This window comes from Marmota flaviventris, chromosome 7 (genome assembly GCF_047511675.1).
Source record: "Marmota flaviventris isolate mMarFla1 chromosome 7, mMarFla1.hap1, whole genome shotgun sequence".
Lineage (NCBI taxonomy): Eukaryota > Metazoa > Chordata > Mammalia > Rodentia > Sciuridae > Marmota > Marmota flaviventris.
In genome coordinates, this window is record NC_092504.1 from 112,331,583 (window position 1) to 112,475,761 (window position 144,179).

Consider the following 144,179-nt stretch of genomic DNA (forward strand, 5'->3'; position numbering starts at 1 on the left):
GATGTGAGTGGGCCTAGGGGATGCACCTCCTAGGTGGCTTACTCATGTGAGTCCTGAGCTGGCTCTGGCTGCTAAGAGGAGCCCTCAGTTCCTCTTCATCTGGGCCTCATCATAGGACTGCTTGTGTGTTCTCATGACATGGTGCTGGCTTTACACAGGGTGAGAAGTCTAAGGAGAATGTCATTGTCCTTTGTGACCTAAACTCTGAAATCACACACTTTCGCTTCTTCTGTGTTCTATTCATTGACAGTTTGTCTCTGATTCAGTGTGAGAGGAAACTGCATAATGGTGTGAATACCAGAGGGTGAGGGTCACTGGAGGCCATCTTGGAGGCTGACTCTCAGGGAAAAGAAGGGAGAGGATTACTGGAATGATGTCCTTGCATGGACATAAATAGCCTTTGTTAGGCGCCCAGAGAAGCCATCAATAATAATAGCAGTTACAGGAAGTTGGGAAGATGTGGTGGTAGGAATTTGTGTACATTCTCTTCAACATTTTTCTGCCTCTTTGTGAAATAGGAAATAGATCATAAGTTGAGTGAGGACCTGGAATGAGGTATTAGAAGTTTGTAAGAATTTAAAAATTTCCTATAGCTTTCAAGTGATACAGTGGCCATTCTCACTAAACCTGCTTGGTCAGATTATCAAGGAGAATAAAACCCTTTTTATTATTGTTCTCCTATAAGTGGCTCATTCTCTCTGTTTCATTATACATTTATTTTAACTCTTAGTTTCAATAACTTTTTATGTTTATAGCATGGGAACTTCTAGGCCATGAGTATCCTTTGGTTTGCAATTAGACTACCTTGTTAATGCTGCTTATGGAGCAGAATAAAATATAGAAAATTAAGGGTACTCACAGGAGGCAAAATATTTAAAAAAAATATGACATAGTCTTATCCTCTCCCAATCAGCCCAAGATCACTAGGGACAAACTATAGACCAATTAAGTTAGGTTAAATGAGTCATTGCAATATGGATGACTACACATCACAACTGTGGGGTGCTTCACCAAATGAAGGAAAAGAAAATTAATACAGAACATTGTGAAAGAGTGAAGTTTAGACACAGTGCAAATGAAGTTGTGTTTTGATGGACTCAGAGCAAAGTAAAGTTATGTGTAAAGTGGGTCAGCACTAGTTCGGGACTGCAAAATGGAACTTAGGTTCTGTTTTCTTGGAAACTACATTAAGAAGTAAAATGTTGGGCTGGGGATGTGGCTCAGTGGTAGCGTGCTTGCCTGGAAAGTGAGAGGCCCTGGGTTCAATCCCCAGCAACACACACACACACACACAAGTCAAGTGTTTTGTCCAGGGACACTCTGTCTCTAGGCGACTATATATCAAGGATAGCTTCACTGTGTCATAATGACTTAATTTCTCTAGAGGAGAGTGGGGCATTTAATTCTTACTAAAATAATTTCAAAGAGCAAAATTGTTTCCAATAGTTTATGATTTCACAGAATAAAATTTCTCAGTAAGAAAGTAGTATCTTTCCAAGAATTGGATTGCTAAGGCATTTTATGTAGTGTGTATATGGGAAAAATGATGTGTTGAAATAAATCTGTACATGACTTTATCCACAGCTCTGATTTTGGACTGATGAATGGCAGGGACATTTTTATTTTTTTAGTCCCAGAAAGTCTTCACTTACCATCGTTTAAAATATTGATGCATAAGTCACTCTCCCTTCCTGAGAAATCTGAGTCACGGCACATAAACAGCTTGTGTCTCACACTTTTAATGCCCAAATTGCAAAGCCCCCTGCAGCATGTTTACCAGACCTCAGCATCCAAGTGTCTCAGTTAAGCTTGCCAGTTTCCAGAGGGAAGTCTCACACTCCCATTGTGCTACTCTCATGTTCTTTCTTGTTCTAAGCTTGCCCTGGCTAAGACGACTGCCATCACAGTAGTCTGAAGAAGGCCTCCTGTTGCTGCAGCTGGTGGAGAGTTTGCCACTCCTTATGCCCAAAGCTGCATCTTCCCAGGGGAGCAGGGCATTGTTGGATTCTATAAGAACCTCAGACAGTCTCACTACAATGTCATTTGCACCTTGAAGCAGTGTGCTCATGTTCTCTCTCAGTAAAGCTGCTTCTCCTGTCTTCTGCAAGCAGGCCTCAAAACTTTTATACAAAACCAAAACCAAAAGCAAAACAAACAAACAAAAAAACACACAGAGAGAAATCAAAACAACAAACAAAAATCAACTGATCAAACATAAAGAAGGAAGACAAGAAATGATATTTCATTTCCCAGAGATCCTGCTCTGATTCTGCTTAGACAATGATCAGACCGCAACCCTTAGCCCCAGCACTTGTTCATTAGTCTTTGGTCAAAAAATAAGGGCCTACCTTAAATTTGAATAAAGATCATCAATTTTCTAAAAAAATGGGAACTACCTATTAAGGTAATTTAGAGTCTCCATGTTATTCTTAGAGGGGTGAATGTAAATTATTGCAGCCATTACCAAAATCAGTATGGAGTTTCCTCATAAAACTAAAAATTGAACTGATATATAATCCAGCTATACCACTTCTTGGTATTTATCCAGAAGAATTATGGACAGAATACTTTGGCAATGTGTGCATACGACATGTTTATCAGACCATGATCATGATAGCCAAGTTGTAGAATTAGTAGAGATGTTCACCATTCACCAACAGATGAATGAATAAAAAAATGTGAAATATATATATATATATATGAGATTTATTCAACCATAATGAAGAATGGAATTGTGTTATTTGCAGGAAAATGAATGGAATTGGAGAGCATTATGTTAAGCAAAATAAGCTAGACACAGAAAGACAAATATCATATATTTTTTCTTAGATATGAAGGATAGAAGGGAAAAAAATAAAAAGGGTGTCATGAAAGTAAAAATAAAATCAATAAAGTATAGGAAGGGGAGCACAGAGGGAGGAGAAGAGGCAAGGAGTAGTGTTGGCGAGTAATACTGACCAAATTATTCTATGAATAGGTATGAATATTCCACAGAGAAGCCCATTGTTCTGTATAATTAGTATGCACCAATAAATAAATTTTAAAAAGAGTCTGTCTTTAGAAACCCACAAAACCCCCCAAAACCCAAAAAATAACAACAACAAACAAAAACCTCTCATCCTGTCATACTTAAAGGTTTTACTTGATTTTACTCATTAAAATTTTTAAATCTCTTAGCAAGGCACTTACAGTCCTAGCTACTTAGGAGGCTGAGGAAGGAGGATTACTTGAGCACATGAGTTAGTTGATACCAGTCTGGGCAACATTTTGAGACCCTGTTTCTAAAATATGAACCAACAAAAACCTTAGAACTCTGGAGTATCATCTTAGTGAGGGTATTCTGTTGCAGAAGTAACCCTTAAATGCCTCCAACAAACGTATGTGGCCTCTCTCACTTTGCTTGTTGTTATGACCATGTGATTTTCTTTTTTTATTGATTTTTAAAAAATAAATGACAGCAGAATGCATTACAATTCTTATTACACATATAGAGCACAATTTTTCATATCTCTGGTTGTATATAAAGTATGTTGACCCCCAATTCGTGTCTTCCATACATGAACTTTGGATAATGATGTCCATCACATTCCACCATCCTTGCTAACCTAACCCCCTGTCCCCTCCCTTTCCCTCCACCCATCTGCCCTATCTAGAGTTCCTCTATTCCTCCCATGCTACCCCTCCCTACCCCACTCTGAGTCAGTCATCTTATATCAGAGAAGACATTCGGCATTTGTTTTTTTGGGGATTGGCTAACTTCGCTTAGCATTATCTTCTCCAACACCATCCATTTACCTGCAAATGTTATGATTTTATTCTCTTTTTTAAAAAAATTTTATTATTAAACTGATAAGAACAGATACTACACTTGATCTTAGCCAAAAGGCCGAGAAGTGATAGCTGTGAACAGTGGTTTCAATATTGAGTGCTTAGTGCTTCCTGTGCTCCCTGGTAGCTGCATGAGAATGGTTTGCAGAAGAACAGTGTGCTGGCTGCTGCAATTACCCAGCTGGCTCAGTGATGTTTGGAATACAGTACCTGTGAACAGCCTGAGTTTTCTAACCCAGACTTTCTGGGTCTGATTTTTCAGGGTCATCTAGAGCCCTATTAGCCTCATAAAAGCTCTCAGGAAGAAAGATTGCCTTTTCTTGAAGATCAAAGTCCAAAGTCCAAGGGCTCAGAAAGAAAGGGATTTGGGACAATGCCAGAGATTCTGAGTAGCCTATTTTATGACCTCTGACAGGGCAGCCATTTATGACTGTGCAGGTTGTATACTCTGCACAGATTCAGAGTGTACCATTCATATCAGAGTACACATGAATGTTGCCTCCTGAATACAACATTCCTGCTCTTTCCTAGTTTCCTTTCAAGAAAAGACTATAAACTCCATGACTCTCCTATAATCCCAGGGTTCAAGAAGAAACAATGATTAAGGCTATATCAGGCCCTTTATCTCTCTGGTCTCACCTCTTTTGCAGCCCTCATCCAGTCCTAGGTATTCTTTCCTCATTCTGCTCAAGAGGTAGCATGGAGGGGTAGATACAAGGGAAGAATAAAGTCTCTGTCATGCAGCCACCTTGGTTTGCAAGTGCTCCCCAGACTTGTACACCATACCCCAAATGATACCAATATCTGCTCAAATAAAATGATACACAGAAGCAAAAAAAAATTATTATTAGTTGTTCAAACCATTACAAAGCTCTTGACATATCATATTTCATACATATGATTCAAGTGGGTTATGAACTCCCATTTTTACCCCATATACAGATTGCAGAATCACATCGGTTATACATCCACTTTTTTACATACTTCCACACTAGTGTCTGTTGTGTTCTGTTGCCTATCCTATCCTCTACTATCCCCCCTCCCCTCCCCTCCCCTCCCATCTTCTCTCTCTACCCCATCTACTGTAATTCATTTCTCCCCCTTGTTTTTTTCCCTTTCCCCTCACTTTCTCTTATATGTAATTTTGTATAACAATGAGGGTCTCCTTCCATTTCCATGCAATTTCTCTTCTCTCTCCCTTTCCCTCCCACCTCTCTTCTTCTTCTCATGCTCTTCCTCCCTGCTCTGTTCTTAGTTGTTCTTCCTTGGAAAGCTGGGAATGGAACCACCATTTTACCCAGCTATTCCCCTTCTTGGACTATTCCCTAAAGACCTTAAAAGAACATACTATAGGGATACTGCTACATCGATGTTCATAGCAGCACATTCACAATTTTATTCTCTTTTATTGCTGAGTAATATTCCATTGTGTATATATGCCACACTTTTTTATCCATTTATCTACTGAAGGGCATCTATGTTAGCTCCACAGTTTAGCTATTGTGAATTGTGCTGCTATGAACATTGATGTGGCTGCATTACTATAGTATGCTGATTTTAAGTCCTTTGGGTATAGACCTAGGAGTGGGATGGCTAGGTCAAATGGTGGTTCCATTCCAGTTTTCCAAGGTATCTCCATACTGCTTTCCATATTGGCTGCACCAATTTGCAGTCCCACCAGCTATATGAGTGTATCTTTCTCCCCACATCCTCACCAACACTTATTGTTGTTTGTCTTCATAGTAGCTGCCCATTCTGACTGGAGTGAGATGATATCTTAGAGTAGTTTTGATTTGCATTTCTCTAATTGATAGAGGTGATGAACATTTTTCTATAGAACCCTAAAGAAAGAAATCAAAGAAGACCTCAGGAGATGGAAAGATCTACCTTGCTCTTGGATAGGCAGAAATAATATTATCAGAATGACCATACTACCAATAGCACTATACAGTTTTAATGCACTTCCAATCAAAATCCCAATGGCATTCCTCATAGAAATAGAAAAACAATCATGAAATTCATCTGGAAAGATAACAGATCTTGAATAGCTAAAGCAATTTCTTAGCAAGAAGAGTGAAGCAGGTGGCATCACTATACCAGATCTTAAACTATACTACAGAGAAATAGTAACAAAAACTGCATGGTATTGTCACCAAAACAGACTGATAGACCAATGGTACAGAGTAGAGGACACAGAGACTAACCCACATAATTATAATTACCTTATATTAGACAAAGGTGCCAAAAACATGCATTAGAGAAAAGATAGCCTCTTCAACAAATGGTGCTGGGAAAACTGGAAATCCATATGCAACAAAATGAAATTAAACCCCTGTCTATCACCATGCACAAAACTCAACTCAAAGTGGACCAAGAACCTAGGAATTAAACCAGAGACTCTAAGTCTAATAGAAGAAAAAGTAGGCCCTAATCTTCATCATGTGGGATTAGGCTCCAACTTCCTTAATAAGACTCCTATAGCACAAGAATTAATATGTAGAAATAAATAAATGGGATGGATTCAAACTAAAAAGTTTCTTCTCAACAAAAGAAACAATCTGTGAGGTAAATAGAGAGCCTACAGAATGGGAGCAAATCTTTACCTCTCATACATCAGATAGAGCACTCCTCTCTAGGGTACATAAAGAACTCAAAAAGCTAAGCACCAAAAATCCCAAAAAAACCCAAAAAACAAATAATCAATAAATGGGCCAAGGACCTGCATAGACACTTCTCAGAAGAGGATATACAATCAATTGACCATGTGATTTTCTTCAACCCTCTTCCACAGTCAATGGATTTACAAGTGAGAGTCCTATCAAACCTGTAGTGGAAGGACAGAGAAGGGACACCAAGGATGCTGATGAGAGTGTCATTGATGAGATCCAGCAGAGGCACTAAAGGTGGAGAAATAGGTGAGGAAAGAAAGGCATCGATGGAAAAGCCTTCTACAAGAAAGCCCTCTCAGTGGTGCTGATAACACTGCTCATAATGAATAATCACTGGAGCATCTACTATGTGCAGGCCTTGCAGAAAGACCATTATTGGCCTTATCTTGTTCAATTCTTAGAACCACTTAGTCAGTTACAAGCCCTTATAGATTTTATAGATGAGGATGCCAAGGTTCAAGGAGTAACATGCTCAGATCACATGGCTTATCAGTGATAGTGCTAGTTCTTAAAACAAAATCTCTGATTTCAGTGCTTGTTATTAATTCTTTATTTACTTTCTGTAATATTGTGAGATATATGCCTTATTAAATAGAATTGAAATACACATACAAATATCTGAAGCAGGTAAAAAAAAATATCATGTGTCTTTACCTGCATGTTCAGTAGTTCTCTAGGTCTGTATCACCCACTGCCAATCAAGTACATCTTGCATTTTTTTGTTTCTCATTTTTGAGTTTTCCAATTTTTACCCTGTTTCTACTATCTTTATACTTTTCAGAAAAAAATTCATTTTCAAACTTAACATTCTGAATTCTCCCTTTAGGATTTCATCTGGAATTATTCAATTTCACATATCAACAGTAGGAGATAGCTTTAGAGTTGCCAAATAATTGCAAGGAAAAGATCAGATCTGCTTGAAAAACTTTTCAGCTATAAGCTCTGAATATGATATGGGAAGCTTATTAGTGAAAATATATTGGAAATTCGACCCCCATGTAGGTCAGAAACTGAACACAGGCAACAAATCCAATATGAAGATACAATGTGGCTCCTTTAGTTTTATTTTATATAGTTGATTTGTTTTTTTCTGTACCCCTGCTGATAAGAAGAAAAACTGTTAACTTTGGTTGAAAGCTTAGTCCACTGTGCTAATTTAAACAAAGGCTTTATTCAGTATTCAGTCTCTTTTGGCGAAAATTAAAAAAAAAAAAAACACAAAACACAACTAGTGCTCAGTTTATCAAATGACCTCAGAATTCCCCAGTCATCTCCCTCAGATAGTGGCTCTGTGTATGGGGGAAGGATATGTCTTAAGATTATGAACACAGATGAGTCAGAGTCTTAAGATGCTAGATGCTATGTCTTTTGAATTCTCTACCTTTCAGGACAATGTCCCATCTAATTTCTGTCTCTGCAGCTGGCATTCTTGGCTACTTCCTGACTCTTGCCTTTTGCCCTCATCATTGCATGGAAACTGTCAAAATCACCCATGGCAGCTGTGTTACTAAAGCCAATGATTAATTCTCTGTCATTATTTATGTGACTTTTCTGCAGCATCTGTCGCAGTTGATTTCTCCCTTCTCTTTGATGTTTTTCACTCACATGGCTGCCAGGACACCACAGTCTTCTGATTTTTCTCCAAAACTCTGAAGGTTCTCCCATCTATCTCCTTGGATGGTTCTTTCTTTTATTCTTGACCTCTAAATTTTAAAGTTTGCAGACTGCTTTTCTGAAATCCAGTCTTATCTTTCTAAGAGCTTACTAGTATCTCCACTTGGATGCTGGAGAGAAAACTGAGATGTACCCCCAAACTTGCTTGTGCATAATTTTCCCTTTCTACTGGCAATTCCATAACCCCAGTTGTTCACATCAAGGCGAGTCAACAGTCTTTTCTCTTGCCTTAAGAGGGAGAACATAGATTAGGATTTTTTTTTCTTAAGATTCTGCCTTTGCAGTTTATAACCTTTTCCTTTAATTCATGATGTCTACCTTTCTAAAGTATACATTATAATGTGTAAATTTTATTTAAAAAAACTAGAAACCTAGGGGCTGTACTTGTGGTTCAGTGGTGGAGCACTAGACTAGCATGTGTGAGGCCCTGGGTTCGATTCTCGACACCGAATATAAATAAATGAATAAAGTAAAGGTCCATCAACATCTATCTATCTATCTATCTATCTATCTATCTATCTATATCTAGATATAGATATAGATAGGCAAAAACAACAACAACAAAACTAGAGACCTAGCCAGGCACAATGGTGCATGCCTATCAGCCCAGCAGCTCAGGAGACTGAGGCAGGAAGATCACAAGTTCAAGGCCAGCCTCAGCAATTTAGTGAGACTCTGTCTCAAAATAAAAAATTAAAAGGTCTGGGGATGTGGTTCAGTGGTTAGCACCCCTGGGTTTAATTCCATTACCAAAAACAAATGAACAACAACAAACAAAAACAGCACAAAGTGCCCCCCACCCCAAAAAACAAAAACAAACAAACAAACAAAAAACACCAAAAAACTAGAGACCTGAGTAACTTTGGGATAAAATTATATGCAGAATTTGAAGTTCATAGTCTAAGACCTAATTCATCAAAGTCAAATTCATAAATTGTCTCATGGATTTGAGTAATAATTTCACGTAATCACATTGCCTTAGCTTTCTTTTGGCTCTTCATGTGATCTCAATTCAACATGTTTAAAACACCATCTCCTTGTAGGTGACACCATTTGCTACGTTTGGAATTTCTCTGCTTCTTGCTCTAACTTTGTGACTTTCTTGAACATCATCATTTTCATATATGACCCAACCTCACTCACCTCCACTGGATTGGTTTAGGCATGTCAACATGGTTCAGCCAATTATTTCAAAATTACAATTGATTGATCCATTAGGTGGACACAATGCAGGTCAATTACAATCCTTCCTTAAATTGTCTGAACTTGGAAGCATAGAGAGTAACATACAGTTCCCCTCTGGAGATAGAACCAATGAGAAGCAAAACTCAAGAGCTATTTGTGACCACATTTCCAACTATGTGAAGGAAAGAAGTCTGCAGTGATACCAAATGAAACCAACATCCTGAGTGTTACAGATGAAATGCAGAGGACTAGACCATGGTGATATTTTTGTACCTGGATCTCATTTTTTTCCCAAGGTCCAGTTAGTTGGCCTTTTAGCAGATGTTAATGAAGAATCTTATGCTTTATATTGTGGAGAGCCATTGTTAACTAGCTTAAGTGGGGGGTGGTGGTGGTGAACAAATTTATTTTCTTATATGGTTGGAAAGGATATCAAAATAGCTAACATAACCAAAGCAATAGCTTCAGTAACCAGGTCTCCATTTATACCTATAACTGACACTTACTTTTCTTTTTTGATCCATCCCTCATTTCTGCTTCTCTTAGCTATTAGTTCCAATCAGAATGCATGCTCTTAGGCATGATCCTAAATGGTGACCCCTCAAAACAAAGCCTCTAGGGGATAAGTCTGTGCTAAATTACATGTAAAAGTCTAAAAATGGCTGATTGGTGTAGCTCAGGTCACACGTCAACCTCTGAACCAACCCCCTGGCCAAAAGCATAGGGTATGGCAGTCATATGCTATTTCTGTGGCTATGGGTCAGTGAGACATACATGAACTAAAAACAGAAGTGCAGGACTGTTACCACAAAGGATATAATACTCTGAGGATACAACACTCTAGCTACCACAACCCACTACACCACTTTTTGTTGGTTTAATTCTTTCTTGGTTTCCTTGCCTAAATTTTCTGCCTAATCCAGTTAAATTATTTTTTCTCACTTGCAATCAAAGTCCTGAAGAATACACCCTTTCTTATCTGTCTTTTTTTTTCATAGAGTCCTATTTCCCTGGATGTCTCTGTTTGCTGAATCACCCTAGTTAGAAATGTGAGAATCTTCCTTAATTTCTCTGCATCCCTCTCTCTCCATATCCCCAAATGTAGAAATTATTATCAAGTTTTGCCTATTCCTTCTTCTCTGTATCTAATCAGAAATTCTATGTCAGTCCAAACCTTACAATATCTCTGCAACCAACCTCATTATTCCATCTCTGCTGTCACAGTGGTTGACAATGCCTTCACCATTTTAGCTTCATGACTCCTTAATTATTTTTTCTACTTTCAGTCTTGCTTCTTTGCTATCTTCCACCCTGTGGTAAAAATAAAATGATCTTGTTATCTCCCTGAATAATATTTTTATCTTGGCATCCATTGCCTTTAGAATAAAGTTAAAGTTTTTGGTGATGGGCACAAGACCCTCTGTAAATGTTTACTAAGATACTTAACTTGTCTCATAATATTCAGGTCTCAGCATCTGTTTTCATTTGTGTACCTTTTACCTTGCTGCTGTGCCATCTTTGTACTGTCCCTTTCAGTCATTGTTATCCTGACCCTATCCTCTAATCTCATAATTAGGTGTCTTTTATTTGCTCTTATACTCCTTGATATCCTGACTCCTTCTGCCTTTGATAGTAATCAGGTTCTCAACTGCATATTGTATATAAACCACTGTTGGAGCTTTTAAGAATGTCATGTTTTCTTGGCCTGCCCCACAAACAGTGTATCAGAAGCAATTTTAAAAAAAATTACCTCCTAGAGATTCAGAAGCAGATGGTTTGTAGAAGCAGTCATTTAGCCAACACTGTGTTTGAATATCTGCTCCTGCCTGATACCAGAGTTCTCTGATGATGGTTCTTTTTACTGCCTGGATTTCTTCCTGGAGCTACTCCTGAGAAGTCTTCTGATTGGCTGGTATGACTTTGAAGTCTCTTCAGATGTATATCCCAGTCATCTCTGCTCTGGACCCTTGTGCTAGAATGCAGAATCACCTATTTCAATTGTTCTACTCTCCTATAGTTATGCAGCCCCCTCCTTATTCTGCATCTTTTAATTTATTCTGTCCTTCTTGTTTTATCAGCTATCAATCTCTTATTCAGACTTAAATAAATTTTCCTGAATACTTTGGGTATGTCTCCAACCATAAATTGTCCTTCTCACTTGGCAACCTTGAACTGCCATTGCTAGATGTACACTAGCACTTAAAAATTATTGTAATTGCTCTAGATGGTTCTCTACTGCAGTGAAGGGCAGATTGTGTGTATCTCTTTCAACTTCATATTTTAAAAAATCTCATTGGTTGTTTGAAATTGGATATGTGTAAATATTTGCACCAAAGAAATAAGGAGACTCAGAGAATGTAATTTTTTTTTTTCCTGGAAGACTGTTAAACATTTATCATGTACCACTGGCTCCAGTAGACAACGGAACTGTGGTAGCTTTAGTGCCAGCCTGTGCTAACAGGTAAAACCCCTGCAGTTAACAGCGCACATCCTGGACTAACACCACCTGAAAACACAGGTGAACTGAGCCTGACAGATGACTAACTAGTGGCTCTAGACCTTAAAAAAATCCAAAACTTAGGGTCCTAACTCTGCTCTAAAACTATTCTACTCTGGCAATGATCCATCTCAATTAATTCACTGAGAACTTGCACAAGTCATTTAAGCAACCTGTGTATCGACTTTCTCATCTGTAAAAAGGACATGTTGATAGTCTCTATCTCACGGGGCTGTGTTGAGGATTAAATGCATTGTGACTGGTAAAGTGCTTAGAATAATGCCAGACACAATAATGCTTTCCTGAAATATTATGTGTTTAAATAATTGCTGAGACCCAAACCATTACAGTCAGCCTTTCCTCCATCCCTTCTCTTACACATCATCCCTAATCTACCAGGAAATCTTTTTCCTTTGACATTCAAAATATGTATCTGAATCTGACCTCACTTTACCACTTCTATCATGACCTTCCTGGATCAAGACTCTGTCATGTCAATCTGAATTAACGTGATGGCTAAAAGATGCTTTCCTTACTTTTACTCTTGTCTATCCACAATCTTTTCCTAAAATAATAAATAAAAGTGATCCTTTCTGATCATTTTTAGACTACGTCTACTCCTTAGCCAAAAACTCTCCAGTGGTTCCCCATTTCCCTAAGGGCAAAAGTCAAAATTCTTACAATGACCTTGTTTTAGTTAGCTTTCCTTTTCTGCTATGACCAAAAGATATGACAAGAACAATTTTAGAAGAGAAAAAGTTTATCTTGAGACTCACAGTTTCAGAGGTCTCAGTCCATGGACAGCCAACTCTATCCTCAGAGCCTGAGGTGAGGCAGAACATCATGGTGCAAGAGTGTGGCAGAGGAAAGCAGGTCTGGACATGGCTACCAGGAAGCAGAGAAACACAGCTCCACTCAATAAGGATAAAATATACGCCCCTAAAACATACCTCCAGGTACTTACCTTCTCTGGCTATACCCTACCTCCCTATGGTTAGCATCCAATTAATCCCTATCAGGAGATTAATGCACTGATTAGGATAAGGTTCTCATAACCCAATCATTTCACCTCTATACTTTCATGCATTATCTCCCATATGAGTTTTTAGGGGACACCTAATATCTAAACTGTAACAGACTTAACAAAACCTGGACTCAACTCTGAGCTCTCCTCTGACATCATCTATGATATTCCTTCACTCAAGCTAGTGTGGTTCTCCTACCCTTTCTGGAATGAATGGGTGAGGGTGTATCATAGGATCGTTACAACAAGAATATACAAGAAAACAAGAACAGGCATGGGGAAAGCCACGAGGACAGGGGTGGAGGTTATGGTGTAAGTAATAAAGATCAAAAAGTAAGAGTCAAGAGACAGCGGGAACAGTTTAGGAATTTTGTTCAAATTATAACAGGTAAGAACAAGATCTGTACCCAGCCTTTTGGAAATAGTCCTAGTATGAAGAAGACAATAAAACAGCTCCAACAAGAGCCCTACAGAGAATCTGGCAACCTTTAGCAACCTTCAGTCCTAGGGATGTGCCAAATGTGGTCTGGCTTTGTTGCAGAGGTATTCAGTGGTAGGAAGCTTGTGAATGTTTACATAGAAAAAAGGTTATTTCCAAATTTGGTGGTATGTGAAAGCGCCTCTATTAATAATATAGATCTGCTTCTCTTCTAGAAAAACAATGAGATGGCTTAAGATAATTGAAAATTTCTTAGGAACAGCTGGGATGTGGTTAGGACAAAGAGCAAAACTGTGGCAGCTAAGAAAAGTGGGAGCATTAACCTTGATCTGGCTCATGGATAGCCTTCGTTTTCACTCAGAGACAGAGAAGGCAGGGACCAAGAGCAGACATATAGAATGTCATCTTTAAATTATAGCCTTACGCTAGGGGTGGAGCTCAGTAGTAGAGCACTTGCCTAGCATGTGTGAAGTCCTAGGTTTGACCCCCAGCTTTGGGAAAAAAAAGAGTATAGGGATAGAAATGCAAAACAAAGAAGCAGATAATAAAAAATGAAACAAAACCCCAAACAAGTATGTTGATCACTCAGTTTAAAACATTGGACTAAAAAATCCCATAAAAATTCCACGACAATCTATGGGGTGGAATCCCGACTATTCATTCTGTAGCCTGTCTCATCTCCTGCCTCTTCCTTTTTTTCTGGTACTGATCTCAGTTTATTGACCCTGTTCCAGTCTGTACATGTACCTGTACAGCTTTGTTTCTCATCTGCTCATTGTTTCCTTCCTGTTCCTAAGATTCAATACTCCATTTAGGATTACTTGGCAGTGGCTCTTCTACTCACTACATCTGCTTTGCTTAGGTCCATGTGCTTTAGGTTCTGGTTGACAAAGTTGACTCTAAGATTATAATCTTCCCTTTTCCCATCCACTGGCCCCTGTGTAACACGTATCTGCCTCATCCTGGTTTCTTCTAGATCACATCCTTGGGTTAGTTCAGGTTACCCTCAGAGATCTACAGAGTATTCTGTGCAAGCATCTCATGATGTGATAGAAAATGCTGTCATAACATATCCAGTCACCAAATAAAATATCCTGTTGTGCTGAAAAGGCCAAACCTTAGTCTTACTATGAAAATTTGTTCTACTTGAGATTTAAAACCAACTCCACTTAGAACTAAATTCCATGAATTTAGAACCAATTATTGACCCTCAATGAATCAGTTCTAAAACATCCCAATAAAGGTGATAAAAAGTTTGGTGATGGATAATTTCTACTATGTGTGTCTGTTGCTTCCCTGCAGAATGTCTCACATAGCCAGTGTAGCCCCTGTACAGCTGTTGAAAGAGCAGAAGCTAAGAATATAGCAACTGCAACTGTCTCCAGGGAAAATCCCTTGGGTGACAGGAGCTGCCTCATCCAGTGTTGATTGGTAAACTACTTTGTTTTTCCCTCATTAGTCCACCTGGATAAGATTTCAAGTCCCAATTTTTGTGCATGGTAAAACTGGAGGAAAAGATACTTCCTTCCACAAAATCACCATACATGGTTCTGGGAGAAGGGCTCCTAGTCTGTGGCTTTGTGCTTTTGAGTGGTACCAAATAAAATTATTCTCCCTCCAACCTTTCAATAACATCTACCTTGTGACTTTGCATTTTTAGTCAATTCAAGCATTAAAATGTTTCTCCCCCTCTGATTAAAGCATTATTTCCAGATGGGAGCTCTGATACATTTTCTCAGACAAGCTGCCAAACCTATGCTTCATCAAGTATGCCTTCCTCCAGTAATGACTTGCATCTTTTTTGAGTAACATATCTGCAGACTTGTGAAGTACAGGTAGGAGGTAATATGTTAGTTCCTCTCATCAAACTGCATTGATGTGAGGCTCTAGAGAGGCATTGGATTCTGTTTCCATGGCAACTGCTTCACTGCTCAAGGGGAAAACAGGACAGCAATTGAAGTCTGTGTTAATGGCAGCTCTAAAAATAATCAGTAATGTGTTGAAATCAAGTGAAAGACCTAGGAAGCAATAGGTAAAAATTATAACCATGCAAGGTGGGATTGAACAATAAGGTATTGTACAAATATTATTACAAGTATACTATGCTTCAGGAGTTACAGGAATGGTTGGTGACAAATATATTTTCAAAGAGAATCAAGTATTCTTCTATTTTTTCATTCATTCAGATGACTGTTGAATATGGATTGCATGCCATATTGTAATGAAGAAGGACCTGAGAATGTAGAGCTGAGTCAGTACTGTCTCAGTCTTCCAGAATCTCATGGTTTATTGGTGCACTATGCGAGAAAATCCACCGTGATTACTATAGATATTTTGTTTGCCTCTCCAAGAGACATTCTAGCCATTCTCCATTGTTTAGCAAGTAGGAAACTAAGGATTTGTGTGGGATTGATCACACAGTAAGCTCCAGGGATGCTTAAAAATCATTTATAGCAGGTAAGTCGTACAGCAGTGAGAATGTAGACCAAGGTACAAACCTGGATGACACTCTTATCTGTAGAACTGACTTTGGCACAAAGCTCATAAACCTTTGGGGCTTGTGAAATATTTATCATCTCCTTTGCCTGAACATGAAAGAAGGAGACTACAGTGTCTGCTGCTTCAGGAAGTCACTGTGTGATCAAGATGTAAATCAGTCTAGGGATGAAGCCAGAACTTGGACAAGGGAAAAGCCAAGAAAATCACAGAGAAACATAGCAAGACTTAACTGCATGGAAACTTACTGTGCTTCTGGATGGTCTTGTGACATTAAACCAGTAAAATTGCTTTTGGTGGAGACTTGAGTTGAGATTCGGATGTTTTCTGTTGCCTGAAACAAGCAAAACAAAAAGCTTTCAACTAATAACCTTAGAATAGCTTCCTGTGTTGTGAAACTGAGAATTCAGCTTAGCTGTCTAGCATAGCTCCTGATTGTCCAACTCTATATAATTGTCAGGCTGCTGGTAAAATGGGCCTCTTTTAATCCAAGCTCTTTGCATAAGTAGATTTATTATGAATCTAAGAAAGGTTAAGTTCAAATGCTCCTTGGTCACTCTGCAACTTTTGGTTTGGTGTGGGAGTAGCAGCTATAGTTGCAAAGTAGCTTCTGGGCTGTGCCAGCTTAAAGGTAAGTCTTAAAGGTGCAGTGGTGTCCCTAGGTTGTGAGTTGAGTGAGAGTGTATCTTTAGCACTATTTCTACATTTGACTGACCTCCAGTAACAGGTCCTGGTATACCCAACTGAGTATTTGTGCCTCGTCTTTAACCCCAAAAAGAAGGATATGAAATCCTCCTTGCTCTCCTCTTTGGGAACTAATAACAAGGTCTCATAACTAATCTAACATCACAAATCCCAAACCTAAAAGAGTGAAGAAAATAGGTGAAACCTTGATGAGCTGGAGGAGCCATTTATGTGTGTTGTGTGTGTGTGTATATGTGTGTGTATATGTGTGTGTGTGTGTGTGTGTGTATGTTGGGTATAAGCATACTGAGCTATATTATAGAGCTACAATTTTCTGGGGGCTTAATCTCTGACAAAAAAGTCACCTGGTTGAGAAACTGGAGGAATTTAGAAGAAGCAAAATTCTATAATTAGTTGTGAAAGTGAAAGGAAAATTTCTAAACCTCAAAAAATAGTAAAAAAACAGATTTCAATAAGCTATATTAAAGACTAGATTATTTTTCTATCCTCTTTAGAGGTATTAAAAATCATTGCCATATTAAGAACTTATCAAAGAATATCTGCCAAAAAATATAGGATAGATATTAGCTGTATCAGGGAGTTATTTGATAATATTAATAACAATAATTTTAAAAGTTTTTGAATTGATGTTGTTCGTAGCATTTGTCAACTTCTAAAAATGTGTAATTGATTTTTATGTCTTTTCTAGTATTCATTTTAAGATACAATTTTGTATTCTTTTAAATTTAAATATAATCTCCTAACTTGTGTAACTGTCAGACCCACAAAATCTGAATATGCCCCTTGTTTGTATGATTAGGTTATCTTTAGTCTTCTTCAGATGAGTAGGTTTGAACTAAAACTTCTCTTTCTAGCATTTTCCTGCAGTCTTTAGGAAGTAGGAACATGGTCAAGTACTTGTATATGTTTTCTTTCAAAACCATCTGCCTTGTTAGGTACATGGTCTGACTCCTAAAATGCAATAGGCAATGTTTTTACCCACAGCTTTATTACTGTATGCATTAGTTTCCTGGAGCTGCTATAACAACTTACCACAAGGTAAGCAGCTAACAACATTCTGTCACGTTTCAGATGTCAAAAATCAAGGTGTCAGCAAGACTACGCTCCTGATGAAGGCTCTAGGGAAGAATCCTTACTTGCCTCTTCATAGATTTTGGTGGCTCTAGCAATCCTTTGCATTCCTTGGCTTTTAGTTGCACTACTTTGATTTTACATTGCCTTCTTTCTTGTGTCTCTGTACGTTCTCTTTTTATAAGGATATCAGTCATTGGATTTTGGACCATTCCAATTCAGTATGACCTTAATTTGCAAAGGCCCTCTTTGCTAATATGGTCACATTCTGAGATTCCAGGTGGACAAGAGTTTTTAGGAGACATTATTTACACCAATACAGTACATAACAGGGATGTTAAATACCCAGATGGAGATGGAGGATTCTCACTGTTCCTATTCCATCTTGGACTCAGCCAGTTCCACATAGTAGGGCCTACAGTCCACCGGGTTTCAGTTTTGAGTACAAATCTTTGCATCAGATGAAAATTTCTGAATTTCAAGGGATTGAAACTCAATTTGAGCTTATCAGGCAAAGTGTATATTTATAGGCTTACCTTAATAGTGGAAAAGGCAGGGAAGATGGAACATAGAACTAAGGCCTTTAATCTGTGTCATTTATTCTCTTCCTTTTCCTTTACTTATTTTTGAAAACTGGCTTCATTTTCCTAAACTGGCTGAGATAATGGCCATTATCAGTTTCTGGCTTCATGATTAGAAACTCATGGCTTCATGACTAGAGAGTGAACATTTTGAACTTAAGGCCATAATGAGAAGCCTAATATTACAAGCTTGAATGAGGTTCCCAACCCTGGACCAATGGTTGAATAAGAGTGAGGTCTATGGTTTTTGTCATAGCCGAGTCATGTCACCTTTCTCACATCCAGGGGTGCAGTGACGTCTGTTTCCAAAATAAAGGAGGAAAAGTGTTAGGTCAACAAAAGTTAGACGGCTGCTATCAATAAATTACAGTTCCTTTCTCCATTCTCTCCTTAGTCCTTCCTCTTTCAGAGCATAGGGACTGGATTAGAAATTGCATGGATCTCAAAACAAGTAATTGTTAAAGCTAACAAAAAGTGAAAGAACGGTGGTTTTGCAGTGCTCAAAAGCCTTTTGTAAACAAAAACAACAAAAAACAAAACAAAACTGAAAAAGCTGAATAAGACAAACATTGTCACTTGAAAGTTGAGTGACCTAAATTTTAATCCTTGTTATATCTCTAAAATTATGTGATCTTGAACAAGTGACTCACCTAATACTACTTTTTCTCACTGTCAACATGTTAGGCAATATATAAAAGTCAGCAGGAAAGCTTTAAAAACAGTTTAGGAAAATCTCTCTTTGAAATGGTAGAATGATCTATATCATCTGATAATGATTCTGACATAATAAAATCAAATGAGAGAAAATTTCGAAGTGAAAAGGTCATTTAATTTGAATTCAAGGTTTCTGATTCTGGCTGTGCCTGGTCTGACTTTCCTTAGGTAATTTACCTGTATAACTCTCAAGCTGCTCCCTCTATAAAAATCACTGAATTTTATTAGTTCATTTTCCAGAACTCATCCAGTTCTAAGATCTTTTTTTTTTTAAACTACAAGTATACCTCAATTGTTCAAATTTTATTTTGTTTCCATTTTACAAAATGTTTGCTTGTGGCATTTTTTGAACATGAAATATTCTTGGCCATTTTCTTTTCAAATATTATTGTTGTTCCACTTTTTCCTTTCCTTTCTTTCTGTGTCACATATAGATCTTTTCACCATGTATGATGTCTCTAATGCTCCTTTCTCTTAACATACTCTTAACTGTTCATGTGTCAATTTGGTCGTTTTTCTTTTGGGCAACTTTTCAGATTACAATTCTTGTTCTAGCCGTATCTATTTTGGTTTTTAGAAAGTTAAAAATATGAGGTGTTTAATGGTAGTGTTCTTTGTAGTTAATTTTACATTGACTTTGATGATTGTCTTGCATCATTGATATCTTTTAATGTTGGAAAATTTTTTGTCATTGTCTTTTCAAATGTTTCTGCCATATTGTTTTTCTTGTTTCTTTTGGACATCTAATCACACATACCATTGATCTTTCAACTATATCCAGTGCTTTTCTGCAACAACCAGTTCTATTTTTTTTTCTCACACTCAGTGCTATTTATTTTTCTCTTTGATATTTAACTTTTATATTTTCTAGGTCTTGTTTCTGATATCACAAACCTTGTATTCTGCTTTGTCAACTCTGCCGAATTTTTAATTTCAGATTTTAAACAATTTTTCAGATTTAGAATGTCCATTTGATGATGTTTCACAAGTTCAATATTCTGTTGAAATTCTTTCACTCCTCATTTTTTGTCCATACTTTCATAATTTTTATATATTAAACACATTATTTTAAAGTCTGAGTTACCTGAGCATCTCTATCTCTCTGTTTAAGCTATTATTTCTATTTTATAGAATGTGAAAACTAAGAAATTTCATGAAAAATTAAATCCTTTGTAGAATACATAGTATAGTTTAAAATCTTGAAAAAGAACTCCTGTCTCAACCATCATATCTCACATATAGTCAATCAGCATTATTTCTCATTTTTGTTGAAGAAAATTACCTGTATTAAATGTACTGAAAAGAAACATCATTAAGCACCATTAAATGAAGAATAACTCTAAATCTCTTCAATCTATTTGCATTCATTAACTAGCACTCTAGGGTAAAAATAATTATGGCTTTTGTTATGGCTTTATATTCCTTTAAAATACTGACTAAAGTAAATTTCCAATTTTGGGACAGATAAGAACTAATGCCATTTAGTTTTAACAGGATTTTAATCATAAAGCTAAAGACATAAATGACATTATCACTTAAAAGTTACTCCACTTTACTTCCTGTTCACCATTGAATCAGACTCTCTTACATTAATTCCAACAGAAAATCTAAGAAATTCTTGGATCCATCTCCAAAACATATTAGGTAATACCCCGAAAAGTCAGAATAATGGCAGAAGAACATCTTATTTTAACTTTTGAGATAATAACACAAAAATATTCTTTTTGCTAAGTAGATCATTACTACTTTTAACTGTGGCATACTATAATATTTGAAAATTAAAATAAGCAAGAGAAGACCACAATACGCTCGAAATAAGACTGTATTGAACTTTCACAGGCACAGTTTCAAGCAAGACTAATTAACCCTCATTATTCACTAGGACTACTTCATGTAGGGCAGCTTACAAATAAGGAAGACTTTACAAACAGCTCTCACTTCAATAGGTCTTAAGATAAACATTCTATTTTTTTCAATAGTTATATGGGTACCACAAAGATACATCTTATCACTACTACTTGAAATTTCTTGCTGTTCTTCATGATTTCTTCAACTTTTTTTTTTTAATAGTGGATACACGATTTTCTAAATAGTCTGAATATTCTCAGTATAGCTCATCTCTCTCTTTTTTTTTTTTACTATTACTTTAACTACAAAATAATTTATTACAACACAGCTTCAGCACGAGAGACGTATGTACAAGCACAGCACTCCTGACTACCCTACTGAAGGACCCTTATTTCCCCTTTGCCTTGTGGACCTCTTCTGTCAAATCTTTCAGATATTGGATCTCCTTGGCCAGAGAATCTGCCTTCTCTTTCAGAGCCTCATTCTTCTTTTCTAGCTCTTTACACTTACCAGTAAGAGTTTCCTGTTCTGCCCTCTTCTTCTGGCGGTACCTGGTGGCTACTGTCTTGTTTTACTCCATTTTTTTTTTCAACTTTTTATCCATCTTCTTACCTTTTACTTTTGCTATAACCATTTTATCTCCAGGAAGGTCATAAGCTTTGGGGCAGTTAGACCCACAAGGGCTACCTGGAGATGGCAGGCTGACATTAGCAGAGCCTCTGGAGGTGGAAGGGCTATGCTGAGGAGAGCCCAGGTAGGATTCTGGGTTCATACAGATGCCACTAATATTATCTGAAGGGGCATCTTCCTCCTTGATACATTGAGGGATCATAGTACCATAAGCAGCAGAGTCGGGCTTCCTCTCTCCTTCAGAAATTTCCACTTTGCTGCCTAGCTCTAAGCTAAAGGAATGATCTTGAGTAGAAGAAAGAACCCCAGGGGGAAGGGAAAGAGGTTGAAAGAATGTGAAAGGGGCAACCTGGTCTGTTTTTGTTAAACTTTCTGGGAGATGGCCAATTAGGTTCACTATCTGGGGTGGGGGCTTCCATATTAGTCTCCTGGAGTAGAGGGGCAAAAAGATCACTGAGCTTCCTGAGCAATGAGGTGTTGGCGGGAGACTTGATGTCCCCCATTGACCAGTCAGGTTTGGGGGCTCAAGAAAGCCTAGGTCTCCTAGATGACTACCTGGAGGTGACCAAGCACTTCAAACCTCATGGATTCTCCGGTGACAAGGTGAGCTCCTCCGAATGGCTGGCTGTGGATGGGTTGCTCAATGCCTTAGTACAGCTCATCTCTACATAAAAATTGGAGTTCTCCACAAATTAATAATATGCTTGGCAATCATCCTTTCCTTTCTAGTGTACAATCAAGTAAAGTTGTGCAAGTCAGAAGGGGGGGGTAGTTTTCATATTTCACATAACTTTAAAAAAGTTTATTTCATAGAACTGTAGGGGTGCCAGCAAGATTACTTTTGAATGATACTTTCAGTTGATCACTGGCATCCCACCACCTCTGCCACATCCTGGGAGATGTCAGCAATTTTCACAGGTAGCACAAAAATGAGAGCCTTTCAATAGAGGTGAACTATGGTGCTGATAAATGGCAGGACCCTGGGAGTCCAGTAGCTCAGTGCTGGAAGTTGGCCTGGAAGTCAAGGTGCACAGGAACAGGAAGTGATGCAACAGGAAGTGACAAAAATCTCTGTGGAGGCTGATGCACAAGATTCATGTGCAGGCTGAAGGGCAGTATGCTGACCTCCTGGAAGACATGGCAGATGATGCATTGGTGTTTATTTTATTTATTTATTTTTAAATTTAAAATATCCTTTCCTTTCTGTTTATTTTGGTTATTTGCTTTTGTTATTTTAAGCTTGTTTTATAATCAGTTTTCAGATAAAGACTCTGATATTCCCACAAAAAAAATGTTAATTTTTGTTTTTTGGTAATAAAGGGTTTCAGTGGATGACCTGATCCAGTCAAGACTTGATTTTAAGCTTTGTTATGTCTGACCTATTTCATTTTTGCTAATTATAGGATGTGATCATTTCTAGGACATGTCTTTTCCCAAGTCTCTGGGTTTAGCAAGTCTTCTCCACCTTGATTTCTATTCTTGAATTTCCCCAGTGTCCTTCAGCTGCGGAAATCATGGCATTAGCGTTTTCTGTCTGCTGTTTTCTATATATTTCTTAGAGGCTTGCTTTGTCATAGCTCAGATGTTGACTAACAATTTGAGGGTAAGCTGAGTGCAGAGATTTGGGTGCTTTCCCATATTCCTTTCACTTCAACAGTTTGTTCCTTAAATCTCAGCTCTGTTAGAATCCTTAACTCCAGCTCCTTTCCTTAGATGTATGGGACTGCTGCTTTCTTCTTGGGTTTTCCTCACTTTCACTACAATTTGGAAAATGCCCTGAGGAAAATTCCAAGGTCAAGGTTAATACATCTTGTATGCTTTCCTTTCTCAAGGATTCTAGCTGCTCAGTGTTACTTGGCACAAGTCTCTAATGCCTTCAGAGGATTGTTTATATGTTTTTCCAACTTTTAAAGTTATTTTTGGTAGAAGAGTTAATTCAGTATATGTTACACTCATGGATCCAGAACCCAGCATTTTATTCACTGAATTTTAATTTCAAAAGTTACTTTTATCATTTCTAAATGTTATTTTTACTGAAGGAAGACAAAGTGAACATGCGAAGAGAATTAAAAAAAGACATGGTACATGTTGCAAGCATCCTTTGTCTTCCTTTAAATATTGTATATGTGCATCTATAGTCGAATTCTGTTTCTCTTTTTCTTTGTACAGTTTTTTATAGTAATTTTTATGTTCATCTCATATAAACTGATGCCAATTTGTGGAAGTTTTAAATTTGAGAATCTTTCATTTTTAGGAACTTGCAAATGATTTATTAGATGCATTTTTCCTTATTCATTATGAGTCTAGGCTTAAAATAACAGAGCTTTTGAGAATTTCAAGACTGGCACACTGAAGCAAAATTTATACATTTTAATTTTGAATTGTTTTCTCCATGGTAAACTTGAAAAGTAATAAAAATGTTTAATAACCTTAGATTCACCAAGTTTCTCCCTTATAAGCTGTACCTGCAGAAATTCCAAGCCCATCTTATTAAACATTTTTGTTTATTTTATAAAACATGGATTTTAGAAGGAAAGCTGTTCGCTCAAGTTCAACCAAATTTAAAGATTTTTTTTCTCCCCCCGCTTTTTTTTTTTTTTTTTTTTTGTAACGGGAATTGAACCCAGGAGTGTTTAACCACTGAGCCAAGTCCCCAGACACCCCCTTCTTTTTTTGCATTTTATTTAAAAACAGGTCCTCTCTAAGTTGCCTAGAGTGGCTTTGAACTCATAATCCTCCTGCCTCAGTATCCTGAGCTGCTGGGATTACATGCATGCCCCCCATGTCTGACTAGGATTTTTTTTTCCTTTTTGAGGAAAAGGAGAATGTCTTTTTTCCCCTAAGATCCAGTGAGCAATATGTGAAAATAAGCTTTGGTTCATTTAAAACTTATGACAGATTGATGAATGAATTATTTATCAACTAAAGTGAATTATCTACACAAATGTTTAAACCATTCCAGTACTGTCCCTTGGTAGATGACAAATTGGTTATGATTAAAATTATTGTATTTGAGGCTGTATATAGGTATGATATACTGAATTATAATTAAATAAAAGGAATTGAGACCTGAAATGGGATGTTTCTGTGAGGTATGGGCTCATTCTAAGGGTGGTAGATGGGGGAGAAGTTGGGGAATAGAATAGAGTAGAAAGTGTTAGCAGAAAGAGACCACAAATCCTTTGACTGCTAGGCCATTGTTTATCTCTTTTACTGCTATATCCAAAGTAACTTGACAGTCTATCACACAGTAGTTGCTCCAAAAATATTTTTAAAATACTTTTTTAGCTGTAGATGGACACAATACCTTTATTTTATTTATTTTTATGTGGTTCTGAGGATTAAACCCAGTGCCTCATACATGTGAGAGGAGCACTCTACCATTGAGCTACAACTCCAGTCCCACTCCAAAAATATTTGAACTGAAAATATTAAAGATGGACTTCAAGACATAACAACAAATACCTCTGTCTGTGATAGACTGCCACATGTTTCTCCATAATAGGAAGAGATATTTCTAGGAGAACTGGCTAACTAAAAAGATCTAATAATTGGTTGACCTCTCCCCTTATCAATGGACTTGAACAACTGTCGATCTCTTATTTTTGGGTCATAATAAATGAATATTTATGAATCCTAATTTTCCCTTCACAGTGTTCTTTCTGATAATAACAAAGTTAACTTCTTTTCTGTATGATGAGGGCTTTCAAGTATTCATGAATTTCATGTATTCATAATAAGGGCTTTTATATATTAATTTATACAACATTCATATAAACCCTATGAGATAGGTGCTACTTAAGAATAGTAAAGAATAGTAAAATTAGTATTAATCAATCTAATTTACTACTGTTGTACTAAATATTTTTTGTTTTGGTAATATTGTCAGAGGCCTAGGTAAGTGTGTACAATCAGCCTGAAGAGGTCAAACCACCCCAGAGGAAATTGTCTAATTTCTGATCTACACTTAATATCTTTTTAAACAAATTACCTGGCTTTCCCTTACATTGCCAAGGATCCACTTTACTATAGTTTCATGTACATTACCATATACCAATTCTAAATTTCAAAAGCAAATAACCAAAGATTTGCATTCAAATTAGCATGCAAGATACACTTCTGATTATCTTTTAAGTCTTTTAAGTATAAAAGAAGATGGTGAAGCAAATTCTGGATAATTTGCAGCATAAGTAATTTAGTAAGTTGACAACTATTTCATGAACCTGAAATTGTGTGCCGATCAATTAGTTTTATCTGTCAATGCCTTCTTGTGGTTTCCTTATAGAGTACTTAGGTATCAGCAGCATCTTTGCAAGAAAATGAGGACAAGTGAATGAGCAATTTCTTATAGACTATCAAACACTGCAGAAAGTATTTGATATGTAATGAGTAATTTAATTATTAGAATCACTCTGTGAACTAGATATAATCCTAATTTTTCAGATGAGAAAACTGAGCAGAACGTAGCATATTGTGACAAGCACCAAGCTAAGAATTTTTTTGTTTACAGATTCTCAATTGAATTGAATTGAATGCAAATTTATGGTCATAAAAACTACATTGTCTGGCTATTTCTATGTGGTAAGCAATTAGTGCCAAAATAAAACAAGGAGTTGCCTCTGAGCTGGTGATTACCTTAGTCACGAATGGCTTCATTCCCTAAAGAACTGAAATCCAATGTGCATTCTTTACTAAAGCATTGGTCATTTCCTGTGGAAAACTAATTGGGGTGTGTTCTATTTAGAAAAATGATATATTCATTCTTACAAAAATATTTAATTTTCTTCTGTTGTACTCTTTTGTATATTTTCTTCTTTTTCATTTTAGAACCTACTCTAGGCTTCTAACCAAAAGCTTTTAGGCTTATAATTTTTGGCTATGCTACAGGCTTCATGACCATGGGAACCTGATGACTGCCCTTTGGAAAACAGTGTGATTTTACTATAAAAGGCATCTTTATGGATGCATAACTGGTGATGGCCTGTAGAGGTTTGATTTCTTCTGGCAGTTTTCCTGAGGTAGTTCTTCCACTCAGCCACAGTGCGCCAGGTTTTTATTCCACAAGCTGTGAATTGTAGTCTATCTTAAATTTCTTCTTTCCCAAGCATCTATACACCATGAACTTGCTCTGAGAAAGGGGCTTGAGTCTGTAGGGCTGGGTATGTGAGGGTGGGTGGCTGGACAGAGTATGTGATATTGACACATTGCATTTTTGTCAATCCAATGGCTGAAATGTCAGCAAAGAAACGGAACTCTCACAAAGAGGGTTAGGTTTAGAACAACAATAGATAAATTGCACATTCGACTTTAAATCTTCTTCTTCTTCTTCTTTTTTTTTTTTTTACTTTTTCTATCCTTCCTCTTTTGGCATCTTCCTGTTTTCCTTTTGGCTGGCCCCATTCTTCTTGGGTTTTCTCATTTAGGTAGTTGTTTTCACACTTTTGATCACCTGGAGGGCTTGAGACAATACAGGTTATGGAGTGTTTCCTCCAGAGTTTCTAATTTAGTAGATCCGAGGTGGTGATGGAAGATTTGCACATTTTACAAATATCTAGGTGCTTGGACCCAAAGCATCAGCACTACTGATGCCTTGAGAACCACTGGTCTAGGGATTAGGCTTTATCTCTTAAAATTTTCATTCATTCATTCAGTATTTATTGGGATACTACTGAGCTAAGCAGTGCCTTAGACATTGAATACCTTTCATGGAACCCACCTTTAGTGATTGGCATTTAATAAAATTTTAATAAATGTTAAATGTCTTTTCCATCTATATTTCCCCAAATCTGACTAGCTTATGGATTCCAAGCACTGTTTAGCAGGAATGATTCAAATTGTGCTGACTCTTTCTCTTGCATGAAATGAGACCTCTAGCATCTCAATGAAACATTCAATTTTATCTCAGGGATGCCAGAGCTTGTCACTCATGTGTTTATAACCCTAGTTCTAGTTCCCATGCATAAGCCTCCCTCACGGCATGTTTTCTGTCAGTGCACCTACTTCAGGACAACTTACTACTGAACCTGCTGTTGCTGCTGCTGCCTTCTGTGGGACCATGACTTTCATGTTAGAGTGCTACCCAGCATGCTCCCAAAGTAGCAAACATAGCAGTGCCTGGTTAGCGATGGAGGGAATAAGATGCTGCCAGACACTGCATTCCATTTCCTCACCTGAAAATAAAAGTATGCTGCTGTTTCCTCGGTATCTCACAGAATAATATATGAAAGTATCTTTCTCACTGTCTTTCTATATTTCGTGGTACTTGAACCTGTTAGTTCTGGGTAGGTGGGAATGGGTGGTTGGAATGGGTATGTGATATTAACCCATTCTCTCTTTTCTAACCAGTTTCCCTGTTGATTCATAAAATATGTGTGCGGTTAACAGACTCCCAAAAGTTATCTGATATGCCATGTAGTTTGAATCATACAGGGTGACACAAAGGAGTCTCAAAACTACTATACACAAATGAATAAAAGATACAAACTTCTCTCTACCTTCTTCTCTTCACTTTTATGGTATTTATTTATAACCCCAAGGTATTTCTAATGTGCCAGATTTAAGCTGGTACAACCAGGGGTCTGTTTTAGTAAGTTTTTTCACTTCTGTGACTAAAAGGACTCAACCAGAACAACAGAGGAGGTAAGTTTGTTTAGGGACTCATGATTTCAGAGGTCTCAGTTCATAAGTGGCTAGCTCTCTTCCTTGGGGCTCAAGATGAGGAAGGACATCATGGTGGAAGAGTGTGGCAAAGGGAAGCAGCTGACATGATGATCAGACAGCAGAGAGAGAAATTTCCACTTGTAAGATACAAATGTATACCCCAAAGCCATGACCCCAATGTCCCATCTCCTCCAGCCACAACCCACCTGCCTTCAGTTACCACTCAGTTAATCCCACCAGGGGATTAATTCACTGATTGGGTTAAGTCTTTCACAGCTCAATCACTTCTCCTCTGAACCTTCTTGCATTGTCTCACATATGAACTTCTGGGGGACACCTCACATCTAAACCATAACAGGGGCCTCCTTTCCTTGAAATGTAACACTACAGCTTATTTTGTTTTGTATAAACTGTACCTTAAGTGAGGAGAAAAGAGAGAATTTGCTGCTTGGTGCTAGCAAAGATCCCAAGGACTGAGACAGATTTGTCTACTATAATACAAAGGCACAAAACACTGCTGTATGTGTTATTCTCTCTAGACCAAAAATGACCAGGGACCAGCATGTCCTCTGTGTGCAGCTTGGTGGCAAGAATGGCAGGCAGGGGATTGAGGACTCAGTGCCCTCTTCTGCCCACTTGCTTAGTTGTCTTGATTGTTTGGGGGCGCTGAGTGGAAGCTCAGGCCAACCACCAATCTACCTATTTTACTTTTAACTCTGTGATGGCTGTATGAATTATTCTTAGAACTATGAGAAAATGCTAATGATTCTCATGTGAATAAATTGTGTAATTATTAAGAGATGATTAATAACCTTAAAATACTTGTCATTTCAAATATAAGTTAAATTGTTTGTTACACTTTTTGTCTATTTATTGTTTTACCCTCTGTTCAGTTTCTGGTCATGTGGCAGAATCATCCTAGCACACATTTTTTTTTTTTTTAAATTTTTTATTGTTGGCTGTTCAAACATTACATAGTTCTTGATATATCATATTTCACAATTTGATTCAAGTGGGTTATGAGCTCCCATTTTTACCCCATATACAGATTGCAGAATCACATCAGTTACACATCCATTGATTTACATATTGCCATACTAGTGTCTGTTGTATTCTGCTGCCTTTCCTATCCTCTACTATCCCCCCTCCCCTCCCCTCCCCTCCCCTCTTCTCTCTCTGCCCCCTCTACTGACATTCGTTTGTCCCCCTTGTATTATTTTTCCCCTTCCCCTCACTTCCTCTTGTATGTACTTTTGTATAACTCTGAGGGTCTCCTTCCATTTCCATGCATTTTCCCTTCTCTCTCCCTTTCCCTCCCACCTCTCATCCCTGTTTAATGTTAATCTTCTTCTCATGCTCTTCGACCCTACTCTGTTCTTAGTTACTCTCCTTATATCAAAGAAGACATTTGGCATTTGTTTTTTAGGGATTGGCTAGCTTCACTTAGCATAATCTGCTCTAATGCCATCCATTTCCCTGTAAATTCTATGATTTTGTCATTTTTTAATGCAGAGTAATACTCCATTGTGTATAAATGCCACATTTTTTTTATCCATTCATCCATTGAAGGGCATCTAGGTTGGTTCCACAGTCTAGCTATTGTGAATTGTGCTGCTATGAACATCGATGTAGCAGTGTCCCTGTAGCATGCTCTTTTTAGGTCTTTAGGGAATAGACCGAGAAGGGGAATAGCTGGGTCAAATGGTGGCTCCATTCCCAGCTTTCCAAGAAATCTCCATACTGCTTTCCAAATTGGCTGCACCAATTTGCAGTCCCACCAGCAATGTACAAGTGTACCCTTTTCCCCACATCCTCGCCAGCACTTGTTGTTTGACTTCATAATGGCTGCCAATCTAACTGGAGTGAGATGGTATCTTAGGGTGGTTTTGATTTGCATTTCTCTGACTGCTAGAGATGGTGAGCATTTTTTCATGTACTTGTTGATTGATTGTATGTCCTCCTCTGAGAAGTGTCTGTTCAGGTCCTTGGCCCATTTGTTGATTGGGTTGTTTGTTCTCTTATTGTCTAATTTTTTGAGTTCTTTGTATACTCTGGATATTAGGGCTCTATCTGAAGTGTGAGGAGTAAAGATTTGTTCCCAGGATGTAGGCTCTCTATTTACCTCTCTTATTGTATCTTTTGCTGAGAAAAAACTTTTTAGTTTGAGTAAGTCCCATTTGTTGATTCTAGTTATTAACTTTTGTGCTATGGGTGTCCTATTGAGGAATTTGGAGCCCGACCCCACAGTATGTAGATCGTAGCCAACTTTTTCTTCTATCAGACGGCGTGTCTCTGATTTGATATCAAGCTCCTTGATCCATTTTGAATTCACTTTTGGCTAGCACACATTTTTAAGGAAATTGAACAGACATTCCTAGGGAGATGAGGCTAACTGGTTTATTGCAGGAGATTTCCATACTGGTAAAAGACAAGGAGCCTCAGTATTCTTTTAACCGGGTTTAAGAGTAGAGAGGAAAGAACACCCACACAAGCAAATGCAGGCTCTCATCCCCTGGAGTCATTCCTACTTGTTGCTTTCTTGGTCACATATCAGAGATTAAGCTATGGCCCTCAGTGTTGCTTCATGGATTTATAGCTCTGAAATAGGTGAACTTCTAAAGTGCTTCTCCTACTGCAAATGTATGTATAGATCAACAGGAAAGATGTCCTTAGGGTGAGCAATCATGAGTCATATGAATATGCACATATTTTAATAAAACAATGCTATATGAATTCTTTTACATACAGTTTAAATACATAAACCAGGGAGTATTATTTGAAGCATTGAAAACTCCTTGGTATCATTTAAACACCTTTATGACAAAAGATTATTAGGAGAAGGGCTTTTCAGTGGCAGGACAGGGCAGTTTGGTGCTATCCAGGCCATATGTTAGAATGGATAGCAGAAGTATTAGCAAATTTCATATGGCACACAGGACAGAGGTTATATTAGGCTAAAGCTGGGATTATTGTTCTAGAAAGGGCTGTGGGTTTAGAGATCAGTAGGGTGGTGAACTAGGGTCAGGGACACAGTGGAAGTTTCTGATCAGCATAGAACCAGGTTTCCATCTGCAGGTTTGTAATATGCATAACAAGCATGGTCCACAACAACAGGGGAAAACTTAGTACTCAGCTTTCCAACAATTGGAGAACTTATATATTTTTCTCACTTTCTGAATGGCTTTCAGCAGGTGGGCAAAGTTGAGCCACACAGCAAGTGATAAAGTGGGTGGGGAATATGAAGGCTTACTGTCTACTAGTCTAAGACTTTTCCCAGGCTGAAGGCAAAACAGCCTTTACCACACTTGGGTCTTAAAATTGGAAGTCTTGAAAGATTTACAGATTTCATTGCCAGTGAAACCTAAGACTTATTATTTTACTGTAAAAAGAGGCTAATTCACTTTGGGAACAAGCTATTTTAGCTCTTAGAATAGTGAACCATCACCCTGAACATTGTAAGTTTTTAAAACTATGAATTCCTGGGGTCCACTCAGATCAATTTAATTTGAATCTCTGGGAAAGTATGTGGCCTAGGCAACCATATATTTTAAAAGTTTTCAGTGATTTTATCGTTCTTTATCTCTAAAATTTAATTTTAAAACAATCAAACTAATATGGAGTATCCATTGCAAATAAAAGATGTAGAAGACTTTACTCTCTTCTCCTCTTATAAACATGAATACAATTCACAGAGTATAAACAATATAATATGAATACTGGTTTATTCACCAAATCTTTAAATTTTATTGAATGACAAGATATATATGAAAATATGCAAATGTGAAGAAATAGCCTATTACCACAACCCCCAGTCCTCACTCATATTGCTTCTTTGTGACTATTCATTCCTTCCTCTTAAGATGTATTAGAAACTCCCCAGGTAAGTATAATGAGCTGTACCCTTGTCTTATTATATTTATTTATTTATTTTTGTATGGGGGATTGAACCCAGGGGCACTTAGCCACTGAGCCACATCCCTAGTCCTTTTCATTTTTGATTTTGAGACAGATGTGTTAAGTTGCTTAGGGTCTTGCTAAGTTAATTGTCTACTTTTTGACCTTTTTTTTTGTAGATGATTTTTATGGAAAGTTAAACTAATAATTTCACCTCTGAACATTCCTCTATTAGTACAGGAGCTTTTGGGAGACACCTCATATCTAAAACATAATATGGGTATACATATATGTATATGCCTATAACAATGACTGAAGAACCTAGAAGAAATCTAAGTGTAACTAGAAAAGTCAGGGAACCTGCCTGAGATTGCATCCAAGGGTACTAAAAGAGCTACTAGGGACTGGGGGCTTAGCTCAGTAGCACAGCATTTGGTAATCACTTGTGAGGCTTTGGGTTCAATTCCCAGTAACACACACTCCAGATCAGGTTTGGGCAGTGGGAGGAGTGATAAAATTGGATAAATTCCATTCTTGTTCTCAATTCTACCAAAATACCTTGGTGTAGGGAGAGTCTTTGAGAAGTTCGATAAGGTGTGTGGATTGTGGGGGAGATAAACACTTTGCTGACTATTCCAAATGACCACTCCCTTGCCATTATCTTATTTTAATCATTACGAGAAATCCATGGGCTGAGTGCTATTATTCTTCTTCCCTTAAAGATATGGAGACAAAAGCTCAGACACATATAATTACATATCCCAGGGCACCACCTATAGCAAGTGAAGGAGGAAGGAGAACGTGAAGCTGGGCTTTCTCCTCTGCAGCCCATTTTCCAATCATCATATGCTTTAGCCTCCTCTGTAAGAGGAGGCAATGTATTTCTTTTTTTCTAATAGAGACATTTCTGAGGGGATTCAATCAAATTTACCAACTCAGACAAATCTACCTGCTTTCTAGTCATTTCTCTACTTAAAAAGTTGCTTTAAAAATAGTTGGAGGAGACTTCTGCTTATCATCATCTGGACTTTACCAAAGACTTTTTATTTTTTATCTTTTGTGGCAGTAGGAGTGGAACCAGGACCCCCACCTACCAGGTAAGTGCTTCACCACTGTGCTATAACCCCAGCCCCCCCCCCCCCCCTTTTTAGTTATAGGTGGAAACAATGTCTTTATTTTATATTTATGTGGTGCTGAGGATCGAACCTAGTGCCTCACACATGCTAGGCGAGCGCTCTCTCTCTGAGCCACAATTCCAGCCCAACCCCCAGCCCTTTTAATTTTAAAAGATTCAGGTCATTTCTTCTTCTAAATATGTGAAAATTATAAGCTAGTTATGAGAAGCAGCTGTACCATGGTTTCTTTTCAAGAAATTCATATTTACTCTCTAGAAAATAATTCTGTGCTTATGGAAGTGTGTGCTTTAAAAGTTTGGGCTCATACAGAAAATGGCTCTGATACCTGCCTTCTCTTGAAGTTAGTAAAAACCTCCAGGTACTTCTAGGCTACTGTCAATATTGGAATTGTTCTTTCCCTTTTCAGTAGGATAAATTTTAAAAAGGAAAAAGGTCTGAGTTTAAAAAAGCTGAAATAACAGTCCTGTTATAATTTGTGGGTTTTTTTTTAACCACTTTGACATTTTCTCTTTCCTTCTCTACCTATTCCAATTCCTAGCACTTCTTCTTCTTCTTCTTCTTTATTTTTTCATTGTAAAATATAGAACTTTTAAGACCTTACACCATGCTGTAATCTCTTTCTCACTTTACTTCTCAGTGTCACAACCTTTATTTTAGTTTTCCTTTGTGCCTTTTTGACTTCTGATTCCCTTTGCCATACAAGCAAATAGAATAAGCCAAAGTGAGAGCCCAAGGTCATCAGCTCCCCCGCCTTTGTACCAAGACATGCAAACAACCTAGGCCAATCCCTAACCTGTTTTTTTAAAAAAGCCTCCAATCAGAGAGGCCCCATGACTGCTTTTTGTGAACTGCTGCACCGTGTAACTGCTCACTATAAATGTCTCTCCCTATCTCTGCACTCTTATCTCACTGTTCTATTTCTCTCTCATTCATAGTAACCCTTTCTTAGCTTTTCTGATCTTCTAGACCTTCTCTTCCCTGAACTGGGAGACAAGTGCTATTCTGCAAATGGCCAGGATGGTGAGGTAAGTGCTAGGTCCTGGAACCCTGGTGCTCCACTCTCCAGATACGTGGGATGGACAGAGGGGCAACGGCATTCTTCATTTTACAAGGTATTTATTCAGTATGGGCTGCTCCACCAAACTAAACAAACACTCCAGATACTTTTTAACCTCACAAGACTGACATTTCTGAGTCTGTTTGCAAACAGGACACTAGAGGGCTCCCAGAGGTTAAAAATAAGCGGAAAGTAGTTTGAATGAAAACTGATTCTGTACGGCATTTTTTTTTTTAGAATATAAAATTAAAGTTTATTTTTCAAATCTTCTTTACCAAATCCCTGGATGTCTGAAAACGTCAGTAGCTAGTTTACAAGTATCCATTTTGCTTTGCCATCGGTGATTTTTGAGGGAGTTTTAAAGCTGAGCTGAAATGTTTGAACTGTGGAACACTCTTGACCATGAAATATGTTCTACTTACATGCCTCAGCCTTTAGAAGTTCTTTGCATTAGAGTCAGGGATTACATTCTTCCTGGAGCCAAGCTTGAGTCCAGCTGTGTAAGTAAGATTGCTTACGAGTTTCTTCTTTTCTAATAATGTGAAGAGATTGTACTAGAGATTCTTTTGTTTTCTTTCAGCTGACTTTGGTGGAAAGAAAATAAATGAAAAGTAGTTGGATTTGTGTCTGGTGTGTTTGTGTGTGACTGAATAAATGTAAGTGCTCCCGTGCTGTATAGACATTTATGGCTTTATATTATAGTAACATTTAAAATAAGATAATGGAACACATTGTGAAGAAAAATCTGTATAACATTAGATTAAGATAATATGTTCCTGAGTTTGAATGTTAATACTTTGTGCTCCTGCCTAATTAGTTAATGCATGATTTTTGAAAATAATGTAGGATAGCTATAAATTTTTAAAAGCCATCTGTCTTAAGTTATTTCTGCTGTGCAAAAAGGAAAAGCCCAGGTTGGTCAAATTTTACTGCTTTGCTTCAGAATCAAATTTAAAAACTCTAGCTACAAGTCATAAAATATACTTGGATTTTTCGTGGCTTGTTTTCACAGCTTTAAACTGAATATAAACCTACACATCTATTTTGCTTTCATTTTTTAAACTTCACATATTTAGTGGTAAAATTTATGGAAGGAAAGGGTTACTTTTTTCTTTCCTCTTGTAGAGGAACTGAAACGGTTTGAGATGTGACTCAGTTAACTCTGTTTCCATTCATTCCCAGAATCAACTCTCATTTCTCCTTGGGGAGGTTGATAGAAGTTTAAAAGGTTTGTTGTGGCGAGTGTCAAAAACATTCTCAGCTCTATCACCAAGACTTCCCTTCCACTTCAACCCACTGGAGACCACTTAGATAACCAACCGGACACGACAGCTGAATTCAGGAAACCATGCATCGTATCAGCAGGAGCCAACTGCAGACCTTAAACTCTGTTCAACATGTGGATACAGCAGAGAAATGACCTGTCCAGACAAGCCAGGGCAACTCATAAACTGGTTCATCTGCTCCTTGTGCGTCCCGAGGGCGCGTAAACTCTGGAGCAGCCGGCGTCCCAGGACCCGGAGGAACCTTCTGCTGGGCACTGCCTGTGCCATCTACCTGGGCTTTCTGGTTAGCCAGGTGGGGCGGGCCTCAATCCAGCACGGACAAGCAGCCGACAAGAGGCCACCTCGCAGCCGCGACTCTGCAGAGGCATCCTTTCCTGAGATCCCCCTGGATGGCACCCTGGCTCCTCCTGAGTCCCAGGGCAATGGGACCACCTTGCAGCCTAACGTGGTGTACATTACCCTACGCTCCAAGCGCAGCAAGCCTGCCAATATCCGTGGCACTGTGAAACCCAAGCGCAGGAAGAAATATGCAGTTGCATCTGGTATCCCTGGTCAGGAAGCATTGGTTGGACCATCCTTTCAGACACAGGACGCTGCAAGGGCAGCTGATGCTGAAGTGCTTGGGTATGCTCAGGGAGGAAACCTGGCCAAGATTGGAGAACCATCCTGGAGGCTGGTGCGGGGCCCTGGAGTCCGAGCTGGGGTCTTAGACTTCCAGTTGCCCAAGGCCAGAGAGAGCAACATCAGGATCTACAGCGAGAGCGCCCCCTCGTGGCTGAGCAGAGAAGACATCCACAGAATGCGCCTGTTGGCAGATGGTGCGGTGGCGGGAGTCCAGCCTGTGTCCTCAAGGAGTGGTGCCCGCCTGCTGGTGCTGGAAGGGAGCACAGCTGGCTCACTGCCTCGATGTGGCCCTAGCCCCTGTGGCTTGCTCAAGCAGCCATTGGACTTGAGTGAGGTGTTTGCCTTCCACCTGGATAGGATCTTGGGGCTCAACAGGACCCTGCCATCTGTGAGCAGGAAATCAGAGTTCATCCGAGGTAACAGATTCACATGTTTCGTTATTTGCAGCTGTTGGGGATTCGGGTTCCTTTTCCCTTTTCCCTTACTTTTTTTTTTTTTTTTTTTTTTTAATGATTTCTCTCCACCCACGTTTCACATTTGGACAGCAGCAGCAGCAACAGCGTGTCTTTCCATACGCTTGGCATTCATTATTTTCCCAGCCTGGGAGGATATGAGAGTTCCAGAGAAATGCTGTGCTGGACATGCAAGAGTAAGCCCACACTGTGTAATCTTTGCTCTCCATTTCCCTGCTGCACTTCCCAGTGGCTTATTAAATCTAATTAAAGCCAATGGCAATTTGCATGGTGAGGAGAGGAAGCCAGGGTGGAGCGGTGAAGGCACAAAACTTGCTGACAGTCAGGCATGTTATTATAAGATACTGTGAAAGTAGAATTTTTTTTCCTTTGGAAGTTTTTAAAAGTAAGAAGGAAATGAGTTATCTTTCTTCAGTAGACAGAATCTTTTCAAGAGGTCCAGAGCCAGACCATGTTAGACTCAATGGCTTGATTATTTTTTCTCCAATGGATTTAAACACTTTTATTTAACAAATAAAGAAAAAGAAGCAAAGACATTTGATGTTGTTCAGCATGGATACTAACTAGCCATTGGTTTCTTCAAGCTTCATGATGTGGTTTATTGAGTCTGATTTACCAGATTATCTCTACCTGGGAGACAAATGTTTTGATACATTATAGGATAGGTAGCCGATTAACTACAGTTGTAGATGAAAGTATTGATCTGTGGTCATGCCACACCACATAAAGGATATTCTCTGAATGTTGAGGTTATTCCACGATTTGAATCCAAAATACAGCAAATCAGTGGCTTGTGTTTGAATGCAGAATCATCTCAGAAGTTCTACCTGTGAATCCAGGTTGACCTAAGAGGCTGAGAAGGGCCCCAAAGAGATTGTAAACTTGAAGGATGCTCCCTTTTTTCCTGTTAGCATCACCTTTAGCTTTTCAGGAAGGTTCCCAGGGAGCTTGGAATGGAACAAATTAAAGTTATTGGGGGTAGCTGAAAACCAAACCACTATTCCTTTGGCTTTGGGATTATAATTTAGTTTTAGAATGGATATTTCTTGACGTACTAATGATTTGCTTACTGGCCTTCCTTACACTGCTTCATGGCTAAATGTTCAGGATTTACAGGTACATTTTGATATCTCAAGTTCATAAAGTGGTTTCCATAATTATGTCAATGTTGTTCATATCAAATATTTAATTTAATGTTGGTAAAAGCTAAATTTTGTTGAGTGCACCATTTACTATGCTCTATGCAAATTGATTCATGTAATTCATACAATCATGGATCCCTATAATTCTCATAATGATTCTATGAGGTAAGTGTTATTGTTATTCCGCTTCATTGATAAGAAAATTGAGACTTATTCAGGCAAAATAGTTGGCCTCAATTTACACACCTAGTACATGGCTTCACTGCAATTCAAACAAGGCCAACAAACTTCAGAACATAACCTCTTAACCAGTAGACTTAGGTGACTGTATAATTTGTTTATCAGAGAAAACATTTGGCATTTGGTTTTTAGGGATTGGCTAACTTCACCTAGTATTATATTCTTCAGCTCCATTCATTTACCTGCAAATGCCATGATTTTATTATCTTTTAATGCTGAATAGTATTATATTGTGTATATATACCACATATTTTTATCCATTCATCTACTGAAGGGCATCTAGGTTGGCTCCACAGTTTAGGTGTTGTGAATTGTGCTTCTATAAACATTGATGTGGCTGTGTCCCTGTAGTATGCTGTTATGTAGTAAGTCCTTTGGGTATAGACTGAGGAGAGGGATAGCTGGGTCAAATGGTGGTTCATTCCCAGATTTACAAGGAATCTCCATACTGCTTTCCATATTGGCTGCACCAATTTGCAGTCCCACCAGCTATATGAGTGTACCTTTTTCCCCACACATCTTCTCCAACACTTATTGTTGTTTGTCTTCATAATACCTGCCATTCTGACTGGAGTGAGATGACATCTTAGAGTATTTTGGTTTGTATTTCTCTAATTGCTAGAGATGTTGAACATTTCTTTCATATACTTGTTGATTTTTTATTGATTTTATTTTTTAAATACACGACAGCAGAATGCATTACAATTCTTATTAAACATATAGAGTACAATTTTTCATATCTTTGTATATAAAGTATTTTCACACCAATTCATGCTTTTATACATGTACTTTGGGTTTTTTTGCATTACAATTCCTTTTATACATCTATACCACCATTTTTCATATTGCTGTTTGTATATAAAGTATGTAGACACCCAATTTGAGTCTTCATACATGAACTTTGGATAATGATGTCCATCACATTCCACCATCCTTGCTAATCCCCTGCCCCCTCCCTTTGCCTCCCACCCCTCTTCCCTATCTAGAATTCATCTAATCCTCCCATCCTCCCCCTCCATACCCCATTATGAGTCAGTCACCTCATATCAGAGAAAACATTCAGCATTTGTTTTTTTGGGATTGGCTAACTTCACTTAGAATTATCTTCTCCAGTGCCATCCATTTACCTGCAAATGCCATGATTTTATTCTCTTTTATTGCTGAGTAAAATTCCATTGTGTATATTGGCAACTTTTCTTTTATCCATTCATCCACTGAAGGGCATCTAGGTTGACTCCACAGTTTAGCTATTGTGAATTGTGCTGCTATAAATATAATGTGGCTGTGTCCCTGTAGTATCCTGTTTTTAAGTCCTTTGGGTATAGTCTGAGGAGAGGGATAGCTGGGTCAAATGGTGGTTCATTCCCAGATTTACAAGGAATCTCCATACTGCTTTCCATATTGGCTGCACCAATTTGCAGTCCCACCAGCTATATGAGTGTACCTTTTTCCCCACACATCTTCTCCAACACTTATTGTTGTTTGTCTTCATAATACCTGCCATTCTGACTGGAGTGAGATGACATCTTAGAGTACTTTTGATTTGCATTTCTCTGTTGCTAGAGATAATGAGCATTTTTTCATATATTTGTTGATTGATTGTATATTATCTTCTGAGAAATGTCTGTTCAGGTCCTTGGCCCATTTATTGATTGGATTATTTGTTTTTTCAATGTTTAACTTTTTGAGTTCTTTATATACCCTAGAGATTTCTATCTGATGTGTGAGGGGTAAATATTTGCTCCCAGGATGCAGGCTCTCTGTTCACCTCACAGATTGTTTCTTTTGCTGAGAAGAAACTTTTTAGTTTGATTCCATCCCATTTATTGATTCTTGGTTTTAATTCTTGTGCTATAGGAGCCTTATTAAGGAAGTTGGGGCCTAATCCCACATGATGAAGATTAGGGCCTACTTTTTCTTCTGTTAGACTCAGAGTCTCTGGTTTAATTCCTATGTCCTTGATCTATTTTAAGTTAAGTTTTGTGCATGGTGAGAGATAGAGGTTTAATTTCATTTTGTTGCATGTGGATTTCCAGTTTTCCCAACACCATTTGTTGAAGATGCTATCTTTTCTCCAGTGCATGGTTTTGGCACCTTTGTCAAATATAAGATAATTTTAATTTTGTGGGTTAGTCTCTGTGTCCTTTATTCTGTACCATTGGTCTACCAGTCTGTTTCAGTGCCAATACCATGTTGTTTATTTAACTGTTGTTCTGTAGTGTAGTTTAAAATCTGGTATAGTGATGCCACCTGCTTCACTCTTCCTGCAAAGGATTGTTTTAGCTATTCTGAGTGTCTTATTTTTCCAGATGAATTTCACTCTTGCTTTTACTATTTCAATGAGTAATGCCATTGGGATTTTGATTGGAATTGCATTAAATCTGCGTAGTGCTTTTGGTAGTATGGTCATTTTGATAATATTAATTCTGCCTATTCAAGAGCAGAATCTTTCCATTTCTAAGGTCTTCTTTGATTTCTCTCTTTAGAGTTCTGTAGTTTTCATTGTACAGATCTTTTACCTCTTTCATTAAGTTGATTCCCAAGTATCTTATTTTGTTTTGAGGTTATTGTGAATGGGGTAGTTTTCCTTTTTGCCTTCTCAGAAGATTTGTCACTGATATACAGAAATTTTGATTGATTGTATATCTTCTTCTGAGAAGTGTCTGTTCAGTTCCTTAGCCCATTTATTGATTGGGTTATTTTTTTTTTTGATGTTTATCTTTTTGAGTTCTTTATATACCCTAGAGATTAGAGCTCTGTCTGATTTGTGAGTGGTGAAAATTTGCTCCCAAAATGTAAGCTCTCTATTCACCTCATGGATTGTTTCTTTTGCTGAACAGAAGCTTTTTAGTTTGAATCCATTCCATTTATTGATTCTTGATTTTTATCTTGTGCTAAAGGAGTCTTATTAAGGAAGTCGGTACCTAATTTGACACGATGGAGATTTGGGCCTACTTTTTCTTCTAATAGGTGCAGTGTCTCTGGTTTAATTCCTAGGTCTTTGATCCACTTTGAGTTGAGTTTTGTGCATGGTGAGAAATAGGGGTTTAATTTCATTTTGTTGCATATGGATTTCCAGTTTTCTCAGCACCATTGTTGAAGAGGCTGTCTTTTCTCCAATGCATGTTTTGGTGCCTTTGCTTAATATAAGATAATTGTAATTACATGGGTTAGTCTCTGTGTCCTCTGTTCTGTACCATCGGTCTACCAGTGTATTTTGGTGACAATACCATGTTGTTTTTGTTACTATTGCTCTTTAGTATAGTTTAAGGTCTGATATTGTGATGCTACCTGCTTCACTCTTCTTGCTAAGGATTGATTTAGCTATTCTGTGTCTCTTACTTTTCCAGATGAATTTCATGATTGATTTTTCTATTTCTATGAGGAATGTCATTGGGATTTTGATTGGAATTGCATTAAATCTGTATGGTGCTTATGGTACTATGGTCATTTTGATAATATTAAATCTGCTTATCCAAGAACAAGGGGGATCTTTCTATCTTCCAATGCCTTCTTTAATTTCTTTGTTTAGTGTTCTGTATTTTTCGTTGTAGAGGTTTTTTGTTAGGTTGATTCCCAAGTATTTTATTGTTTTTGAGGCTATTGTAAATGGTGTAGTTTTCCTTGTTTCCCTTTCAGAGGATTTGTCACTGATGATATTCAGAAATGCCTTTGCTTTATGGATATAGATTTCATATTCTAGTTCTTTACTGAATTCATTTCTTAATCTAGAAGTTTTCTGGTGAAATTTTTCGGATCTTCTAGGTATAGAATTATATTATTGGCAAATAGTGCTAACTTGAATTGGTCTGTCTAATTGCTCTAGCCAGTGTTTCAAGAACTATGTTTAATAGAAGAGGTGAAAGAGGACATTCCTTCTTGTTCTAGTTTTTAGAGGGCATGATTTCAATTTTTCTCCCTTTAGAATGATGGTGGCCTGGGGTTTAGCATTGATAGCTTTAACCATGTTGAGATATGTTCCTATTATTCCTAGTTTTTCTAGTGTTTTGAACATGAAGAGGTGCTGTATTTTGTTGAATGCTTTTTCTGCATCTATTGAGATGATCATATGATTCTCATCTTTAAGTCTGTTGATGTGATGAATTACATTTTTTGATTTCCATATATTAAATGAACCTTGCATCCCTGGGAAGAACCAGATTATGGTGCACTATCGTTTTGATATGTTTTTGTATCCGATTTGCCAGAATTTTGTTGAGAATTTTTGCATCTATGTTCATTAGAGGTATTGGTCTGAAGTTTTCATGTGTCTTTGCATGGTTTTAGAATCAGGGTGATACTGGCCTCATAGAATGAGTTTGGAAGTGCTTCTCTTTTTCTATTTCACAAAATAATTTGAGGAGTATTGGTATTAGTTCTTCACTAAAGGTCTTGTAGAACTCAGCTATGTATCCATCTGGGCCAGGGCTTTTCTTGGTTGGTATGCTTCTGATGGCATCTTCTATTTCATTGCTTGAAATTTATCTGTTTAAATTGTGATTATCATATTGGTTCAATTTGGGTAAATCATATGACTCTAGGAATTTTTTGATGTCTTCGATATTTTCTATTTTATTGGAATATAAGTTTTCAAAATAATTTCTAATTATCTTCTGTATTTTTGTAGTGTCTGCTGTGATATTTCCTTTTTTATCAATTATGTTAGTAATTTGAGTTTTCTCTTTTCTTCTCTTCGTTAGCATGGCTAAGGTCTGCCAATTTTATTTATCTTTTTCAAAGAACCAAGTTTTTTTTAATCAATTTTTTCTTTTGATTCAATTTCATTGATTCAGCTCTGATTTTAATTATTTCCTGTCTTCTATTAATTTTGGTGTTGGTTTATTCTTCTTTTTCTTGGGTTGAGATGTAATGTTAGGTAATTTATTTGTTGACTTTTTCTTCTTTTAAGGAATGAGCTCCATGCAATGAACTTTCCTCTTAGTACTGCCTTCATGTCCCTGAGATTTTGATATGTTGTATCAGTGTTCTCATTTACCTCTAAGAATTTTGTAATCTTTTGCAACCCATTGTTCATTCAGTAGAACATTATTGAGTCTCCAGGTGTTGGAGTACCTTCTATTTTTAATTTTTATTTTATCATTGATTTCTAATTTCATTCCATTATGACGTGATAGAATGCAGGGTAGTATCTCTACATTTTTATATTTTCTAAGAGTTGCTTTGTGGTATAATATATAATCTATTTTAGAGAATGATCCATGTGCTGCTGAGAAGAAGGTGTATTCATTCATTGAAGGATGAAATATTCTATATATGTCAGTTACATCTAAGTTATTGATTGTATGTTGAGTTCTAGGTTGTATATTGAGTCTCTTTGTTCAGCTTTTGTTTGGATGATCTATCCATTAGTGAAAGAGATGTGTTAAAGTCACCCAGAATTATTTTGTTGTGTTCTATTTGATTCTTGAACTTGAGAAGAGTTTGTTTGATGAATGTAGATGCTCCATTGTTTGGGGAATATATATTTATAATTGTTATGTCTTGTTGGTGTATGGTTCCCTTGAGCAGTATGTAGTGTCCTTCTTTATCCCTTTTGATTAACTTTAGCTTGAAGTCTACTTTATTTGATATGAGGATGGAAAACCCTGCTTGCTTCAGCAATCCAAGTAAATGCTGTGATTTTTCCCAACCTTTCACCTTCAATCTGTGGATGTCTTTTCCTATGAGATGAGTCTCTTGGAGGCAGCATTTTGTTGGGTCTTTTTTTTTTTTTAATCCAATATGCTAGTCTATGTCTTTTGATTGGTGAGTTTAGGCCATTAACATTTAGGGTTATTATTGAGACATGATTTGTATTCCCAGCCATTTTTGTTTATTTTTGGTATTTAACATGACTTGGTTTCTCCTCTGATTAGGTTTTTCTTTAGTGCAGTCCCTCCCTCTGCTGATTTTCATCATTGTTTTTCATTTCCTCTTCATGGAATATTTTGCAGAGGATGTTTGGTAGTGTAGGCTTTCTAGTTGTAACTTCTTTTAACTTTGTTTATCATGAAGGTTTTTATTTCTTCATCAAATCTAAAGCTTAATTTTGATAGATTTAAGATTCTTGGTTTGCATTTATTTTCTTTCAGAGCTTGGTATATGTTGTTCCATGATATCCTGGCTTTGAGGGTCTGAGTTGAAAAATCTGCTGAGATACAAATTGGTCTCCCCCTATATGTGATTTGATTCTTCTGTATTGCATCCTTTAAGATTCTAACCTCATTCTGTATGCTAGGTATTTTCATTATAATATGCCTAGGCATAGATCTGTTGTAATTTTGTACATGGTGTCTTGTAAGCCTCATTTGATTTTCCAATTCATTTTTAATGTTTGGGAAATTTTCTGATATTATCTCATGAAGAGATTGTGCATTCCTTTGGTTTGAAACTTGTGCCTTCCTCTATCTCAATAACTCTTATATTTTGTCTTTTAATGCTGTACCATAATTCTTGGATGTTCTGTTCATAGTTTTTTACTATCTTCACTGTGTGGTCAACTTTATTATCCAGATTGTATACTTTGTCTTCATTATCTGACATTCTTTCTTCCAAGTGATCTAGTCTGTTGGTAATGCTTTCTGTTGAGTTTTATTTTTAATTTGGTTTATTGTTTCTCTTATTTCAAGGAATTCTGATTTTATTTTTGGAGTGTGTATCTCTTTCTTGAAGTAATCTATTGCTACCTGTATTTGCTCTCTTATTTCTTTGTTGGAGTGATCAATTTTTGCCTGTATTTGTTCATTTAGGTCATTCTTGGATTCAGAGATCATTTTAATTATGAACATTCTGAACTCCTTTCCTGACATTTCATCAACTTCACTGTCCATAGGTTCTGTTATTATAGTGTCCTGGTTTATTTTGGGCATTTTCCTCCTTTGTTTTTTCATGTTGCTTATGTGTCTTCCTTTCTTGCAGTGTGTATCTGAGATATAGTTTCTACCCCGTAATCTTGTAGTTATCCATGCAGATTATCTGTACCACACCTTGATGCTGGGCTTCCAGACCCTGCAGGTGTCCCATGATGGATGTGACTGTAACTGAAGGTGGTGGTGGCAATAGGGGAGGTAACATGAGATAGCAGTGGAGGTGTCCCAAGATGGATGCAACATCTTTCAGAGATGGGGTTAAAAGGGTAGGCTTTACACTAGTTTTGGGATGCCTGCTCCAAGATGCAGTTGCTTCTAGGCCCAGTCTGTTGTCAAAAGGTAGAGGCTATTATATGGGAAAGTCTATGGCAATATCTGCAGTGGCCTAAGATGGAAGTGGGTTAGGCCTAGGCTCCCAGGTTGGTGAGCGGTGATGAACCTGGACCTACCCTGGGTCTGGGTCACACACAGGTAGGCAGAGGCAGATCTGGGCTGGGCCTGATTCCAGCAGGTGTCTACTGGTCAGAGAAGGTGGTCGTGTGCCAGAGCCTGAGCTCCAGCAGGTGTATGACTGTGATGGGATGGACCTGGGCTTGCCATTCATTTTTATATTATAAAATTTTCAAAGAAGAAAAGGTGAACTTTTGGATATATCTCAAGGCTAGATAAACTGATATATCCTTTGAGCTTCCTGAGGATCCATTTCTTGGATGGAAATTGGGAGAATAAAGTAGTAGCTAGGAGCCTGACTCTGGACCTGGATTGCCTGGGCTTGCATTTTCCAGCTGTATTACCTGGAAATGTCAGTTTCTCTCTTTGCCTCAGTTTCCTCAGCTTGACAAAACTGCCTACCTTGTGAGGTTGTTATTTAGCTCAGACATGGACAACACTTGGTTCTTGGCACAGAGTTAACCTTCAGTAACTCTTGGTTAGGGTTGTTACTATACTAAGCACAAAAAGGACCAAGTTAATTAAATTTCTCACATAGCCTTCAAACCTCAAAGACTATTTCTTTATGTTAAAAAAAGACTGAAGCCTTTGTTTCTTGACTGCTTAATTAAGATTTTTGTTACCAATATTCCTTTTAGATTTCAGATATTTAATTCTGTGCTCTTAATTTCCAGCATCTTAGAGAATAAAAATTCAATTTGAAGAAGGGGTTTATAAATGGAGTATTCCTCTTTCCATTCATAAAGTAATGGAAATGATGGAAATAAATCAATAAAGTCACAGTGATGTGACTCAATTTGAGTTAAATCTCCAAGATTACACATCAAACAATATCAGACCTTCCTTTGTTTTCTTTTTGGCGTCTTCTCCCATTTAGTTATTTAGAGTCATGAACTCAGGCCAGTTTCCTCAAGAACGTATGATGATTTACATACAGTTTTAAACACTCTGTACAATATAATTCTATTCATTTAGACTGTTACTGTTAGGCAAAGTACACAAATAGACCATTTCTGGTCACTATGTAGACAATCATAGGTTCTCAGTACCTCTCTCTACCCACTTTTTCCTGGACTCTTCTTGATTTGTGTCTTTTTTTCTCCAAATTTGCATGAAAGTATGATTTTTTTCCAGAGCCTTCCTACTTTTCTCTTAGTTTAAGCTTAGCTTCACGTAAGCCTCTCTGTCCACCCAAACAGGAGATCGATCTTATCTATCACCTATTTGTGGCTCATTCTGTATCATCATATTGCATAATACACATTTTTATCATAATTGCTTGTTTAATCATCTTTTCCTTACCACTAGTCTCCAGGTACAGAGATATTACCTGTATTCTTTATTGTTGTAATTCTGGATCCTCATGGAGAATCTGGTACATAGTAGGTGATATATATATATATATATATATATATATATATATATATATATATATGTTTTTTTTTGGGGGGGGGTTACCAGGGATTGAACTACTCAGGGACACTCAACCAGAGCCACACACCTGCCCTGGCTTTGAACTTGCAATCTTTCTGTCTCAGCCTCCCTAACTTCTGGGATTATAGGTGTGTGCCACCATGACCGGTTCAATAAATATTTCAAAGAAATGTAGAAATGGATTCCAGCTCCCAATACTCAGAACAAGTACTATCATTTTTAGTCTGAAATCCAGGCTGGGATTTCTCCTAGAGGACTCATTAAAATCATTCAACATTGTGGAGGTAATGACAAATGTCCTTGGCTGCGTCCTTATAATGCTATGGTCTGTTGGCATTGTACTGTAGTATAATGTGATAATGGGCTTTCTGTAGGAGGAACAGTAGGATTTAATTTAGTATATATTTATTTGATGATCTGGCTTGATGTAAAAGTATATCTTTTCATATCAGGGAGAACAGGGAGCCAGCAAATTCTATAAGTAACATGGACTAAATGTTGTTTCTGTTCTTTGGCTTTTAATGTTTATGAAAATCAATTCATGACCATTACAAAAAAGGTAGCTGGTCTAAATTGCAAAATGAACATTAACTGTTTGAGATACCTCAGTTTATTTTTCCAAAATCCTATGTAGTAGACATGTAAAATCATGTCATTTAGAGATAAGAGAATGGCAAGCAGACTGCTCACATTCACACAATGAGTTCAAATTCTTGAGTCCATCAAACACTCATTTTCTAAGTTCCAAGTCTTTCCTCTTTTTTTTTTTTTTTTTTAAATCAATTTGCTTCTCACAACACATCTTTTAAGGGGCCATGGAGTGTGTCTTCTTTCTCCATGATCACAGCCTGTTTGTATATCTGGTTATTAATATAGTGATCCAGATAACTAATAATGATGCACAGACACAGGATATGGGCATCTCTCTTCTCAAGGAGACAATAACCTTGGTCATAACTGAGAACTACTGAATGCTATCATGTACAGACACCATTATGTTCTAAGATGTTTGTTTCTATTATCTTGTTAAATCTTCATAAAATTCTGGAAGGTGTACCTAGGTATCCTAGAGCCTGGAGGCTCTATGACAGGCATTTTGTGGAAATAAAAATTGAGGCCTGGAAGAATTAGGCACCTTGCTCAAGATCTTACAAATTGCCTGGATATTAAAGGGATGTATGTGATATAAATGGAGATATGGGAGAGAATCAAATGCTACGATCTGAGTGTTTGGTTTGACCTCTGCTTCTCAGGTTAAACTTTTCTCCATTGATTCAGTCTAAATGTACAAATAGACCAAGAATCCCTATTTCAGATGCTTCCTTACTTATCTTGGGTTATGACTTGATAAGTTTTGGAAGTTGAAAATGCACTTTATGTACCTAATATTTTAGTCAGCTTTTTTTTTTTTTTTCTGTCACCAAAAGACCTGACAAAAACAACTTTAGAGGAGGAAAAGTTTTTTTGTGGGGGCTCATGGTTTTGGAAGTCTTAGTCCATAGATGGTCAACTCCATTCCTTGGGGCCTGAGGTAAGGCAGAATGTCATGGAGGAAGGGTGTGACAGAGGAAAGCAGCTAGGATCATGGCACCAGGAAGCAGAGAGAGTTCCTCTCACCATAGACAAAATATATATTCCAAAAGCACACCCTAAGGGGCCCACCTCCTCCAGTCATCTCCTACCTGTGTGCAGTTACCACCCAGTTAATCCCTATTAACAGATTATTTCACTGATTGGCTTAAGACTTTCATAACCTAATAATTTCACTGATAAACTTTCTTTCATTTTCTCATACATGAGCTTTTGGGGGACACCTTATATCTAAACCATAACACCTAACTTACTGAATAGTGTAGCTTAGCCTATCTGATCTTAAAAATGATCAGGCAGCCCACATGAGCCTAGATGGGCAAAATCATCTAACACAAAGCCTGTTTTATAATACAGGCTTAGGTACACACAGAGATGGGCATTTTGTGTGCATTATGGGATATGGAAATCAACACACAGTATGCAGAAATGCTAGCAATGCAGAACACTGTGGAGTATCTGCTGTCTGTCTTGGTGATTGTGTGGCAGAATGGGGTGCATTGCCACTGACCAGAATCACAGCGGAATATACATGATGTATCATCATCCCAGGGAAAGATCAACATTCAAAATTCAAAGCACACTCTTACTGAAATTTGTAAGTTGGATCATGGTAAGTTGGAACTGTCAGTATACAGTCCATCTTCAGGGTTTTTATTTTCTTAATTGATAAAACTGATATAGGTGATCCAGTTATCACAGTGTCTCTAGATAAGGTTAGTCTGGGGCAAGTTCTTGGTTTTATGATGATGAATTCTAGATGATTCTTCTGGATATACAAATAGACATTTGAAATTGGTGGTCTAACCAGTTTCATACTGTGTACCAGATCATTTTCTAACAGGTGTTACTCCAAAGATATCCTGGAAAAGAAATGTATACTTGGGGAAGGACAAGGTTGTAATTAGGTAGGGAGTGACAGCAGTGTACCACAGTATGTAAGCCAGCAATCACTGGTGCAGATTCTCAAGCTCTGTGTATCTGTAAGGCACATGCAAAACTGAAATAAAGCATCAAGTGTCCTTTGTTTAAAAACAGTTCCATATTTTTTGCAATTGGATTCAATTGTGAATCTATAAAGAATATAGTGTTATGCATCAGATAGTGACTATACTATATTTGATGTCTTTTGTCTATTATGCTCTAATAAATCTGTATAGCAGATGTTACTATTATTTTAAATACTGGAATGCTAAGGCTCAACAAAACCATGAAAATATCCCCATAACCTAGCTAACCAGCAGAGGAATGGCAATTTGTATCCTACTCTTTCATATACTAACATCTCAACCTGTTGCTTCTATTAGCCCACACCATTTCTTAAATATAATGTGGTGTAATTATGGGATACTGACAAAAATGGCCACATTTTAGCATGGTGGATTTTGATTTTACCAGTATGCCAAGATTTATTTTTAATTTCTTTTTTCAACTCAACAATATAACTTTGCTAATTTTCTTACTCAAGGGACTCTGAACACTGCTACAAGTAATTTTTTTTAATGCAAGCCAATGCTCCAATACTTAACAGATTTCTTTGTTTACCATAAACAACCATATGTATGCAAATGTGACTGAATATATCAGTTTGTTTTCTGCCTTTCTGTACTTGTACGAGTCTCAAATCATTGCAAAAGCCACCAGACATTGTGTGGTGCTGATACATTTGGATAATCTTTTTGAACAAAATAGATGAAAGTATTTGTTTAGGAGAAGACAAAGCAGACTATGTCCATGTAAAAGTCAAGAGCATGAGAAAAGAAAATCCAGTACCCTTCTGTGATCCTTGATTTAGTATCTTTGCCAAAGCTTCCTTTATCGTTTTCATAGTCACAGTAATGTGAATGAATCTCGGGGGACACCATTTGGGTAGCATTTAAGCATTGTACTATTTTTCATGCCCAGCATGGAAGATGCATTATGTATGCTTTATTTTTAGGAGACTGCTTTATTGCCACAGAACTGTCATACTGAATTAAGGTAGCCTAGTTCCAGGAATTCTGTATGGCAGGCTGCTTTGATGACAAACTACAGGCACCCCACAAACTTCCATTTAAATTCATTGTAGATCCCAAGTCGCTCACTGTTTTCCAAGTTGCATTGCCTCTTCTTATTATAGAGTAGGAAAAAGACACTGTGTATTTTTCACCATTTTTTCAAGTCCATTTGAGCAGCATTGTGAATTCTGGATGGAGCAGTTGCCAAGGCCGAGGGATGGGATGGCAGCTTGGCAGTTTATAGTTTCTGTCTTTCAGGTAAGGAAAGAGTCCAAAAGGGAGCAGGGAGTTTTGAGAATAACTCAAATGCCCCTACTACTTAGAAACATGCTGGCTTCCAAATCTTAGAAATCTTTGATGCATCTGCAAACTTTCTTAAAATATTTGTTTGGGGGTATATAAACATGCTTAATTTTGAAAATTGGGATTGAAAGCATATTGTATTCTTTATCAGAGAGGCCCCAAGGCTATTTCTTTAGCAATAAAATTGAGCTGGTCTGCTTAATACTTGCATTCATCAGTGAACAAAAGTCTACTGAGCATCCATTCTCAGCAGCCTCTGCCGCAGTGAAATCTTGTTTGCTCACTACATACCTTCATGGACAAACTGCGGGAGCCAAGCAACCTTCTCTGCTGTGCTTCTGGAATTTGTCCCTTGATCTCACACATGGCTGGGAGAGAAGGGGCAATGAATGGTTGTCACAGTACCCACAGTGTAGAGAATGTTTGTGCCTTAACTCCACACAATCTGTTTTTTTTTCTATACATCACATTTATCTTTATTACTTTAACATATATTTATTGAGCACCTGCTATGTCCCAGACACTCTTCTAGTCACCAGGATTGCATAAATGAACAGAATAGTCAAGAATCCCCACCCTCATGGAACTGACAGTAATGGGTGCTTAGTGAGTTCAATGGCCCGAGGGGAATCTTACTGTCACTGATTTCAGAATTTACTCAGTACATCTTGAGCTCAAGGACATGACCTCTATCAAAGAGGACTGACTCTGCTGCAGATCTGGCTTAGTCTAAAGACCAGGAGACTGCTTTATTGCCACAGAACTGTCATACTGTACAGTAGGACTTCCTTTCTAAGTTAATGAGCAAATATTACAATTTCAATCCAATTCAGTTGCAATCAGTTCAGGAATAATGGCATTTACTTTTATGTGTTAGTAGAAACCACTATAGTTTCTAATTTGTATAGTTATGTAGTTAAAGGTGTGAACTGGCAATGTAGGCTCCCTGAGTTTGAATCCTGATTCTCTCACTTCTGCTTTGTGACCAGAAGCAAGTTACTTAACTTTGTACTTTTGTTTTCTTCATTGGTATAATAGGGATTGTGATAATAACCTTACTTAGATGTGTTGTGAGAATTGAGTTAGTATGTATAAAATATTTGTAACAGGGCCTAACACATATTCATAAGAGTTACCTTTTATTTTCATTCAGTTTGAAGCTGATTTAGCTCTTTGTGATATGTTTCTTTAGATTTTATTAGTTTATTTATCTAAATTGATGTTTACTTGCAGTAAATAAATGGGCACCAAAATGTTTTATTTAAACAAAGTTCTTGGAATAATGAATAGCAACCTCTCAGTTGTTGAGTGCTAAGCACTTTAGATTCATTATCTCATTTAATTTCACAACAGTCCCATGCATCAGATATTCTTGTATAGATTTCTGGTAGGAAACCTGAGGCTTGAAAATTTACATATGTCCTCCAAAGGCTCACAGGTAGTGCACAGTGGGGCTGCGCTACAGACCTGAGTTGGGAGGAGTCAGTAGTCTTACTCTTTCTCACTGTGCCTTACTGCCTCCCATTGTCCCTCACATCCAAGAATTGTGCCTGTGGCCTTTCCCTGTTAATCAGACACCCAGATTACAACCTGCTTTCCCTCATTTCTGTAGTCTAATTCCTGAATATGTCTCTGATGTCTTTAACTCTTCTCTGTCTCATGATAGTGACCTTGGGTCAGGAGGTGAGAGGCAGGAGGGATGCTCCCACCACTTTGATTTTCCTTGTTCTAAGTCTTATAGAATTATGGATACATAGGAATGAATAGTTGAGCACAAGATGGACTGACTGAGGACACGGAAACATCTCTACATTCCTGGATAAGTTTTTCAATTTTTTCCTCTAATCCTTCTCAATTTATTTACAGTAAGACCATTGAAATCACAGATTTCCAGGATGTCACAACAACAAAATTTTTATTCTGGGTCAACTGGTCATTGCCAAGAACATTGTGGGGTTCTGAAAATTTTATTCATTCATTTATCAAATATTTTGAATGTTCACTCTGGTTTAGATGTTGCTCAGGACTTAGAGATGCAAAGATGACTAAGCAGTGGTGTCTGTTTTTACAAGGCTCCCAGCTTGGAAGAAAAGAGACAGCTAAGCAAACCCACCATCCTAGAAGGGTATGATAAACTCCTCAATGGAGATATTTTTAGGAAGACCTGCATGCCCAGAGAGCAAGCAAGATAATTTAACCTAGATTGTATAAATAGACTTTTGGAAGGGGTAATTGGCTCTTAAAGATCAGTTTGGGTGGAGCATGAGAGGTGACAGTGTAGGCAGAGGAGAGAGAATAGATTGGAAAACTTGTGAAGGAAGCATGTGTTCAAAACTGCAAATATTTCTGAAAAACTGGAAATTGAGGTTTGTGGGGATGAAGTGAGATAAATCTATGGTAAGTAGAGAGTGAGTTATGTTTTATTTTTATGTAAGGAGCACGAACTTCATCTTGCAGGTGATGAGGAATCACTGGAGGGTTTGAAGAGGGGAGTGATGTAATTGGGCTTTGCATTGTAGAAGGTTGCTCTGGTCAGGAATTCATGGCTCCTTGAACTACAGTAATACATACTAAATCCTGAAGGAATAAATCATTCTAATATACCCATGACTTTGTCTGCAAAGATTGCTTGTTTCTGTATTCTGGCATAGTCATCACATCGTCACCACCCGAAGTCAAATTTGATTCCTGTTTTTTTTTTTTAAATGGAACATTGAGACCGGAAGAGTCTGGAAGTTTCCATTTATATAGCAGAAGTCTTTTGTAGTGGATGTCCAGGTCAGGCCTAGAAAGTAGAAGTTCTGCCCATTAGTCAAAAGTTCAGAACAAAGAAGGATACTCTTGTTCAGGCGTGGTGGTGCAAGCCTGTAATCCCAGCGGGCTGGGGAGGCTGACACAGGAGAATTGCAAGTTCAAAGCCAAAGGAGAATCGCAAGTTCAATGCCAGCCTCAGCAAAGGCAAGGTACTAAGCAACTAAATGAGACCCTGTCTCTAAATAAAATACAAAATAGGGGTGGCTCAGTAGTCGAGTGCCCCTGAATTCAATCCCTGGTACTAAAATAAATAAATAAGTAAATAAATAGAAGGGCACTCTGTTTTTAAGGTAGAGCTGATGGTTTAAGCATTTCACTGTTTCACTGGGTTGTCAAAAGAGCCTGCCCAGGTGGATTTAAAAGATACTTTTGTTTCATCTTGGGGAAATTAGTGCCTTTGTGGAGACCAGTAATAATACCAGAAATAGAATCAATGACTTGTGACTCCTTTCTTAACTCTACTCACCCCAAACCAACTCTCAGTTCTCTTTCAGCAAATGTTCTTCCCCTTATGAACCCTGGCGTCTGACCACATCTTGAGACACGGCATTTCTGGATCTCTTGGTTTAATCGCAAGAGCTCCATCTTTAGTTCTTCACACGTTTCCTTCAAAACACTTGTTCACCTGGTGGACATCTGTGTGTACCTGTCTATTCCTACTCAACTCAAAGGCTTTGAACTTGACTGAGAGTAGGACCTTATAAGGCCACATTTTTAACACAGCTGTCTGAATTTTTTCTATCCCAAACCTGAGAATCAAGCAGGCCCAGATAGGTAGCAAGGAATGCTTGTAGATCCTTATAAGTCTATAATACCTAATGAATAAATGAATAATACCTAATAAATAAATAAATTAACAACAATACATAAAATACTGAGAATATATAAAATTTGATCTAATTTTCAAACTCACTCCTCACAAACCTTGCATTAGTCTTCTGCTCTCCCTCATACTTACTAATTTGCTTATGTTCACCAACCTCATGCCAAGAGATCTTACTCTGCTTTTTCATACTTCAGTCTAATACTTCTTTAATTTCCAAAATCCTATCATGGTAAATGTTTTAGTTAGATTTTTTTTTTTTTGCCACAGTGACTGAAAGACCTAATAAGAATAATAAAGAGGAGAAAAAGCTTACTTTGGCTCAGGTTTTAGAGTTCAGTCCATAGATGTTTGACTCCATAGCTCTGGGCCTGCCATGAGGCCATGAACAGAAGGTTATGGTGAAGGAGAGCACCTAAAGATGGGGCTACAGGAAGCAGAAAGAGAGAGGTCCCCTCACCAGGGACAAAATATATACCCCCAAGGCATGCCCTAGTGACCTATTTCCTGTAGACACACCCTTCTTGTCTGCAGTTATCATCTTGTTAATCCATGTCAGTGGATTAATCTACTAATGAGGTTACAGCTATTGTAATCTAATCATTTTTTACCTCTGAAATTTCTTGCATTGTTTCAAAAATGAGCTTTTGGGGGACATAACATATTCAAACCATAATATAATAAACATAGTAGAAAAGGAGAGCTGATATTACTTAAGGGATCCCTTAACATTTAGATGCCTGCCACAGTATCGTGAGGGTTGATTCAATGTTAATAATTGTCTTTTCCAAAAGGAGACCTGTAGCATGAAAAATTTCCCTCAAAGCATTGTTGATAGTTGTGATGGAGCCCAACAGAATTTGTTTCCTATAGCAAAGATGCTCCTCATTTTGTCTAGTCTTTGTTTTCTTTAATGAGTTTTAGAAAGTTGTTTTTAAAGAAGGTGAACCATCTGAGCTGGAACGTCACTTCCTTTATATCTTGGTCAGGGGAAGTCTTGGAAATTGGTCCATACAATAAAAAGGACTTTTGATTTCAGAGCTTGGTAAATTTTTACTTATTTTTGCAAAGTAACAAATACTGACAGACATTTAGCCCTCTGCCCAACATGCTTAGCATTCACTTATAGTGCAACGAAATCAGTCAGCCAATGTTCAAAGTGAAGGGCATTTAATAAATCTAGACAAAGAAGATTGTGCAAAGCCTTTATTCTTGGTTAATTTTCATGTTCATCTTTTCAGAAGGATGTCTTCTTTGTGCTTTTGAATAAAAACATGACTTGAGAGAACATCAAAATTCAAGGGAAATATTCAGATATCGGATAAAAGTTTTACTGGCAAGTCTCATTTTTTAAGACAGCTGTGTAACCTTTAATTCACATGAACACTCACATATATTTTAAAACCTGCTTTCTCACCAAACTGACAGTTAGAATTTTATCTCTTCACTGTTAAAATTTCTCCAGAGAGTACAGTACTGCATCATTTTGACAAACCTGAATGTGAAGAGATGAATGGTCCTCATCCCCCAAACACTTCAGGGCAAGTTGCTTTAACCAGATACCTGTTTTCAGAGGTGATTTTTCTGTCATCAGTTTAAATCTATCAAAGTTCATTTAATTCTTTTAAAAGCCATATTTCATATAAAGTGGAGTTCTCTTCATAGTAGTGAGTACTTCTCTGTGATCCTGAGCCATTCTGACTACTACTATTCCCTGCAAGGGCTGCACATACTCACATGTAGCAAGAATACCTGGGAAGGAATGTCTGCACATTGCTGTTCTCCCCATGTTCTTCATATGCTTTGGAAATCCCTTTCCTGAGGTGCACAGATTCCTGCCAGGCCAGGAAAGAATGTCTTTATGTGGTAGTCAGCATTCAAAATATTTTGCTGAGGGGACATGGATGGTTATAGAGAAAAACCACAGGATATTAATTGAAAAGCAATTATTCTTTCAGTTGAACATCAGCTTTGGCAGTTTGAGAACAATTTTTAATTGCTAGTGCAAAAACTGTACCACTCAAAGAATCTAATGAGGTCTGGATGTGTAGCTTAGAAATAGAATGCTTGCCTATGTGCATAAGGCCCTGGGTTTGATCTCCAGCACCCACATTTCCCCCCCAAAGAAATTTGCTGTTCTAAAGTAGAGAAATGGTAAAGGAACCACAGTAAACTCACATTTAGTAGGGAATGTAGGCTAAAGATGGCCTAGTCCTTATTTTTATTTTATGAATTAAGAGTGGTTTCTGTAATTTTAAATGATTGAAACATATCAAGAAAGTAATATTACTATTACACTTGAAAACCATATGAACTTTCAGTTTCAGTGTTCATAATAAAATTTTATAAGATAATTCCAAGTGGTATTTTTTCTTTGCATATATTTTGTTTCTTTTCCTTGGTAGAAATGTACACTCCATGAAAGCAAAAATGTATTGACATTTATCTTATTTATGTGTTTAAATCCGGGTTCTAGAACACTAATGGAGAAAATGCTCAAGAAGCAATAAAGATCAGTTGAAGACTGATGCATTATGTGACTGTATAATGTATGTATGTGGTAATAACCACCACAGAATATATCTGGGGATGCATTTATGTTAGGCACCAGGCTAAAAGCTTTATGTATTCTTTTTTTTTAAATGTTTTTCTTCTTATTTGATACATAAAACATAAAAAATATACATATTAATAATAACCATGTAGTGTTTTGATATATTTGTACATGGCATAATGTTCAAATCAGGTAAAATGTATCTATCATATCTGCCATTGCACAGCTGGTTGACTATAGGTAACAATTATATACTTCAACAAGTTAGAAGAAAGAATTCTGAATGTTTCCACCATGAAGAAATGAAAAAAGTTAGAGGAGAGGATTTTAAATGCATGAACTCATTTAATTTCAACAAGTCAGTTATCAGCCCCATTTTACAAAAGAAAGGAGCAAGGGTTAGAGGGATTATATAACTCATCTGATGTGACAAATCTAAGTGACCATAATTCAAAAAGTCTGTTGGTTTCCAGAATTTGAGCTCCAATCATAAGCTATTCCTTTTTCTTAAATTTCTAAAAGCTTTTTACATATTCAGGTGAAAAAGAAAGGGATAGGAAAATACTGGAGGTAAATATACACATAACAGAACCAATTAATGGGTTGTAGATGGTTTTGGTTTTCTTAGCTGTACATTTTTATGTTTTTCCACATTTCCTAAAATGAGGGTATTTATGTTTAGTTACTTTTACAATAAAAACTGGATATTTCTAAAGGGAGAAAGAGCCAAGGCTTAAACTGTTTATGCAGAGCATTTCCTGTTCAGCTGAGGGTCTTGTGTGAATTGCTAAGGAAACTCTGTGGTCCTGTTTGTCCTGTGTATTGATCTGTGTTGTTGAAGTTCAGTATTGGGTTTCAATTCCTTTTGAGTACTTCCAAGCCCCTAGAATAGAAAGTACTTTTTGAGTATAACTTTGGCGGAAAGACACTGATGGAGCTTCTTGGTGTTTATTTATTTATCTATCAGTGCTGGGGATCACAGTAGGGTTAGAGAAGCATTTTTTTTTTTCATTTCTAAACTGTATAAAGAATGAGAAGCCTTATTGAAGTCATCATAAACAAGAAAGACCATCATGGGGCACACTGAATAAATACTTTAGGCTTCAAACCAGTAATGTCATTCCTAAGGCCCTGTTTTAGCCAAATAAAGTCACAGAGATGGAGTTGAGAGGGCAGGGCTCTACCACTGTGTCCCAGCCCCCACCCTCACTCACTGGTTCTCATCTTCAGATACCCCAAGCACAAGTCTTGGAAAGCTGAGTTGTGTTTTCTATTCATATTTAGTTACAGTGATACAGACCTGTCTGCAACCACACGCTGGGCTGATTTCACCTGGAATTTATTCTTTCTCCCTTTTCACTGGCACAGTATTTGAGGTCCACATATTTAACATGATTTTATATAAGAAAACAATTAGGTCCCAGAAGCTCTGAATCACTTAATAAGGTACAAAGACATAGAAAGGAGAAAAAGAATCTTATAAGTGAAATTCCCTAGTGATGGCTCATGTTTCTTTCTCTGTTTTCTCTTAATTGTGTGTCAGTGACTGTTGGCATATTTTGTGCAATTCAAGGGATGTTTCACATGCCCTGGCCTCAATTGCAAAGTGAAGGGAGAGCAAACTTCCTTTTAAATAAAGCTGGAATGTAGGTGATTAGAACGATTAAGTGAATGCAATTAAAATTATGGAGGGTAGTATGGCACCTAATGCAAGAATGGTTAGTGAACAAGACTGTTTCTTATAGATAAGAATGTCAGAATAAGGCCAAAAGGTGGTGAATTAAAAGTTTCCAGCAAACAATGAATGAAGTTATAGGTTGAGAACATCTGAGGCTATTTAAAAGGGCTTTTAAAAATTCCTGGGGCATGTCTGGACATTCCAGCCACAATTTCAGACACCTCCGTTGTTCAGACCTGTTGAGTATGCTTTTTCAGTTCTCTGTAACTCAGTTTTTTTTTCTTCCAAGAGCATCACACTGATTTTTGAGTTATAAGCAGAGCTGTTCAACTCCATCTCTTTGTGACTTTATTTAGCAGAAATGGGGCCTTGGGAATGATGTTATTGGCTTTAAGACTGAAGTGTTTGTTCAGTGTGCCCCATCATAGTCTTTCTTGTTTATGATGACTTCACTGGGGCTTATCATTCTTTATACAGTTTAGCCATGAAAGAGATTGCATCTCTTCTGTGAGGAGTGAGTGAGCCTGACACAATTTGACACATTTGAGAAAAAATCGTGAGTGGTTATATACATGAAGAAATGACATTTTAAAAAATATACTTTATGAGATTATGTGTGGATAAATGATCCATTACCCAGAGCACCGTCGGGCTTACACTATTTCTATCAGAAAAGAAAAGAAATAAATAAATAAACCTCTTGCTTCTTTTTTTTTTTTTTCCTTCTCTGGAGATTATAGTGATTGGTGTGGACCATACAATTTCATTTGGAAATTTTTGACTTCTAAAAATTCTTTTTCTTCCTGACATCATAATGTGGCCTCAGAAAAATCAGACAGTTGTTATTACAAATAGAGAACAGCTCCACTCAGACATTGAATAGACAATTATAAATGTCTGGATTCTTTCCTTTTCTGTGGTGGCTGCTTTTAGATGTGGAATAAAACCACATTAGCCAGAGGACGTTGTTATTGGTGGTTAGTGACCTATTCCTGCCACATCTATAAAATATCTTGTTTAAAAAAATTTTTTTTCATTGTCTAACAATAATTTTCCACTTTGTAAGATTTGTAACAGGAAGCATCATTGCGGTATAAAAAATATTGAAATTTTAGAAGACAAAGGGACCATAAAATATGATGAATCAATCTCTTGCATTGGACAGGTGAGAGAGTGAGGCAGTGTGAGTGAATATCCTGCCCTGAGGGCAACCACAGGGTCAATAACAGGATTCTGAAAGTTTATTTGTCCATCTGATTCCACAGATGGCCGTCCATGTCCTATCACTCTCTGGGACTCATCTTTATCTCCAGCAAGTAATGATACCCATTCTTCAGTCAAGCTCACCTGGGGAACTTATCAGCAGTTGCTGAAACAGAAATGCTGGCTGAATGGCCGGATACCCAAACCTGAATGGGGCTGCACTGAAATCCATCACCATGAGTGGTCTAAGATGGCGCTCTTTGATTTTTTGCTACAGGTAAGTTTATCAAGCCAGCAATTGGTTATCTAAGACTGACACTTAGTTATATAAGCCTGACCCTAAGAAATTTTCAGTGCCTGGAGATTTTATGAAGCCAGAACTTAAGTTCTATAATGCTGTATTTGGCGAGTGTAGTATGCCCATTATGAAATCTTACATTCTTTTGGGACCTAATCATAAATGTGCCTTGGTCTTTTCATGAGTTTGTGAAGAGGCAATTTACTGATCATCCTGCAATAGTCGTGCTCATCATAGCTACAATTTATAAGACTATAGGGAGTAGTCTTATCCATTTGGAAGGTGAGTAAACTGATGTTTGGTGCCATTCATTACCTCATCCAAGTTCTCTCAAGTACAGAAAGCTAGAGCTGGGATTCCCTGGGACCTGTTGGTGGTATCAGTTTATCTGCTTTCCATCATCCCACACTGTGTTTCAGCAGCCATCTAGCTTACAACCACCAATTCCCTTATTTTCTTTTCAGTATTATTTTTTGGAAATATTTTATTAGTATTTGACATTGGAAAATGATAAATGTTGACCATCTATGTAACTGGGTGACTCTTCACATATAATATGTTACTTGTAACTATTCTCTGTTTCAATGAAGATTTCATGACTCTCTCTCTACTCCCTCATTTTGATTACTGTCTTTCCATTCTCCCAGTTTTTAAAAACTGGTTTTTCTGTTGTTGTTCTGTTAATGAGTATCTCTGGAAATTTAGGACTGTAGGACATTTGCAAAACATTCTCCTTCTGATAGTTCCGTGTGTGTGTGTGTGTGTGTGTGTGTGTGTGTAAAAGGAAGGGATACAGAGGCCAAAACTTAGGAGAAAGCTAGCATAGTGCAGAGTCTAGGAAATAGGAACTGTGATGAAGGAGAGAAGGACCTCTGGAGTCAGTGTTGCAGAGTGACCCATGAGAAGTGAGCTGGGAAGCAGGTGAGGAGGCAGCCAGTGGTCACCAAATACTTCCCCCTTTAAGATCAATTGGAGACCAGGTTTTAAATATTTCACATGAATTATCTCATTTTTCTATTTTATTAACATATTAGCTCTGTGATCCAGTATCTTCTCTCCATTTACATGTAGAGAAACTGAGGCATAAGTTATTATCAAGAACTATGAAGAGTGGGGTTTTACTTGGTTTGCAGGTTAACAGCCTACCATAGCCTACCACAGTTTAATAGATGGTATCCTGTGTTGGAAATGCATGATTTATTACTCATGACACAGTGAGTGGTATGTGCCTTATGCTTTCCTTGCTCTTCTAGTTCCATGGGGGTGATGCAGAATGGTTGTGGTGAATGTTTCATATAACGTGTTTGTGTCAGTGATGAGGAATCTGAAGCAGAAATGCCACAGAGAGAAATACCTTTCAGTAGTTACCTAACTTGTTCTGTGTTATATAACCAGGAATTTCCTAAATAAGATCTCAGCAAGTCTAGCTAACTCTAGATTATGTATTCTTCACCTTCATTGCATAATAATTACTAAATTATCCTTGGGTTAATGAAACAAATTGGTATGATAAAATATAATAACAATAAAATGTGGTACAAATGAAGAGACTGAGGGTTAAGAAGGTAAACAAACTTACTTTGAGGTCAGATATTTGGGAAAGAAGTTAGCATAAATGTTACAGTTCCTGAAAATGATGACTGGAGGTATAAAGGAGAAGAAGTCTATGAATCAAGTAGCAAAGTCTATGGAAAGTAATGGCCTTGAAGTTTGAAACTGATGAACTAACCTATAATGAATAGATAGCAAACTCTGGTTGAAATACTTTAATGACATATGTTTTTATTCTGGGACCCTCAATTAAATCTACCCTACTGCCTTCATAATTCTCCTTTCTATCAGAGGAAATTATTACTAAACCAATAAAATATATTTATGCAATATTTACTATGCATAATAAGGGCCAGGGGTGTAGAACACCAAAGTCGAATATGATGATTATTCTCTCTACCACACTCCAGGTTTTAAAAAAAGTATTTAGTTGGGAAAATATAATATATGAAACAAATGATAGCTCCATTTAAGAATGATTGGCTGAATATAAGTTTTAATTGTCCTGAGGTCAAAAGGGGAAGAATACTTTGCCATCAAATAGCTAGTGAAGGAAGAGGAATTAGAGTAGGATCATAGGGCTCTCATAGATAGAATAGGGAAAGCAAGAGGGAGAATATAGGATTGGTGATGCCCATTTAGTATTTAAGACATTCTATATATAACATTTGAAGTGGAGAGTTGCTTTAGGGAGCAACAGTGCTTCCTGCCTCAAAAGCTTATGATGGAACATGAAGGAAGAGACCTATTTTCACAAGATGGGTGTTTACCTGGTCATTCTTCTGTTCATTACACGGCCTGTGCAGGAATAAATTCCAGGTAATCTCATGGATGGATATGGGCATGTGAAATCACTATGATGAATTTTTAACAAAGAAAAATATTTCAAATCCCTTGAAATAATACTTTTAATAATCTAATATTCATAGAAAGTTTGCTATGTGCCAGGCACTCTCATAGGCACTTAGATTCTAAACACTAAAATGATAACATATATGATCCTTCTATCCACCCTATGATATTAGTACTATCATTGTTAATATTGTAAAGTTGTAGAACCTGAGGCAAAAAAGAAATAGGTAATCTGATCAGGGTTACACAAGTAATATGCAGTAGTGGTAGAACTTTGGCTTAAGAAACAAACTCCCTTGTGCATGTATGAATATGTAAAAATGAATCCTACTATTATGTGTAATTATAATGCACCAGTAAAAAAAAAATTAAAAGAAAAACTAAAACAAAACAAGAATCAAGCTCCCAAGCAATGCTGCCCTCTGTTCATTACATGGGGGAATAATAACTTCATAATTGAATTTTCCAAGTCAAAAAATTTGGAATCATATAGGTAGTCCTGTAATACCCCCTCATCTATTTGGTGACCAAAATCTTGATATCTCTTACCTCCACCTTCTTTTGTTGTGGGGCAGGTCACTCAGAAAACACACCAAGTCCCAGTCTTTATTTAGCCTGCCAGCTGGTGACTGCCCCCTACAGGACCCATAACTGTCTCTGCAAGGAATGGCCCAGAGCCTGAGCATTTTAGGATATTTACAGGCAAAAACCACACCTGGGTTGACGTAGCTGCAAGCAAACAGGTACAGAAACTGAATTGGGCAGTTAGCGAGACAATACAGTGGGTACATTGGTATTTCCCATGGGACTTTCCAGGTTGGCATAGCAGCAAGCAAGCAGAAGAGAAGTGGGTTAAAATGACCCTAGTTCAGTACAAGTTAGAGAATGATTACTAACATCTAGACAATCAATCTCTGACAAGGTACATTGCCCAAGAAAAATGGAAACCAAAGAGAACAATTTTACATTGTATAAGAATTGCTATTTTGTGTTGCCAAGTATGTTATGCTAGGTAACTATTAAGGGATACAGAGGTGGGGCTTTCCCAAGGGAGAAACATTTCTTACATGATATGGAGTCTCAGGGTAAAATGGAGTCTGTTTGGTCATTGCTCTTATAGCCTGGCCCATAAAACTTTTAGGAATAGATATGCTCCTGTCTTATTTTATGTGTTGCCCTTTCTTACCTGGATGACTCCCTACAATTCACTCAAACTGGGAGCATTTTCTAATTCCATGAGTAAGGTATGAAAGTGCCTGTTTCCTTCTTTTTTTTGCCAACTCAGGGAAGTGGAAGGAAAATTAATGTTTTTGTTAATCTTATGGACCAGGGGTTTGAGGCTTGTTTATAAACTTTTAGTTTTTCATGTTGAGTGAGATTGAGAATATCATTTTTCAAATACGTATTTTGTTTTCAGTGAACTGTTTGTTCAAACCATTGCCATTTTTATTTCATTTTGTAACTTTTTCTTATTGTTTAACAAAAAGGTTTTATATCTTATGAAAATCAGCCTTGATCAGTCCTATAGGTCTGCAGTAGTCTGCTTTTTGTCACTATAACAAATACTTGAAAAAAATCAACTTATGAAGAGATAAAGTTGATTTTGGCTGACTGTTTTACAGATTCCAGTCTACGATTGATGGGCCCTGTTGCGTTGGGCCTTTAGTGAGCCAGCACATTATGAGAGAAATGAGTGGTAGAACTTGTCTCATGGCTAAGAAGTTAAAGAGAAAGAGGAAGAGCCTGGGATACCATAATCCCTTTGGGTTCACATACCCAGTGACTTGAAGACCTCCCACTAGGCCCCACTTTTTAAAGGTTCTACCATCTCCAAGTAGCACTACCCTGGGGACCAAGACTTTAAAAATATGGGCCTTTAGCTGGTATTCCAGATCCAAACTCTAGTGATTCCCCAGAATAATTTTTCTTAATTTGTTGTTTATCTTTTGACTCATAGATTTTACTCCAAGGTGTTGCACTATTATATAAGATCACATCTTATTTGTATTTGTTTTGCCTCTGTATTTAGCATTATAAAATGTTCATAGAAATATACTAATTGAAAAACTTTATTGGACAAATGAGTGCATCAACAAATAGGTCATTTTTCATGGTTTCATGGTACATAGTTATTATTTTTTTACAAAATACTCTGTCTCATCACTGACACTGAAAAATTTTATTTGAATGTCAAAATATATGCTTTTTTCAATGATATTCAGGAATGTATTGGATGGATTTTGTGAACAATCCCCAAAGCAAAGTAAAATCACTTCCTCTGTGATACTCGCAAGGGCTGGGGAATACAGAACCCAGTTGTTACTTTTCTGTATACAGCATTCTTTTTGTTTCACCCAATTAATGAATCTACATTCACAAAGGCTATGCATGCCATTTACTGGCTCTGTAAAATGTGAGAGACAAGTAGTCTTTTATTCTTGAAGCTTGGGGGGTATAAACTGCATAGACTAAAATTCTCCACTGTTAGGAAGACAAACAGAAGGATTCTAGAGAATGTTTGAATTTCTAAGATTTGGTCAAATTTCTCAAGATTATATAAATTGACAGGAACAAATTTGAGATGAAGACGATTGTATTTTGATCTAAGGGACGTTGTAGTATGATAGTTAATGTAGACTCTGGAGCTGGTCTATAAGTTTGAATCCTGAGTCTGTGCTAGTAATTCCTTACTTGAGAAGTTGCTGTTACTTCCTTCTGCCTTGGTTTCCTCATCTGTAAAAATAGGATGGTTATAATGCATATATACAAGGTTATTGGGAGGATTAAATACTTTTTTACACATAAAGCATTTAGAATAATGCTTGGTACATAAGGTTGCAAATAAATTTTAACATTTCTCAAACAAATTGGTCATCCAGAAATAAGAGTAGCAGTAAATAAAAATTAAATAAACTATTACTTTTATTTTTTAAATTGCAAGTCATTCCCAAATAATTTTATTTTTTAATTCTCTTATGGTTTTTTATACCTATGGTAGGTCTCAGTTCATTAAGGTTTAATTATATTTGACTAGTCTGTCTTCTCCAGTAAGCTGTGAATTTCTCAAAGGTAAGACCCTGTCTTACATTATATTTTCCAAGAATACATTATTATTCAATGAGAAATTAATGGCTGTTCACAGAGAGGATGAACAAAACCATATCCTGGAAAATACTTGCTTCTACCATCAGCAAAGAGAATTACATAGTTCTTTTCACTTGAATTTAATAAACTCTTTTAGGTTCTTATTTGTTCTAGATACTGAGCAGTTTTACTTTTGGTGATAAAAATATGAATGAGACCATCTCTCTGCCTTCAAGAGTTATATAATCTAGGTATAAGAAACAAATAATGATACACTATATCAAGCACCATTATTAGGTCTAAAATTTTGCAGAAAGAAATAAGGTGTTGTCAATTCTTGTGGAATTAGAGGTAAGAGAATGTGAACTGAGAATGTGACACTTTGACACTTAGCGTGAAAATGAAAGAACACATGGAAATTATGTGAGTCCAAGGGACAGGAAAAGAGTTTAAGAGAGAGGGATCCTAGCAAAGAGCTAAAAGTGTGAAAAAGTTCATTGAATGGGAAAAAATGATGTTTACAGAAACTTCCTGTTTCCTAAAGGTAGTTTTGTCTCAGATGGTTGTGAGTAATAAACTTATGTTCATATATTCAGCAAGAAACCACAATATGAACTGGTATGCCTTGTCCCTTAGAGTGGTCTCTTTTCTGTTACCTCTACCTTTCTTTTAACATGGTTTGTAAAGATTATTTCCTGAATCTAATGAATTTGATTAAGGTGTGTTAATCTTTGACCTCTTCCCTTCTCCTTTGATCCTATGGGTTATTTTTTCCATTTAATACTACGATAAAAATAAAAATTAAGATTTCAACCAGCTCTTTTTTAAATATGAGGAAACTTATTATTTTTTTCCTAAAAGGATATTTGTTTCTTCAGGAACATTCTATATGTTAGTTAAAGAAAAATTCTGATTATGGCCTTTTTTGTACATTATGAAATTCTCCCAAGCAACCCTCCCTTTCTCCCTTCTGCTCCATGATAAGAGTCTCACTTCTAGCTTTCAGAAGCCAGTGAAGAAAAACACAGGCAGGGGCTCTGTCAGCAAGAGGCATACTGCTTCAGAGTCTTGGACATTGGGATTTCAAATAGTTGGGTGAGTCTTATTGTTTCACAGAACTAGAATATTGCCAATCAAAATGACCTCCAGCTATGTACTTATTGATCGATCCAAGCAAGAAACTGCTATCATTGCTCATTTATTTCCCAGTGAACAATGAGAGATGAGGTAGTCAGATAATTTCTTGGCTCCGAGTAGCCAAGAGATTCTGGATTTAGCTTTGGCAATATTTGTCAGCATGATGAAATGGCTGGGATCTGATGAGCAAAGATTGCTGAGGATCAGAGGGTTTAGAGAATGAAATATTTCTGCTTTTTACTTTTTTGTTGAGGTATCTTCCCAATTTCTTTGTGTGGAGAGAATCAGAGAATCTGAGTGGTTTGCTTGGTTACAGGGAGTTTCTTACTAAGGTAAAGGATCTGGGGACGGTATGATTCTAGGCATCACAAATGATAAACTTAAAACTTTGCAGGTGTGGCCATGCTAAGCACTGAAATGTATTTTAATTGTTATAGAATTTTCATTGTACACAACAGACTTTGTCCTTTGTCATAAGTGAAATTGAAAATCATTTCAATATTGATGATGCTAGTTAATAAGATCATGTTATTTCATCTAAAACGGCCTAAGAAGACCTTTAAAATTATGACACTATCATTTCATTCTTCTGAGTATTGCTTACAATAACTGAGAAAATTGGCCAAAAATTTTGATATTTATTCTTATGAGACGAGGAAACAGATTATTGCAGAGAAAAGGGTATAAATGAAAGGGCTACAACATGCCAAGAAATTGTTGTTATTAGAGAAGGATTTGAACTATTTTAATTTTAAATCCAAGATTTGTCTTACTTTTTATTTAATTATATTTTATTACAGTAAGTTTAATATATAATACTTCATTTTTAGATGAGTCATCGCTTTTGAGTAAAAAGCCACAAAGGTTATAATTTCTATGCATGTATAGCTAAACAATTTCCTTTAAATAGCATTTGGTCATTTCAGCTGCTTCAAATTGATGTCTGGAAGCAAATCTGTCACCTCATCCCCTAATGATTTGCCCTCTTGACTTACCTATTTCTATTCATGACATTTCTATTTTTAAATTTGCCAGGTATGAAAATTAGAGTCACCTTTTAATCTTCCTTTGCTTAGTGCCTCATAGTCAAGTAGCAGCAAACTTCGACAGTTCCTCATAATCACCCCTGTCATATTTTCCTTTTCATTCTTATTAATGCTGCTGGAATTAATAAGACTTTCATCAATACAGTCAGAATGTTGTAGGAGACTCATAATGGATCTCCTTGGCTGTAGTCTTCCTCATCTGCCATTTAATGTGCAAATCATTCTCAATTTATCTTTCCTTCTTCCCTTTTAATCACATTGCCTTTGTCAAAACAGAATCTCCAAAGACTTCCATTTGTTTGGAAAATAATGCATTAAAATTATTATAGAAGCTTAGTGATAGAGCATATGGTTAGCATGTGCAAGGCCCTGGGTTCAATCCCCAACACCACCCCCCAAAAAAAGTGGAAAAATTAAACATAACAAGATATTATGATGAGCTCTAATGTACCTATCATCCAATTGCAACAATCATCAGCTCATTACCAGTCTTGTTTCATCTCTACCCTGTCTAATTCCTGTGCCCATGTTAATTTGGAGCAAGTCATTGACATCAGGTTATTTTATTTGAAAATATTTCAATATGTATCACTAGAGGATGAAACATATGAGTACATTATTACACATAAGCACATTATAATACCCCAAAGAAATTGTAGCAACAATTCCAGTCAAATATGTATTTAGTGGTCAGATTCTTAATTATTTTATAAATGCTATATATTTCAGTTTACCTGAATCAGAATCAAATTAAGCCTACCCCTGTGATTGGCTGGTCTGTCTTTTAGCTTATAGAATACACTTCTCTTACTTTCCCCCAATTCCATTAACTTATTGAAGAAACTAGACTTTTGTTTAATGGAGGTCACACTCTGGATTTTGCTGGTTGCACTTCTTTGGTGACTTTGTTTTATTCTCATGTATTATATTCCATTATTTTTTCCATGTACTATATTCCAATATTTTTTCCATGTACTATATTTTTGTCTTTATTCCATGCACATTGGTGTTAAATTTAGAGACTTGATAAGATTTGCCTTTATTTTGTCAAACCTTCATAATAGATAGTGCTGCATTCTTTTATTAGGACACAGTTAATATCCAGTTAATCATTTTCATGATATTAACAGTGACAGACACTCACAGTGATCCATCAGTTCGGCAGGCATTGGAAAATGGTGATAGCCTCATTCTATCCTACTTCTTCACTATTAGTTCATTTATTATTTTTCTTTGAAGACAAATTTTCCCTAATCTCCTGTTTGATTATCCAGTAGAACTGTTTATACAGAAAAAAGACAATTACTTTTAAGAAATGCTATAACCTGACCTTTTAACTTCCTTTCCATCTTGTCACCATTCCTTTGCACTGTGTGTGTGTGTGTGTGTGTGTGTGTGTGTGTATTGTAGAGCATGGTCTATCTGCTGTCACATTCCTGGAGTATTCTCCACAGCAGCACTACTCCTGCAAAGCTTTCTGGGACTCACTTAACTGGATTAAGTACCCTTCTTCTTCTGGACATCTCATATAATTTTAAAATAAGTTTATATTGTATTTAATTTATAGAGAAGTGACAGAATATTGCACATGTAAAATAGATATGAGTTCAAATTCCAGCTTGTTTAATAGTAGAGAGTTCATAATTTTTCTGAACTTTAATTTATTATTATTATTATTATCATTATTTATTTATTTTTGGTGCTGCAGATTGAACCCAGGGCCTTATTAGTACTAAACTACACTTTACCACTAAGCTACAATCTATTCTTTTAGTGGGAGAATAATTCTATCTTCTTTACATATTTATTATGAAAATAATATAAAGTAATGCACACAAAGTACTTATAATGCCTGAAAGATATCAAGAACTCAACCAGCATATCTACAACCGCTCCATGTATAAAGATTTGAATTGCATATATGTATTTATATGTATATATAACTATCATAGCTATGATTTTCTGAGTCTTCAAATATGGAAAGCCCCTTAATAGTAGGGATTATATTGGTATTTCTTTGAATTTTCTACAGTGTAGGGATGCCTATTACAGCATCTGGTGCTGCAAGAATCCACAAGACCACATAAGATCAGTTTCCTTGGACCTGTCATTCAGGTCAGATTGGGACAGAGACTGTCATTTTTATATAGACAAAGGAACTGCAGAGTACTTCCTTAAGTATTTATTAACTGTGGGGTTCTCAGCCTACAGAATTTGCAAACTCATTTGAGATTTTATTCCTAGATTCTGTTCCAAGGTTTCTATTCCTTTTATTCAGTCATAAAAAAATACCAAAGCATAAAGAGTAACAAAACAAATACCATATTTCTCCTATCCAGAATTATTCTGTCAATGTTTTTTTCATTCTTGCATTCAGAGATATAATAATAAGTTGAAGTTCCCTTTGACTCATGTCACCCTCTGCTCTTCTCCTGCATTTTCTCCCCACAAGTCATCCCTCTAATGAAATCAGTAGACATCTTTCCAGTCAATTTAAAGATCATTTTGCATGCATGTATGCATGAATCCATGCATAATAAGTGGATATCTGTGTGTGTTTTAAAAATTTACCTACTGTAAAGGCAATTGACTATGTATTTTTCTTCAACTTGCTGCTCCTAGGAAAATCTTAGTCTAGCCAATATCTAGTTTGGTTATGGCAGAAATAAGGGTGTGGTAGGAGGTAGATAATAGAGAAAATCTATTCCTGAGAACATATGTCTATAAGGCAGCAGCCAAGAAATATTCTCCAGACTATAACCAGAGTCTTAATGTGACAGATACTACAGATTATATATTTCTTACTTTTGGACATTTTAACATCATATAAAAAGCTTTGTTTGGCTTTGTAGGTGTTTAATTTGAGTAGTTTGCTTTATAATTATTTGTTCTATTTTTTTTTCTGTTGGCATAGTTCAGTACTTCTTATTTTACTTTATAAACAAAACCAGGAATTATGGACATACAGGGAATTGTTTAAGGGATTCAATTAAATTAAACACATCTGAGTGGAGGGATTTCTATGTTCTATCTGGACAATTTCCACTTAGTCTGTGGGACTGTGTCATTATTTGAGATTTTGTAACTTGTCTTTTGAATCTGACAAAATGTCATTTTCATGCCTGGGAACCAGTGTTTCTCAGTGTGGTTCCTTCCCAGCTGTTTTCTTTATTGATCTGCACATCTAATTCCACTTTAAGTGTCTACAGAACACATTCTGTTTCCACATGGGAATTCCTTTGGATTTAACCTTTCAAACAGCATCTGATCTAGGAATTCTGAAACATCTCCCTTTGCAGAAGTTGACCTGTTTCCTTCTGAGTGTTAGGCCTTCTCAAAACCTTGGGGAGATTAGGAAACCAACATTAGAATTACATGGGTCTATACTTCAAAAGGCAAATGGTTTTCCTTTTTTATGGGCCTTAATGGAATCTTCTTCTCTGGTGCTCAAATTCCCTTCCAAAATATCACAGTTTGGGAAAGTAAATACAAAGGCATTGACCTATGAATCTCCCTTTTGGGCTTTGACATTATTTTTCTAGTTGAGACATGACATTTGGGGACCATGTTCTCTCATTTCACAGATTTTAGCTATTTATTTGAGTTTTCATGCCGGGAACTTCGAAGAGAAAAGGTGGTTTAGCCCCACTGAGCTATGTTTGACATAGAGACATAGCTTGCTAGCTAACTGGTCTCTGCAATCAAAATGTACTTCTCTGGAGCCCAGCATACTTTCTTTTAAAAGCTGCCTGTGAATCAATGCATGTCTCTCTTGTTAAGGAGCACACAATTCTTCAGGTATTGGCTTCCAACATGGAATCCTTTAGAATGTTGTGCATTCCTTTTTAAAAACATTTTCCTAAATTTTTTAATTGACACATAAGACATGTTCGTACATTTTTGGATATACAGTGTGATATTTCAAAAAATATGTAATGACCAAGTAAGGTATATGGAATATCCATTGACCTTGAACATTTATCATTTGCTTCTACTAGCTATTTTGAAATGTATGATTAATTGTTGTCAACCATAGTTAAACCCTACTGTGGTAGAGAACATTATAAGTTGTTCCTCCTATGAGTCTTTACACCCTGTACCTATTAATCATCTTCTCTCCATTTTTCCTCCCCCCCCAATACTTCCTAGCTTCTGGTAAATATTAATCTACTCTCAACTTCTATGACATTAACTCTTTGACCTCCAGATATGAGTGAGACCAAATGGTGTTTTTCTTTCCATGCCTGACTTATTTCACTTACTATAACATCCTCCAGCTCTATCCATATTGTGAAAAAATGGAAAATGACAGAATTTAATTTTATATGGTTGGATAATGTTCCATTATGAATGTGCACCACATTTTCCTTATCTATTCATCCATCAGACACCTCAGTTTGTTTCACACTTGGCTATTGTGAATAGTGAGGTAATAAACATGGGAGTGCAGATATCTCTTTGACATACTGATATTATTTCCTTTGGACATATACCCACTGGTGGGATTATTAGATCATATTGTTGTAAAAATTAATATATTTTTTCACTTACTGTTTACATTCATTTTCAGAGATTATTGGCATTGCTTGTTCTAAAGCCTCATCTATATAAAAAGTAGACTAGGAAACTGGTCGACCTTGGTCTTTGCTCTTGTCTCTGTCAAAGGAATAAATAAAGTGGGATAATATAACATAATAAATCAAAGTGCAGCACATATTCTTTAACTATATATTATTTTTGTTTATTTCCACTCTTCCACAAATATTTTAGGCGGATCAGTGCATAGTTAGTACATATTAGTCAGTAAGTCTAAATACATATAGCTGTTGGAGAGATCACAGATTTGAGAATGCCTGTGGGATTCTATGTACAACCATTTGAGATTCAAAGATTGTTTAATACATTACTTAAACTAGCTTTGAAACTGGCTTTCTCACTACCTGTGCCATTAAACCATAGACTGAAACCAACCATGGGCTGAAACCAACTTTACTGGTATGTTACAGGGAAACAGGAGTTTAGTGCATTGGCCCTCTAAGTACATCTGCAAGGAAGCAAATTAAATGATGGGAAAAACTGACTTGATAGTGTTTCCACAGGAATACCTGGGAGGACACACAGATATTCCTTAGTTTTTTTTTCATTCTCTCTTTTCTACTTCTATATATATTTGGCTACTTTTTAAAAAATTATGGTTCATTATTGGCTAATGAAGAAGTAGACTCAGAGTGTGAAGAGTTAACTGAGAGTTCACCCAGTGCAAAAGTGGGATAAGGATTCTGTTAGTCTCATTCTCTTCCCAATCACATTTATGTTGTTTATGGACACAATTTACTAAGAGATATATGAACTTTAAGGAATCATTACTGTTGCATGGGCAAATTGAATGGGACTGTTTGTATCAGTGTGTGTGTGTGTGTGTGTGTGTGTGTGTGTGTGTGTTTGCCTTTTTTAGGATTCCATGAAGTCAAAATTATTTTCATAATAATACTGAAAGCCTTTTTTTTCTGTTTCCATTGTACTGATAGTTGCACTAGTGGGTAAATCTGTTGATGTTTTAGCATGAATTAAGACAGACGCTAAACTACTACTAGTCATTACAGTCTTGTTTACCACTCTACTCACAGGGAAAAAACACATTAGCTAAATGCCAGATTCACTTAGGAGTGTCCTTTGTGAACAATAAAAAACATTAATATCACTAATGGTAAACATAAGTATATATCATTTTAATATCCACAGTGATGAGAGGAATGTATGAAGCATATGTATTGCATCTCTCAGTGCAATGTTTGTATTGAAAAAAAGCACTCATGTGATTATTGGAATTTAGAGCTTATATTCCATTGTAACTTGAAATAAAAATTTTGTTTCTCTTAAATTTTCTTTGGAAAGTATACCAATTTCCTCTGGAATATGTTAATTATGATGAAATGTAATTTTTTAAAAATATTTTTTAAAATTCTGTTTATTCTTAACATGCCAAATAACCCCCATAAATAAATTCTCTTTAGGAGTCTTTAATGATTTTAAAAGTGTCCTGAAGTCAAGAGTTATAAACCACTGCCCTCGGTTGACTTTTTATGAATAGGATCCCCTTTGTCTGTACAGTAAGTTCTTTGTTACTTCAAAGGTATTACATTTCTGTGATTTTAAGATTCTGCAATTTTAAGATTTTTGAGATTTGTTTTATTTTATTTTTTACAAGAGACTGTATAGGGGGAAGCATGGCTTATGGCCTAATTAGACACCTTTTAGTAGTTAGCTATTTGAACTATGTGAGTGAGCTCCCAATAAGTGAGCCAAATAAAGCCAGTATTCATTCTTTCATTTTCTTTTTTTTAATATACCTACTAAGTTTGTTAGTTCAAATACCTACTAAGTTTGTTCACTTTGCGAAATATGATGCTGGTCACTGGAGAGGAAACATAGAGAACCATAATTGGAGGCATTAGTCTGTAATCTCCATGAAAGCAAGAACACGGTCTTGTCTACCCAGGGAGGCAGCAGGGTAGGTCACCCGGATGTCTGTAAACATTGGTCCTCATTGGTCACTTGTTTCTTCCTCTTGGCAGGCTGCTTACCCTCTTTGAACTTTTTCTTCATTTGAGATATGGTTAAAAAAAAAAGATACATGCCAGTTTAGATTATTTTGATGATTAGAGGCTTTATATTATGAAGTACATCAGCATTTTTCTGGAATGTCTTAGCAGGTTACCTAAAGGACTTTATTTTATAGCAACCTGTTAATTCAAGGAACATATAAACAAGTACATCTGAGAATGGCAAATTCTATATGATATGTAAAATAATTTTTGAAAAAAGTTTAAAATTTATTTTTAATGACCAAAAACTAATCAGTGTCAGAATTAATTTGTTTATTAAGAGAACTGAGTTCCATGAAAATGCATGCATTTAAATAGTTATTAGATTTGTTATATTAGATTTTGTTAACTATAAACAGAGTTGCATTTTGCTATAATCATTCAGTTTGTCTTAACTTTTGTTAATTTCCTTTTAATAAAATCCCTATTATAGGAGAAAATAAAATTGATGAAAATTCCATGTAAAACCTATGTAAAAAACTGGTATGTTTTTTAACTCACAGTAATGTCAATTTTTTTGACTCACAGTAAGTTAAACAAAATATAAGTTTTCAGGGATAATTTCCTTTCAGATATAAATGAACATGATTTTTAGCTTATTTATAAACTTATTTAATGACAAGTTAAAAATAATGTTTCACTATATTGAAAGGAAACATTTTATTATGATAAGCTTGTTTCATTCCCATTTAATATTTATTTGCATAGTATAAATTCATTATAAAATTAGAATTTCATAAAATGTAAAAATTATTGTTTTAGTCTGCACACTCTTAAAATCTTTACAGGAAGGTGGATGTGCCTTTGGCAAGAGGTTATTTTCATGCAGTTCTGTTTGTTCAAATTATAGAACATGAATTTTCCTTCCTTAAAAATAGATTGCCACTTGCTTAGTGATTCTATCTAGAGTCTGTGGTATAGTGATGCTTGACTGCTGGTACTTATCCAGATGAGGTGTGGTGTATGGGTTTAAGTACTGTGTCCACAAACCAGATCCCCAGATCCAAATATATCATAGCATTAAAAATATTTGTACTTATCCACAAAGAAATACCACTGTGACTTAACTTGTGATTCAGTAATATGAAAAAAAGTAGAGACTCTTCCTTGAATTGGTACATATTGATATTTATTTTTAAATGTGGAATCTAGAGATAGAGCAGCACAATGATTGCTGTTTACAGAAGCAGAGGACGGGGAGCCTGTGGTTTTTGCTAGATGTATATGTGGGAAGTAGATTATTTTTACTTTTCTCTTTGTTCATCAACTGCTCTGCCAGTCACATTTGCATGGTTACTACTGTAACAGGCACCCGTTGTCATGGCAGCACGGAACAAAAATGATATCCATTGTTTCATGAGGTGAGCATTCCCAAGTGATCCAGGTGTAGGCGGATCTGTGGGCTTTTGCTCTGTGTAGCTCACAGAGTGGCTACATCTGTATTGACAAGTACAGGGGACTGTGGGACTTGTGCAAGGTTGCTCTTTCCTATGACCTGGTGTACTTTATACATTCATTAGACTACCAGGATTCAGCTCCAATTCCATCAGTAACCTTGTAACCATACACTGATGTACATCCAGAAAAACTCATGTACAAGGATTTTCCACTATGAGTGATTAGCTGATAAACAAACAAACCTATGTGGTTTTGCATCTCCACATGCCTTAGGTGGTGCTGAAGAGAGGATCGTGTTTTTGATTTTTGTCTTTGTCTTTTTTTTTTTTTTTACTTTAAACAAATTTTTATTACACAAAGGTTGTCACATAATTGGATATTTCTCTACTTTGTACACGATTATTCTCCACAGAAAGGCTGCTTCTGAACTTCTCATCTGGTGATGGCAAGCACTAAAATCCTGATTTTAGCAGAATAGTAGTAGAAATGCCTCAATGATTTAAGTTGAAAGCAGTACATTGGTACATGGCTCTTCCACCCAGTATCAGGAATGTACAAATGTCTTTATTCAAAAATACAAAATAAATTATTTGTAGGCATGGACAATGACAGCAGTAAACCATTATATACTGTCAACTGAAACCAGTAACTGATGGTGATAGTGATTTTCTTAAACATCAACCAGCCTTTTCTTCAGTCATTCTCTTCAACTGACTTCTCTGAAGTTATTGGTGAGGAACCCTGCCTTGAGCTTCCTGTCACAGTTCATTAATAATGGTAAAGCACTATTCTGAGAATTAGAACATGCCACCACCCATACCACCTCCCATTCCACCCATTCCACCCATTGCAGGGTCCTTTTCTTCTTTAGGAATTTCTGTGACTACGACTTCTGCTGTAGTTAACAGAGAAGCAACTCCAGCAGCATCCAATAAGGCAGTTCTTACAACCTTTGTTGGATCAATGATTCCTTTTTCTACCATATTCACAAAATCTCCAAGCATAGCATCATAGCCAACTTCTGAGGAACTCTGCAGAATTTTCTCCACTATTAAAGAGTCTTCAACACCTGCATTCTTAGCAATAGTCATTGCAGGAATTTTGAGTGTTCTTTTAATGATTTCTATACCAATTTTCTGATCTTCATTAGCTGGAGTTAGTGAGTCCAAGGCTGGAATGCACCGAAGCAGAGCACAGCCCCCACCCAGAACAATGCCTTCTTCAACGGCAGCTCTCGTAGCATTGAGGGCATCTGTAACTCTGTCTTTCTTTTCATTCACTTGTCCCACCAACCTTGAGCACAGCTACTCCATCTGAAAGTTTTGCCAGTCGTTCATTCAGTTTTTCCTTTTCATATTCACTATTTGTCATTTCTAATTGCTCTGTAATTTCTTGAATATGCTTTTCAATTTGAGCTTTATCACCTTTTCCTTTCAAAAGCATGGCATCATCTTTGGTGACAATGACCTCTCCAACTTTTCCTAAATCATGAGGCTGAACATCTTCAATATTTAGGGTCAAACCCTCCTCACCAAACACTGCACCACCAGTAGCAGTAGCCATATCTTTAAGTTGGTTCTTTCTGTTGTCACCAAAACCTGGAGCTTTAACTGCCACAACCTGAAGACCAACTTTCAGCCTATTCAAAACAAGTGTACTTAGAACTTCTCCATCAACATCTTCAGCAATTATGACCAACGGTTTACGGTGAGCATTGGCAATTTCAAGAGCAGGTACAATGGACTGGACGCTAGAAATTTTCTTTTCACTCAACAGAACATAAGCATCCTGGAATTCACATTTCTGACCTTTTGATGTATTAATAAAGTACGGAGAGATATAACCTCTATCAAACTTCATGCCTTCAATAATTTCTAATTCATCCTCAAGTGTTTTTCCATCCTTTACTGTAATCACACCCTTTCTTCCAACCTTTTTCATTGCATCAGAAATAATGTTGCCAATTTCTTTGTCTCCATTTGCAGAAATGGTAGCAACCTGAGCAATTTCTTCAGGAGTTGTCACAGGTTTAGACTGCTTCTTGAGTTCAGCAATTACAGCATCAACAGCTAACATCACACCTCTCCTGATTTCCACAGGATTAGCACCCTTGCTAATCTTCTCGAAGCCTTCTTTGGCAATAGAATGTGCCAGTACAGTAGCAGTGGTGGTGCCATCCCCGGCCTCTTCATTTGTATTATTGGCAACATCTTGAACAAGTTTAGCTCTAATATTTTTGTATTTATCCTTTAAATCAATTGACTTTGCAACAGTCACACCATCTTTTGTTACTTTGGGACTTCCCCAACTCTGTTCAATAATTACCGTTCTTCCCTTTGGCCCCATTGTAACAGCTACAGCGTCGGCTAAAAGGTCTACACCTTGAAGCATTAAGGCTCGGGCATCTGCACCAAATTTTACATCTTTGGCATAAGCCGGAGTGAGATGAGGAGCCAGTGCCCTAAACACTGGTCTCATCTGGCGAAGGACTGTGGGTAGTCGAAGCATTTCTGCGGGGCGTCGGCAGGGAGTGCACGCGGCAAAACAGACCGTCTGCGGCGAGTGAGGGGGGCTTTGTCTTTTTGAAATAATTAAGATAACTGTTGAAAAAGTAACTGTTTTCTGCGTACCAAATTCTTAAAACCAAATGAGATGTCCAATGAGGTAACTTGGATTCAAAGGAGTTTTCCAGAAAACTGCTAATTAGAGAGAAGAATTTCCTTTTGTTATTTCTGTTACACCTGCTTGTTGTGTTTTTATCAGATGCCTTTTCATGCAAGGCATTATGTTGGACTCTCCTCAAGATATGAGAATTCATAATCCATGGTTGGTGAAATTAAACCCACACAAAAAAGCTAACTAAGTGATAAGCATAGGCAGTTCCATTGATTACCCTGTTTATTTATTTTTAACTGTTTTTTGCTCCATTTGCTGGAATCTACTTTAAAAAAAAATCTATGCCTTAGATGGGCACGGTGGTGCATGCCTGTAATCCCAGATGCTTGGGAGGCTGAGGCAGGAGGATCATGAGTTCAAAGCCAGCCTCAGCAAAAACGAGACACTAAGGAACTCAGTGAGACCCTGTCTTTAAATAAAATACAAAATAGAGGTGGGGATGTGGCTCAGTGGTTGGGTGCCCCTGAGTTCTATCCCTGATGTGCCCCCCAAAACAAACAAAAAATCTATGCCTTGATATACCACCATCATTTTGTTAGTCTGACCCTTCCCCATGAAAGATGGTGCTTTGGAAAAACTTTGTAGATAGGCAAAGATAATGTGACTTCCAACTTTCACTAGATTTTATTCAGTAAAATACACATTTATTGAATGCTTAGTATATGCTAGGTTTTGGATGAATTGTTAGATTCTACCAATTACATATTTTATCAAGTACTTAAATTTTTAAAAGTACAACTTTCTTTCTGAAGGTGTAATTTTTTTTTCAGGTAAATGTTTAACATATTTTATAATGAATTTTACTTTTTCTATTTCCTCGTTTTTTAACTGATGCATTATAGTTGTACATATTGATGGGATTTGTTAGATACTCATATATGCACAATATAACAATATAACTTGGCCAATATGACTCCCCAACATTTCTCCTCTTCTCCCTGTCTCCCACCCCTTCGTCCCTTTCCCTACTGGTCTCCCTTTGATTTTTAGAAGATCCATCCCCACCTTTGTTTTCCTTTTTCCTCTCTAGCTTTTGCCTATGAGAGAAAACATGCCACCCTTAACCTTCTGAGTTTAACTTATTTTGCTTAACTAGCCCTCTCGTTCCATCTGTTTTCCTGCAACTGCCATAATTTCATTTTTCTTTATGACTGAATATTTTCCATTTTGTGTATATATACCAGATTTTTATTATCTATTCATCCATTGATGGACACCTAGGCTGATTCCATAGTTTGTTGGGAATTGTGCTCTGAAGGTGCAGTTTTTAACAGTAAAAACAAATTGGGAAAAGAAATGTGTAGAATCTTAATATACTGACTTAGCAAACTGGAAATACACTTACTTACGTAAACCTCCAGGTATATACACTCACTCAGACCTTAAGGAGGCACAGGAAAACACAGGCACAAAAAATATGCAGGTTTATCTAATTTTAACCAACATAATGAAAAACGTTTCGATAATGGAAATTTGCTGTTAACAAGAACATCCTCATTTTGTTCTATCTTCATCTTCCAAGTATGTTTTGCTTTAGTTTTCATTTTTTTTTTTAAATTTTCACCCGACTCCCACTCTCTTGCCTTCTCCTTTTCTTCCAGTTCTACAGGAGAAAATGAGAAAACTTGCAGATATAACTATAGTTAAATTTTTCTTGTGGGCACAATGCTCACAATCATCTTTTGCTCTGCCTGCCTGCCTCCACGTTCCCTTACTCCTGGCACCATTAATCTTGTGCTGTACAAAGTGTGATCCAGGGATGCATGCCACTTCACACCAGTCCAGGATAAGATAAATACTCATATTGCAAGTAAGCATTCAGAAACTTCAATACCAATTTGGTAGAGCAATTTTTGTTGACGGAGTCTATTTTTTTTTTTTTTTTTTAGTGTTTTGTATTGTTGAACATTTTATTTCTCTATTTTTTTTTTTTTTTTGTACTAGGGATTGAACTCAGGGACACTCTACCACTGAGGCACATCAACAGCCCTATTTTGAATATTATTTAGAGACAGGGTCTCAGTGAGTTGCTTAGCTCCTTGCTTTTTGCTGAGGCTGGCTTTGCACTTGTGATTCTCCTGTCTTGGTCTCCTGAGCCACTGGGATTATAGACTTGCACCACTGCACCTGGCCTCATTGCTCTAATTTTTACTGATTAATTTGTTAAAATTTGTTAAAACAAATTAATAGTCCCACGGAGAAGCATCAGTCTAACATACTGTGTCTACAGATTTCTTACCTTTATGCTTTTACCTGTTTTCTACCTAATACTTAATACTCAACTGTAAACTTGTCCTTCCTGAGTTTTTCCTTGAACGCCCACACTGAAGTTCTTTGTGTTTCTACTAAACCCCATACAACCATATTTACTGAATGTAGTATAATTTAACATTCAGTACAAATGTACTTGCTTTTTTGGCAGTATTGCCTGGGAGACTCCAACTGACAGATATAGTCGGGATAGATAAATGCATGGACCTCAAAGTCATGTTCATCTGGGTTTGAATCCTGAGTTCTGTCCTTTAAGAGTTGAGAGTCTTGGGGAAGTCAACTAGCCTATTTGCACCTTAGTTTCCTTGTTTATCAAATGGGGCTGTCTGTAGAACCTATTTCTTAAGGTTACAATGAAAATTAAAAGAAACAATACATGTGATGCTTTAAGTATATGGTTTCTGTGCATACTCAGCACTTGATATATGGCCACTATATTTTCCATTATTAATATTAATGGCACAGTTAGTATATTTTATTTTCATTTGAGCAGTTTTTAATTGAAAGTTGTATATAAGATGCATTTATTCATACTCATCTCAATGATTTCTTCCTTATATCTGCTCTTTCCCTTTCCTATTTGGTGAGATTTGGCTTTCCATTCAAGGATCTTCTTGCATCTTTGTCCAGTTTTAGCCTGGTGACAACCACCTTGCTGGGATGAATGAATACATGGATGGCTGTACCATTAACCTTTTCCCACTACACCTATTCAATATTCATGCCATATTTCTTCCTGTAAACCTGGACTACTTGCCAATCTGCTGACCTTTATAGTGTCCTCCAACAACATAAATTTTACCATCCTTTCAGATGGGCAGGGATGAAGCCTTGTACTTCTGCTTCAGCTCTTTAGACAAGGGGGAAGATCTATCTTCCTGCAAGTGTTAGGAGGTGTATTGAAATGTCTCCGTTGGCTCTTGCTTTTTTCATAAGTCACAAAGCCATTGAACTTTATTTTGGTTGTTGCTATTTTGGTGATGGCCACAAAGGGAAGAGCTAATATATTTTATTACCTTTATTCAGGCATTGCCTGAAGTTAGTTGTTTAATCACATTGTCTTGAGGAAAAAGAAGCTATAAAGAAACTAACCCAATTACTTGATTGACTGATTTTTGAAAACACAGCTAGAATAGGTAGTGTGCATATAGTTTGAAAGATATAGTTTCTGCAGATTTCTAATGGGTCTTGTTGAGCCAACTCCTTAGAGCATGGGTGCCCTCATTTAGACACTACAAGAAAATCATGAATCACTTATAAGACACTTTTTTCCTATAGGCAAAACTGGGACTACCAAAGGAAAATTGGATTAAGAAAAATAAATTTCAGAAGGAAATATATCTAAAAATATTCCACTGGGCTCCTCCACCCCAATTGGCTGAAACACCTGGATTTTTATAAGTATAATTTTAGCTAGAGAAACACTGAAAAGATACATTTTACTAAAAGATAAAAGAATGATTTTTCTGGAAAAATCATGTGGAAGAGCAATTTTGCAAAAATATTTATTTGTTTTAAAGAATAAGATGTAAATTCAAGTACTGCCATGCTGGTGACTAAAATTCACAATTGCTTAAGTGACAAAATTTATACTCAAATTTCCTTCTTTGTAGGATAATTAACAGATAACAGAGGCACAAAGATACGAACTACAGTGCTTACTCTTGTAATAATTAAATGAAATGATTGTTTTAATGTGTGCACTAAACAAGTATATTAAAACCATATTATGGATTCATAGCTATGTAGGATGTGCTTTATTAGGCTTTAAAAAATAGGTAAGCCATCTTAAATGGAAGCAGGGATATGTTCACTATATAGCTAAAACAACTGCCAACCAAAATGGTACTGAATTTAAGGAAGTGATTATAGTTTTGTGGTGAATTCATTTCTGGTGTATTGAATAGGAATTCAGAGGAAGACTATTAAAAATTCTAAGAAGAGTTAACATGATTTAAGAGGCAGACAAGCCCCTTGCTAGACCATGGCAATTATATAAGGACAGAATTTAGTACAGTTGGAGGATAAGATAAACAAAGTAAGATTATTTGAGACCTCACAGTCTTATTCTATATCTCTCCACTGTGCACACGCGCGCGCGCACGCACACACACACACACACACACACACACACTCAACATGTGAGCATTAACATTTTGTAGAAGAGAAGTTGAGCTGAACACACAAATTCATTTTTAATGATAATGTCTGTTAGACATAAATGTCACAACAGTTGGTCAGACAAATGGTAAAATCATCACAGACTGTTGAGTGATTCAAAAGTAGATCACAGAAAGAACTTTACAGTGTACTGTAGGAAACAATGTAATGTTGGTGAAGCAAAACAAACAAACAACAACAACAAAAAAACCTGACATCAGTCTTTTCCACTGCTAACTTTTAATATTTTCATGTAGTTCAAAGTTAGAAATTTACAGCATTTATAAAATTATTAAAGGTTAGGACCTAAATGCTAAAGCTATTGTTTAACATCAATATATTTACTATACATGGCTTTTGCTAGTTTGGGCCTGAAATACTCCATAAAGACCCATGTGTTGAAGGGTTGGTCCTCAGCTTGGTACTTTTGGAAAGTGGTGAAACCTTTAGGAGATGGGCCCTAGTGGTGGGAATTTAGGTCATTGGGGTTGTGCCATTGAAGGGGATATTAGGACTCAGTTACTTCTTCTTTCTCTCTTTTGCTTCCTGGTCCTGAGGAGAGTGGTTTTGCTTTACCACATTCTCTTGCTATAATATGCCACCACAGGCTCAAAGCAGTAGGTTCAACAGACAGTGGACTAAAACCTCTAAAACTATGAACCAAAATAAACCTTTTATTTTTATAAATTGATTATTCCTGGTATTTGTCATAGTGATGAAAAATAGACTAACACAGCTTTTTTGTAGAAACAATACAAATTAGCTATGTGTCCTAGTCCTTTCTCCACCACCATTAAATCAACAATAAAGGAGATTAGGGTTCAGAGCTGTTGTAAAAAATTTGGCAGATTTTGTCCTTAAGAGTTAAATTCTAAACCCATACATTTAATGTAATAGATCTTGTTGTTTTGATCAAAATTTTAAAAGATTTTTCTTCATTTACAGATGTCAAATATAATTGAACATAAACATATGGTGATGGAAAAATTTTATAAAGATTCTTTGGTAATTATTATTAATGTTTATTTAAAAAGGCAGAATTGGGTAAGAAGCTGCTTTTAGAAAAGTTATTTTTTTATGTTCTCCCTGACCTTAAATAGTTGTCAATCAGATGCAGTGTCTTTTATAATTTGATTTCTCTTTTATTGAAAAGCCATGGTACTACATGAAATGAATGAATCATTTGAGGATAAGAGGCTAAATAAATTTTCCTAATAGTTTTAAATTTATGCTTTTGTTTTTCATTCCATATGCTCTTCTAACCTATAGTGATTTGCTTGGGAAACCCTGGCTCACCCTGTGTAGGCTCATGTCAAACAAATGCACTTTAATCAATGGTGGTGACTTATTGTTCCCTGGAGTGGTTATTTAATTTTGCAAACTTCAAAAACTGGGCAAATGACCTTTCTCTGTTTTCTAGATGTAAATGAATTTTTTATCAAAGCCATCCTTTGAGAACAGTAACTGTGACCTTTTGGTTAGGTTTATGGCCCTATAGATGAGCTGCTTGGAAACAATCTCTTATTACTTCTAAACAAGCAATGTACCCTCTTAAGCTGTCCAAATGCTCATTTGCTCATTGACCACCGCTGCCATATATGATAAGCTTTAGTTAAGCTTTGTAGAAAATTGGGCTATAATAGCTTCTCTTCCAGTCCCTGCTCTTCAAAGCATGAAATTTGATACAAAATTTATTTACATTCAGAAAACAGAGAGGAAGGTGATTTGCCCCATTTTTGCAGTTTGCTGTCGTAGCAAGAGAAAGGTAAATGACCACTTCATTTTCTTTGAAAAGTATGAAGGTGAGGAGGTGCTGGCCATAGGGAACTTTGGCCTTGTTGTCCTGTCCACTGATGAGCTGTAGTAGATGTTCAATCATTGTTCATTGAGTTTTAATGTAAGATCATTCCAAAGTAGGCTAAATTTTGGCACTCTATTTCTGTGTCACTTTCTAAGTAGCTGGCCTCCCACAGGAACCAGCCCCATGGGAGCTGCAAAAACACAGAAAGAGGAGAGAAGCATGGGAATTAAATATCCAAAGAATAAAAGTGTCAGTGTCTGTGTCTAGACATCTTTCGAATTATGAGCACAGATAGAATCTTTGGTCTCAAACATTCAACAGAATGTGCTAGGGGAAAATTGTGGAATTTTGGAAACAAACAGATCTGTGCCTATAGCCTAACTCTGTTACTTACTAATATTCTACCCTGGGCAGGTTACTTAACCTCTCTGAGGTTCAGTTATTCTTATAAGATGGATGTATTGCCTTTTATTTTGGAATCTTGTTATCTATGGGTGCTTCAACAATATCAGAGTTTCAATTTTTTTTCCAGGTTTGCTTTAGTCAGACTTCCAATACTGTAACAAATACCTGAAGCTTATAAGAGAAAACGTTTATTTGGACTCACAGGTTTAGTGAGTTTTAGTCCATGGCCAGTTGGTCTTTTGCTTTTTGGGTTATGGTAAAGCAGTACATCATGGATATTGCATGGCGAGGAAGGGTCTGGAGTCCCAATATCCCCTTTAAGGGTCCACCCTTATTGGTCTAAGACCTCCACTAGGCCCATCTCCTAAAGGTTCTACCTCCTCCCAATAGTGCCATGCTGGGGACTAAGTCATTGACACATGAGTCTTTGAGGCCACTCAGAGTCAAATTACAGCAGGTGTCTCCTAGATGCTTGCATCAGGGCTGGAAGGTATACAACATTTTCATTAATCTTCCTACCAACTATGCAATGCAGATTGTACCATTTCCTTTATACAACAATTAAATGGAGAGATAGTATATAGAGGAATCTGTACAAGATTGTGGAGCTAAGTGTGAGAGCAGAGAATTGACTTTAAATTTACTTAATTTGTAGGTTTATTTTACCCTGATTCATAAAGATTTATTTTTCTTTTCATTCCCCAAATGGAATTACACAGTTTTCTAATTAATCTGTTTATCCTCTTCTGAAAGGTGGCAGTTCCTAAAACTCAAAGTATTTTAATGGTTTTTATTATTGCTCACTTATTCAGAATCTACCACCACATAGGCAATGGTTTTAGTTTTCATTATTGGGCCTAAGATCTTTCCAATAGGTTTCTTCTAAACTATTTCAGATTAGCTACTAAAATACTGAAGTCCAATGCAATACACTTTTAGGTCAGTGAGATTTTGAATAATCCTACCTGAGGAAGAAAGCAAGATGTTACCTCCTGGATAAGTAAAAGTACAATAGTGTCTTGTCTTTTCTGAACAGAGTCAAAATCCTGCTGGCCATAAGTCTACATGTGATGTCAGTGGGAACTTTGAATACTCAGGGTGGAGATGCCTAACTTGGATGATCTGACTCTGGAGCTATTAGCAGAAGCTGGAAATGCTTACAGCCATGGATGAGTCAGAAGGCTGTGAACCCTGGACTTATTCTGACAGTTGTATTTAATTGAAGGATTCTGGCAAGTCAGCTATTCAGACAGCACCAGCTCTATGGAAATCTTCTGACTTTCCCAAGTTTTATTTTATTTCTTACTCAGCTTCTTGGATTTTGTTTCTGTTTTCCATTTTCAGATTTATAATCGCTTAGATACAAATTGTTGTGGATTCAGACCACGCAAGGAAGATGCCTGTGTACAGAATGGATTGAGGCCAAATTGTGATGACCAAAATTCTGCGACTCTAGCACACATTATCCAGCGAAAGCATGACCCAAGGCATTTAGTCTTTATAGACAATAAGGGTTTCTTCGACAGAAGTGAAGATAACTTAAACTTCAAATTGTTAGAAGGCATCAAAGAGTAAGTTTGGTGTGGGAATAACATCCTCTGGATATGGCATTTATGTTAAGTAAGTGGTAAGGTTATGAGAAAACTCACACCATATGTCTGATAGCTTTAACCCTTGAAAGGAACTGTGAATGTGAATCTGGGAGTGGTGATGTGGAGAAAGGACGGATGTCTAGAGTGCATTGGGGCATCAATTAACAACCTGCACGGTTGTGTTGCTTGGTCCTCATTATGAAAATCCACATGGGTTAAGTTGGGAGACTGCAGGATGCCTGGAATAAGAAATGGCCAAGGAGGAATAAGCAGGTGGCAGAGGCTGTGTTATTAGGGCATGGAACAGGACATGGTGGGAACTAACAGATATGCAGATATTGCCATAGCAGGATGTCTAGATTCATAATAAACTCAAGTGAGTTTTATGAAGGCTGTGTAAAATTAAAGCCAATATGGTGTGTAAGGTACAATATCCAAGGGACAGCTGGATATTTAAGTTTAGGTAGGAAGCTTTTTTGGGGGTGGGGGGAGTTGGTACCAGGGATTAAACCCAGGGGTGCTTAACCACTGAGCAACCTCCCCAGTCCTTTTTATTTTTGATTTTGAGACAGGGTCTTGCTAAGTTGCTCAGGGCCTTGCTAAATTGCTAATGCTGGCTTTGATCGGGTAGGACGGTTTTGGGGACACTTGAAAATCCTTTAAATAGACAAAGATTTTGGAGGAAAGTGTTTGACATCTAAAAGGGAGGGCTGATGAGAACCCGATAAGGGAACAAGTATAGCTATACTCAGGAATGACCAAGAATTTAGGGGAGACCTCAAAAATCTGGTGACATTTGGCAGGACTTAGAAAGAATGCAGGGTAGAGTGGGGACATATGTGGAACTAGAGAAAATGAATTCTGCTTTGCAGAAGTTAAAGTTAAAATACAATAGGAAGGTGGGTATAAGCAACGCATATAATACACACGTGTGAAAATGTCACAATAAAACCCATTATTTTCTAGAATTATTATGCACTATTCATTGTAAGTAACAACATGATGGGCGCTTATGGAATACTTGATCTTACATTTATTTGAAAACAAGGAATTGACACACTTAATAGTGGCAGGAACCAGCTATAAAGTTTGAGCTATTCAACCCTAGAATGGAAACTGACTATATTTCAAGGTGATGAGAGATTTCAAAGAGAACCATCTTCTCTTTGCTTCCTACCTTGGTCTAAAATCAGATTGACTAGGACACTGAGGTAAGTTGGAGACTTACAAATACAATGATACTTTAATACAATAGTAATTCAGTGAAGTTAAGTGACTGCTGGAAAGCATACCAGCAAGTCTAAAATTGAGTTAAGCCTGTCAAAGTGGCACATGACTGAATCCCAGCTATTCTAGATGCGGAGGCCGGAGGATATTAAGTCTGAGGCCAGCCTGGGTCACAGTGAGATATCACCTAAAAAAAAAAAAAAAGAATATAGTTGAAGTTAAAACTCAGTTCTTCCAAATCCAAGCCCAATATTTTTTTCTTGTAATAATATGTGGTGTTCATGCTTGGTTACTATTACTTTTCTCAATAAAGTTTAAATGGAGCTCACTGATAGAGAGCTTGCCTACCATACATGAGACCCTGGGTTCAATCACCAGCACTGCAGAAAACAAAAGCCGAAATAAAACAAAACAAAAACACCTAAAATTTCTTGTTTGTAATACTCTGAAGCATATTTTGATTATTCTTCCTGAACTCTAATACTTAGGTAATGTGGATTTTATATACTTTAAAGATTAAAAGATTTTATATACTTTAAAGTTTAAAAAGTGAGTTTTGTGAGACCAATTTCATGAGGTTTTGCCATGTTACCTATCCTATTGACTATTGATACTTGTTCTTCAAATTATTTTATTTTTTTGCACCAGGATATGAACTCAGGGGCACTTAACCATGGAACCATATTCCCAGCCTTTTAAAAATTTTGTATTTTGAAACAGGGTCTTGCTAATTTGTCTAGGACCTCCCTAAGTTGCTGAGGCTGACTTTGAACTTGCGATCCTCCTGCCTCAGCATCCTGAGCTTCTGGGATCACAGGCATGGGACACCTTGCCCAGCTTCATGTTCTGTTTTTGTATTGAAGGTAGAATATATGACAGATTCTATTTTTTGAGTGTCTAAACTAAGGAAATTTTATGTATAGGAAAATTTACATTCCTAAGACATCACTTACTTAATTGATATTACAGGACCTAAAATTTCTTCTCAGAATTAAAAGTTCTTGCAGAATACACTCCATCCACTTTAAACATTCATGTAGATATAATAGTCTAATTTGTTTTTTTTCACAGAAAATTTAACTTCAAGTGTATTGTGAGGAGCATTGGGTTTAAAGCTAAATCTTTGAAATATAATTCATGCATTGAGAAGTTAAATGAAGACTTCACTAATTCCAGATTTATGCATTGAATATTCCTGTTAATCAGTGTAATGCAAAGACCAGTGATATTTTTGTTTTCCTTTATGAAGAGGATTAGTCACTAAAGAGACTTACGGTTTTAACAGTTTCATCTCATATATTCTGCCACAACTAAATTAGTTGAAGGACTATAGAATTTATAAATGGATTATTAATACTTCATAGAGTAAAAAGGCTACTCAATTAATATTGTAGTCCACTAGATCATATAATAAATGTCTCAGGAAACTCAGAGCATCTTGTAAGCATTGTTTCATTCATTCCACATGTCTCAGAATTATTAAGCATGCTTAGCTCTGGGGCCTTTGGTTTTCAGGTAGGATTAGAATGGCTAGAGCCCATAGATCCCTTGCATCCATACTTCCCATGTGCCATTCCTCCTGTGACTCATCAAAAAGAGGTGGCCAGGCATGATGGTATATGCCTGAAATCCCAGCACCTGAGGCAGGAGTATCGCCAATTCAAAGTCAGCCCCAGCAACTTAGTAAGAAAAGGAAAGGGCTGAGGATGTGGCTCAGTGGTTAAGTGCCCTGAGTTCAATCTCTGATATTAAAAAAAAAAAAAAAAAATGGAAGAGGTCCTTAGAAGGTCTGAAATTTCTGGCAGTGTGTACTCTTTAAGCGAGTAAGTATTCTTGCTATAGTTTTAAAGGTACAACTGAATTTATTTTAAAATTACTATTAACCCTAATATTTTATAATACTTTTGTCAACATTTTAGTGAAAGCTGGGAAAGACCAAATGGGATTTTGTACCCTCTTAAGGTAATGCAACAAAGACCCTACCAAGCTGGCCTTAGGTTTACCCAGAGAGATGTCTTATGCAGTGACTTGGCTCTAAAACTTGTGTCACTAAATTTATTTGAAAAACATTTGTGCAAGTCAGCTTTCCATGACGGTAGTAAATACCAGAGATAATCAATTTATTAAAATGAAAATTTTCTTTTGGTGTATAGTTTTGTAGCTTTCAATCGATAACCAATTGGCTCTGTAGTTTTGGGTCTGTGGTAGCCCAGTATGTCATGGTGGGAGTGCATGGAAGAGTAGTCCCATTTACCTCATGGCTAAGAATCTGAAGAGAGAGGAAAAGGAAGCGGGCAGGACCCCACTATCTCCTTCAAGGTAGCAATCTAAAACCTCCCACTAGGCCCACCTTTTAAAGGTTTTACTATCTCCCAATAGTACTACCCTGAGGACCAAGCTCTTAACATATGGGTCTCTTAGGGGACATTCTAGATCAAAACTGTGTCCAACTTTAACACTCCACTAAATATAATCCTCCCAGTAATCCCAAATGTATGTAGTAAAATGAGAAAATTTCCTCTCTCAGTTGTATAACTTCTACTCTTTGAGAACACTTTACTGAAACTGTCAGCACTTTGCTTCTCACATTTTCATACATAAAATCTCACCTTGTCACTTGTGAGGATGCTGATGAAATGGAGCTCAAGACTGAAGAAAGTATTTTTGCTTGTCTCAAGGAAACCTAATTCTGTGCCACTCTTTGCCTACATACAAATGACCTTAAATAAGACATTAGTATGTCAGGTTCTCAATGGGTTAGGAAATTCAGTTCATTCTAAACACATGCTTCTACTATATTATTACTAAGAGAAGTGTCATCTTGGCAGTGACAAAAATGTTTTGGTTCTAAAGGTATCATTTAATTACGTGATCTATGGGGGATAAATGAATGGCAGGGCAATTGGGAAAGGACTCATATTTCTAAGCAATTACTAAGGATGAAATATCACGTTGTCTTTTCAGGTTTCCAGAATCTGCAGTTTCTGTTCTGAAGAGCCAGCATTTACGGCAGAAACTCCTTCAGTCTCTGTTTCTTGATAAGGTTTACTGGGAAAGTCAAGGTGGTAGACAAGGAATCGAAAAGCTTATTGATGTAATAGAACAGAGAGCCAAAATTCTTATCACTTACATCAATGCACATGGGGTCAAAGTGCTACCTATGAATGAATGACATAAGGGTCTTCTGTCTACAGTGCTGGATATGTTTATGCATTTTTGTTTGTTTTGAAATCAAGTACATCAACCTCAAGTCCTCCTAGGAATGAAACAGTATATCTGAATATAAAAACATAAAATTAATTTAACCTGAGCACTATATGCAGATTTTAAATGGTTTAAAAATGCATACAGCTCAAAAATATTCATTTATATTTTTGTCTAACATGGCATGTGTGTCTCAACATCTGGCTATGGAAGAGTTCTAATTATTATTCCAACTAATTTGTAAAAGCATTTGTCATGTCACTTAACAGAGCAGTGTAAACCAGAGATACTGACTCCTTTAATAAAATATATTTTATGCCGTTTGACTTATCTGACCGACTACGAATGGGAATGGTTCTTGAGGTTATTCTGTCTCCGATAGATGACAATCCTGGCACTGCCCAGAGGCAATTCTACATTGGGAAATTGAGGCACATGATCTGTGAAAGCAGAGGAGGCTCTAAATGTATTCTAAATAGAATGATGGATGAATTCCAAAACCACCAGTATATTTTCTATAGCATCTAAATAATCAGCCATCTTTGAACAGTAAGAATAACATTCTATTGATTTTTTTTAAAAACTTACTTTGTTGTCAGTATGGAAACATCCATATCTGACAGTGTTATATGTTGGTTAGCTTTGCTTTCTCAGTTTTGACCCAATTTATGTTTAGTGTTTTAGAAATTAAACAATTCTAAAGTCTGATGTTACCTATTTGAAAATACACTTAGTATTTTTTCAATGAATACTTTAAAAACCTTTGTCATTTTACCAAGGATATAATTTCTGTATATTTTATTAATAATAATGATTTTGTTCTATTATAATTAATCTGATTATAATTAATCTGATTTAATTGATGTTGCCCAGATAGTGACAATAGGTCTAAATACAGAGTGAGTTTAAATTTATTGTCTATTTTATTTCAATATGAGAAGTACAAGCAAAATAAATTAAAACTTTACTCTGATCAGTTCTTCTCAATGAGAACACATAACCACAACTAAAACAATGAATTTGGACAATATTAACCCGCAAATAATTACCCCAAACTTCCTCTGTGAACTCTGTAATGAGTTTGGAAGGACTTTGACATAATTGTATTCGTCTGTTGGGTCTTCATGTTCCTGGAAGTTACCCAAGATCATCTTGTATCATAGGTACTCATAAAGAGGCTTCAAATCTAGAACAAATCATCATTTCCCTCCCACTCTCCCCATCCTGCTCCTTACGTAAAAATTGATTTACTGACTGGGATGTAGTTCAGTGGTACATCCCTTGCCTTGGGTTCTATCCCACAATGTCAAAAACAAACAAACAAAATCAGAAAACAAAGCCAAAAAAAAGCAAATAAAACTAATACTAAAAGTTGGTTTATGGGGTTTTTCTTTCCCCAAATATTTCAATATACAAATTATGAATGTTTACAATTAATTCTATTGTCTCTTTTCTCAGTTCTGTTATTCTAACATACAGGACGTTTTCTGTATTCTCATCAAGGATAACTCAATATCATTGTGAATTAAAACCATTAAAGATATTAGATTATAGGCTGGATTTTAAAAGAAGAACATATGTATAGATTTTAATTTATAAAAATCTATAGAGTAAATTATCAAAATAAGCACAAAGAGAAGATGGACCAAGGAGAGAGGGATCATTTGATTACCAATTTATAACTTGTTTAGGCTCATCTTCAAGTAGTACACTTAGCATCCTTATTTGCTGTATCTGTCCTCTGAAAGTTGATCTCGGATAATTCTTCTCTGATTTTCCCCATACAGCAGAGGGAGTACCTCTCTCTGTTCCCACAAATTCATAGTACTTGTTGGTCCATTGAGTTCTTACTTTGTCTGTTCTGACCCTGCTGTCTATAAATCTTCTCTCATAAATCATTCTCTTAATAGAAGAATTAGCCTAACACAAGTTTGGAGACATTGATGTGAAATAACTTTTTTTTTTTCAAGTTGTCTTATACCTAGTCTTATCAAAGTGAAATATCTGCAAATAGGGTTTTTAAACATATAATTTACCATCTTAACCTAAATTTGTGATATTGATGGTATGAATTCCAAGCTCCTTAGAAGCTATCTTTAATGTGGTCTCAAGCTACACTGCTGCTTTCCTCCCATATGTGAACCTGACTGTATTTGCCTTTAGTTATTCCAAAATATCTAATACAAAATGAAAGGTCCAAGAACACATTTATTTTAGCAACATTAGAATTTTAACAGTGTATTGTGCTTTATAATCAGTGAATAATTCATGATGTATTATTTTTGAATAATGGATAGCTAAAGGCTAAGCTGTTAATTCTAATAGGTAACTTTCTTCTTTTCTCTAATTGAAACAATGAGAACACTTTGTGCATTTCAGATGCACTCAGATTATGCTGTAATCTGGTCCTCATAAGCAATTATGTGGTTTATTTATAACACTATAACAAATTTAAAATAGAATAATTTACCATGGAAGACATGCAAAAACTTACCTGTATGACATTTCTTTAAACTGATGATAAGAAAGTAAATATGTAGCTTAAAAATCTGTAATAAAACATTAGATAGTAAAGATGTGTGCTATTTTTTGGTAAGTGGGTTCATTTTCTTTTCTGTAGATGGGTTAATTTTCAAAAGCTGAATATAGAAGAATCTTTGTTACCTTTACTCATGAATAAAGAAATGATTGAACAATCAAGACCTGTACTGAATAATATTTGTGTGTGGATATATTTGATATCATCATTAATGATCATTATACTTTCTCTTGGTGTGTGTGTGTGTGTGTGTGTGTGTGTGTATACTGAGGCATAATATGGCAAAGTGACTTTCCCCAATTTATACAGATGTTGACCTAGAATCTACAGTGCTGGAAATGACATAGAAAGTTAGAACACCAAAACTTTCTCAGAGATTTCATTATCTACCAAGACAAAAAAAAATTCTAACTTCAAGCATAAGGGTATTACAAATACACACTCATAAGTAGTGATAAATTTAGGCTATATTTTTGGGAACCTGCTGAGTTTGAAATAAATAAGGAAGCTACCCATTCTTTGAAACTTGTGAAAATCATATTGCCCAGTTGACTGAACATCTCCCACGTGTTATGCTCTGTGCTAGACAGTACAGATGTTCAAATGAACCAGGAAAGTTTTAATACAGTAACCATCAGATAAGACCTGTAATTAGGTTTTAAGTTACACTCTTAGTGGCAAAAGTATAGGAAAGCAATTCTTTTGAGGAATGTCCAGGAATAGAAATTGCTTAAGTCAGGTTTTAGTCACTGTTGGCAGACTGCATAGCTCTGGGTCCAAGGTAAGGAAGAATACCATGGTGGAAGGGCATGGTAGAGGAAAGCAATTCAGAACATGACAACAAAATGCAGAGAGAGAGAGAGGTGGAAGCCTCCACGACCCCAACTTTATAACTTTGCATTCCTTTAGAACCAAGACTACATGGTTGATATTAAGAGCTGTCATCATATTGAGCTATATCCAAGTCTCCTGGGACTATGACTCAACAGCCTCTAAGTACCTGGACAACCAACCACAGTGAAATAACTTCCTGGGTCCCTGTGTAGGGTGTTCAAATTCTTAAAGGAATTTTTACTTTTATACTCTTGAGCCTGAGATGGATAAGGTCTTGCCAATTCCTCAGGTGCCTTCAAGCCATCTTTCCTATTGTTTCTTGGTAAAGTACTTAGCATTTTTATTGACTGTAATTTCTTCAACAACCATAGCTATTTAGCTCCAGTTTCACTTGCATTTTTTTCTGATCAAACTTCAAGTTTTTCAAATCCTTCTACTCTGCTTTTTTGCTCCTGATTATCACAGTAAACTTGACTAGGAGCTGCCAGCAATATACATGTCATGGTCTGAACGCTGTACTGCCCTGAAATTTCCTCTGCCAGGTCAATTAGTTCATCACCTTTAAATTCAGTCACACAGAAAGTCTCAGGACATGGGAAAAAATGTAGACAAATTCTTTACCAGAATGAAACATAAATGGCCTTTAGTCCAATTTCCAACAGATTCTTCTTTCTCATCTGAAACTTCATGAGCCCAGTCTTTACTATCCACAGTCCTACCAGCATTGGCATTCAGGTTTTTGAACCCCCACTTGAATCACACATTAAGCTTTTCTTATAACAATCTAAAGCTTTTACAGCTTACATCTCTAAACTTGTCACAATTCGTATCTCCACAAATCAGGTCCCAAGGTTTTTGAACCACATGGTCATGTTAGTCATAGCAATGGTCCCACTCCTGGTACCAATTTCTGTTTTAGTCTGTTTCTCATTACTGAGACCAAGAGATATGACAAGAACAATTTAGAGGTGGATAAGTTTATTTTGTCTTGTGGGTTTCAGAGGTTCAGTGCATGGTCAGTTGACTCCACAGTTCTGGGCCTAAGGTGAGGAAGTACATCAAGGTGGAAGGGTGTGGAGGAGGAAAGCAACTCAGAACTTAGTAATGAGGAAGCAGATTGAGAGAAAGAAAGAGATAGCTCTGTTCACCAAGGATAAAATATTAACCCCCCTGTGACCTACTTCTTCCAGTCAAACCCTACCTGCCTTGGGTTACCACCCAGTTAATTAATATCAGTGGATTAATCCATCAATTAAGTTGTACCTTTCATAATCTGATCATTTCACCTCAAAATTCTTGCATTATCTCATATTTGAGATTTGTGGGGACACCTCATATCTAAACCACAACAGAAATTATAAGACTAGAGGGTTTTTTTTTTTCTTTTGTACTCAGATTAGGAGTTTCACTGTATCTGTAGTCTATTTTTGACTACTAGTATTCAAAATGATAATTCCAAGTCATTTTGTGGCTGAAAAAATTGACCTAATCACTTTAATATCTTGTGTGCATCTCTGTGTTCCAGTATGGTAGTAATGGGAGACAAAAGTAGATATTTGTAATGAATACCATGATTAGTCAAAAATGCGTTAACTTAAGTTCTGTGTTGTACCAGTGGCACTAAACTTTTTATGAACTCTGATTCACTTTGAGAAGCTGGTTAAAAGTATAGCCTGTCTATATAATTCTCCATATAATTTCAAGGATTCCTCAGATTTGTGGATACCCATTTATGGAAATCTTTCTTCCAGGATCTTTGGTTTCCCAGGTTAAGCATGCTTGCTTTCCAGTGTAGTTAAGAGGATGGGAAATTTCATTATGCAATATAGAAAAATTTTTGCTTATTATATTTTGTTTTTATACCAAGCTGGAAACTTAAGTTTGGGCAAATAATATTTAATTAAAATACTTTATTCACCAGTAGAATTTGAAGGATCATTCACTTTAGTGATACTTAAACATTTGCAGCCCATGCTATTAGTGCCCAAACTACTACCATTTATTCAATATGGAATCCTTTCAAATTTATTTTTGATTAATGCTTTAAGTTATTAAAAAATTATCAGCTGACTTATTTGCCCTGATTTATATATTGGTTTAGAGTGTGGGAGAAGTTAATGTATAGTATTAAAAGAAGTTACTTCATTTACTGCTTGGAGTTTACTGAGTATTACCATAAAGTTCCCACTTTTTATAAAACAATTTCCTAAATAAATACATGAACTTTTGCCAATGGTTTACTACCTTGACATTTATGCAAAGAAGTATATGTAACCCTTTCTTACTGTGGCCTTTTATAAAAAAAAACCTTCACTCTTAAAGGAGTTGAGTGTCTATACTCATTTCACCTTTTGCCCCCTTTCCCATTTACACACAGCTGTCTTATGTCAAAATATGGCATCTTCCCTACTTTTTAAGCTCTTTAGTCTCCTGGGATAGGGCCCTGCTGTAAGAAAAGTCTGATTCAGAGTTGTTGGCAGACTTTTGTTTCAGAATCTAAAAATGCACATGGTCATTGAATGAAGTCACATAAATTCTTTCTTGCAACACCATTGCATGTGGTTACATTAGTATAATTCTTTTTTTCTTTATGGAAGGACACCTTTTTACCCTAATGGTTTAAACATGTATTTAGTTTGTGGATAAAAATATGTACAATTATGGGCACATTAAGAAATCCCTATGTATCTTCTTGCTAAAAAAGTAATCTGTATATCTTAACAGCACTTGTCAAGATTTTCTAAAGCTTTTGTGACAGAGCTAAAAAATAAAGAAAACCTCCCTTGTCAGTGGCTGTAATCACATACTGCAGAATAGCTAGCTGTGCTATATTTCAAAAGGCAAAATGGGCTTCAGAGACTAGGACCAGTCACTAAATGAGACTGAAACAGCTGTGATTTTGTTGAATGTGCCAACAGTTTCTTTAGCTCCAGGACACCAGACATTACTTCGTTTATAAAGTACCCTATGTTATTGGCTCAACTTCTGTTTAGGGGAATAAGAGATTATGTTCTGTATCCTCAGTTTGGGCCCCCAGGACTATTAAAAATTGAGGTCAATGCTTTTTTTTTTTGAAACTTGATACTACTTTATAAAAACTAGATCATGATCCAGATATCCTTTCTAACTCTGTGAGAATATGTTCTGATTAAGCTTGCAAATTTAGTTTTTTAAGAGAACAATGGAATAATTTATAGTTTCTCTTAGATGGATTCAATAGTCCTGTGTTTGAATCAGGTAACAAATCACCCTTAAAGTATAAGACATTCCCAAGAGTTTTGATGACTATTGTGACAATGCTTATTTGTAGCTAGTAATGTGTCATTTCTTTGTCTTACTGTATCATTTCCTTTGTCAGTTGCAACACCAAAATTATTATCTCAAATACAGGAAATGTATAGTATTAATTCATGGAGGAGGAATATGACAGCATCCAAAGTGACAAATTCATATTAAAGACAAAATTCTTAATTAAACCTTTAGCACAGACTTTCTCAATATCATCAGTAGAGATATTTTGGACCAGATAATTCTTTGTCATGGGCAGTTCTTGTGCATTGCAGGATGATTAGTGGCATCTCTGCCATTTATCCATTAGATGCCAGTAGCCACAACCTGTCTAGATGTGACAAATGAAACGGTCTCTACACCACGCAGAATATCACCCAGAAGGCAAAATCATCCCCCAGTGAGAACTCAGTGTGATAGTTTAGATATGAGGTGTCCTCCAAAAGCACATGTGTGAGGCAATGCAAGAGAGTTCAGAGATGGAATGAATGGGTTATAAGAGTCTCAACCCAATTACAGTGCCTTAATCCACTGGTATGGACTAATTGGAGGTAGCTGTACACAGGCACGGTGTGACTAGAGGAGATAGGTTGCTGGGTGTATGCTTTGGGGACATATATTTTTGCCCTGGTTAATGAACACTCTCTCTGTTTCATGATTGCCATGTTCTAAGATGCTTTCCTCCTCCACATTCTTCTGCCATGATGTTCTGCCTCACCTGGAGCCTAGAGAAATGGTGTTGGCTGTCTGTTGACAGAGAACTCTGAAACCATGACTCCCAAATAAACTTTGCCTCCTCTAACCTTGTTCTTGTAAGTTCTTGTGGTCATAGAAGGAAAAAAAAATTAAAAAAAAAAAAAAACAGAAAAAAACCCCAAACCTAATTAAAACACCTGGCCCATTGAGTCCCTCATAAAAAGCTAACTTTTTGCTTTCTTTCTTTCCCCTTACATTTAGTTTGTGCAGATTTTCTCTGTTATATTCCTTTCATTAGGATTTATTGTCACATTGAGGGACAGCAGCAAAAGCCCTGGGAAACCTGATGGTTTAAGAAAATGGATTATTGAGAAAGGTCAACTAAGGAGCATTTTGGACTCTGAAATAAGATTTTTAGGTGAGGAATAAATCTGGGAGCACATAATAAAATAAATGACAGAGGGTAAAATTTTGGAATAGATTATAGTTGCTGATAAGAATGCTTGAAAATCTGTGCTTTATCATCCTCTGTCCCAGGGCCCAGCATCTGCCTTTTTTGAGAATATGCCTTAAACATAAAAAAGCTATACTTTCTTCAGGGTCTCAACAACCTTGTGGAAACCTCTTATGAAAAAGGATCAAAGAAGTGGAGGATATTCCTCTACTATCCAGAGAGTAAGAGAGCAGTAAAATATAGCAAAATAGAATTGTTCTGCCATGATATAGTTAACAGCTGATGGGCGCTGCAGAATCACACTAATTAATGAAAAGGAAGGATGGATGAGTAGTCATAACAGGTTTTAGTCTGTTTTCTGTCACTGTAATGAAATACGTAGGCAATTAACTTACAAAGAGAAAAAGTTTGTTTTGGCTCCTAGTTATGAAGTTTCCAGTTCAAGATTGAGTGGTCCCATAACTTTGGGCCTCAGGCAAGGGAAACTCATCATGGTGGCAGTATGTGTCAGAGAAGAACTACTTATACCCTGAGAGAATAAGAGGAAGAGACAATGAAGAAAAGATTGGGGTCTCACAAACCTCCCCAAGGGCATGTAACTTAAGAGGTCCCATTAAGCCCCACCTTCTCAAGGTTTCATCACCTCATTTCATCAATGGCACCATTCTAGGGACCAAGTCTTTAATACATGCTCCTTTGGGAGGACACTTATCCAAACTATAACAGTAAGTTAAATAATTCTGCAGTAACAAAATGAAATCACATCTCAGTGTCTTAAAAAAATAAAGTAGATATCTCATGGTACATGTTCATCATAGGTTAACAGGAAAGATTTGTTCTTTTGTGAACACCCAGCTATCCAAGCCTATGGAACAGCCTGGCTGTTTGTATCTCTGTGCCTGAACTCAAATACAGTCTGAAGGCACAGAACACTAGACAGAAGTAGCCTTGAAAGAAGCAAAATAAACTAGAAATATCTTGTGCATAACATTAGTAATTATAGCATAAGGTGGAAGTTACAGGTGGTGTCTCAGATTATATTTGAGAGAAATGTAACTTAAACTCGTGTTTTCCCTATAGATTTTTTCTTGCAGGAGTCCTCTACCCTCACTTCTGTCAAGGCTTCCAGGCCATAGTTGATAGGGTCAGTGATACCCATGTGACTTAAGCTGGGCAAATCAGGTTTTTATTCATCCTTGTTTCCTGTTATAATTGAATGAATCAAAATTGGGCAGCTGACTTGGAAGTGGACCTATGGAATATGTCACTCAGAATTTTAGAACTGGAAGATAAGAAAAATAAACTAGAACTGAAGACTAAATTAATAATATGCAAAATTCCCATGGTCTAAGCCATGTTTTTTTCTCTATGTGAGTTTGTGGAAGTTAATTGTCGAGATGGAGTGAAAGAAGAAATATAGAAACAGAAAACCATGGAGGATATGTTGAGAAAGACAGATATACCATGTGGCTTTTGATTTCTTTGTACAGTTGAATTGGAAGTGTTTTCCAATTCTTAGTTTCCGGAAATAACTAAGTCCTCTTTCACAATTCACCTTTTTTGCATCAAATTTATCTAGGTTGATTGTTTTTCTTATATTTGCAGTGAATATAAAAATCTATCACTAGTTCCCAAAGCAGTTACATTTTTTTTTAAATTTCCTTCCATGACAAATAGAGAAGTTTGTGCTCTTAAATTTTCTCCTCCCACTTCCCCTTCTACATAATCATTATCATTCTTCCATTGTTAGTATTCTTAATATTGACCTTTTGTTTTTCACTTTGCCATAGGTATTTTAATTTTATTGGAAGAGGTTTCCTGCCTACAATCAATTATAGCTTCTTCATTCCTAAATATTTTATTTGTTTTTCTTCATTTATCTCATTGTTGACTGACTTTGTTGTCAAGTGATTTTTACAAACATACTAATGAGTACCATAATTACTGAGCCTTGCTCATTTGGGAATAGCATTTGGTTATCTTTATGTATGTAAACCATAGTTTAGCTGGTACAAAGTTTGGAGTCCATATTTTTATTCTTTAGCCATTGTAGCACTGTCATCTGGCATAGAACATTTCAGATAAAGATTTCAGAGTTTGGGGTTGGTGGTGTAGCTTAATGGAAGAGTGTTTACCTGGCATGCATGAAGACCTGGGCCAGTTCCTAACACTGACACACACATGTGTGCTCACACACACTCACAATTTTCAGAGGTCATCCTCATTTCCTCCACTCTAACATTTCACATGATTTGCTTTTCCAATTTTGACCCTCATTGAATTCTTTCTTTATTTTCAAATTTTAACAAATTCAAAAGACATGTCTTAAAATTGGTAATTTAGCATTTAATTTACCATACTTATGTTTACCTTAGTTAAGAAATATTATATAATATATAGTTGAACATATTCGGCTCTATTTTTTTCTATTTTCAGAAGAAGAGAAATTTATCATGTATGTATAGAATCTGCCTCCAAATAAATTGTGTTTTCCTTATTTACTTTTCTATATTTTTTTCTTTACAACCTCTACTGTTTTCTCAAATATCATTTTTATATTTCTGACTCTATTTCCTCAGCATCTATTCTACTTCTTATTCTAATTAAATTTAGTTTCTCTAATTATTTTCCTGTATTTAAGGTTTCTTTTTGTTCTCCTCACTCAGCTTTCATTTTTCAATGCTTTTTAAACTTTTTTTTAGAACTTCATAGTTATACATCACAGTTGGGTTCATCCCATCAAACACATGCATGCATGAAAATCAATTTCATTTCATGATTTCCCCCTTTTCCTTTTTTATTGATTTTCATTTCTTTTTAAAACCAGGTTTTCAGAGGATTTTTCAAAATTTATTTGAGACTATAAGGAATAATTTAAAATTATTCCTGAAATTATGAAAATTGAATTTAAATTAACAAAATTAAAAACTAAGTTCCTCAGTCACTCTAACAACATTTCACATGTTCAGTCGCCACATGTTTGATGGCTACTGTCTTGTCTTGTCACAGAGTACAGACACAGAACGTCTTTATGTGGTAGAAAAGTCTCTTGGCCAACTCTTGCTCTGGAGCTCAGAATCCCTGCATTTTTGTGTTGGAGAAGAGTGTGCAATTTCAGGACATATCTGCAGTTACTGTTTCCTTTTTCTTTCTTCCTACTTGCTAGGTAGCATACCTGGGTTAGAGTTTGTTTTCAGAATTATAGGGGAGAATATCTCTGCAGATCCCCAACTGTGATGTATAACTATTCTCAATCAGCCTTCTTCCCATGCTCCTCTATGCTGCAGAACTGGATTCCTACTGTTCCTAGCTCCATCCATTGTTAGCCTCTGGTCAGTGAAGGACATTTCGTAAGTACTTAGAACCCTATCCCTTATTTTCAAAGAAATCTACTCAGGGCTTTAGTGTATGGGGAATATGAATATACTTTTTTGTCTACCTGCAGTTAGCAGAAATTTTATTATAATTAGCCGATATTCTCTTAATGTATTTTGCTGGCAGCCATTTTGTAGTGTAATAAGTACATCATTCTTTCCCATAGTTTTGTCCTTGTATTCATTTCAATGATTTCTTCCAAATGAGGTTACACTCTTTTTTCCTGTCATATTTTATTGAGTTGCTATTATGAATTCTTCAGGAAGCCAGGCAGGTGATAAATGTAGTGTTGGAGTCAATTGGAGTGTGTGTTGTGAAAAATGGGTAGGGAAGACATGGGGAAGTATTTTAGGAAGGCTAAAAGTTACTTAGCCATGAAATTAATCAAGAAATGAGGTAGGATTTGTCTAATTTTGAAGTGTTTTTCGTGTAATTGTGTATCATTGCCTATTTTATGATTCAGAAGAAATTTACTAAATTCTAAGAAAAATATTACTAGAGGAGGCATATTCTTGAAATATTATGTAAAACAGACTGTTTCAGGTTTTAGATATATTTTCTTCAGTTGTGGCTAAGTCTCTAAAAAGCATATCTTAAGGAGGTAACCTGAGAACAAATCACTGAGAAAGTTTAAGAAGGACGTACACACACACACACACAAACACACACTCACACACACACACACACACACACATACATACACACCAAATTCAAATGAGGAGTTATATTGTTTTTCCTTTTTTTAAAAAAATAATAAATAAGTTAATATCTTTCCACAGTTGAGTATAAACCAAATTACTTACTGTTATTGAAATTGGAGATCTGAATTCAGGTTGAGATGCCCCACAGCCTCAGAAAAGATTCTGAAAAGATTTCTACCTCAGGATTGTATGGCCCAAGTAGCTCTCATCTAACTCAAAAGAGTTTACTTGCTAATTGATTTCTCTAGGGCTTTATCACTTCATTTGTGTAACAAATGTTCACTGAGTGCCAATTATGTGTCAGGATTGCTTTAGGTCCTGTGGTTTGTCAGGGAGCAAGCAGTAAGAGAATTTATCTTTAGCCACTTCTTTTCTTCAGGTTAATGTCTGTATATCTGTGGGATAACAGAAATCAGGAGCATTTGCCAAAAATCATGCAAACATAAGACCAAGTTTATTATAAAGAGTTCCCTCACCATTCTTTAAATATTCTTGTTTTAAACAAGAAACATTAATTTTTAGACATCTTTATGTATAAAATCAAAATTTCTCGAGCAGTATAAAATATCTATAGTGGCTCTGGCCAACACATTTTATTATCAGGAATTGTGTGTTTTGTACAGTTTTACATTCTGGTCTTCTTCCCATTTTATCTTTGGTAAGAAAAACTACCCTATAAATCATGATAAAGACTACAGAAAGAAAGAGTTTGGATTTTTGCCAATCTTGGTAGCAAACTTTCAAATCAAGGAAATGTTCTCAAAAACAATATTTAAATAGCAAAATGTTCTTCCCTGAATGAAATGGATGACATTTTTTGAAGAGGAAGACTAATGGAAACTAGAGAACAAAGTTCAGGAAGCCATCCTCTTTGAGCTGGCGCCCTTTCTGGCAACATAATCCCCTTCAAGGGCCTTCACATCCCAGATCTCTTTCTCCATTACTCGCAATCCTCTTTTCTTTCCACTTCATTTTTAAGTGCATTGCAAAACTGCTACTTCCATTTTATTTTTTTTCTAGAAGCTTCTTTAATGCAATTTTTAACTACTTTTTGAAGCAACTTTTTGACAATGTCTTATCATTTCATTTCTGTAAAATTGCTTGCTTTTTCCCCCCTTTTCAATAAATGCTGTGTTTTCTTCTCTTTACTGGAACACTGAGAGATATAGCCTTTAATAGTTTGACCATTCTCATGTTCCCCACTTCCCTTCATATTCTGGCAAAACTTTCATCCTGTATTAGTGCTGTCAAGCAAAGGTATAACTTTGTTTTTACTTCTGAGGCAAATGACAGCCATGCCCTTTCTGAAAACCTCCACTATCTTTCAACCCTGTAAGAGTTTCTTATATAAACATTGGATGTCGTTTAATCAAGAGAGAGAGAGAGAGAGAGAGAGAGAGAGAGAGAGAGAGAGAGAAGAGAAAATAATAGAAACCTGGACATAATTGGAAACCTAGTTATTTGGGCTCATCTGGCATATATTTTTTATTCACATTCTAAAAATGATTGCATATGCGATCTAGACAGTTGTGGCATGGAAAAATGTGGTATACATCCTACCTTAATAATATCAGATACTCATATCAGGGAGGCATAGTATGATGCATGATGCATTCCAAAAATATTATTTACTTTAAAAAATATTTATAAATTATAGCTTTATATATTTATGGGTTACAAGGTGATGTTGTGGCTTTTAAATACTACACTGAATGATCCTATTAGGTCAACTAACCTATCAATCACCTCAAACTTTAATCTTCACAATTACTGTCTGACAAATTTTTAAAAAATGGAAGCACGGAGAAGTTAATAATTTGCCTGAAAACAAACAGCCAGAAAGTGACCAAACTGATTTGAAGTCAGATCCAAATCTGCTTGACTTCATCCCTTATGCTTATGATGATGAGGATACGTAAGTTTCCCAAGTGCTTTCTCTATCCCATCACACTGGCTTCCCTGAAAGAATTTGTGTTTCTTACACATTGTAAGACAAAATGAAGCCAGGTGTTTCAGTGAAAAAATAGACATCTGATAGTGTCATCTGCAATGTGTCACACGTTTGGCTCTACTCAAGTATGTGAGATGATGATCTTCAAGGTTCCTCAATACCAATACTCGATATTTAAAAGGATTATCATATTAGGCCATGTATTTGGGCTTCATGATTCATAGGAGATGAAAAGAGTTTCAATTCTCAATTGCAATCCCAATCCATTTGTCATGATGCTGAGTTACGCAGAACTAGGGCGCATGTAAAATAAATACCTCTTTCTGTTCCAAGCCTCAATGAGCATTTTTCTTGATGCATTTGGATTCCTCGGGTAAGAAAATCACAATGTAAAGCCATTCTTTACATTTGATGTTGTGAGTTTGAACAAAGGGCTGTGGGACTGCTATGGTGTGAAAGCTGGCAAAGTTCACAGAACAAAGGCAGGCAAAGCCCCCTTAAAATCACAGCATTCCACTTCATTTTACTTCGTGTTGTTATATTGAAAGTTGAATTTGCTAGTTTGCAAGTAGATATAATGGCCAGTAGAGCTTTGGTCAACTGATTAGTTAGTGTGTTTTAAAGCAAGCTATTGGCCAAAACAAAGAACAGATTTAAACTCATAAAACATCAGCTCTGTAAAGGGAAAGAATTCTCACTTTCATATATATATATATATATATATATATATATATATATATATAATTATTCTCATGATCAAAAAAGTGATACTTTATAAAATTTGATATTGCTGCTTTGATTGGAATTTTTACTTTTTACTTTTTGGTATTGTCTTTGTTACAAGTTGTAGGAGTGACACCACCCTTAAAAATAGCATTTCTTTCTCAATACACATTCAGCCACCAATATCTATTTGCATTCTTATTTAAAATTTCAGAAATTTTATATTAAAAAATTTAGGGAAGATTTGGAGGAAAAAATATATAGATCTCCTTTTGTAGGCAAGCAGAATTTTTAAAGAATACTGGGATTCCCATACAAACATTGCATTATGAGCAGAAAGTAGTATGAAAGCTTAATGTTGACAGGCTTTCTGTGTTTACTTTGTGACACACAGAGCAATATGAAACCCATGTCTGCAATCCAGTTCTGTGTGGGTAGAGAAGATTCCTTTTCAGAATACTATGTTCATTTCTACAAAGCCACTTTACAGGCAGTAATTTTTGGAAGAGAAAGCTCCATATATTCTGTCTGACCAGACATGTCCTTGTATAGTAATTGATTTATTCTTATTAATGTTCTTTCCAATGTCATCCAAAAAAGATTTGACATACCTGGCTTCCAGCTAGAAGTAGCAAAACATTTAAGCTATAAAAATGTTAATGATGATCACTGAAAACCTAAATTCTGGACAATGGAAAGAAAAGAAACTAAGAAATAAAATGATTATTCTAAAGAAATTTGGTACTGGATATAGGAACTCATAAAACATACGGGGAAAAAATTGAGCAAATCACTCTGGACTAGAACAATAAATATGATGAACATCTCGGGAGAAAATGTCTCCCATATTTCAGTTACACAAAAGTTTCCCCAATTTTAACATTTCTTTTGGATATAGAGCAAAATTATATTATGTATTTATATAATAAGACATATAAATTTTACTGCATTATATAATATATACTATTAAACATGCACATTTTGTGTTTATATATTAAATATACTTATATATGCCTAATATATATATTTAAGTGAATATGTATATAAAAATATATATAATATATATGTATATGTATTTATATGTCTACATTTTAACATATATTAATTATTTAGTTACTGCATGTAGCTTATTCCATATTATATGTTTAATTCTTTCCACCTAAAACTTAAAGTCCTTATAAATTCAATTTAATATTGAAACTTTTTGGCTATTGATTACTTATATTAAATTTCTGGAGGCTATTAGCCAATTTTTTCAACAAATATTTACTGAACATCTGCCATATTTCAGTCCCCCCAAGACAGATATAGTTCTTGATTTTTTTGAAGCGTCCACTTGAGTTAGAATATGTACAATCAAATAGAAAATTACAGCTGAGTATCATGAGATAACAAGGAGGAATGCTACACATGGGAAAGATGGCATATTTAAATTGAGCATTGAAGCCTGAGAAGTAATTGCCCTGAGACGTGGAGGAAGAGCATTGTAGGAAGAGGAAATGGCTGAGGGAGAGTCCTGGGGAAGGAAAACGTTTCCATGTCTTTCAAAAAACATAAGATGGCTGATTTTTGAAAGCATCATGAGTGAAAGAGTGTCACAAAAGGTAGTTTAAGGAATTGGGGGACCCAGGTCATGACACCCTGCTAAGGAATTTGAATTTTGCTAAACATTCAATGAAAGGACTACTCTGAGAGCTGTGTTGAGAATGATCTGGTAATGGATGAGATTGGAAAGAGGGGAGACAGCCTAGAAGACCATTCAGTGAGAGATGACAGACTAGGATAGAGGAAGTAGAGTGGATAAATGGGGTGATACTTAGTGGGTATTATCAATCAGTCTGGACTATCAAGAATTCAAGAGTGACCACCAAATTTCTGACTTGAACAACTGTTTCATAATGGTGCCATTAAGTGAGATGGGAAAGAGGAGGTGAAAAACGGGTTTGTGACACTGAACATCTGCTATCACATGACAATACACATTCAAATGGATATGTCAAAAATAAATGAGCAGTGTAGGTTGGGCAGCATCTCTCAGCCTTGCACTATTAACATTTTGATAAAAGATAAGTCTTTGAGCTGGATGCTGGTCACAGGCCTTGTAGGATATTTACCTACCCACTAGGACAAACCAAAATAGCTCCAGACATTGCTAAATAACCTCTGAAGAGTACAACTACCACCCGTTGAGAACCACTGGTTCAGGACTATAATTCAGGAGTTGAAGATACATGAAATTTTAAACCTATGGAAGTAGAAAAATCAACTCATGGAGTTTGATTTACTTTAAATGATGTGCTAAATAAATGCAGAATTGCTTCATCTTTAAAATACTTGATAATATATAATAATACTAAAAATTTAATAGAGAGCAAAGTAAAGAAAGATAATCCCTAGACAAATAGAATAATAATGTTTTTAAAAAGGAGTGGAGTTTAAATTAATAAGCATGGAGCAGACACTGCTGTACCTTTGATGGAGGAGATGGAGAGGTAACTACACATAGAAATATGGGGCTTGAATTTCAATATCTATACTGCATAAGGCAAATATTCAGAAGTCTTCATGAAAAAAAAATTCTTCAATAAAGACTGAACCATAGAAATTTGAAGCTTCAATGACAGGGAGCATTAAATATCTGCCCTTTTGTGCAGAGTTTTTAATTTATTAATTTATTTTATTTTAAAATTTTTCTTAATTTTTATATTTGTTTTTATACTCCCTCTATTGCCTTCCCACTTACTTCTTTCCCCCAAATCACTTTCTCTCTTTTCTCCTGCTGCTAGCCGACTTCTTTAGATTCCTCTTTCATGCTTCCTAAGATCTAATAACTCTAATCCTCACCTCCTACCTCATTAACATCTCATCCTAAACCCCATCCCCAGTTCTCTCTTTGTCCACATCAGACACTGTAGACCCTTTTGCAACCTACTGTTTATATGGTAGATAATAATTAAATTCACCATTTCTATATATTGTGACAAAACTGTAAATGTCTTAATAGGAACTATTTGGCTTAAGGCTGTGTATTGTTTGTATTGGGCTCTTTTAATATTGATCTCCCCCTAATTAGAAACCTGCAGGGACACTATAAGCCTATAGGGTAAAAAATGTAACACCTTGGATCCGCAGTGCTAGAAGGGAAGACACATGAACAATATGAAAATACAAGGAAAGAAAATGCCCCAAACAAACCAAGATACTACATTATTAGAATCCATGGCCAGCACAGCACGAGAAATTCCAGAGAAGGAGTTCAGGATGTACATAATTAAGGTGTTCTGTGAATTAAATGATGATATAAGAGAGCAAATACAGGCAGTAAAAGATCATTTTGATTAAGCGCTACATAAGCAAATATAGGAAGCAAAAGATTACTTCAATAAAAAAATAGAGGTTCAGAAAACAAACAAACAGAAATCCTTGAAATGAAAGAAATACTAAACCAAATTTAAAACTCAATAGAAAGCACCACCAACAGATTAGATCACTTGGAAGACAAACTTCAGAAAATGAAGACAATATATGTAAATATACATAATCTTGAAAATAAAGTTGACCACAAGTGAAGATGTAAGAAACCATGAGCAGAACATTCAAGAATTATGGGATAATATGAAAAGACAAAATTTAAGAGTTAGTGAGATAGAGGAAGGCATAGAGTTCCAAACCAAAGGAATGAATAATCTACTCAAAAAAATAATATCAGAAAATTTCTCAATCCTGGAGAATGAATTGGAAAATAAAATAAAAGAGGCTTACAAGTCCAATTGTACAAAATCACAACACATCTACAGAAAGGCACATTATAATGAAAATGCCTAGCATACAGATTATGGAGAGAATTTTAAAAACCACAAGAGAAAGGAATCAGATCACATACAGAGGGAAACCAATTAGGATCTCTACAGATTTCTCAATTCAGACCCTGAAATGTAGAAGATCCTGGAACAAAATATACCAAGTTCTGGAAGAAAATGGTGCCAACCAAGAATTATATAGAGTAAAATTAAGTATTAGATTTGATGACAAAATAAAAACCTTCGGGGCTGGGATGTGGCTCAAGTGATAGCGTGCTGGCCTGGCATGTGTGTGGCCCGGGTTCGATCCTCAGCACCACATACAAACAAAGATGTTGTGTCCGCAGAAAAACTAAAACTAAAAAAAAAAAAAAAAAAAAAAAAAATTAAAAAAATTCTCTCTCTCTCTCTCTCTTTAAAAAAATGAAAATAAAAACCTTCCATGATAAACAAAAGTTAAAAGAATTTATAATTAAAAAGCCTGCAATACAGAACATCCAGGGCAAAATATTTCATGAGGAGGAAATGAAAAACAACAAAGAAAATCAGCAAAGGGAGTTATTACAATAAAGGAAAAACCAATCAAAGGAGAAACCAAGTCAAGTGAAATACCAAAAATAAACCAAAATGGCAGAGAATACAAATCATGTCTCAATAATAACCCCGAATGTTATACAGCCTAACCCCATCAATCAAAAGACATAGACTGGCAGATGGGATTTAAAAACAAACAAACGAAAAACACCCAACAATATGCTGCCTTCAAGAGACTCATCTCTTAGGAAAAGACATCCACAGACCAAAGGTAAAAGGTTGGGAAAAAACACACCACTCACATGGAATGTGGAAACAAACAGGGGTTTCTATCCTCTTATCAAATAAAGTAGACTTCAAGCCAAAGTTAATCAAAAGGGATAAAGAAGGATATTACATACTGCTTCAGGGAACCATACATCAACAAGACATAACAATTATAAATACATATGCCCCAAACAATGGAGCATCTATATTCATCAAACAAACTCTTCTCGAGTTCAAGAGTCAAATAGACCACAACAAAATAATTCTGGGTGACTTTAATACACCTCTTTCACCACTGGATAGATATTCAAAATAAAAGCTAAACGAACCCAATAGTACAATCAATAACATAGACTTAACTGACATATATAGAATATTCATGCATCAACAAATGAATATACCTTCTTTTCAGCAGCACATGGAGGCTTCTCTAAAATAGACCATATATTATACCACAAAGCAACTCTTAGTAAATATAAAAAAGTAGAGATAGTACCCTGCATTCTATCAGATCATAATGGAATGAAATTAGAAATCAATGATAAAATAATAAATAAAATCCACTCCAATTCCTGTAGACTAAATAATATGCTACTGAATGAACGATGGATTGCAGAAGACATCAAGAAGGAGATTAAAAAATCCTTAGAGGTAAATGAGAACACTGATACAACATATCAAAATCTCTGGGACACTCTGAAGGAAGCTCTAAGAGGAAAGTTCAATGCATTGAGTTCATTCCTTGAAAGAAGAAAAAGTCAACAAATAAACGACTTAATATTACATCTCAAAGCCCTAGAAAAATAAGGACAAATCAATACCAAAAATCAGCAGAAGATAGGAAATAATTAAAATCAGAGCTGAAATCAATAAAATTGAAACAAAAGAAACAATTGGAAAAATTGACAAAACAAAGAGTTGGTTCTTTGAAAACATAAATAAAATTGATAAACCCTTAGCCATGCTAACAAAGAGAAGCAGAGAGAAAACTTAAGTTACAAAAATATGTGATGAAAAAGGATATATCACGACAGACACTATAAAAATACAGAAGATAATTAGAAATTATTTTGAAAAATTGTACTCCAATAAAATAGAAAATATCAAAGACATCAAAAAATTTCTAGAATCATATGATTTACCCAAACTGAAGCAGGACAATATACATAAGTTAAACAGATCAATTTCAAGCAATGAAATAGAAGGCACTATCAGAAGCCTACCAACCAAGAAAAGGCCAGGCTGGATACACAGCTGAGTTCTATAAGACCTTCAAAGAAGAAGTAATACCAATACTTCCCAAATTATTCCAAGAAAAAGAGGGAACACTTCCAAACTCATTATATGAGATCAATATCACCCTGATTCCAAAACCAGGCAAAGACATATCAAAAAAGAAAACTTCACACCAACATCTCTAATGAACATAGATGCAAAATTTATTAATGAAATTCCAGAAAATCGAACACAAAAAACATATCAAAAAGATTGTGTACTATGATAAAGTAGGGTTTATTCCAGGGATGCAAGGTTGGTTTAACATATGGAAATCAATAAATGTAATTCATCACATAAACAGGCTTAAAGATAAGAATTATATGATCATCTCAATAGATGCAGAAAAAGCATTCAACAAAATACATCACCCCTTCATGTTCAAAACACTAGAAAAACTAGGGATAATAGGAACACATCTCAACATTGTAAAAGCTATCTATGCTAAGCCCAAGGCCAACATCATTCTAAATGAAGAAAAATTGAAAGCATTCCTTCTAAAAATTGGAACAAGACAGGGATGCCCTCTTTCACCCCTTCTGTTTAACATAGTTCTTAAAACTTAAGCCAGAACAATTAGACAAAAGAAATAAAAGGGATACAGATAGGAAAAGAAGAATATAAGGATTCTGGCTGTGGAGATGTACAGGGCAGCATTTCTCTGGTAAGCAAACTCCTGGGGGGTAATAGGCACCCTTTTTTCCACACTTGGAATATTCTACAGTTTTCCCCAGGAACTCGTAAGGTAACAAATATATGTGCAATGCCTAGCTACTATGGCAATGCCCTGCATGAGGAGGCTGTGTGCAAGTCTTATGAGCCTCAAACTTGATCTCAGGCACTCAGCTCCTGGGAATTCTCTTGTTAGACAACCTCAATGTTTCACAAAGCTCTGCTGAGCCTGAACCTGTCCAATAACAGTAACTTTATACAATGAACTCTCTTGAGGGCTATACAAAGCTTCCAAAACAGCACATTGCAACTATAGTATGTAACTGAGAAATAAGTGGCATAATGTTGCTAACTCTGTAACCTGCCTAATGACACAGTGAACAATAATGTACTATTTATGTCAGAGACCTAGTATAACCTATTGATATAAATAAGGCTGGCAGCTTGGACAAGGGCTTTCTGCCTTTCTGATATTCTGTCATCCTACTATTCTGCCACTTTGTCCCACTGAACCTTGCTTCTGTCTCCTTTTGATTTTTTTACAGAAGAACTTAAACTAGCACTATTTGCTAACAGCATGATTTTATACCTAGAGGATCCAAAAAAATCCACCAGAAAGCTTCTAAAACTAATAAATGAATTTAGCAAAGTAGCAAGATTTAAAACCAACACCCATAAATCAAAGACATTTCTGTACATCAGTGACAAATCCTCTAAAAGAGTAACTGAGAAAACTACCGCATTTACAAGAGTCTCAAAAAAAAAAATTCAGAAATCAACTTAGTGAGAGTTGAAAGATCTCTACAATGCAAACTATAGAACACTAAAGAAAGAAATTAGAAAGGACCTTAGAAGATGGAAAGATCTCCCTTGTTCTTGGATAGGCAGAATTAATATTGTTAAAAAAAAACCATACTACCAAAAGCACTGTACAAATTTAATACAATTCCAATCAAAATCCCAATGACATTACTCATATAAATAGAGAAAGCAATCACGAAATTCATTTGGGAAAATGAGAGATCTAGAATAGCTAAAGCAATCCTTATCAAGAAGAGTGAAGCAGGTGGCATCACTATACCAGAATTTAAACTATACTACAGAGCAATACTAACAAAATCAGCATGTTACTGTCACCAAAATAGACGTATAGACTAATGGTACAGAATAGAGAATACAGAGACAAACCCACATAAATACAGTCATCTCATACAAGACAAAGGTGCCAAAAACTTACACTGGAGAAAAGATAGCCTCTTGAACAAATGGTGCTGGGAAAACAGAAAATCCATGTGCAGCCAAATGAAATTAAGCCCTTATTGCTCATCATGCACAAAACTCAACTCAAAGTGGATCAAGGACTGAGGAATTAGACCAGAAACCCTACGCCTAATAGAAGAAAAAGTAGTCCCAAATCTTCATCATGTTGGATTAGGCCCTGACTTCCTTAACAAGACTCCTATAGTGCAAGAAATAAACTCAAGCATCAATAAATGGGATGGATTCAAACTGAAAAGCTTCTTCTCAGAAAAAACAAAAAAACAAAAAACAATCAGTGAGGTGAGCAGAGAGCCTATGGAAAATGGGAGCAAATTTTACCACAGGCACATCAGATAGAGCACTAATCTCTAGGATATATAAAAAGCTCAAAAAATATAATACTAAAAAGACAAGTAACCCAATCAATAAATGGGCCAAGGAATTGAACAGACACTTCTCAGAAGTTGACATACAATCAATAACAAATATATGAAAAAATGTTCAACATCTGTAACAAATAGGGAAATGCAAACCAAAACAGAGTAAGATTTCATCTCACTCCCGTCAGAATGGCTGCTACTAAGAATACAAACAACAATAAGTGTTGGCGAGGATGTGAGGAGAAAAAGGCACATTCATACATTGTTGGTGGGATTGCAAATTGGTGCAACCAATCTGGAAAGCATATGGAGATTCCTTGGAAAACTTGGAATGGAACCACCATTTGACCCAGCTATTCCACTCCTTGGTCTATACCCAAAGGACTTAAAAATAACATACTTCAGTGACACAGCAGTGTTTATAGCAGCACAATTCACAATAACTAAATTGTAGAACCAATCTAGATACCCTTCAATAGATGAATGGATAAAGAACACATACACACACACACACAAAATGGAATATTCAGCATTAAAAGAGAATAAAATAATGGCATTTGCAGATAAATGGATGAAGCTGGAGAATATCATGCTAACTGAAGTAGCCAATCCTAAAAACTCAAAGGCCAAATATTTTCTCTGATATGTGAATGCTGAAAAATAAAGGGAGTGGAAGGGAGAATGGGAGGAATGGAAGAACTTTGGATAGGGCAAACGGGAGGGGGAAGGGAGGGAGCACGGGGGTAGAAAAGATGGTAGAATGAGATGGACATCATTACCCTAAGTACATATATGAAGACATGAATGGTGTGAATATACTTTGTGTACAACCAGAGAAATGAAAGATTGTGCTATATATGTGTGTTATGAATTGAAATGCATTCGGCTGTCATGTACAACAAATTAGAATAAATAAATAAATTTTAAAAATAAAAAATAAATATAAGCAATGTGAATTTATAATTTTCCTAATGAGCCTTTCTAATCTGGGATTTAATTCTGAAGGATTAATGAATCTCCCAAAGAGACTAACATGCTAATATTGCAGTTTATTCTATGGAAGTTCATCCTATTTGACCAAAAGAAAGCAAAAGTTTGAAAAAATTCTCTTTTAATTTTTATCTTTCAAAATAGAAACTCCTGGGATGAAGCCTGACTCGGAGGTATGCTCCTATAACCCCAGTTACAAGGGAAGCTGACACAGGAGGATCCTTTGAGCCCAGGAGTTCAAGGTACCTAAGTTCTAACTAGGTGATCCCTACAATCCAAAATGGTAAATTTGGGACAAAAATTACTGTATGAAATTCTTCCTTGTGGAAGATTTCACTGCTTTTAAAAAATGAGCTTGCCCTTTCATCAGGGGTAAGAATGAAGAAGTGAAGCAGTGACTATTTCTTACCTCTATTCCCAGGTTCTGTGTGCTGGAAGCAACCTCTGGTCCCCACTGAGATTGGGTCTGAAACATGGAAACCCTGGAAATGGATCTAGGATTTTTTTTTTTTGTGGTGCTAGGGATTGAACCCAGGGCCTCATGCATGCTAAGCAGATGCTCAACCACCAAGCTACAGTTTTAGTCCATAATCTGGATATTTCAAAACCAAGTTAACATGAGCAGTGTCAGATTCACATAAATAAATAAGCACTTCAAAGTGCTAAAATCACTGTTCATTCACATGCAACAGTTGATCAGGAAGCATTTGTTTATCATTTTTTATGAATCATTACATTTCCAAATGCTTCTACAAAATTACTTTTATTAAAACCAATTAATCACTAGCTAGATTTCAGTTTTTATCCCAGATAACCTTTATATTATGTTCATCTTTTTTCTTTTGCTGAAGATTAACCTATTCCATAAATCCAGATATAAAGGAGAAATATCTAAACAATTTGTAAAAGTGTAGCTTTTGTGTGCCATTTCCTCTCATATGCTTTTGTGCAGATGAAACAAACTTTATCATCCCTTTCAGAGATTTCTTTCCTAACAGCAAACTTATCCCACTTACTTCCAATTCTTTGACATTGGATGAATTTCTCATTACTTGATCTTACCGATCTTGTTCATCTCTCATTTTCTGTATTTTTTCGTCTGTAGTTTACTGGATTTTTTTTTCAGATAGCTCTGACCTTGGAGTGTTTTATATTCCTCTGGATAAGAGTGCAGACAAGCATCTGCTTCTGCCATTGCTAATGCCAAGGTTATTTGTCAAGAACAGAACACAGGTTTCTCAACATTTTGAAAATAAATGACTCTTAATAAAACATTTCATGGGAATGAGAATATTTTGCAGTTAAGAAATACAGAAAGCATATTCACTCTTTGTGGGTATGAAAGATATTCATAAATTATATATTTTTTTGTTGGATGAGAACAAAATCTTTATCTCTCACCTGTCTGCATTAGATCTTATAAAAATTTCACAATGGTGTCTGAAACAACAATAACATTCATTGTTCAGTTTAGTAGCACAAATGTCTGTAGGAAGTAAGCAACACTTTTTCTTTTCATATGTCTTCATTTTAATGCACTTCCCAAATGCATGCACCTCCAGGGTTACTTATACTTTACCATTGATGTAAGTAACATTGTGTGAGACTTATTTAAGGAGGATAGATAAGGAGGTAACCCTGTCTGGAGGTGAAAAGAAAAAGACAACATGTGCATCAGTTTTAATGCTTAAAACTCCACTTCCCATATTTAAGAGGCATCTATGACCATCTATATGTTTCTCATATAGATGGTGAGATTGAAGGGGCTTGGAGCTCTTCTATCAAATGCTTTGCATGTATGATCCCATTACATCTGCATGAACACACCTGCTAGAAAGGTATTATTTGTATTTTTTTATTTACAAAAAAGTTAAAGAAGGTTTATAAAGGTTAATTTGTTCAAGGTTATATGTTTAATACATTGGAATATCTGACCTTGAATCCAGGAAGTCTAACTGCACAGCTCTTGCTTTGAATGTTATATTGTTTTGTGTCTCTTGGAAGCTTATGTCAAGTGAAAATAAAGCTTTTTGACAATTTCTAGGAAAAAAAAATGCTACCACATTTTATATTGAAGATAGAAGTCATGGCTCCAAGTTACTATATACAAAATGATGATTTTTTCAAACTGATTGGTCTAATTATTCTCATCAAAATTCATGTTTAGCAATATCCTTAGGTTTTATTTGGTGTCATAACTAAGTTAAAATGTGATTAACTGTACTGCTTTATCTCTAATGGGACTAAATTTTTCCTTGCCCTTGGTAGTTTCTTAGTCCTTCCTTTCACTGACTACAGACAACTACCTTAATAAATGAACATATTTATCAATGCAAAACTTTGTTTTTTTCTCTGTTTTGAAAAGAAGGAGTTGAGGCAAAATTAATCTCTTTCCTTTTAAAAGTTTATTCCACCAAATACAAAGCAATGTGGTGCTTGAGATTTTGATCATACAGAAAATGGAAATTGGAGACAGGTTGAATGAATTGTAGGGAATAAGGTGTAGTTTATATATAAAAAAATCAGTCTGAATTTTTATTGCTCAGTTTCAAGGACATAAATCATTATTTGATTAAGACTATGATTGCTCGGTGTGTAGCTGTCTTTTTTATATTCAAAGCTAGGCATTAGCAGGTGTCCAAGCAAACCCTTCAGTGCTTTTTTGGGCAAATTGAAATGCTGAGAACTAGGAGAGTTGCCTGAAGAAATTTGAATTTGAGATGGTTGAGCAGCTGCACAGAATCTGAGAGAGATTTTGGCTTTCACTTATAAGCTTATTTATTAGGTAAAGAGGAAACGTTTCTTGTTTTATAATGTACATTGAGTTCTTTGAATGATATAAAAAGGGGGCATTTTCTCTCCTGGAGACAAAATTGGAAATCCTCTCTTCTGATTAGGGATTGGAAGCAAAAATCAAAACAAAACTGCACCATGTATCTTTTTTTGTGAGTTATGCAGGCATCATGGTGGATACAGAAATAAGTATAAGTTAGGTACAATGATATGTAAGAAGATCTGAAGCTGTCACTAACTGGGGGTTAACATGGATCATAGTTTCATCCTCCAGGCAGAGTGAGATGATTGGTTTGGTCTATCTATTCTAATAATCCACTTAGTTAATTTTCGGTATGGTGTTGAGCTCATAGGAGGCCATAGAATAGCTGCAAATTGATTAGCAAATCAGATGTAGGAGTACCTGAGGCCTACTAGCCAATACAAGGGAAAAAGGAATACAGGTCTTATTTAGTTGGTGAATAAAATAAAATTGCTGCTGAGGAAGAGAGGATTCTACATTTCATATATTAATGGCCAATCCTTGAGCTGAACATTTCCATGATTTCTATCAGGGCTTTTATGTGTTAGGTGACGGTCTTCAGAGTAAATCTAAGTCATAGAATTCTAAAAGTATCCAGATAATCAGATCTAAATAGAAACCTAACTTCAATGGTTCTTAACATAATTTATAAATTATTCTACAGCTATAGGGTGGAGTCATGGGTTAAATTCTGTCCCCTTCAAAAAGATAATTCTGTCCCTTTCAAAAGGATGTGTTGAAATACATACTCCTGACACCTGTGAATGTGATACTGAATAAGGTCTGCATAAATTTAATTGATTTAATTTGAGTTATTGAGATGGATCTTAATCCAAAATGACTGGTGTTAAGAAGTGGGAAATTTGGATATAGATACAGACAAATGGGGAAATGATTAAAGATGGAATCAGACACTGGAGTGATCTGTTTTCAAACCAAAGGGTACTGAAGATTGATGACCATCACCAGAAGCTAGGAGAGATACTTAGAAAAAAAATCTCCCGCAGAAACAATCAATACTGCTGACACCTTGATGTCAGACTTCTAGCCTCCAGGACTGTGAAAGAATAAAATTCTATTGTTTTAAGCAACCCAGTTGGTAGTTATTTGTTATGGCAGTCCTAGGAAACTAATGCAAATAGGAAACTTCCTATGAGTCATGTTGTCTCATGTGATGGACCAAAAACATATCTTAGTAATAGAAATGAGCCCAGGTACTTAGCTAAAGCTAAGCATTATGACTGTGAGCTTAATGTTCCCACTGACTGCTAGGAGGGGTGTCCTCTTATCTCCCCTGTATTTAGAAACAGGTCAAAAGTCCCCACAATGTCCATAGCTTATGAAATTTGCAAGACCCTCTGGTTTCTACTCTCATAGTGAAAAATATTATAAGGGTTAATTATTTCAATATTAAAAGATATAAATCATGCCTATGATTTTGTATTCGAGTATATATGTATAGGTGTATCTATGAAGTTAAATAATGACCAATCTCAAGGAGTTTTATTAAGGCTTAGTAGTTTTCCTACCAACTATAAGACATCATATTTCTCTTACACCAATATGTCATGGCAATTATATGATATATCCTCTGCTATGTCTTCCATGTTCACTTTTCCCAATCATACTGGGGGAATTATTGGGAGATCAAATCTATCTAAATTAGTTAAAAAAATGCAAAACAAACAACAACTAATTGGTCGACCAGGTGTATGATTATGAGCTGGCACTGTGTCAGGTACTTGAAAGAACTAAACAATGCTAAGGCATAGTCTCTGTCTTTCAGGTATTGAAAATGGGATAGAAAGCAGGGATCAAGAGTGTTAGACTTGGAGTCTGGCTTCCCTGACTTTAGTGTTACCTTTACTCATACTCTTTCTAAAATGCTGGATAAATTACTCTCTCTATGCTTTATTTTTTTGATTTATGAATAAAGACAAGGTACAAAGTTTTACTTGAAGAAGAATAAGAAATTTTGAAGTCTATTGCATAGTAAATAAAGTCAATAATAACATTGCATATAATAACTAAAAGTAACTTTGAATGTCTTACTATAAAAAATGAAAAATAAGTAAGATCGTGGCAGTATTAGTTAGCATGATTTAATCAGTATACCTTGCATTACAAATATCAAATCATCACATTTTATTCCTTATAATTTATCAAAGTAATATAAATTTTTAAAATAAAACAATGATAGTAACTACCTATTATAACAAAGGAACCATTTATGCTTGTATTAATCAGATCTCTATAGAGAAACAGAACTTATAGAAAATATTTATATATATAGATGTATAGCATAAATATATGTATATATGTGTATATATTAGGAGAGATACAATGATTGCTATAAACTATAGTTTTATATGTATGAATATACTATTTGTTTGTTCATTAACTCATTTTAAGGCATTGGCCTACACTATTATATCAACTAACAAATCCAAATCTGCAGAATGAGTTGGCAGGCCGAAGACCCAGGAATAGCTTATACTACAATTGGCAGGTGAAGTCGATAGGCAGTTTGTTGTAGAACCAGGAAAAGCCAACACCACAGATAAAGTCCAAAGAAGGTCTACTGTAGCATTCTCTCTTACTTGGGGGAGGCTCTTTCTTTTGTTCTTTTCAGGCCTTCAATGGATTGAATGAGGCCCACTGATTCCATGCAGGACAAACTGATTTTACTTAAAAGTGTACTCCCTAAATGTTAACATCACCTGCCCCCCCAAAAAAAAATTTCCACAAGAATTCCCAGAGTAATATTTGACAAACCATCTGGGAACTCTGTGACCCAATCAAGTTGACACATGCAATACAAAAAAACATTTCAATATTAAGTGAAATGTTTGACTTAGGGTAATTAATAAATATTGTGTATTATTATGTTACTGGTATGATTACTTATAAAATTGGTTTGAGAAACAGTACAAACCCTTATGAAAAATAATTAGAGGTGACTCTTGGGAGCAGAGGCTAAAAAACTTACTGTACCACTCTGGAATAGATAGACCTTGTTACCTGCTGGTCTTTGTTATTTCAATCTTGGTAAGTGGGAAAGAACTAATATCATGAGCAAGAGAGGAAGGCTTACCAGTGAGTAGTGTAGAGAAAGCAGTCTTTCCAATTCATATTTTGTTTAAAAAAATAACTGGATAGAAAGAAAACCTGGAAAATTTCTTTTCTTAAAACTTTTCATTTGACAGTGGTTTTTAAAAGGATTTCCCTGAATGTAATTCTCATTGTGTAAAAGTAAACAGAACAGTAATATTTAAGCCACCCAATGTCAGCTGTGGTAGGCAGAATAATGACCCCCTAAAGATATCTACATCCTAATCCTTGCATACACTGAACACATTGCCTTACATGGCAAAAGGGACTTTGCAGATGTGATTAAATCAAGGATCTGCCATGGATATAGCATCTTGGATCATCTAAGTGAACAAAATCTGATCACATAGGTGCTTAAAAGCAGAACATTTTTTCCTTACTTTGGTCAGAGGGAGATGTGACTACAGAAAACCATCATGCAAAGATGCTGGAATGGAAGATGGAATAGAGCGGTCATGGGCCAAGGAATGTGGGTGGCTTTTAGAAGCTGGAAGAAGCAAGAAAATGGATTCTCTCCTAAAGCTTCCAGAAAGGAATGCATCTCTGTTGTCATCTTGATTTTCGCCCACTGAGACCTGTGTCAGACTTCTGACCTACATAACTATAAATAACAAATCTGTATTGTTCCAAGCCTCTAAATTTGTGGTAATTTGTAACAGCAGCAATAGAAAGCAGGTATTGCACATTATCAAAACGAGGTAAGGAGAGGAAAATTTTCATCTCTTTTCTGCCCTATTTTCTTTTTCTTTTGTTCCTTTAGTTGTGTTTTTAAAGCATGGGAAAAAATATTCTTTTCTGCCTAGGATATAACAACAGACACTGAAAATATCCCCTGTCTGACAAAACTGAAATAGACAAAACAACCCAGCCAATATATATATATATATTTTTTTTTCTTAGTTTACAACCCCCATGTTGCGGTACAGGATGGGGAGCCCAGATAAGGCCCATTGGACTCCTTGGGTTGAGGAATTAGAACTGAGGATCTGGAGAGATTGAAGAGGTTAGAGTCCTCAGGACAGGGTAGAGAGCTGCAGAAGGTTCGACCGCTGGAGATCTGGAGATGGCTCCCTGGAGTGTTTAGACCATGTGTTGTGAAATAATTATCCAAGACTAAGGAAATGGTCATCTGAAAGATTTGAGAGAAGAGTGCCTGACACTCACACAGAGTTGCAAGTAGTTCCACCAGTCAGACTGAAAAAAAAAAAAAAAACAACTTATAATTTAAGGAAGAATTTGCCTGAGAAATAGAAAATTATTATCCATAGAGGTAGTACAAGAAAAGAAAGACCAAGGTAGCTTACATTATTTTCATGTAATTTAAGTGTATCTCAGAATAAAGCATCAAACAAGGGAGTCTGCCCTTAAAGGGGATGGTGGAATCCTGGTCTCTTCTTTTATCTCTTTTGCATCCTGGCCATGAAATGAACAGTTTTTTTCCATCATATGCTCCCACCATGATGTGTGCCTCACCATGGGCCTAAAATCAATGGACCAACCAATCCTGGTTGGAAACCTCTAAAACCACAGGACTTAATAATTAACTTTTGTCTTTGTAAATTTATTATTTCAGGAATTTTGTTGCAGTAAGAGAAAGTGATTAAAATGAAAATATAAAGTCAGCAAGGATATAGAAAATATCTATTTTTAAATTTTTCAATATCTATTTTTCAATTTGACTTATTTGACATTTAAAGAATATTCTATGCAACATCAGAAGACCATGTACATGGAATATTTACCAAGAGAAACCATGTTCTCAGTCATAAAGCTAGTCTCATCATATGTAAATGATCAAGTAAATAAAGTATTTTTCTGATTTAAATTATCATGACTAGAAAGAAAGACAGCTACAATACCCCCAAATATGAAAAAAAAAAAACAACAAAGAACACATATACAAATAAACCATGGATCAAAGAAGAAATCAAAATGGAAATTAGAATGTATTTTGAACTGAATAAAAGTGAAAACAGCAAATATCAAAATGTGAGTGATGTCTTTAAACAGTATTTAAAGACACAGTGTTCTCAGGTCTGCCTGAAGAAGTTTTTAAAAACAGAACAATTTCAGCTCAAAGAAGCTGAATACAAGAATAAAGACCCATGTGAATATCAATGAAATAAAAATCAATGAGAGAGAAATTAAATAACCCCAAAATAAAATCAATAAAAGAGAAATTAAATAACCCCCAAAGAAGATCAACTCTAGCCATACTGACTAGATAATAAAGAGAAGAAAAAGGAGGAGAAGTAGAAGAAGGAGAAGAAGAAGGAGGAGGAGGAGAAGGAGGAGGAGGAGGGAAGAAGAGGAGGAAAAGACAAAAAAAAAGAAGGATGTTTACAGTTTACACTTACCAGCTTATTCAATATTGTGGAAAGTTCTGGCCGGTATTTTGCGGAAAAAAATGCAAACTGAAAATAAAGTGAAATTGTCTTTATTTGCAGGTAGGGTCAGTCTATGTAGGAAATTTGATGGAATCTACAAAAATACTTTACTAGAAATAAAACATATGAGGAGAGTGTCGAAAGTAAGTTCAATAATCAAAAAAATTGATTGTATTTTTATGGTAACAATAAATAACCAGAAATTGACATAAGGAGTACCACTTGCAATAGCATCAACACATAAAAAATGCTTAAGCATAAATCTGACAAAAGATATGAAAGATCCATTTACTGATACCTATAAAATGTTGATGAAGAAATTAAAGATTACCTAAATAAATGACAAAATGTATCTACAAATGCCAGTTCTCAAATTCACGAACAAATTAAATGTAATTTCTATCAAAATCTCAGTTAGATATGTTTGTAGAAACTGACAATCTGATTTTAAAACTCATAGGAGACAAACAACCTAGAATAGTCAAAATAAGTTTGAGGAAAAAAAAAGTTTAGGGTAATATAACCTGTGTTAAATACTTCTCAAGAAAGCACACAAATTGAATAGTGTGGTATTGCCATAAAGAGAGATAAATACATCAATGGAAAAAAGAGAGTCTGGAACCAGACCAACACATATGTGGACAATGGATTTTTAACAAAGGTGAAATAACAATTCCAGTTTGATCTATATTACATCCCATCATATGCAAAATTAACTTAAAAGAAACCTAAAGGTCAAGAGTAAAGTGATAATAATTATTGAATTAAACACAGCAAAAATCTTTATGATCCTACATTAGTAGAAGAAATCTTAGATAGCCAAAAGCACAGGAGAAAGTTAATAAATTTTATTAATAAATTAATAAATTGGACTTTGTCATAATTTAAAAATATGTTCTTGAATAGATTGTTTTGAAGAATGAAAGAACTATCAGTATACTGTGAGAAAATAAAAGAACTTACCTACAATATGTAAAGAACTTTCAAAACTCAATAATTATTTAAAAAATTCCAACCCAATAAAAATATTCAAAAGATCTGAAAAGACACTCCACAAAAGAAGATTTACAAGTGGTAAGTAAGCATATGAAAAGATGCTCATTCATTAATGTAGACAAGTGTAGGTTAAGACCACATGACAGATGTTACTCCAGACATTGTAAAAATGACTAGAATTTCAGACTTATCATACCAAGTCTGTGCAAGCATGTGGAGAAAGGAACTGGGATACCCATACATTGATGGTAGGTATGTCAAATGATTGTTCCAATTTGGAAAACAGTTTGGATGAATCTTTAAAAGATAAATAGACAACTACCATATGAGCCAATCTTTCCATTCCTACGCATTAACCCAAGATAATTACTCAAAGATTTGTAATCAGATTTATCTGTGATAACCAGAAGCTGAAAAAAATCCAAATGTCTCCCAATATGTAGAGGGATAAAGTAGTGGTGTTATACCCATACAATGTAATACTACTGAGCAATAAAAAGAAATGAACTGCTGAAAAGAATTAAAATGGATGAATTTTAAAATAATTATGCTTAGTGAAAGAAGCCAGACAAAAAAGAAATTATATACTTTATAATTCTGTTTATATGTAAATCTAGAAAATGCATACTAATCTATAGTGGCATGGACCCACATTTACTGGAGCAGGGAAATGGGAGAAGGAAATTACACATTTGTGAATGATGACTATAAACATGATGCTGACCATAGAGATGAGATTTACTATTGTGTACATGTGTCACTCATTATAGCCTGTGAGGAATAAGTGCATAGAAGTGTATACATGGAAATCCCCCCCCAAAGTGATGCAAACTAAATGCTTGCAAGTATTAAACATTAATACAGTGTCTGAATTGAATTAGTTTCTATATCAGAGTTTTTTATTTTCAACTTACTTGCTCACAATTAGAAACTCCATTTTCATTGTTAGTGGTTTTGTTTTGCATCCTCTGCCTTTCATGAGTTTTTTATTGGCATATTTTTTCACTCTTATTCTAACAATAAGTCCTAATTCAGTGGGAGTCTACTTCTTTTGCCATCACCAGATTTCTTTGTTAATAAAAGCAACGGGTACTCTAATGGTCTCCAGATTTAAAGATCAACCCAATTAGTATCTTTAGGATGAAGAAAATTATCACAAAACAGATGAACAGAACAACCCTGCTTTAAACAAACTCTTATTAAGGATGTTTTATATAGTCAATCAGATTTTATATTAAGAAATCTAACACTTGACATGTAATAAATAATAACAGAATTGAACTCACTCTTTCATTAATAAAAATAGGTACTAGGAGACTCTTGATTGTGTTGAATAGTATATAATAAAGACAGTAAACTATTTCTTAATCCTAGTTCTTAGATTTATTCATTATTTGTGGCTAATGAAAGAACAAAATCATCTACTAAATTCTGTCTGCTAATAGGTAGCACAATTTGGACTCCTGTAAAGATATGCAAAATATTTTAGTCTTCTTAAATTATGCAGAGATGTTAGAGTTGAGTTGGGAGAGAGGTGGATTATGGGAGCAAGGAGAATTATCAAGTGAAACTCAAATAATCCATTCTTCATATTCTGTTTTGCTTTCAAATATGGAAAGGAGATAGAAACTAGAGAAATCCAGAATAAAACAGCATAATTGTAGTAATTCACCCACTTAGGAAGGCCTGTGTTTGTGGCACAAAATAGTGTAGCAATTTCCTTTCCATTAAATGAAAGAGAAGAGAAATGGAAAGAGTAGTACTTAATACAGATTAAGAGTGCCTAGAGTCAAATAGCATTTCATCAGTGCCCTGTAATCAGACCTTTCATTCTTGATGTGTAGTCAAACATAAAAAATGGAAATGTTCATGTAAATTTAGTTTCATGAACTGTTTTGTAGTTTGTAGGGCATGTCTGCTGAATAATTAAGTGGCACAGCAGTTCTCTTTGGTTGGACTCAATCTCAGCGGCTGACATTAGATGTATGAAGGGAAAGGGGAAGAGTCCACTATTGTTATCAACATCGTGGACACTTGAGGTAATGTGGAAGTGCCATTTTTAGATAGAAACTCATGAATGTTCCAGTATTTGTGGTTGACTGCTTTAGAATATTGTGATTTATCATTTCCTTGTTGCTAATAAAATTTCTTTTCTTTTAGAATTGCTTGTGGCTATTATATTCTAGGCGGTAACCACTATTTCTAGACAGTTTTGTTTATTATGTGGGTGAAGAAACTATAAAAAGTGTTTCCATTTTGGGCTTTCCGTGTCACCATGGAAACCATCCCTGAGTTAAGCATTTGTGAGTGATTTTCAGTCTTTGAGGAAACAAACTTTGAGCGAAATAAATACCTTTGTGACCCACATATTTCTTTATGTGTGAAAATCTCAGAGTATTTCCCTGCCCCCCAAGATTCAATGTGCATTTTAGTTCATTTTTGTTTCTTCAGTTCCAGATGAGCTTTTCAGTTTTGTTTTAGCTAGCACACTCGTGCTTGGCAAACTCTTTTCTCTCTCAGGCAGTTACATAGTGATGCAGAGTGGCTGTCACAGCCTGTTTCCGAAGTGATCATTCTTGATCTAACATATTATTTGGTGCAGAGAGTTGCAAAGAGACAAACATCCTTTTAGCATCACATCTGGCCAAGGTGCTTGTTTATTTTTAAAACAATTTCTTAGAACCAAATTAATTTTCCTTTCATTTTATGTACTGCAAATTTTAGAAGAGGCTAAACTGGCAGAACATTTTTATTTAAGAAGCATAACCAAAGTATTTGAATAAAGTATCTAAAAATATTAACTTCTTCAATTCCTGCTACTTGTTTTTATTAACAGATTTTTAAACATCTGTGCTTATTATATATACATTTAGAATTTTATACAGGAATATAGGTGGTTCTAATATTTTTGGCAATAGTATAATAATTGCCATGTTCTAGCACTAACCTTAGAATAACTTATTATTTAAATAAAAATCTAAACAATATTCCTGTAGAGCTCTAGCAATACAGACTGCAATAGATGAAAATTTGTGTCAAATACGCCATTGTTAAACTGATAATTGCTCAATGATTCTGAGAAAAAATGTAGGTGACAAATTAATAGTTTATATTTTTAGGAAATGTTTAACTTATTTAAAGAAAAAAGTCACTTTATATTTGGGTTTTCAACAGAATTATTTTTAACCAATAAATATATTGATAATAAGCAAATCTTATACACTTTGAAGCAACTTAAATGGTAACTCCATTTAGCAACATTTCTCCAATTATTTTTTTGAATTATGTGTTACTAGAAAAGAAAGGAATTGTACTTTTGAATGTTTTATAATTCAGATATTTTTAACAGTTTTACTGAGGTATGATCATAACAATATTCACCTATTTAAATCAGTTTTTTGAAGAGACATCCACACTCCCATGTTCAATGCAGCACTATTCACAATAACCAAGAAATGGTAACAACCTAAATTTCCATGAATACACAAGTGGATAAAAAAAAAATGTGCTCCATCTTTACAATCGAATATTATTTGGCATAAAAAGAATGCAATTCTATCATGTATGACAATGTGAATGGAACTGGAAATCATGTTAAGTAAAATAGACCAGGCTCAGAAAGAAAAGTATGATATGTTCTCACTCACATAAGAATTCTAAAAAAGCTGATCTCATAGAAGTTGAGGGTAGAATGGTGGTTACCAGAGGCCGAGGAGAGTAGAATGTAGGAAGGGATAGGAAAAAGGTCAATCAACAGAAACTAAATTAGATGGGAGCCAGAAATTCGGGTGTGGTGCTGCACAATAGGGTGACTATACATAATTACAATATACTGTACAGTTAAAAATATAGAAGAAAGGATTTTGAATATGTTCACCCTGAATGACAGACTTTGGAGAAGATGGATGTGTTTATCCTGATTAAAACATTATGTAATGTATACATATATTGAAACATCACATGGGGCCCCATAAATATGTGCAATTTTTAATGTGTTGATTAAAAATGTTAAAAGAAAAATAAAGTGTGCAATGCAGTGTTTTTTTTTTTTTTTTAGTAGATTCATAGATTGGAGTAACCAAATAATTTCAGCACTCCAATAGGAAGCCATATACTTCTTAGCAGTCACTCAAAAGTCTTCCTTACTCCAGACCTAGGGAATTATTAATCTACTTATTGTCTATATAAATGTACCTCTTTTGAAATTTTATATAAAAGGAATCATGCAATAGGTGTTTTTTTGTGACTGTTTTTTTTTTTCATGTAACATAATGCTTTTAATGTTCTCCATATTGTGTTAGGTATCCACATTCACTTTTTTTAATTGCTGAAAAAATTCCGTTGTGTGAATATGCAATTTTTCACTCTTTGTTATTGCTGAAAAATATTGCATTGTGTGAATATACCCATTTATTTATTTATTTAATGATTGATAGACATTTGAGGTATTATTATTATCATCATTTTTGAAGAATATCACTATGAAAATCTTACAAAAGTTTTTTTTTAAATTAAATTAAATTTTTTTGTTTGTTTGTTTGTTACTGGGGATTGAACTCAGAGGCACTCAACCACTGAGCCACATCCCCAGCCCTATTTTGTATTTTATTTAGAGTCAGGGTCTCACTGAATTGCTTAGTGCCTCACTGTTGCTGATGCTGGCTTTGAACTCACGATCCTCCTATCTCAACCTCTTGAGCCTCTGGTTACATAAATTTTTGTAAGGATATGTTTTCACTTTTCTTGGGTATATGCCTAGTAGTGGAATTGTTGGGTCTTATTGTAACTCAATGTTTATCCTTCTGAGGGACTGCTAAAATGTCTTCCAAAATGGCTACACCATTTTACAACCCTACCAACAATAGATGAGGTTTAAGTTTCTTCACATCCTTAGAAATGCTTGTCATGTCCATTTTTTTTTTTATTATGGCCATCCTAATGGGGGGGAAGGGTTTTGATGTGCACCTTCCTATGGCTCAGGAAGTAGGCATCTTGTCAGTTTATATATCCCTTTGGAGAATGTCTATTCAGAGTCTTGTCCTACTTTTTAATTGGGTTGTCATTTGTGATTAAGTTACAGTTAAAAAACAAAACCTCTTTTAATTTGGTGAGGGTAGCCTCTCCAAAGCTATTTTGTAATTGATAAGGTTTAACTGATTTTAAAAAATGATTTATACCCCTTATGCAGAACATATTCTCCTTAAGTTTAACATACAACATGACTTTATATTAAAGTATCAACAATAATTTTATACTTGATTATTATTATAGCATAACACAATTTCATTAACTCATACTTTAAAAATAATGCTATCTGCTCTGTTATCTCTTCTTTGAAAGACAATGTTTCTTAGGAAGAAATAGGCAGAGAATATTTTAGAAAGCAAAAACTGCTTATTGGCTGAAAAATTATATGATATTATGAAAATTTTTACAGCGCCAAGAAGAACTTGTAGTTAGACAGCGACAGTATTGTTTGAGGAAAGGTCAGTTTTTTGGTGACACTAACTTTTTCCTACTCTGCTTTGGAAACTTTCCCCTGAACATCTGTGTAGGAAGATTAACAATGTCAACACCAGCTCAAAAATTTGAAGTTGGCTGAATGTCATAGTAGGAAATAAAATATTTCTGTATTTTAACATACTGACTATGTAGAAACCTGGAAATACATGTATGATTTTCCACATGGAAACTTCTGTAGAGGGGTAAGGTAAATTAAACTATGTATAAAAATATTAAGAACATCACTTAGAAGAAAGCTTGCAATCTCAGTATATGTTTTAAGACTATTCTCAAAGTGTCTCCAAGAACAATAGTAGTTGTTATTTGAAAAAAAAAAGCATTATCATCTTAGCATTTTCTCATTTACACATCTCTTTTGATTTAAATTACTATGTTTTAAAAAAATCCATCATCACAGATTAATGTACTTAATTAATGTACATCATGTTTAATGGAAACATTTTTCTTATAACCTCTAAGTTTTCTGAGAGTAGAGATCTGTGCTACAGATCCTGGAAGTTGTCATAAAATAAGTACTTAATATGTGTATATTGGATACATTAATTAAATGTAAAATGAGTGTTTCATTTTTTTGCCTTAGGAAATCTTTTTAGATATAGCAAAGGACCCTGGAGTCTATGAGAATAACTGATGAAATAAACTCTGAACCCTTACCTATTTATTTTTCTGGCAGACTTGCAGCTTTTGGAGTAGCCATCTGTGAGACTTCAATCATCCAAGCCCTCAGACCCTGTGAATCACAAGGAGACCCCACATGCTTACTAACTTGCAGCTTCTCGGCTGCATTCATATTCAGTCCTTTGGAGTCTCCTTGGGAAAGAAAAGGAGGAGAAAACACATTTGCATTCTTTATCCAACCATTTAAAAAACAAACAAGCACTGATTACCCCAGGAAAGATTGCGGCCCCTGGTAAACCATTTGTCCTGTATGTCATTTCTTCGGGATGCTGAATATTTTTTTTTTTAAACAAATGCCAAATGAGCCCTTCAGCAAACCTGTGTAACAATGACTGCACAAGCCTACGTGGAGAAATACTAAAAATTGAAAGCATTTGGCTGGCATCTAATCAATTATTTCAACAATTTTCTTCTACTTGGAAGAATGTAAGAAATCTGAGGCATGAGTTGGTATTTTCAGAATCCTAGTTATGATAAGCCTCTTTCAATATAAGGCTCAATTAGGAAATTAAAATTATGTAGAAAGAAACAAGCATGACCACAGACCTCAATTCATCTCAATCGTGAACAAATAACATTTCTCTCTCCCTAGTGGTACAGAAAGGCTGTGGGTAAGATAATTAAATTTTAAGAAGATTGAGGAAGTAAAATCTGGAAGAGATTTTTGGGTAAGAGAAAGGACCTTAGAGATGTATGTAATCTAGTGATTACACAACTGTTCCTATTCTGCAGAAGAGGAAATTTAAACACATTAAAGCCCATTTCACAAGAACATACACGAGGTACCAGGCAATAAATCTAAAAACAGATTACAGCAACAATGAACTACAGTCTATCTATCAAGGAGAAATAACCATTTACTAAACAGCGACCACAAACATGTGGTTGAAAGAAAGGTTTTGCTCAAACACTGCCCATGTTTCTTGAGACAGAATTATCAGCAAATTTTCAGGGATTTCAAGTCTGTCAGTGATTAGAAACAGAGATTAAGATTGAGGATAAAGGCTTCCCGTTTGTCCACAGCAGCAAGAAGTGATAGATGTTCTGTCAGGGAAAATCAAATGACTCTTTATCCTTGATTGATCAATTTTTAACATCCTGACAAATTGGTTTTGTTTTATATTCTCTCTCTGTCTCTGTTTCCCTCTCTCTCTCTCTCTCTCTCTCTCTCACACACACACACACACACACACACACACACTCACACACACAGTGTTATAGTTAACTGAATCATTTGGTAATATTGGTAATACTTAATGTTACCATATATGTACCCTAAGAAAAAGAATGTTCTCTTCTAAACCACAGTATAGTTGGTAAATTCAGGAAAGTTAACGCTTTGGTCTAATCTACCTTTTATCCCATTGTGGCTCAGCGACAGTGAGCTAGCCCATGACATAACTCATACTAGTTTCTGATTTATTCTCTCTTTGTCTTTGAAGAAAAACTAATTTTTCCTTAAATAAGCTTGCTTTGTAAAAATCCATGAAACATAACTAAATAAAACACAGAGCCAATTTTGAAGTAAAAATATTTTAGCAAATTTTGAAAATTTTTTTTCTTTCCTGTATCTTGTTTTGTAACCTTTGTTCCCAACCTTTAGAAAGCCTCATAACATAATCCAACCTTAATTTTCCAAGGACACGATGCTGTTAGCAGTGAGGAATCAAAGAAAGGTTCCAAACTGATAATTACTATTATCAAATCTAAGATTTAGGAAGCAGACTGTGGACAGTTCTGTGAAGAAGATAATAAAAGAGGGAAACAAGAGGTTGGGAGACAAAGTTATAAGGTCATTGTGATTTTTCAGGTAAGGTGTTAAAATATGAATTAAGGTCATGGTAGGAGAGGTAGAAAAGAGAGACAGGTTTGTGATCTGAATATGGGTATTGAATGAGAGGAAGGTGACAAAGATGCTACTGAGTCTTTTTTTTTTTTTTTAGTAGAATTGTTTTTATTCAGGAAACAAACAAACAACAACAACAACAAAAACATTTTCCAGGCACATACAAGAGGGACAGGGGTAGGGGAATGTTTGTCCATGGAGCCTCAGCTTTCAGCCCATGTGGTTTTGGAAGTCATAAAGGGAGTGATAGTGTCCCCCAAGCCAAATAAAAATGGTGTAGATGTGGGAAGGAGAGACATGCAAAAGCTGAGGGAGAAGTGAGAGAAAGAGACAGATGAGGTTAATACTGGGAACTGGGAGCTAGTGAGTTTTAGAGAGCCTTGGAAAAGATTGCTGTCATTACCTGAACTAGGAAACAAGGAAGTAGTAATGGTGGTGATGATTGAGGAAAAGATGAATGGTTGGGTTGTGAATCTGATTGGTTTAGGGTATTGATGTCCCATCCATGTGGAGATGTTCAAGGCACAGAATAATAATGTATAACAATATAGGAAAAATACAAAAGTGTTCTTAGGAGTGGTTGTTGAGGTTTGCTTGATAGTTGCATTTGTAATGCATCTTCTCCCCTTTGGACCTACAGGGATGGCTCTACAATGAGCAGGTGTGGCTGCTCAATAATTGTGACTTCATGGTTAAATCAGGAGGTCAAGGTAAAGCACCCTGGTCTTAGTTTTCTATTCAATACACTGGTACAGAATTACTTAAAAATCCAGTTTTTATAAAGGAAATGGTATATCAGTGGCATTTTGTAGTAATGCATCTTGGTGTCTGCAATTGAATTGTTTCATTTTCTCCTTACAAGACCAGAATTATACCTGAGAATATAATATGTGAGATTGAACAAATATGTAACTCCTAGCCCCTGTGGAAACACACATTTTTATGGAAATATGCCAAGCCTCTATTATTACTTAAATTCTTTCCAAGGAGAGTAGATTTTATTTTTCTCTACTTATAGTTTCCTTTTGTACATGGAAAGGAAATGCTTTCTTTGTTTCTAGCAAACAGGCATGGATGGGAAATGGAAACCGTGTTTCACTGGGAGAGAGGACAGCTTTGGTGAGATTCCCCAGTGCCTTAATTTTGCTCCCCTCCCTTCCCTACGGCCACTTTTGGTATCCGAATTTGTTCCGAATTTGCGCCTTATCAATACCTTGCTAGGCCATGACTCTGTAAGGAGAAGCACAACACAGGATGTGGCAGAGGGAAGAAATACCGAATTAGATATGGGATGACAGTCTTCTTTAGATCAATTGATGGAGACACTGTGTGACAGCCTTGGCCTCCTCTCTTTGGCAACAGTGCAGAGGAGGTGCCCTTTGCTCCTTCATTCACCCTGAGATGTGAGGACACCTGAGGACTGATGTCTGGGCTTCACTCCCTTGTTGCTATTTCTTATTCTCACTGTGTAGTCTGACTTGGACTTTATGGATGACAAGCTGTGGGCTACCAGCATAGTTCATCATGATTATAACTTTTTTTCATTTTATTAAACTTTTTTTTTTACTTTTTAAAAATTTATATATGACAGCGGAATGCATTACAATTCTTATTACACATATAGAGCACAATTTTTCATATATTTGGTTGTATACAAAGTATATTCACACCAATTCATGTCTTTATACATGTATTTTGGATAATAATGATCATCTCATTCCACCATAATTTATAACCCTATGCCCCCTCCCTTCCTCTCCAACACCTCTGCCCTATCTAGAATTCATCTATTCCTCCCATGTTCCCTCTCCCTATCCCACTATGAATCAGCCTCCTTATATCAAAGAAAATATTCAGTATTTATTTTGGGGGGATTGGTTGACTTTATTAGCATTATCTTCTCTAATTCCATCCATTTACCTGCAAATGCCATGATTTTATTATCTTTAATTGCTGAGTAATATTCCACTGTGTATATATGCCACATTTTTTTAATCCATTCATCTACTGAAAGACATCTAGGTTGGTTCCACAGTTTAGCTATTGTGAATTGTACTTCTATGAACATTGATGTGGCTGTGTTCCTGTAGTATGTTGTTTTTAAGTCCTTCGGGTATAGACTGAGGAGAGGGAGAGCTGGGTCAAATGGTGGTTCCAGTCCCAATTTTCCAAGGAATCTCCATACTGCTTTCCATATTGGCTGCACCAATTTGCAGTCCCACCAGCAGTGTATGAGTGTACCTTTCTCCCCACATCCTTACCAGCACTTATTGTTTGTCTTCATAATAGCTATTCTTATTCCATACCAACCATTACATTAACATGGTGCTGGTCAATTATCTTCCTTATTCTCATCTAAAAAGGGCTAATTATTTTCTAGACTTTCATAGGAGAAACATATATTTTAAATGTAAGAAAACCCATCTTTCCAGTGACATGGGGACCTTGATTATATTCATTTGTATGTATATTATTGTGCGTGTTTTCATGTCTTTATTTTTATTAGATTTGCCTATTTTACTTCTTGAATATCCTTTGAACATTCCCACCTCTGGGTCGTCTTTTGTTTCTCCATTATACTTCTTCTCCATAGTTCTCTGTTGTAATTTACCCAACTTTTTCCATCCAGCTACATGTTTCTTAATTTTGAAGATTCAACTGAGACATATTTTGCTTTATACCCTCAGACCTTTTTATCATAGATACCTTTTTATTTTATTTTTATTAATATATATTTTAAATTTATACACAATATTTGTACAAATTTATAGGAGAGAGTGTGGAATTTTAATTCATGCATGTATTGTGTAATTATCAGATCAAGGTTTATCAGACATATTGCTTTGTGTTAGAAATCTTAAAATTCTATTAGCTATTAAAAATAGTCACTTAATTCTTATCAACCACATTTATCCTTCTGTGTTATAAAATATTAGAAGTTATTCTTCCTATCCAACTGCACTCTCATACCCATTAACCATCTTCTCTCTTTTCTTTCCTCCCTACATACTTCCCAGATTCTGGTAATCATGTGGTCATATTTTGTGACTCAGAAATTGTCTACTTTTTGCTGTCTATGCTATATATTTGACAACTATACTACTTTGTATTGTAAGTTTTTCTGTTCTGCTGTCCAGGCCTTGAATTTCTAAAATAAATGTTGTCAATAGGGTAATAAGCAAGCTCATGAGCTTTGAAGCTAGACTTAGATTTGAATCTCAACTCATCTGCTTAGCAACTGCAAAATCTGAAAGTTTTAAAAATCTATTTTCAACTTAGTTTCCTCACCAGTAATGTGAGCATAATCACAGTAACATAAGACTGTCACAAAAATTAAATGAAATAATATATGAAAAAGATTTAGATCAATGATTGAAAATGGACCTAATATTCGCCCCAAATCCTTCATTTGAACACATTTTAAAAATAATTTGAAAATTCCATAAGCAAATCAATAAAACTGTGATACAGTATTTGGAAATGAATGACCACATGCCAAAGTGATAACTTGCTTGAAAATTACTGGGACATTTTTCTACATAAGACTATTCCAAAGTAGAAAAATTTTTCATGGAGGACTAATAATGGCATTAATAAACATCATTCCTTCTTTCAGGATTATCCCAGATCACTCCTAATTCTTAGAAATAAATTCCCAGACAATGGCAAACTGCCTTGCCTTTTCTCAAGACTAAACAAATCAGGTTAATGGGGTGTATGTATTGATGTCATTTGTCTTTGCTCACTAGCCAGTAAGAGCTGCAAATGAGTTTAACTTTTTCCACGCTGTGAACTCAAAGCTCTATCTGCTTCAGAGATAAAATTCTCACTAAATGACTTTATAGAGAATTCAGGAAACTGTCTCCTGATCTCTCCAGGTATATGGAGATGAGAACAGCAGATCTCTGCATTCCAGCTTACTGCCATGGGAAAGCCTCATTATTTTTACCCTAGTTTTTAAGAACCAGGCTCTATTTATCCTGCCCTTAAAATTGTTATTAGATAAATTGCTTTAAAAGTCCTTTCCTTGTCTATGATTTTATCATTTCCACTCCTGGTCTTGATAACTGTGTCTCAGTCCAGTGTTTCTGAATTGCACCACCTCCTCCACACTGGAGGATGACTCGATTTGCTATGTTTAGATGCACATTCATAGAGTGCATTGTGGTGTGCACATCTGAGGACTATTAATTGTAATGGAGTTTAATAGACTGTATATCCAATAGAAAGGAAAGGACATTTAGGTTCTAATTTAAGATCCATCATTAACTAATTTTCTGATTTTGTATGCATCATTTAGCCCCCCTGGAGCCAATCTCTATCTGCAAAACAGATATATGACTACCTATTTTAACTACTTCAGAGAATTTGAAAGAATAAAACATGTTAATAGTGGTGAAGTCATTTGGAAATATCATGTTATGTAAATACAACTGCTAAATCAATTTTTTTTGCAGTGATCTAGAATAGACAAAAGTCCCCAATAAAATTTACTGAGCCAGATAATTATTCCTATACTTAAAACATCTTTCCAGACAAAATATTAATCTATATATTATCTCAATATATCCTTAACTGGTCAGGTAGTTTCATTTGCCACACAGGGCACAACAAAAACTTTTATAACTGCACAGTTTTGAGAAAATGATTGCTATTTCTTATGATGAGTGAAAACACAAGGGTGAAGAAATAAAAGTAGAATTAAAATAAGATGCGTTCATATCTGTTATGTACCACTAACAATCCTATTACCTAAACAATTTCTGTACACCTCTTGTGATTTCAAAAGCTAACACAGAATTAAAAAGACCTCCAGAAGAAAATCCAAAATGCATAAAGCTAACATTGAATTTTTGCTTATTTATTTGCTTTTGTTGTTGTTATTTGCTTCTTTTTTTAAACTTGGTCAATGAGAAATTAAAATAAGGCTAGATTTAAGGTTCTTTCTCATTTATAACTTTTTAACAACTTTATCTTTCCCTGAAAAACTTAAATAGGCTACAAGAAACACAAACAAAAACAATGTATAATGTTTCTGCACTTATTGTTAACCTTTCAAAGCATGTTTTTCATTTAATCATGCCTTTAAGAATCAACAATTAAAATCCATTTAACTAATTTTTATGAAATTAAATCTAATTCAGTGACTTATTTAGCAGATATACCTTTAACCATGTCAAAATGTTGCCTTCACTCAACTTCTCTCCAGCTAAGCAAGATGGCAGAGTGGATCTAGGCAGCAACCTTTGACTTCTCTACAGTCTAGAAATGAAGCAGTGAACGAAGAGCTGACTGTTTGTTCTGACTGAGGGGTGACAGTGTGAACACTCTAAAACTCAAGATTGGACAGCTTGAGACTTGGAGACTTGGTTACCAGCACAGAAAATAAAAACACTTAATTTTTTTTTTTTAACCCAGATGCTAATCAGAGAGGGGTTAGGAGAGAGGTTTACCAAAAAGGGAAAGAAGGAGAGGAACATCCCATAATGTTACTTTCTTTAAAAAAGTTTTGAAGAAGAGCAAAGCACACCAAGTTTAAAACAAAAGAAGGGTAGCACAGATTACACAGTTTAGCACAAATTGTAGGCTGCACCCTGTGTGGGGTAAGGTTGCCATTTTGAGTCCACAACTGGCCAACCTCACTAAGGGCAATTAAATCAATACAGCTTCTCCCCACCTACAGATTGTAATAGAAAAAGCCGGAGGAATGCCTCTGAAATGGGTTGTCTCAGTAATACATCTAGAAAAAAATTGTAAAACAATTATTGCTAGTTGAGGGTTACTTAACCATGCCCCCAACAACCCCCCACTTCCTGCCCCAGAATGCTAACCCTAACCAAGCTCTTCACATAGTCTTCACAGGAGCACAGGCAAAGAAGGATCAATAGACATCCTACCTCCGTCATGGGGATTGGTAAAACCTTCAGTAGTCAAGGTGGAGGACTCTGTGCTATAGATTGCCCACAAAGAGTCTGCACACATAGGATCCACAGTTACAGCCAGCCACCAGGTGTTAGGATAACATCTCTGAACAGGAAGAAATGGGTGTGTGGTGTGAACATGGGGAAGTAAAAGAAAGTAAGGAAGTATGTGACCCTGAAGTGAATGCTTAGTTTTAGAGATGAGAGGCTTAAAGAAAAGGATGGATTAAAACCTAAAAATAAACAAAAGAAAGATCCCAGTGCACCGAAGGAAAGAGAAGTCCCCCAACACCCTTCCTGTTTATTCTTCCAATATAATACACACCTGGGCCCACCTTATCATATCCTGGTTGTTACCAACTTTATCCATTTTTCCATTAAAGCCAAACTGGACTTAATGCAGTTGTTGATGGACTGTCTGTATGCCAAGTGTATCCCTTGTGTAACTGATTGGTAATGACTGAAATTGAGAAATTGGGGCAAAAGTGTTGAGTGGCTTTAAGGATCGCAAAGAATCCACAATTTGAACAATTATCATGAACACAAAAGGAACCAATGCAGAGGACTGCTTAGTACAAAGAGTAACTCAGAACAAGTGTTACATTGGGGTCACAATTGACTGTGACCCAACTGTGACCTTAAACGAAGAATCTGGAAGATCCCTGGAGTTCCTATCATGTACATTTTTAACTATAGATACAATATTGAGTGTATGCCAGATGATTATGGAACCCTCGGTTCTAATCTTACAAGACAAAGTTCCTCTACTTTCCTTTGACCAACTTTCTCTGTTGCTAGTTCAGTAAACATGCTATAGCATACAGAATAATTCATATAATGTGAATTATTTGCTCTATGATGAGCTGAGTATGTTTAAATATATTCATTTCTTCATGCTTTTTGAAAACAATATTTTGTCTCATTAAAAAGTTTGCTGCATTTTTTACATAAATCAGATGCTAAAAAAAAAGAAAGAAAAAAGAAAAAAAAATAGCACCTCTACAAAGAAGCCAAGCAGAGTGGAGAGAGTACTCAATGATTCACAACCATGAGCCATAACAGCTCAGATGAAGGTGGGCAAATTTTCATTCTACTCCAGTCACAGGAATGGTAGCTTGTTGATTCATGTTAGCCAGGGTAGACATTTCTGCGTTCCAGACCAGCCACAGAGAGCCTGCATTCATAGGCCCCACAGTTTTAGTCAAAAAGCTCTATGACACTATATAGAAGCCCTTGCAGAGGGAAGTGTGTACCCAGTGACAACCCTGGGTGCTTCACCCTGCACTCCCAACATCCAACAGAAACAGCAAGCAGATACTGCACTCTTCAAACTTGCAGACTTGGGCCTCTGGGTTGACAGAAAAGCACTGGCTGGTGAGAAACCAGGAAAACAACCAGAGAAGTAGCTCCTGTGTTCCAGCACCTCTAGGAGGGTCTATACCTGTAAGTGCCAGAGTTATCAGAAAATTGAGTTGCCAACTCAATTTTCATTCAGACACATGGACCCACAGAGGGCAGTTCTTGAGAATAACCCCAATAGCCAGGGGAGGACCCTGTGCAATAGCTGTGGACTTCACTAAGGGGCTTATAGAGAAGCATTCCACAGACCAGTAACCACCCAGTGTACCCAGACTCAAGGCCACCAACCTGCAACCTGCACTCCAGAGGTGGCAGCAGCGCCTAAATACCCCACAGACCATCCAGTGATACATCAAACATATTAAAATATACCTGTTTTAGAACATCATGCCTCTCATACTCTGAAATACACACAAGAAGCCAACACTGGATTAGACAGTGCAGGATACATGGAGCTTTACTTCAGGAAGGCATACAAGACTGCACCCTGTAACAGATTATTTCCTATGTATATTTCAGAGTATGAGAGGCATTGCAGCCCTCAACCCATTTATATTTCTCCTAATATTTTGAAGCATTGACTGGAATCATTCTATCTTCATTTTACTAACTTGGGTTTACACTTGCTCTTCTCAGTCTTTTTCTTCTTGTATAACCTGCTCTTGCCTTAAGTCTTCCCTTCATCTCTTTTGCTTCTTTTTATCTTTGTTTGTATTATTATTTTTATATTTTTCTATTTATTTTTCCTTTGCCCATTTTTTCTCTCTCTCCTGCAACCATTACATAGTATAATAGTAATTTTACTTTCTTTAATAATTAATTTCTCAACCTGTTCAAGAATATTACAATTTTATGCCCACATTACAATAACTGATCATTTTCAATAAGAGTTTTCCCTAAGGTTTATTAGTCCATGGCTCTGTTCTGAAGTGATTGTAGTTAATAGGATTTAGCATCTCCTCTCAAAGTGCTGCTGATACTAGATGATACACATGGAGGGGAAATATTGGTATTTGGATATTTACCCAGACTAGGACACTTAAGAGAAAGAAGCTCATTAAATATTACCCTTACATAAAAATAAAAGAGATTATCATCCTGCAGATCAGTAGACAAACAATATAAAAAAGCAAGGGAACAAACCACCACAAATAGTCCACAACACTTCAAGAACTGCTTCCATTGACACCACAGTAGAGGACACATCAGTTAAAGAATTTAGAAAGTTCAAGTTAAAATGTTCAATGAACTGAAAGAAGATGTAATAAATTAACCGGGAAAAAAATACAGACATGAAAGACCATTTCAATAAAAAGATAGGGATTCTGAAAAAGACCCAAACAGAAATCCTAGAAATAAAAGATTCAATAAATAAAATTAAAAATTCAATTGAAAGCACCATCAATATATTAGGCCACATAGAAGACAGATCCTTAGGCCACAAAGATAGAGTATATAATCTTGATAATGAAGTCAACAATAAAGAAAAGATGTTAAGATATCATGACCAGAGTATTCAATAAATATGGAACAACATTAAAAGACCAAATATAAGAACTATTGGTATAGAAAAATGTACCAAAATACAAACTAAAGGAGTATACAACATTTCCAATGAAAAAATATCAGCAAGTTGTCCAAACCTTAGCAATGAGATGAAAACCCAAATACAAGTGGCATTTAGAACCTCAATAGGCAAGATCAAAAAAGATTCTAAGACACATGATAACTAAAATCCTAACATACAAAATTAGAATAGAATTCTTAAATTTACAAGGGGAAAAAGGCAGGTCACATTTAGAGATAAGACAATTAAAATTTATGGTTTCTCAGACTAGAGTCTAAAAGCCAGGAGGGCTTGGAAGAATACATACCAAACCCTGAAAGAAAATGAATAACAACCAAGAGTCTATATCCAGCAAAAAATATCCTACAGAATGAAGATGGAATGAAAACCTTCCTTGATAAACAGAAACTAAAAAAATTCATAACCCTAAGCCAGAACTTCAAAATATAGTAAATGAAGTACTTCATACAGAAGAAATGAAAAATAAAAATAAAATCCAACATAGGGATGAATTGCATTAGCAGAATAGTCAATTGAAGGAAAATCAATTCTGCATTATGCATTATGAATAAATCAAAATGCAAGACATAAAAATCATTTCCCTGTGGTCACACTGAATACAAATAGTCTAAAGTCTCCAACCAAAATAAATAGATTGGCAGAATGGATTTAAAAATATCCAACTATATGTTGTTTACAAAAGACCCAACATACAGGCAAAGACATCCACAGACTGAAAGTGAAAGAATGGAATCAGTCCAGGTGCCAGTCAACAGATGAATGAATCAAGAAAATGTGCTAAATTTACACAGTAGAATTTTACTCAGCCACAAAGAAGAATGAAATTATGTCATTTGCTGGTAAATGAATGGAACTGGAGAATATCATGCTAAGTGAAATAAGCCAGACTTAGAAGGTCAAGGATCAATTTTTTTTGTTTAATATTTGAAAACTAGAACAAAATAAGTAGACAAAAAAAAAAAGATGAGGGATACCATGAAATTAAAATAGAGATTGGAGTACAAGAAGAGGATAGAGGGGGAGGGAAGAAGAATAGGAAAAGGGAAAAACTGCACAATGAAATCAATCAAATTATGCCATGTACATGTATGAATGTACCATAGTGAATTTCACCTTTATGTATATGTATAAAGCACCAATTAAAAAACAATAAATAAATAGAATGAAGGCCTATAGAAGAGAGGAAGTGGAGTGGGGAAGGGAGAAGGGAAGGAAAAGAGTGAGTACTAGGAACTGCAATGGAATTAATGATATTCCATGCATGTATTTTTGGGTCAAAATGACATCCATGGGGGCTGAGGTTGTGGCTCAGTGGTAGAGCATGTGCCTTGCATGCTCAGCACCACATAAAAATAAATAAAGGTATTGTGTCCATCTACAACTAAAAATATTAAAAATGAGATCCACTGTTATGTGTAACTATAATGTACAAATAAAAACAAATTATTTTTCTTCACTTTTTTATCATATATTTATACTTCATATTATATTGTTCTAATGAGATTCTATAAAATATTTTCTTTGTGAAATATTCATAAACAATCAGAAAATATAACATAAAATTTAAACAAATTAACCTGCCAATTCTATTATTTACAGCTAATAAGTATCCTATGGGAGTATTTAAATATAGGAGTAAAATGGTAAACCAAAAAATATCAGATGAGTGATTTTGTCCCCATGAATCAAGGGTATACTGGTAACAACAGACAAACTGGTGAGACTTGGGGCTTAGGAATAATTTTTTATCTTGAAAAATAGATTTACTAAGCAAATAAATATATCAAATTAAGCAAGTTAGGTAAGTGACCACAGATTGTATTTGGCTTCTATAAATAAAGTTTTATTGGAACTCACACAGGCCCATTTAATCTCTTATCTGTAATTGATGCAGTAGAGTAGCAGAACTGAATAGTGACAATGACCATGTGTTCTACAATATTTACCCTTTATGGAAAAAGCTTGGTGACTTACGAATCTGATTGCGCAGTTAAAAATGAGACAACAAAATAGCTTTCTCATCTTCTTTTTGTGCGGAATAAAACTCAATAATAATTTATTTCCTCTTGTCTGGTGAAGTTTTATTTTTTATCAATTTTATTATATCCCAAAAGTGAGAAAAACATCATTTTAACTTATCAACATAAAAATATGGGAGTATTTCTTTTAAAAAATATTTCCAAAGTTAAGCAATTGTCTCCCTAAATTCTAGCAATGCCATGAAACATCGTTACTAATTATATCATATGTTAGCAAATTGCTTTCTCAATTATTAAGAAAGGAAATAGTTGAATATTTTTATTTTTATTTTTTTTTTAATTTTTATTGTTGGTTGTTCAAAACATTACATAGTTCTTGATATATTATATTTCACACTTTGATTCAAGTGGGTTATGAACTCCCATTTTTACCCCGTATACAGATTGCAGAATCACATCAGTTACACATCCATTGATTTACATATTGCCATACTAGTGTCTGTTGTATTCTGCTGCCTTTCCTATCCTCTACTATCCACCCTCCCCTCCCCTCCCCTCTTCTCTCTCTACCCCCTCTACTGTCATTCATTTCTCCCCCTTGTATTTGTTTTTCCCTTTCCCTCACTTCCTCTTGTATGTAATTTTGTATAACCCTGAGGGTCTCCTTCCATTTCCATGCAATTTCCCTTCTCTCTCCCATTCCCTCCCACCTCTCATCCCTGTTTAATGTTAATCTTCTTCTCATGCTCTTCCTCCCTACTCTGTTCTTAGTTACTCTCCTTATATCAAAGAAGACATTTGGCATTTGTTTTTTAGGGATTGGCTAGCTTCACTTAGCATAATCTGCTCTAATGCCATCCATTTCCCTGCAAATTCTATTATTTTGTCATTTTTTAATGCAGAGTAATACTCCATTGTGTATAAATGCCACATTTTTTTTATCCATTCGTCTATTGAAGGGCATCTAGGTTGGTTCCACAGTCTTGCTATTGTGAATTGTGCTGCTATGAACATCGATGTAGCAGTGTCCCTGTAGCATGCTCTTTTTAGGTCTTTATGGAATAGACCGAGAAGGGGAATAGCTGGGTCAAATGGTGGTTCCATTCCCAGCTTTCCAAGAAATCTCCATACTGCTTTCCAAATTGGCTGCACCAATTTGCAGTCCCACCAGCAATGTACAAGTGTACCCTTTTCCCCACATCCTCGCCAGCACTTGTTGTTGGTTGACTTCATAGTGGAAAGGAGAGGCCCCGCTGGGATGGTACATTGTATTTTTAACACGTCTATTTGTCTTTTCTGATATATTTCCTAGAGAAGGGTACATAGGATGTTTTCAGCTTTT

General features: G+C 35.9%; 1 protein-coding gene and 5 pseudogenes across 3 annotated transcripts; 2 read left to right on the forward strand and 4 right to left on the reverse strand.

Annotated features, from left to right (window-relative positions):
- Positions 1-3,743: 3,743 nt before the first annotated feature.
- LOC114085631 (U2 spliceosomal RNA) lies at positions 3,744-3,898 on the reverse strand (annotated as a pseudogene).
- Positions 3,899-21,119: 17,221 nt separating this feature from the next.
- Positions 21,120-21,864, reverse strand: LOC114085446 (cyclic AMP-dependent transcription factor ATF-4-like; annotated as a pseudogene).
- A 12,015-nt stretch (positions 21,865-33,879) lies between these two features.
- Gask1b (golgi associated kinase 1B) lies at positions 33,880-93,595 on the forward strand. 3 transcript variants are annotated; one of them, XM_071614582.1, is made up of 5 exons: positions 33,880-34,163; positions 35,291-36,434; positions 59,651-59,865; positions 86,217-86,443; positions 90,656-93,595. In XM_071614582.1, the coding sequence occupies exons 2-5, from the start codon at positions 35,525-35,527 to the stop codon at positions 90,861-90,863; spliced, it is 1,560 nt and encodes a 519-aa protein (XP_071470683.1). In that variant the 5' UTR covers positions 33,880-34,163; positions 35,291-35,524; the 3' UTR covers positions 90,864-93,595. The 3 variants fall into 3 exon arrangements, with proteins under 3 accessions (XP_071470683.1, XP_027782400.1, XP_071470685.1); XM_027926599.2 differs by having other exon boundaries at positions 33,880-34,076; XM_071614584.1 differs by lacking the exon at positions 33,880-34,163 and adding an exon at positions 34,453-34,608.
- LOC114085382 (60 kDa heat shock protein, mitochondrial pseudogene) lies at positions 76,104-78,082 on the reverse strand (annotated as a pseudogene).
- Positions 81,003-84,545, reverse strand: LOC114085381 (ribosomal protein uL24-like pseudogene; annotated as a pseudogene).
- A 44,455-nt stretch (positions 93,596-138,050) lies between the features above and the next one.
- LOC114085445 (rRNA-processing protein FCF1 homolog pseudogene) lies at positions 138,051-138,689 on the forward strand (annotated as a pseudogene).
- Positions 138,690-144,179: the final 5,490 nt, after the last annotated feature.

Coding starts and splice junctions, on each gene's coding strand:
- Gask1b (XM_071614582.1), top strand. CDS start 35,525: ATGACCTGTCCAGACAAGCCAGGGCAACTCATAAACTGGTTCATCTGC. Junction 36,435..59,650: donor GAAATCAGAGTTCATCCGAG/GTAACAGATTCA, acceptor CTGATTCCACAG/ATGGCCGTCCATGTCCTATC. Junction 86,444..90,655: donor TTGTTAGAAGGCATCAAAGA/GTAAGTTTGGTG, acceptor TTGTCTTTTCAG/GTTTCCAGAATCTGCAGTTT.